The 136,802-nt window shown below is 43.9% G+C and overlaps 1 protein-coding gene across 1 annotated transcript; it reads right to left on the minus strand.

The window, feature by feature from the left end:
* Nucleotides 1-24,729: 24,729 nt before the first annotated feature.
* Nucleotides 24,730-112,671, minus strand: TBX15 (T-box transcription factor 15). The gene is made up of 8 exons (XM_066569630.1): nucleotides 112,470-112,671; nucleotides 59,967-60,180; nucleotides 52,214-52,315; nucleotides 50,285-50,456; nucleotides 49,755-49,922; nucleotides 46,335-46,399; nucleotides 39,411-39,508; nucleotides 24,730-25,514 (listed from the first exon to the last, which is right to left on the minus strand). Exons 1-8 carry the CDS (start codon nucleotides 112,669-112,671, stop codon nucleotides 24,730-24,732), a joined length of 1,806 nt encoding a protein of 601 aa, XP_066425727.1.
* Nucleotides 112,672-136,802: the final 24,131 nt, after the last annotated feature.

Raw genomic sequence — 136,802 nt, forward strand, 5'->3', positions numbered from 1 at the left:
ATCTCCACAAAAAGTGATCCCTGAAGTTTCCATCTTCTGTCCCAGGACTGTGCCAAGACATTTATAGCAAAGTTCATGAGAATTGCTGGAGCATTGCTGACCCTCATTCCTTTATGTGGGGATGCACCTGTGGCTCCTTGTGCCCAATGTAGGACTTTATAATAATTCTGTGATCACAACTGTATTAGCCTGAGGCCAGTGTTTCTCACCCTTGCAGGGAGGCTGCTTCACAGCCAGTCCTTTCCTCTTGCTTCAGATATTTGAATGGTCTTCTTCAGCTTCCTCTGAAGAAGATAATCCCACCCCTTTGGATCTTCCAGCTGCTAGGAGGCCTCAATGGAACTGGGTTTTCCAGCAGGAAAAATTCAATGCCTCTGGCTGGCAACAAAGCTGTACTGTAAGGTAAGCAAAGAGTGAGAATGTTTGAGGGAAGCAACCTCCCTTTGGGAGGGAGCTGAGAGAGTCATCAGAATGGACCTGCCTTGTCCTCCTCTTTCGATGACATCTTCCTTTAAGACGTGAATTAAATAGTGGTGGAGGTAGGAGTTGGGTTCTTGGCCTGCAGGAGAGCTGTTTGTGCTACTATGTCTTATCAGGCGGGGGGGAAAAAGAAAAAAAAAATAGTGCTAAAAAAACCCATGAGGAAAACAGAAACTACCTGTGTCCTTAATGACTGACTGCAATTGCCACCTGGGTCCCCTGCTGGGTGCTAAGTGACCATGGAAATGCACACCATGGTCACACTGAGTGGGAGCTGAGAAGCTGAGGAGTGCTGTGCTGACATGGCCCTTCCCCTGAAGGCATTTGGCACCTAATCGTTTTTGATCCAAGCAGATCACCTTTCTGGGAAGTTGCTTTGTCACTGGCAAACACAAGGCAATATGGTACCAAGGTTTCTGGCAGGCTGTGGACTGTAGAGGTGAATGGAAGAGCTGGTGCTCAGATGGAGGTGGAAGAGCAGCCTGCTCTCAGATGAAGTGCTCTTAATGTGAGATTTTTGGAACTCGCTCTTCAGTGTCCCCTGTCACTTCATGACTTACCACTTCCTTTTTCTTCAGGATTAATTTAATTTGAACTTCAGGGTTTGCACCTTAACCTCTCAGTCTGCAGGGAGTGGGGAGAGGACCTGCATCTCAGTAAAATGCTAGCAATGGCTGATACCATAAATCAGAGGGATTTTAGAATCTGATGACAAACCGAATTCTTGTCAGAAAAGAGCAGAGATGACCCCTCCCAAACTGTCATCGAAGCTGGGTCATAAAAATCACAGCTGTCACCAAAGCATGCCAGGCCTCTGGGGGACATGCCATCCTGGGGACTCATCTGCTGCTTCCATGGCCAAATTCCAAGCCCTCAGGCACATTCCACTTGACATTTTGTCACATCTCTTGCTGGTGCATCTGTTCGGGGGTATTAACTCTTCTTAAATCACTTTATCCCTTTTTTTTCTCTCTCAGAAAAAAACAAGACTATAGGAGATGAAGAGGTCTGAGCAGTGGTCTGTGGCACAAAACAGAGTCCAAATGTTTAAAATTTGGCAGCATCTGGAGTAACTAATCCTACAGGCAACGTTACTACAGCAACAACATCAGAAGTATAACCTGTATTCACGTAAACTTCAAAAAACAACTTCAGCTCAGTTTTGTAGATACAAAGCTCCAAGAGATCTTCCCAGTTGTGTCCCTTTGAGCTTTGTCCACAGACAGAGCTCTGTCTCCAAAGGAGGTGGGTGAGCAACAAGTCAGACCATGGTGACTGGGGTTGACCTGAGGTGACTGTACACTCTGCAGTGGCAAAGAGCAAGAGCAGAGACATTGAGGCACCTTTCTCAAACCATTTGAGATGGATGGGGTCCATGGATGGGGTCCAAGCTCTGAGATGCCGCTGTGTGCCTGAATCAAAATTTCTCTAACCCACCTGTTCATGATAACCATGCAGTCAGTGAAATTCCCAGCCGCCTTGTCCAGCAGGGATGGCAGCAGAGAGGCTGTGTCTCCAGGCAGCAGAGGGGCTGTAATGTGCTCAAGAGTGACTGTTCCAGAATCACAAAATTTGAATGCGTGTGGGATAAAGGTCAGCTGGTTTCACTAAAGATGGGGAATGACAGCCATCTGGCCTAGGAGAACATGGAGAGTATTTGCTGGACTTCTCAGGTTACTAGTGACAAAACTTCTAAGAGTTTCTAAAAATAATATGTGCTAATTTCTTTACATGCAGTGTCCTGCATCCTGGATGAGATAGTTCAGTACCAACTCTGAATATTCATTAAGAGTTAATAAATTTGTTATATTTAAATAAATATATTTTTATATTTATATATAATTTACTAAGAGTTAATAAATAACCTAAAGGTCAATGTTTAATAAATACAGTCATAATAATAACACTAATAAGAGTAACAACAATAATAACAATAATACCAACGACAACAACAACAACTGAATGATAAAGGGTAATTAAAAAACAATACCTAATACTCCCCCCACAAAGCCTTGCTTGAATATGGGTCTCTTTAACAGCAAAACTGTGAAGTCCAAAGTGTTCAGTGCACATTGTATTCCTGCTATAACGACAAAATAAAGTATGATATTATGGATGGAGTAAAAAGTTTGCAGTCTGTAGCAAAGGAAGGCGTGAGACAGAAGCTACCTTAACTAAATAACAAAGGTTTTTGAACTTCTTGAATCATACTCTTTTCAAAAATCCTGTGGATCTGGGAAAATTTGAAAGTTTTGGAGGATTCATTTGCTAGGAGGGGTAGGAAATGATAAAGCTATGAGAAAATTTTGAGATTTGCAAATGCCTGTTTAGTTTCCAGGATGAGAGCCCACAGTTTGTAAATCAAGGGCTAAGAGAAAGTCACTTGCATTAAACTTCTCAGTAAAATACTTACCTCCCTTTGCCCTCAGTATGCTGCAAATGCCCTCAGTTCTGTATAACTCTCTGAATGAGCAAGAGCTGAAAGCAAATTCAGTTCATTTGGATTTTGCCTTGCTCCCTGAAGGTATCAGAAGGGTGTTTCTCCTTGGTGTTCTGCTGGCCAGACATGTTCTAGTGTGCTTTCAGGCTTTTGCAGTGAGAACTAATGTTTGTTTTCTTGCTTTGCTTCTTCCTGAGGGCTGAGAAACCAGAGAAAACAAAAGGCAGCTCTCTGAGTGGGAGCTGGTCTGTGCTCCAAAGCACTTCTGCTGCAGGTGCCTGGGGGTAGTACCTTGTGCCCCTGTGTTCAGGGTTACAGTCCCTGGCTTGCTCAGGGTGCAAATGGGGCTTCCCCAAGCTCAGGCTGGCACAGTCTTGGAGGTGGCTTCCCCTTCTTCAGTACAGGGCACACTTTGTTTGCCAGGCTGTTGCTTGTGTTCAGGGAGGCTTCCCTGCTCCTGTTGGGATGCAGGCAGAAGATTCTGCTATGCCCTGTTCTTGGCTTTGTTCAGGCTTTGGCCTTGGAACTGAATGTGAAGTGATGTAGACAACATGTGTACCACAGTCAGTGATACATGGGAGGTCTCAGCAGACAGCTTGAGGGCCCTTCTTCCCTGTCAATCTGTGAAAATAACTTGAGAAAGTTCTGAACAATTACTAAAAGTAAACATTTTAAGGTCCACAGACTAGATACATTTTACCAAAGAGCTTTAAAAATACTTGCTGAAGAGGGCTCTGAGCTATTCCTCTTGCTATTTCATGGATCCTGGAAGAGTGAGACAGCTCCAGATAATTGGGGGGAAAAGCTCATTGTTGCTCCTGTGCTCAAGGGGACAAATGGTATTGCTCAAGCAAAGCAGGCCCATTAACCTGGCATCAGTCCCAGGGAAAATTATACGAAGAGACATAGAAGACATGGCTGGTAAAGAATTGAAGGATACTGATGCAATTAAATATCACTGGTATCATAATATGGAGAGAAAATCCTGTTGGAAAAAATTAACATCTCTTAGTAGAGAATGATTATGAAGTGACTGATAAAAGTATGTTTGCTGGCCAAAGCAGTTGATTTTGTGTGATAACTTTCTGATGTAAGCTTCATCTTGTACAAATGTCTACAATTGTTGGTAAAGAATCTTTCTCTCAAACTGTGGGGGTTTCTCTGTCTCTGTCTCTGTCTCTCTCTTTTTTTAATGGGAGCTTGTTTTGCACAGGATTTTTCCCATTTGGAGAATCAAAACCATATGTTTCAGTTTTGGTGTGTATTGAAATATTTCAGTTTGCTCAATGGAGGCAAAGTCTGACCATAGCTGTGTCTGAAATCCCGTTCTTTGTGAGGAAATCATAAGGACTCTCAGTGCTTACTTGAACTATTTTGAGTTTATCGACCTGCAAGCAAATCATTCAGACTGCGGATTTACTCAGCAGGCCTCTGGAGTTAGAACAGCAAATCTAAAGAAAAAATCAACAGCTTTGAAAGCTCCAGGCCTCTGAAGCTGGAGCCCAAACCAATCTATATCAAATGGAAAGGGGAAAGACAGAGCTTACCAGGCACTTTCCCCAGCAGTACTTTATCTGCTAAGCCTTCTACTGAAAAAGCCTCCTTTGAAAACAGCTGTTTCAGACAACCAACACAAGCATGAGAGTAGCTGCAGTAGTGCTCTGACTTCTGACAGCAGTGTGCAATGCTCCTGAGGGTTAATAACACCCTCCTTGCTGGCACCACAGCTCGGGGCTGCACAGGCAGCCTCCACCCTGCATTGTCACAGAGGTATCACCCCTGGCAGCACATGCTGTGTATTGGGTGGGTTAGAGAACTACAGCCCAACACAGCACAGTGGAAGGACATCAGTACTGTTACCCATCCACCTTAGCTTGAAGTTGGGTCTTTAGGTTCTGTATGTTTTGCTGCTTTCAAGGGGGAAAATGAGAGCATAAGGGTCCTTGTTCCTCCTCATGCCCGTTCCTTTTCACCCCCATTGTCTCCTCATTACTTCTGTGGCTTTCAGTCTTCTCCCTATCCTCTGAGTGGTTCCTAACCCTGAGTGGTTCTTCCCTTCCCATTCCCTAAGATTTCCCCTTACCAAACTGTCTTTACACCTTTTTTCTCTTCCTTTGATCCCTTTCATTTTTCTTCCTGGCCACCCATTGTCCCCACCCTTTCTACCTCTGAGATTCCCAACGGTGGCAGGTTTCCACGTTCCTCATCCTTGCTCCTGCTAGCTGCAGAGCTTTAACCTCCTGAAAACAATCTCTTACTCTCCCATATCCTTTAACCTGTTGCATCTGGAAGCTGGTGGTGACACAGCTGCAGTGGCAGAAGGGACCTCTAGCAAACTGCCCACTCCCAGGGCTGCCACTGCAGCCTCACAAGCTCTCTCTCTGCTCCTCAGCTGCCAGGTCAAAGGGTGGGGTTGTTTGGTTTTTGGGTTTTTTTTTCCTATTTGGTGGATAGCTGTGGGGGTATTTTGAATATTGCATCAACTGCCATTTATTGGTTATCCCTGAACTGCTATGATCCAAAAGGAAAGGAAATCAAATGCAACTGTGTTGATCCCGGGTTTGCTGCTTTTATCCTTCAAAAGGCATTTAAGAAGTCACGCGCATATGGCAGCGAAGAACCATCACAGAAAAGGATCACATGTTGCACAGTAAATATTGACAGATATGCAGCAGATATCTGTCCCACTCCTTTCTTTTGCTCTCTCTCTTTCTCTTCCTCTCTTCATTCTTCTATCTCAACAGCCGGCCCTGTTTCTGCTTTCTTCCATCTGGCAGCTCTCACAATAATCTCACCCACCTGTTAAATGAGAGAACGTCAAGTTAAATTTACTGCAGGGCCTGGAAACAGGATGCTACAGAAAAGTATTTTAATTAAAATCCTCTAATTGAATGCATGCTTCCTCGTGAAAAGGGAGCTGCCAAGAAGGGCTTGATGTCACCACCTCTACCCCCATTTGCCACAAAAGGAGAGCAATTAAAACCAGCTCTCAAGGTGGAAAGAGGAAAGGGCATTTCCAGGGAGTTTTCCAGGGTCACCCTTGCAAAATTCTTGGATGGTTCATGGAAGGTTTTTGCCATTTCACCAGAATCAGAGGTGAAGATGGTACAACAGCTGCACTGCTTCTGTCAGACACTTTGTAGAGTAAGAATCTGTGTGTGTAAGGATGGGGCAATATCTGTGTGAAACCTGAACTCTGAATAGAAATATGACAAACATAAATCCTGTCTGATGTAGAGATCACCATTGCACAAACTCTCCTGGGAACACTGTGCTCTCCTTTGCTAGGCAATCAAGTGGGGTTTTAAGACCTGGTTTGCTGGAATAGACACAAGAATGGAGAGCAAAGGGTTGATATGGAAAGGAAGATGGCAAGACACACCAAGAGGCAAATTTCTGGAGTTCCCATCCAGAGAGTCTGGATGACCACACCTGGTGCAGCTGTTCTATAACTCCAGACGCAGCCCAGAGAGAGAGAAATAACAGGGTGGGTAAGTCCAAAGAGCCAAAGGTGGGAGGCAGGAGGAAGTATTTAGGGAGAAGAGGGAATTAGCAAGTGCTGTAGAACTGCGTCACTGCCATGTAACTGTAGCTCTTCTAAATACTATGCAAATCCATCAACACCATATACTTCCTCTAAGCATGAAACCTCTGACTTTTCTTTCCTTGTTAGACAGTGGTTGACTGTTATGAAAAGCAAGTTACAGAGGATAAAATGCACAGCACATGCCTCTACCTAAAGGCACAGTGATACCAACAACAATTAGTGACATTCTGCAATATTTACAGGTTTTTCCATTAAGCTGCCCACAACACGTGGAGGGGAAGTTTGGCACCACCTCATTCCTGTGCCTCCAGGCTGGTAAAGGTCATTTCCCGCAGGCCTCAGGTCACAGAGCAGAGAAGTTCCCGGCACCCTCAGGTGTTAGCCAGCCCTCCTTCCTTGACAACAGAGAATCCTTTCATAAAACACATTTATTTTACATTTTGATATTTTAATGCTTCATTGGCCTATTTAGAAATTGGAAAATCTTACATCCCCTCTTGAGAAATCTGGCAGGCACGTTTGGCTCATGCTGGGAAAGCAAAACCACTGGCAAACCCTCCAGCCTTCACTAAAATTTAAAAAGGACAGTCGAAGTGTTAAAGGCATTTTGAAAAGACATTCCCTTTGGGAGTCCTGGGGACTCAAAGAATGAAGACCTAAAGAAGAATAAATTTTTTTACATAGGAAGCTCTGAGTTGCATGGATGACTTCCAAGACAAAAAATACAGCTCCCCAGAATGGTACACAGGTCAGGGGTCTTAGGGTAATGGAGAATAGAGAAGCCAAGACTTTTGCCCTAAGATTTTTGAGTCTCACCCACATACTAAGCACCAGCTCTAAGAGAAAGTGTTGTAGAGTGCAGTAACAGTTTGCTGACCAGGAGCAGCATTTGCCTTCAGCAACTCACATCACCAAACATGGTCTGGAACGTGCTCGAGCGTTGCTTTGGTGATGAGGAGCAGAGCTGGTGGAGCAGGAGGGCAGGGCCAGTACTGCAGATGTGGGTAGGCTGGGAGTAGGGACAGTGGCTGGAGAGAAGCTCTTCAGATGGACTGGAAAAGAACTACTGGGGATAGAGATGACTCTGCCAGGCAGAGCTCAAAATGAATATTTTCATACACATAATGTCTTCTGCAAACCAAGATAATGGCAATGTCCTATAGATGCTTAGCATGTGTTTTAAAGGAACACCTAATGAAAATGTACACTGGCTGAAGAACAATTCTAGTCTTAAACTAGCATATGAAAATGGAGAAATGCCCTTGAGAACTGAACAATGTTTTTGTAAAAAACATTTGCTTTATATCTGTATGAACTGCGGTGTGCTGCAAAAGGTATTAAATGAGCTTGGAAGTAGGGTTCAGATCCTCAACTGAGGAAACATTTCTTTAGTTTGCAAAACTTGCATTTTATTTCCTAAGAAATCACAGGAGTTTGCAGGCATTCAATGAAATATTAAAATTCTGCCTAAAATCTTTTAAGTAACCTACAGCATCACGAGTGTTCAGCCATTCACCTAATTTGGACCATATGAACCTTGTAAGTAATTTTCAAGCAGTTGGAAGGCAACAGCTCAGCAAGAGACAGAAAAGTAGAGCTGGTGCCACACTACAAGCCTTGCTCAGAGTGCCAGGAATATCCTCTCCTGCCCAGTTGTTATCAGGCTGTTAAGCTGATATATAAAAGAGTGAGAAGTGTTGTCACTTGCAGCTGGGGATCAACAAGGCTGATTGAGCTCCAGAGCAGTGGCTATAAGTAGAAGAGTCAGTGTCATTTTCAAGGAAGTTTTAAAAGTGGAATAAAAGATAGAAATGAAAGAAATGAATAGGGGTTCAGGGAGAGTAAGACTGAAAGGAAATTCCCTGCAAACTTTTAGGCAGTCCCTGATGTTTGTTGATAGAGAAAAGGTAAATATGAGCAGTCACAGAGACTGTGTAAGACCCTGTTGGTGTTCTAATGAAGGAAACACTCATCTGGGTTCAAGCAGTGCCCAGCTGAGGAACTGTCTGCAAGGGGAGGTGAGACAGGTCAGTGGGTGGTTGTTTTGGGTCTCCTGGTAAAGCTCAGCCCTGTGCTGCAGCTGACCTAAAGAAGTAGGGGCTCCTCTAGGTGCTCCTAAGAGACAACCCTGCCAGCATGCAGGGAGGGCATCTGGCTGCCTTCTTGTGGCTTTTGGCAGCCCCAGTAATCACAGGCAGCATCTGAGAAAGAAGCGGCAACTGAGCTGGCCGTTCACTTCTCAAAGCTGTCACTCTGAGCTGGATGTGACACCAAGCTATGTGGGTGTGAGAAGCTGGCCCTGTCTGTGTCAGCCTACATCTGCTCTCTGGGGACCCAGCTCCAGTTTCTAATGCTGCCAGGCTGGTGTTCCTCACTGCTCCACTGACTGCTTCTAAGGAAAATGTTAATCATGGGGATTAGTTACAAAGAAAAGACTGTGAAGCCCAAACCACTCAGGTTTGTAGCATTGCTACTGGCACACTCCTGAGCTTGAAGCACGTCTGAGTCACTACCATCAGATAAATGAGTGTAATGTTTCTGTTGAGGAAGCACTGAATTTTCCAATTTTAAGGTTTTAATGGAGGAACTCATCTAGTGTGAGTGCATCTCTGGGGATACCACATTCTCAAACATGGAGTGGTAGCCAGACCTTAGGGCGCTCTGGAATACCATGGAGAGGCCCTGGGAGTCACCCACGTTGTGACATTGTCAAAGGACTCGCTTGAAGGTATAAACCTCTGGGTGGCATACAGCTGCAGATGGATCTGTGCCCACTGCTAGACTGTATCAAAGTGCTTGAACACTTTGGGCTGTTTGAGATCTGGGGAGGGCGTGAGCACTTCCCATTGCTTAGCAGTTGTTTGTCCTTCTCCCAGGAAGTAGGTGCCAGCTCCAGAGGAGTGGGCTGGACCCATCATTCCATTCCTCACCTCCAGCTGTAACCACCCATCCCTCTGCCTGCCAAGGATCATATCCTACAGGGATTAGTTTTGGAAACCTGATAATGTAAGGAAGAATCCCAGATGTTGTTCAGAGGAAAGGTTTGACTCTTTCCCTAGCAAAAGAGAGACAGAGTGTATTGGAATTTTTGTCACATAGTGTAAGTTCACAGGTTATTTTGGTGACCAGCTGTCACCAAAGTCAAGCTGTGTTGCTGGGTTCTGGGAATCTTCAATTTTTCTCATGCTTTTGAAAGCTGATGAAGAACTGGATGCTCCCAATCCCATCAATGCCCTTAGTGACTCTTTTCTGCTTGTGGGCTCTGAGTTCCTTGCTCCTTGACAGTGGTGACCAAGAGCAGGGAAGCAGCCCCAACCCCTCCAACGCTCTTCCCTCAACCCTTCTCACAATCTTCCTCAATGATGTCCACCCCTCATCTCCTCTGCAGCTCTTTGCCATTCATGTCCTTGTTCTGAGCCACTCTTTTCTTGCATCATGCTTCTCTAAGCTCCATCAAACTCACCCATGTCACTGCACTCCTTCCTGCACTCTGGACCCTCCTGTGTGCCTTCAAGCTGTGACCTTAGCTAAACAGAGCTCCGCATGTGGCCCTCTCTCCCTGCCTCTACTCCTCAGTCTCCCCCTAATTCCCTGTCTGGATTTTTAAGAAGCTGCCCCTTCCCTCTGCCTTTCAAGGCTTATTCTCCTCTAGTTCTGAGTGACCTTCTGCCTCTTAGAGACTTTCATTTCCTTGAGCATTCAGCTGGTGGAAGATTATTGACATCTTGGCACTGTCTCAATCCAAAGTTACAGGGCACAACTCTCTGTTGGTCAAGAGTCTGATAGCAAATGTTGGAAGATGGAGCTGTTTTAGTTATTGTTAATTTGTGCCAGCAGATCCTGAGGGAAAAACATCAATACAGGATAATTCGAGACTCATTAGACATGGTCCTCTCTCTTGTTCTTTGCTTGGGCTCCCTGCTTTCTCCTGAAGGCTGCTCAGCCTTCCTCTCTCCTAAATGACTTTTGCTTTTCTTTATCCTTACCAGTATTTTCTTCCTGGTGTTCAGATAATAATGAGTAAATTATCTAAACTGAAAAGAAAAAATAATGAGTCTCACAAACCACCCTCACGACAATGTCCATTTACAATTATAGAAAAAGCTAATCTTGAGCTGTACAAATCTTGGAGAAAAACTCAAAAACAAACTGCATATGAAGCTGCAAAGAGGGTGGAGGGGAAAGAAAAAGGAAAATGCATGACAAATCCACATGAAGTGTCCCAGACAGCTTTTGTCTGCACAGAAATGGTTTTATGGGATTCTCTGCAGAAAAAGGAACAAAAAATTAAGGAGCTGGGTTCAAAAGATCAAGTTGCATTTTCATTGATCTCAGACTTGTAAGAGCTGCCTCATCAATCACAGTTGCTTAAAAATTCCTATTAATGGCCTCAAGTGCTGGGGCTGCCCATATGGTTCATCTTTGTAGCATTTGAGCAACTCCCTGGGAGCAGTATGAGATCTGTCAGTGTCAGAGCCAGGCACTCAGTGCTCATCCCTGCATTCCCGCAAGTGGTGTAAGGAGAATAACTATCACTGCAAGCCTGAGGAGCTCCATCTGATCCAGGACACAAGGAGCAACAGAGGATGAGAAAATCATGAAATCCAAATAATTTGGCTTTCAGGGACACTGGAGAACTGCAGACGTGAGTGAAAGTCCAGGGGGTGTACTGGGACAGCTTCAAGCCAAGGTGCTGCATGGCATTGCACAGGAGTGAACACTGTCTGCTCCCAAGGAGCTGAGAAGAACATGGTTGGTGGAGGCTTTCAGACTGGACAGGAAAAATTCGTAGGAGTTTCCCCCAAGATTATTCTGAATGATGTGATTAACTCTGGGCTAGGCTGGAAGTCTTGTCAGGCACAGCTGGAGCTTGTCCTGTCCTGGGCAGCAAAGTGAGCATGGTGATCAGACAGAGCTCTGCAGGTGTCCAGGCAGGGGCTGTGCTCCTCCCTGCTGCCTCGTGCCCTTGGGCACCTCATGTGCTTTGAGGTTGGCTGCTGCCCTTGGCATTGGACATCCCTAATAGTATGGGTAGAATACTAGGAATGTTCTTGATGAGCACATTTCCCCTCTTCCAGAGGACTATCCCATCTAGCCAAACTGACTTCATGCCCTTCATGCTGTCAGTTTTCCTTGGGGACAATTCAGATCCAAAATTCAACAAATCTGTCTCTCTAATGGGCAAAATATTTTCTTTGTAGTAAGTTATCCTACTTTCTTTCGTTGGAGAATTGTCATGAGGACACATTTTTGAACTGAATCTTCAACTCAGCTCCACATTGGACTTAAGTAACAACAAAATAACTCAGAAAATACTGAAAATAACACTGAAAATAACTGTGCCTGACATTAGTAAGAGTTAAAACATTCACTTTGCCACTGTTGTCCCAGAAGCTGAGTTGTGTTTTTAGAGGCATGGAACAACTCTCCTGGGAGGAAAGATTGAGAGAGGTGGAGCTGTTGATCCTAGAGAAGAGAAGGCTCTGTGGAGACCATATAGCAGCCTTCCAGCACCTAAAGGGGGGCCCACAGGAAAGGTAGGGACAGACATTTTAGTAGAGTCTGTTGCAATATGAAAAGGGATAATGTTTTTAAACTAAAAGAGGGAAGATATGGACTAGATATATGGCAGACCTGTTGTTTGGGTTTTTTATAGTGAAGGTGGTGAAACACTAGAAGAAGTTGCCCAGAGAGGTGGTGGATGCCCTATACCTGGAAATATTCAGGGTCAGGTCTGACAGGTTTCTGAGCACCCTGGTCTAGTTGAAGATGTCCCTGTTTATTACAGAGGGTAACACTAGATGACTTTTAAAGGTCCCTTCCAACTCAAACCACTCTATGATTCTATGATAGGTGTAGTTGGACAGCTTTTGGAATCTGAAATAAACACCAGGAACCAGCAGTTTGCTGCTTTCATGGAGAAGTTTTAATGTGAGCCATGACTGTTGACATATTTGTTCACTACTCTTATTGGAAAGGAATAAAGCTGCATCGGGTGAAATTCAGGTTGGATGTCAGGAAAATGTTCTTCACTGAGAAGATGGTCAGTCACTAGAAGAGGCTCCCCAGGGAAGCGATCACAGTGCCAAGCCTCTAGAAAGAGCATCTGGATGATGCTCTCAGTAATATTGTTTAGTTTCATGTATTCCTGAGAGGAGCTGGATGCTAGAAATTATGATCTTTATGGGTCCCTTCCCAGTTGAGATATTCTACAGTTCTGAGCTGTGGCAGAGCAAGTAGGAGCCATCAAAACTGCCAGAAGGTCCTTTGAGTTTGCAGGGTCTTGCTGTAGAGAAATCTGCAAGGGGAGAGGAACATTCACAATCCCTGCTCCCCTCGTGCTCTTGGTTTACCCCCAAAGGCATCACAGTTTATTAAAAAAGGTAAATACTTGTACATGAATGAGGCCAGTAGAGTGTCAGAGAGTGATCACTTCTTCTTCATGTGGGCTGAGAGTTACAGGGATGCAAAGCTCAGCTCCTGCTCATCCCATGCCAGGGCTGAGTGAAGGAGCACCTCCTCAGGTCTGAGCACAGACAGAATGAGTGATGCCATGAGAAAAGTCTCTTGCCCCAGAAGCAGCAGAGCTGACATGACAGCAGCGTCAACCCCTGCTCTTCAGTGAGCCAGCCTGCCACAGGGAAGTGCTTCCAAGCAGGATTAAACTTGTTGGACTGAGGTCTGCCACGTCTCAGGGACATGCACACTCATTCTTTGTATGCCCCCTGCACACATGACACTTCCAATTCCTTTGCAATCGAGCTGCTTGCAATGCTGAATTTCAGTGCACATCCACTATTTCACACATTTTCACCTAATCTCAAGCTCTTAGGCAACAAATTTTTGAGGGACAAAAGAGTTTTTTTCCTGCCTTTTCTGGATGTCTTTTCCTTGTTAGTTCTATGAGGTTTCTCTCTTTGTAGCTTCAATTAAGGCATTCTGATTATTTTCACTTGGCTAGTTTGATCCTGCAATGTACTTACAGGAGCAAGAATATTTTTTCTGGTGGCTGCCTCAGGATCCCGGCAAGATGCCACAGTCTGTTAGATGAGAAATAGTGACCTCATGGATAGGGGAAGGGAAAAGAGGAGGCAAGACTCAATTTTTGGTTTTCTACATTTAAATCCCATCAGGCTTTGTGTTTTCATTTCAAATTCTTTCCAAAATACTCTATCTATTTTCTTCCAAGATACTATGACTGCAATGACTTTATGCTTTGCCTCCAATGATTATTTTTTTAAACCAAAAGAAATTATTTGTTTTCTGAAGGATCTAAAACTTATCCAATAAAAAGTACCCAGAAATAACGAAGAAAAAAAGAGTAATAATCAAGTGCTGTAGAAATTAGCAAGTCACAAAAGAGTTAAAATTCCTTACACATGGCCAAGTTAAATAAGACCTAGAGGGACACATGGTTCTCCCCCCAGCACCCCCTGAACTCTGGGGTGTGGGCTTGCCTGGGAGGCAAAGTTGGCCCCCATTGTGTCTTGTTTAATTTGGCTGCTTGAAGTACTCACTTTTTTTTTTTTGTAATTTGGCTCTTCCTGCAGTTCTCACACCTTTCTTTAACATAAATGTCCTTTACATTTTCAACATGCCTTTCCTCAGCCCTCCATTCCATATTGTTTGAGCAACTGCCTCGTTTTCCCTGTGCACCTACACGTGGCTGCTGGCACAGGGCTGCGTTTACCCACACACAGAGGGAGATTCAAACCAAACTGCAGAGCACCATCGGCACAAGCGTTGTGTTTCCAGGGTGCACTTCTCAGCTCCACAGTCTCATAAGGAGCCAGGAGTTGCATCCAGGAGATTTCTGCTGGCCAGCAGCAGGACTGCTCTGGAGCAGCACACAATGATGAAGTTTTCCCGCCTGTGCATTGTAGCCTCAGCTGGAAATTCTTCCACAACCACCTTGCCATGGGTCGGTGATAAAATACTAAGCTCGGTCCCACCAAGCCTGCGTGTCTGGGTTGTGTTGCAACAGTGATGGGAAAAATACAGCTCAGACTTGACACCTGTGCTTGGTGGTGTCAGCCATCACACAGCATGCTCTTCCCTCCATCTGCCTTTAATATTAAAGTATAAATTGAGCTACATTACATTTATTCAGTGCCAAGTTGGCAAAGATGGGGACTTTGTCAATACTTCTGCCAGTGATAACAGTTTTGCAATAATGCAGCAGAGATTGGCACACATGGCCAAGGACAAGTCCTTTTTTTGGTTTACTTGCTGCAAAATGGGGATACAATGCTTTGACCAGCAAGGGAGCTACAGGGATTTCACAGTTATTCTCTAACTGCTTTGGCCATGGAAAGCTGAAGATAAATTTTGAAGTGCTGTCACAAAAAGGAGGTTGCAGGTTTTCCCCCTGACTATACAGAGCAAAAAAAAAAAAGGTGTTTAAAAACTTATTAACATAAAATGGAATTTAATACAAATTTTAAGATTTTCTTTTGTTGTTATATGCAAGTCTGTATTTAGGCATAAATGCCCAACAAATTTGCTGAAAAGCAAACAACTTATTCTTGCACTGAAGGAGATGAGTTTCTACTTGCTGTGTTAGAAATGTGTTCACTCCAAAGTATGTCTATGTGTGAAAAGGCAAAGCCCCAAGTGAGTGAAGGAAATGCAGGACTAGAAGACATTCCAGCTGCTGAGACCTGACATCTTTGGGAGCACAACCATTCATGTTACTGCAGACACTCTCTCAGCAGTGGCTGGGTCAAGGACACCTTGTCCATGTCTCAGGATAATGTCAAGGACAGATATTCCATTTTACTCTGTACACTATCAAAATATTCCTGGGAAAAAAGGCTCTGTCGGCAATGACTCTATGGGATTGAACACTGGCAGCCAGTAACGCTTTTCTTTCCATTATTGCTGTGAAAATAATTTTTATAAAAGGTCCAAAAGGAAATCTGAAAAAGTGCAGTGAGAAACCAGTGAAACCAGGAAATGGAAATGGATGACTGGATACATTGGGATTGCTACAGGCAGCTCTGGTTCAGTGGGATTTGCTGGGTTGTTGCTTTGCTGGTCTGGGAGATACATCAGAAGATGATATTTAAAAATCATAAATAATCTCATTATATTGCAGCTGCCAGCATTCTGGGAAACATGGGTAAAAGCAGAGCAGAACTGAGTTTAAGGAACCCCCCGGTGGCACAATTGTGGCAACAGATGAAGGGAGAAAAAAACATAGATATTATGGATGGACGAACAGAGAGGATTTTTTAGGCTTGGATTCAAGCTCAATTGTAATTGAGCATGCCTGCTTGCCTTGTGAGGGCAACCCATGGATGCTGTCACTCCTTCTGCTGTAGAAGTGTTGGGCATTAGCACTGGGCATCCAGTCCACCCAGGTCCACAGCCCACTCAGCACTGACTGACTCCATAGACTTCCCCAAGGTTTACAGCTGGAACTCTGTTCCACAGCTAAATTCAGCTTGAAAAGCCACTTAATTTATTATTCTCTTTGCATTTCCCTTTTATTGTTCTATCTTCTCTTCACAACTTGTATAGGATGAAAAGTAAATCACTGCTGAAATGGAGTGTCAGGGGCTGCCCTGAACGTGGGTCACATGGATTTGGATGAGGCTGTGACTGCATTTCTTATCAATAGCTCATTGGTGCCAATACAATGAATGTGGAATAGTCTACCAGCTCAGACCTGAAAGAGATGGACATCAGAGGATCACTTCCCATCAGGTATCATGGCACACTCAGACACTCACAGGGTGAATATGTCCCTGATATTAGAAAGGAGAGGCCAGAGAACTAAGGCCATATGACAGCTAAGCCTTGCTCCACCACTCTGCCTCTTTCACTTTGTGCTATTTATAAGCCTGACTTGACAGCTTGATCTATGGTCATGTTAGGCAGATATTTCCAGCCTTGCATTTGTCTTATGGCATTACAGGACCTCCCCACCATGTCCTTTGGGGTAGAAAACACAGGTTACAGAATTACTTAGTTCCCCAGTTTGGATTTTTGCATGAGTAGACCTGCAACAGGAGTCAGGGTCTTCATTTTTTTTGACAGAAAGGAAGCATGATAAATCAAGAATGACTGCAAAACAGATTTTTATCTCCACAAGTTCTTTGTAACAGATTGTTTCCTTCCCAGATCATGGCAGTGATGGAAAAATCTTTCTAAGTCACAGGGGCAGACAACATCTCAGTAGATGACTCCTAACATTTCATGGTGGTTTTGTCACCCTAAATAAAGAAAGAAAAATTAGGCTTTGCCTAAAACCATTTATGTTGGTGTATAGGAAATGTAACCAGTTTGGTGTGCTTTCAATTGTGTCTAGTGATTTGTTGTGATGAACAGTGCCTGAAATTGTGTATACAGTGTAAAAAACAAATATAATACAGCACATTTCACATTGAAGAAGTGAATGTGTTTCCTTTCAAAGGTTCATTTTTCTGTTGATATGACTTCTGTCTGTGTGGTCAGAAACTAGAGCATCTCAAGCTCCTTGGATCCATCCAAGAAGGAAAGCAGCTTATTATTCATTATCTAAAAGTAACTGAGGTATTCACAGAATATCTTTTCAGACTATGCTGTTCCTTTTTCTATGTGACCATAGCCAATTATCTCTTGTTTTGGATGCATGCACTTTATATATCTCTTTTTTTTGTACAGGTTTCTTCATGTAAGACCAATCTTCTTTTAATAATCTTTGGGGGTTTTTTCTTTCCCCAGTTCACCAAATTTTTGTGTTGGTTTCCTTTGCTCTCCTATAAAACTTGACTTTGTAATGTTTACAGAGTTAGGAGGTGGAGTATTTTATGGATAATACTACAGCTGTAGGAACTCATGTAAAAAAATACAATACTGTATGAAAGTGGAAGAGATTTTCATTTCGTTTTTAAAAAAAAAAATATGACACTGCCAACTCACACATGGAACCCACAAGCTCCAAAATTTATGTCTCCAAGTATTCTGGAGTGATTGCCATTAAAACTTCTTCATCTTCTGGCTTTCTTTTCACTGATAATAATGTATTGGCATTTGGACAGATCTTGTATATATTTCAGGAGTCACAGGTATTGAACTTTAACCTTTGAATTTTGGTTAATTATCCACTGTAAATCTTGGGTGACATCGCTGCACTTCTCCTTCCCTAGTCTGGGTGTCTTGCTAGCAAATCTAGACTTCTTGTTGGGGTTACAGTAAGAGAAATGCCACAGCAGTGCACTGCAGTCTCACTGCCACTCTCCCATTGCTGCTTGCAGGGTGAGCCACCTGTGCTGTGATTTGGGTGAAAGCAACACATTCCTCAGAGCTTACCAGTTTCACTGCCATTGATCATGTACCTGGCTATCAGTACAGGCCACTCTTTGCACCCTTGCTCTCTTGTTCCTCTAGTGCTTTTCCACACCCCTCTGCATTCATGCTGCCTTCTAACTAATCTTCATATTTCTGTATACAGATTTTTGCATGGCAACATAATATAAACCAGAGAGTGCAGTGCTGGCCCTGGCTTGGATGGCTGGTAGGATAAATCTATTTTATGCAGGGTTAATTGTACTGCAACTTGTTCCAGCTTTACTGAGAGAGACAGATGCAGGTGATTACATCATGTCTTCAATCACTAAACCACATCACCTCTTTAATATAGCTCAGCGACTGCAGTTTTCCTTTGTGCCTGTTCCTGGGTTGGTTACACCAACCTAATGCAACTGTATTCACCTGCAATTACCTGACTGCACATTAAGGGAAATGTTATAAACCAGCTCAAGTAGGAAAAGAGCCCTAGACCATGTCAACCTCCCTGCAAGTCACTGAGCACCCCTGATTCTTACAGTGGAAACACTGGGAAGACTGTGGGTGCTGCAGAATGTCCCCAGGGCTGCCATCAGTGTAGTCTGGAGGGAGAAGTCCCAGCCACAGCCTCCTCCACTGACAATAACTATGTGAGTAAAGCTCCAGGTTCATTAGCAGCTGAACCAGCTTCTTGGCTGAAGCAGCACCACCCTCTCCACCATCCTAAGAAGGGCAATGGTCTCTGCTGGCAGTGCCCTGAGCTGGGATGCTGGAAGTTTAAGGGCAGACTCAGCTAAACAGAGCCTAGCACTGCTCCTGAAAGCATCTGAGGTTAGTCCACAGAAGTCACTCTATCCAATGTCAGAGCTTCCAAAATGGTCAACAAATTCAGAACATTACTGGAATAAGAACAGCATCTGTAGGAACACCAACCAGTGTAAAATTACATGCTCCTAATCCTTCTCCCCCACAGCACGCAATGAGTTCCACAGTGAGTCAGAAAAGAAGCGAGCCCAGTGCTCCAGAGATGGGCTATTGCACAACTGTCCCCACCGTGGAGGTTTATCACTCCTCCCAAAATCAGCTGGTGATTACCACTGTCCAGCACAGAGGCCACACTCACCAACTGCTGTCGGAACACAACACTGTGCAGTGTCCATGGGAACTGCTCTTTTCCAGCCTCTTCCTCTGTTCAGACAGGCTAGAACTGTTGGAGGGCTTTATAGCAGAAAGAAGCTGATATCTGAAGAGCTGTACACTGCTCCTGTAATTTGTGGCCATGTCACACCTCTGGGGTGATAAGCAACAGTGACTGATACGGAGAAGTAACCCTTGGAAGGAGTTATATGGATTTTAGTTATATTCTATGCAGTTTCCTAGATACAATTACACACAAACTATAAGAAGCAGTGAGAAAACTGAGTGAGCCACTTTTCCAGCAGAAGTTTTGTGGGTCAGCATGAGGCTACAGAAGCCCCTCCCAGCTAACCCACAGAGAAGCTCTCAAAAATGATCCCATCTGTGGATTCAAAGTGCTGGGCTACAGACTTGGCCAAAAAGTTTGCTCCTGCAGTTTGCCTCTCTGTAGAAGAAAAAATACTGAAGGAGTCAGATGTTCCCTGGACAGGAACTGGCTTATTTATAGCAAACTGTCCCTTGGCCACACCAGCACCCTCCTCATGAAGTCCTGTCATTGCTTTTATAGCTGCATTTCTACTACATCTGTGGCATGCAATGGGCATGCTCAGGCATTCCTCTGCCCAGCCCTTGGCTGCATTTTCATGTTGTTGTTTCATCTAGAATGATGCCCAACAAGCAGCATCCAGCAAAACTGATCTGCTAGGGCTGATCTCACATGGGATGGGTGCTCTAGGTCAATGCAGCTATTCCAGTTGGGAGGAAAAATAATCTGAAGACTTTTTAATGGCAGATGCTACCTGTCAGCCCTCACCCTCCTCAGTAAAGCTTCAATCAGTATGCAATAAATGAACCACTTGGGCAGATTGTCTTCTGCAATTTTTGCTGTAGTGCATTGTAAAGCTCCAAAAATATAAAAACTTCCCAAAGCATTAACTTGGCCCATTCAACTCAGCAAACTCTAAGCCCATTAGATTTTAAGTTACTCAAAATTCCCGTAAGAGGGAATTAGAAGAAGAAAGAAAGAAAGACAGAAAATATATAGAAAAGGACAAATATAGCCACCACTCCTGGTTCCTGCAGTGTTCAGCTGATAGAAATTACAAGAGGATGTAGGGTCAAGACATGTCCTTGCTGCATGTCCTGGGTTAAATACCCTTTGGCTTTCCTGGGCCTTTCCTCCGTGTGGGACTTCTGGTCATTTTTGGAGCTGGATTAGGGGCTCCAGAGATGAATGCGTTGCCTCTGATGTGCCAGGGATTGGCAGCCACTGCCAGGCTGGGATACAGACTCTAGGAATAGGGTGGGCAGGGCAGGGCATCCCCTCTCCAGGGCAAGACCAGACCTGCCCTTACCCCTCACACACACACACAGAATGTTTCAAACCAGCAATCCTTCCAGCCTCTCACATTCTTCAGAGAGTGTCAGAGCCTGTACAACTTAATTTACACTTATGTTTGTGCCCTGAACATTTTGCTTTAGCACATAGTGCTTACATTTCCTCTGGGAACAGTATGTTGCCCTGGTTTCCAGTGTCCTGGCATTGCTGAGCTGCACTGACTGTGGTAATATTTATGTCCTGTGCCTGTCAGTGTGCTAAGGAATGAAGCTAAATAAATTCGGTAGAGCCTGCAAACCCACCCTGATTGGTTTTGTGCCATTCTTTTTATTTCTGTAACAAGTTGTCAGGTTTGCACTTGGAACAGCCTGTGTTGTAAGATGAGGAATCTCCCATCATTGAGATTTCCATTACTCCTTCTGTGATTTGGATTCAGCTTTTACAAAGTGATACTTCTTCAGAGAGGTACATGATATTTGACCTTTTAGATTTGCAGCAGCAAACGGGGAGATACAGAGCTTTCTTTTTTCCTGGACTGGAAACCAGAAGCCTGCATGGGCTAAGGCCAAATGGGCCAGCCCAGGAGAGGTAGAGTTGAGACCCTCTGGCTTCTGCAGCTCTGGGTGGATCCTCTGGTGTTAAATGACATCCATATGCCAGAGGAAACTTGTGGCTGGGGGCTTGCATGCAGGACACCTGTTCCTTGTGTGGCTTCTCTGAATGAGATGTTACATGGTGGCCTTCCCTGCACTGGGAAAATTAATAAGGTCCCTGCCCTCCTGCACTGTCTGTTCTAAAGAAATATGTGAGAACTTCCATCCCAAAGCTGCTTAACTGCCCAAAGCATTCAAATGTTCGTGGTAAAGTAGGGAAGGAAGGAAGGAGACAGGAACCACAGCACTGCTGCCTCTGCCACCCACACACACATGCTGTGCAAATGAGCCATCAAAGGGCTCCTGGATCAGAGGGGACCATGCCAGGAGGGCTCCCAAGCCCTGTGGTCAGGGCAGTCACCCAAGGAAAGGGAGCCTGCCGGGGGTGGCTGCTGGGTGTTCTGCAACCCGGGCTGCCCACCAGGCCAGCTGGACATGGTTGATCTCACACTGATCCCAGTGCATCTCTCCCATTCTCCCCTGCTATCACCTCTCTCTGGGAAGCCCCAGTAAGAAGTGGCAAATGGCTCAGGGCCCTGTGGCCATACGTGGGTGGCAGTGGGAGAAGAGCCACTGCTGTACAGGAGACTCCTGTCACACCTGGGTCCACCTCAAATATAATGCTCATGTCGTTTTTCTGGGGTGGTGTCAAGGCCTTAAGCAGGTTATCTGCTCAGGGGAGTGTTACCCTTGTGCGCCTAAACAAGCACTAAGTAAATAATTTCAACAAATTTGTCCCATTATTGCTGATACTGTCTCCCAAACACTGTTCTGGTTTCACTTTGCCCAGTGACTGCCAAGGAAAAAGTGAAATATTTTTTGCCCATTTCACTGTTACCTTGTTTTTAATCCTCATAAACTGTCAGTGCAACTTTCACACCAACAATTATTTGTGTACTTACAACTTTACATCTTGGAACAGGGAAGCCTCTCATATTTTTTTCCTATTTTTTTCAGTTTTGATGCTGACTATTCTGACCCTGCAGCAACAAAACACTAAGGAATAACTACTATCTAGCTATCTAAGCTCTCTCATTTTATTTATGTGCCCCATAAGAGTTAAATAAATATGTCTATAAGTAGGGTCCATGAATGCTCACCCTGGGGTCAATATGCTTCATACTAAAAGGAATTTCAATTTGTACTAATGCAGTAAGATTTTCTGAAGAATATGGTAGGATCAGGGGAAAAAGTACTCAATAACATGAAGGATCACACTGCTAAAGAGTCTGGGTGACCATTCCAAAGCTCTTACCCATGGATTCCTACAAAAATGTGTGGAAACTTAGATGCCAGTTCTTCACACTAATATTGGAGTTGTGCCCTGCATATGTGTTTTGCTTTTTTGAGCTATTGTTTCCAGTGATCATTTTTTATTCTTTTTTTTTGTTTTGTTTAATCCAGATTAGACACATGTATTTTGATACAGACAATGATTTTGATTTTGTTGAGTCTCTTCTTCTAGCTGAAATACAGACTGACTCACAAAGAATTAAACTGATTAAATAAGAAAGAGCAATCTAATGCAAAGAGCCAGAAGAAAGAAATGCTGGTTCACACAACATACTATTAACCTGTAGAAATTGTTGCATAAAAATGGAATTAAGCCCAAAAACAAAAATCAAAGCACAGTTTGAAGGGCATTTCTGAAAGATTCTGAAAGGATTTTAGAAAGGCTCTAAAACTCCCTGGTCAAGATTAAACCAATAATTCATTATTAGGGTAAACAAAAGACAACAAGGTGAAGGACAGATTGTCCCCATCCATAATCCCCCCTACCCTTTTCAGCAGCATCCAAGGCCAGACACAGTAAGAGGCAGAATACAGTCAGACAGACTAGCACAGAACTGGGAATGGCATTGGTATATTTATCTTCCCTTGTAAAAACAAAAATAAAGAAATGCTTGCAGAATTGATCTTTAAAGGTCTTTCTACCTTTCTGGTACTTTTTCAGTTCAGAGGAAAAGAAGTTTATTGACAGAAGGAAAGCTGTAAACTCTGCAGCCATAACTTACAGCCAGGTTTAAAGGGGCTTCAGCCTCCCACAGCTTTCAGTATTAATGTCTCAATCTCATATTAGAATTACAGTGCAAATAAAAAACTGACATATTCCCCCAAATTGCAATTTAAAATTATTTTTATATTATAAATAAACTATATTGCTATTTTTAAGTATCATTGACTGTACTGACTGTGAAAAATTGTTCTGAAGAGCTCCTTCAATAATCAAAATAACATTTTGAGACACTTGCTGTGAAGAAGACAACTTACAAACTCCAAGGACTAAATTTTTAAAATACTTGAGAAGACAGAATTTTTTATTTTTATTGCAATATTGCCTGGACTTCACAATTTGGCACCATATCTTCACCCCTTCTGTTGTGCGAACATATGTGGCAGTATTTTTAAAATGTCTGTCTCTAGAAAACCACTGAGGAAGCCTCACAGACAGAGAAGAACACAGAAGGAACAATTGCAAAGATTTATTTAGCGCTTTCTGTGCTTGGCACTTAGAAACAGAGTTCCGTGCATAGGGCAAATCTTTATACAGCTTTTTCTTCATACATATTTTACATACCATTTTTATTGCCCTCTTTTATATTCATAATATTGAATACCCCACTAGGCATATAAATACATTTATCTACAACACCTCACAACAACTCTCAATAATATCTGTATTCTGTTACTTGGTATTTGCATTTTCACACAACTTAAATGCATAGCTTGCACCAAGCTACAATTGTTTTCTTATTTTTAAAGGATTTGAAGAGAAAAAAAGGGAAAAAAAAGAACAAGGGAAAAAAAACAGAAAAGAAGATGTTAAAAGGCAATGATCTATTTGGTTAAACAGAGACCATGTGGCAGGTGGAAGGTTGGCAAATACTCAACCACACTGTTTCTGAAATGCTAATGGTTTTCTACGGCAACTCTCGCATGCAAGGTCAGCTGCACTCCTGTAGAACTCTCTTTTCTCATCACTCTTCCCCATGAGCTCAGTCTGGACAATTTCTTCCCAGTGGGATGAGTGCTATGGGAGACACACATTCCCCACAAAGGCTGTCATCCATTCCGTTTCGCTGCATTACTTCCAGTCAAGCCAACAGGAGCTGAGCCCCCTCCCCTCATTCACCTTTCCAAAGTTCCATCCCCACTTCTGTCTGAGGCTCATTTGTGAGCAAAAACTTTTCTCTCCTCTCTCTCCCACCTTCATCTGCAGGCTGGGTGCTGGTGAGCTCGACCTCCATAAAGAAACAGCCGGTTGGGCAGAACCATGGTGAGAATGAGAAACCTCTTCAGAAGAAGATCCAGCCCCACAGCGCCATTCCTGTGCTACAGTGGAAGGAAGACCCACAGGCCTCGCTGGTTTCAGAAATGGCCTGAGCCACTCTGGCAGTGAGGAACTGTCTGGGAAGGAGGAGGTCTTTAGAGCCTTGGCAGCGCAGCCTCAGAGGATGAAGCTCTGGGAGACTGCCCTTCTTCAACACTTGGAGGAGACAGCACAGGGAATGGGTCCCTCCACGCTGAAAGCTCACACTGCCTAAAGTTAATGCAAAAAACAGTAAATTCAGCTGCTTCTCTCCAGCTCCTCGTTAAAGTCATGCCCTCTTTTCTGCAATGTCCAGAAAAAGCAGATGCTGCGTGCCAGTCTGGAGGCCCTGGGCTACAACAAGCTGCGATGGCTGTCAGTCGAGGCTCTCCAGCAGGTTCTGGGGCACACACCTAGATGGCTTATGTTCTTGTTTATCGTTACAATACTAGTTCCACTATAAGTTTGAAGGCAAAAGAGTACTGGGATGGGGTCACCCCTGGGAAGGATGAAGGTCCAGCTGCCTTCGATGCCAAGGAGAGGCAAGGCTTGTTAGACCATGGGCACAGACATCTGTGAGGAGGAGCCCTGGACCGCTCCGTACTGCCTGTTGTCACAGGCGGCCGCCGTCTGCTGGTTGCTGGAGGGAGGGCTGATCATGTGCATCCCATGATCCATCCCTGTGGAAAGGTATTGCCTCTCTCCAAAGGCCCCACTGGAGGGGGAAGAGCAGAGTAAAGTGCTTTGGGAGGTGGTGAGTTTCTCTGGGCTTGCCGCCAGCCTGGGGGAAGCAGGGAAATTGTATCCATAGAGGTTGTAGGGATTGTGCAGGGAGAAGGCATTGTAGGAGCTCTGCTGCATGTGGCCGCCACCAAACATGTGTGAAGAGGAGGAGGTGGAGGCAGGGTTGCCTGCTTGCATGACATACTGAAACTGGGAGCTGGGGAAAGATCCCAGCTGGCCACTGTACGCCTCCATCTTGCTGTTGCTGGGCAGGGAGGAAGGAGCCGGCATTCCTGAGATCAAGGAGGGAGTCCTCTGAGGCATGAAGGTTTCGGAGGGCTGCGAGGCAGAAGCGCTGCTGCTCTGCAGCCGGTTGTAGCCCCCGTCGCTCAGCCCTGGGTAGCTCTGCAGCGCTGCCATGTTGCTTCTGGCGCAAGGAGGATAATCAGACAGGTTGAGGTTGCAAAGCTGACTCTCCCGGCAGCCAACATTGAAAGTGTTGGGGGCCAGATGGAAGGCTGGAGGAGAGCAGGATGGAGAGAGAAGGTGAGAAGAAGCGGATGGTGATGGGGTCCCCGTGCTGGAGGTGGTTGGGGATGTTCCTGTGCTGCCTCCTGCAAAACAAAACACATGGGAGGATGTTCAGCACCCAGAACCACATCTGCAAAATGAGACAGCCTCATTGAAAAACAGCTTAGTTCAATAAAGAAGCAAGAGTGGTAAAATGGCCACTGAAAAACTCAGCATTTCTTGGCAAGGGCCCTCGCTTTATTAATAGCATCCCTCAGTCTTTCCTTCTGCTTTTTTGTTACAACCTTGGATTTCAACAGACATTTTATTCCCTTTTAAAATGAGAGAGGGAAGCAAGCCTGCCACAGAGTAACCCAAGGCATTGGGAAAAGCTGCGAGGAACGATGGCTCCGTCAGTCAAGAGATCTGCCATTTCCAGGCATATTTATCTAGTTATCTTTAGGGGGGGGGGGAAAAAAGGTAATTTGGTAATTTCTGCTCTCTCCTGGTCTGCAGGAAGATCCCCAGTCAGTGAACTGTTTGGTCCCACTGCAAACACGTTTTATCATCTGCCTGGGGGCTCGTGGTGGGAAGTGGCTGAAAGCGTGTTGGACTTTGCACTATTCAGCATTTTTGTCAGCTGGCTCACGGTGCAGCAGCACTGATTCAAGCCAGAAGTAACACTAAAATGAAGGGACAAAGTTTCAAGCTATATCCTGCTCCACAGAGTGCAGAAAGGGGACGTGTCAGGATTTTCAATCATGCGCACAAAATTTAAAAGGGATTCCATATGTTGTACCACAGATGTTAACAAAATACTGATATATATGCGTGTCAGTAATATCAGCGCCTTATACAATATTTATGCTACGAATGATGGAATTGACCATTCTTCACAGCAGGGATGCTCACATGTTCTGACCTGGGAAAATAATACTGTGTAATACTACCAAGAATGGTAGCAAACTGAAAGTAAATGTTATGAAAAAGAGATGGCACAATTTTGAGCTTAAGAAGTGATTATTTATAGGCAACATTCTGAATTGGAGGAAGCTTCCTTGAACAACAAGGAAAATTAGTTCTGTGCCTAAAAGAATTCAGTTTTCTGATGTGAAAACTTTTATTTTCATTTGGTTATTCTTTGTAAGAGATTCCCTTTCTGCATTAGTAAAGTGAAGACTCTTGTAAAAGGAAGACTCTTGTAAAAGGACCAAAGAAGTACTGGTGAAAAAATTTGACCAGGGAATAAACAGACCCAGAGGAACTGGGAAGCAGCATTTCCAACAAGGTAGAAAATTACAGATGAGAGGCAAAGGGAATTGAAAAGACAGTGTTTGAATGGGCAGGTGAAATTTCACCAAGGCAGAGATTGCACACTGAGGATCAAAAATAAAGGACATCTTTTTCTTGTATCATCTTACATGGAAAAAATCCAGCAGGATTTTGAGACCAATCTAGGTCTGCTGCTAGAAAAAAAAAAAAAAAAAAAAAAAGAGTTTAATGCAGTGTTGCTTGATGAAAAGAGAAAAAAGAGAATAGGTGATGCTAGGTGTTAAGAGATGCACTAGAAAGATGTGTTCTGTGTCAGTATATGATGGTGAGAATGAAAGTGAGATTATATCTGACTCTTTCTGACACATCTAGGGTGAAATAGAATGGGGAGAGAAAACCTTGAGACAGTAATAATATTTGTGATTTTTTTTTAATTTTAATTTTTTTTTTTTTAACCCAGATTCATAAAAAATTAAGAAAAACAGCACTGGGTAAGCACAGCCTGAAGTGATTGCTGTTGACCCAGGCAACATTAACAAAAGGTGAATTTCTGTGTTGCCAAGTCAGAGTAGCCATTCCCATTACTAGCCATGGGGAAGAATGTTTACCAGTTATTGCTGAGCCACTGACTCCTTTTGTCATTCATTCCAAAGCATAAAAGAGAAGCATTGCATCAAGTCTCCATTAAAGTAAATGAGAGAAACTGAATTTTCAAATGCCACTATGGACTCTGCTTTCACTTCTTAACAGTACTGATATGCTCAAACTTGCTCACATATTTTAGCTCCAGAATTCAAAGGTTTGTTGTGTTGTCTAAGTTTCTAATTTAGCATTTATTTTAAAGGCAACACCTTCCTGGTTCATTTAATGTCTCTGTCAGACAACCTTGGGCTATTTTGGCTGTGGTAAGTAAAGATGGCACCTCCTTCAGCCTTTGTCCCTATCTCTCTTTCACAGGTTGTCAATATGCAATAGGGTCAGCAGAAGGGAAGGTTGGCTTTTACACAAGTAGTTCCACTCCAGCCTGTTTTAGTTGAAATTGCTGAAAAAGGTGAGATTGAACACAACTACAGACAATATTTTTTGTTAGCCCTGCTGTAAAGAGCACCTCTATCAGGGAGAACAGGCAGACAGCTGAATCCATGTATAATCTTCTAGTTATCCAGGACCAAAATACGGAGATCAAACAATCACAAAGCAAATACAGCACAAAGTGAGGTGTATTTAACCCATAGTAATCCTGCTTTTGACTCTTTACACCATTTATTTCATTAACAGACTGCAGAAAGTGACTCCCTCGCTTACAATGTCTGGAGAATAAATGAAAATGCATATGTATGCATGTATGAGTATTTAATGATCTGTTTGAAATAAAATATATAGATAAATTATTAAATACAATGTCTTGATTTCAGTCTTCCTTTGCCCCAGAGCTAAACTTTATCAACTCAGTAGGAGAAAAGTGCACACACCAGTTACCAGGGAGAGATGTCATATTAGTTACCACTGTAAAGAGCCAACCCTGAGTTCCCTTGCTAAACTGAACAACCAGAGTTACAAAGCACAGGTTCAGACTGTGAATTCCTACCTATTCCTGATTTTTCCAAATCTGTTTGCTTACAAGAATTTTCTAACAAGCAAGTTCTTAACTTTGCCAAGCTTGTTTTGAAACTTTAAAGCTTTATGTTTTCTTCATTTTTTTCCTATTAATTCTAGGATTAATATTTGAAGCCTTGAGTTTTTAGCATGTTCACAGATATGGATATATCACACTCTCACTTTCTCTAGAGGACATATCACAGCCTGTGACTTACATGACTGTCAAAGATACTCAGAAGACAATCTAGAAAGAATATAGAAGTGAATCCTTCATCCTGCTTGGTGGAATAAGGATCCTTAAAATGTGAGAGGAGGGTACAGAGAGATCTGCTTGTATAATTTGCATTTAAATTGGGGGTCATTGGACTTTATTCATCTGCTGAGAAGCTACAATCCAGTTGTACCCATAACTGAGGCTTTGGCTACACAGAGTAAGTTTTGCTTGTTAGCAGTTTCAAGGGTTTCTTAATGGTTCCAAAACTGAGAATTGCACATTTCGGTCACCTCTACATTGCACATTTGGAGGTCACCTCCAAAGAAGGATTGAGTGATTCTGCTTTGAATAATCCCTATTTGCAGGCAAACAGGAAAACCCTGAAGTAACAACACAGCAGTTAAGAAACAGAGTAAAAAAGATTTTTCTTTTTCTCTGTAACTTCAAAATGATGAGGAGGTAAGAGATCCATCAACGTGAGCAAGTACCAAACCTGACAAGTCTCTTTCAAGAATGCTTTGCTACCAATGCGAACCATAAGCAGAGGACATGCCACACTTCTGCTGCAACAGAGCATAACGCAGAAGCAAGAAGTTCCTGATCATTTGCAGAGTAATATTTACACCTTTAAGTGGAACAGGAAATAATACAAAGCAAGGCCTGTCTCAGGTCATTCTCTTCAGACCAGCTCCACTCTTCTCTGAAGGACATTTCTTAGCCACCTTTGCTGGCAGCCCCAAGTGTGGGCCATACACAACCTGGACTTTTGTGAAGTTATAACTTGGTCTATAGTTGTTACAAAGTCAGCCAAATACCCCTAGAGATGGCAGCAAGCCCAGTAAATATATCCACACCATACCACAGTCTTGGAAAAACAGATGTGTGTGTCATTTCAATGGAAGGCATGGATAGAAACCAATCTAGTTAAACTGATACACAAAACTATGTTAGGTCTGGTTTAAGTCAACTGAAACCACATTTAAGCAAGAATAAAATGAATCCCTCGATAGTTGCCCTCTGTTCCTTTTCTCTACCCACCATTTCCCCTGGAAATAATTGCCAACACCAAAAGTATTTACCAGCTATGTCACAGTATCTCTCACCTTCACACTTACCATCACTCCAGAGTGATTAATTACTATTTTGAACAGCCCCTAGAAGATAATTTTTTGGTTCTGCAGGCATTGGTTCCACATATGTGCCTTTATTGAGCCACATTTGTATAACATAGAAGGCTCAGAATTTCAAAGGCCCCTCCTTTGTATCTGAACCCTGCCCCACATGGCAGGGGAAAGTGTCTGTCCTCACAGTGTCCTGCTATTCTGTCCAGAGTTTAGCCAAGCAATGCTGTCATCTCTGGGCATACAAGTGATAACTAAATTGACCTTATCAAAAGGACAGAAGCATTTTCTATGAGGGGAACTGGAGAATGATCAAGTGCAAGAGAAGTCAAAATTTGCAAACTGGTACTGAGAAGTAGGGAAAAAGAAGAATGAAATCATGGTGGAAGACAGGGAGACCATGTGGAAAGGGTGGGATGTAAAGGCAAACCTTCCTTTTCTGGACGCTCTTGTGACACTGAATAGAAATGCTGTCTGTGCACCAGTGTCAGGTACATGCCCACAAGTCTTAGGGAAGAAATTACAGCTTTTCCTTTGGGTATCAACAAGAGGTGCCATTAAAATACCACCTCAAATAGCTTATGACTGGCATTTCCTTCCTGTCACATGTCCATCTATGCCACAGTAATGGTGCTGTCTTCCTGTATGTCCCAAATAAACCCTTGCTTTTGCTTTTACCTAGACTGAGCTTGTGTTGAGGACAATTTAAGGGCAAACTGCAGCCCAAACATACATAGTCCATAAGGTATGATGTGCCTTAAAATGAGGGGTTGGAATATTCTGGAAACATTCAGCGTGCCAGGGCATCTGAAATCCTACAGGGACCTCTTCCACAGAAGGCAGATCACGTAGAGAACTTCTAATACTGCAGTGTAGATGGAAAATGCATCTGCCAGCAGCCAGCATTTGCCAAAGGAGCTTTCTGGCAACAGCAAGATAGTGGGGAGAGCATCAGTGCCAAGGGAGTCTGAAGCAACTGTGCATGGAAAATTTTCTGGGATCTCTCTTACAAATGACACCATACTATTCACTTGACCCTCAACTTATCCCAACCTCCTTTATCTGAAAGGTGCACATAAATCAAACTTTGGACTCCGCTGCAGCATATTTTCCTTGGTAATGTTTCCAGGCGTTGGATGCTACCATCACCTACAGTGCCTCCATACAAACCTCTTGGTCCCTGAAGCCCTTGCTCAGTGCAGAGCTGCCTTCAGCACAACATACCTGAACAGGAGTGCCTGTGCAATGGTAGAGTCTCACCAGACAGACAAGAGCTTTAAAGAAGTTTGGACAACTTGGTCACAGCCTGCAGCTCTCAGCGTGGCTGGTCTCACACAGGGGTGACCTGGTATTCACTGTCACATTGCAAACAGATGCTGCTGCACGTCCTCAGAGTTTGTGCTTTACTTTCTGACAAGGATGGGAACGGCAAGGTGGTTTGTCTTGAGATTTTATGTTTGGATGGGTCAGGCAGCACAAAGCTATTCTTTGAATGCAAGAGCTTTGCCCACTCCCACCTACAAGCTGGTTTAGCTTGTGGCCAGACATGAACCACAGGGTCAGCATGGTCAGCCCATGGCCTGCAGGCTGTGCTGAGCCCACAGGACACTGTCCAGCCCACAGCCTCAGCCAGGCCATCTCCTTCCACCTCCATATGTGAACAGGACCTGATGCTTGGATTGATAGGTGCATAACCTCACCTGGAGGAGCCACAGACCCTCTTCTGACACCTGCCCAAGATGTTAGCATCTTCATCATATGATAGGCATGTATCCAAGCACCTGGGGGTGCAGAAAAAAGGGACTGTGGCCACCAGTCATTCACCTGGCTCACAACTCTCCTCCTGGCACTTAACTTGGCCAAATAAGTCCTCCTGAGAGGTAGTTTATATTCACTTGGGCACAGAGCCATGCTAATGCAACTCTCCATCTTTCCAAATGTAGCTGGCCAGGAGCTGGCATGTGTCTGGCCAGCAAGGAGCACAGAGGAGCCTGCCCATGCAGATGTACTCCAAGTCATTTCTGAAAGGTCTGGTTTTTGTGAGGACTCTACAGTCTTGAATACATATAAACAGGGTCTTTCTAAAACACAGGAAAGAGCAACTCTTACCAGTGTTTTGCAGTGTCCTATCCTCAGACACAACAGTAAATAAATGTAATGGCATGTATGCAGGAAAACAAATTTGAACAGAAAGGTAAATCCTACTACCATTCTGTGCACTTCCACACACATGCACACTAAGTATGGCATATGAAATTCACTCTCTGCCTTCCAAGTCACTTCACCTTTGGTCGCAGAAGAAAAATTAAATTTTTTAATTGCCCAAGGATAGGAATCTGAGGGAGTTATGAGGTCAGGAGGGAGGGTTTGTGCAGATTGCCAGGCGGTCTGACAAATAGATTATGAGGCCAGAGTGTGCCACTGTAACCATCTGATCTCATGTCCTTTTGGAGCCAGGCGTAGCACAAACCTGGATCCATTTCTGCTTCAAGCAGCACATGCCTCAGTCCTGCTTGATGCCTTCAGACATCTAAATGCCACAATATCAGGTGTCACTCCTGCTCTCACCTATCATGGCAACTTTTTCTTTGCAAGTATAACTGGCAGCCCAAGGTCTCTGCTCCCAATCCTAGCTTTCCAAAATTCAAACCTAAAACCTCCAGAAGGACTGAGACATTCTTCATCACCATTACGACCCCTCTGAGTTCCCTCACCACCTTGGAAAACTGAATGGCTTTGATGCCTGTTCCTTGTCTTCTCACCAAGAAAGGGCAGGGCCACCTGGTCTGTGACGTGCTGGACTCTCTCTTCACTCCTTCCCTATTTTTAGGAATGAAAACTTCCCACTTTCATGGGAATGAGAGCCATTTCTGTCTTCAGAGAGTGTAGCTGCCTTTTTTCTCTCTAGAGCCCTTGGCCAATTATCAAATTATGAATCCGCTGGTAAAATCTTTAAAAGGCCCAAATGAGACTCAACTCCTATTGCGTGCCAAGTTGCTGGGTTGTAGAGGAAACATAAAGAGTGCTTTGTAGTTCTTTGGGATACAGCTCACAGAGCACATAAAAAAAAGAAGATAATTACAGCAATGGATTTAAGGGGGAAAGTATGTACTGTATGGCACAAAAGTGAGGAATGAAAGGAAATTTTGGTTAAGGTTAGCAAATTATAGAGAAGGACTTTTTAAATAAGTTTGCCTCAAATTACAAGAATCATTGGAATTAATGGTAGATCTAGAACAATTCAGAATAATACTTTACTTCCCCTTACATCTTACAAATTTCTTCTAGGCAGACTGAGCAGTCAGAAAGTTTTATCTCTAACTTGCCTCAGTCATCCTCCAAGAAAAAAAATATTTTCAAGATCTAATGGTAAAAACCGACCTTCTTTTCTAATGTGGACAAAGAGTATGATTCAGGAGATGTGATTTTCATTCCCATCCATATCCAGAGCACCAAGACAGCTGAGGAAAAACATTGAAGTACTGTGGCGAGTTCAAGGAACATGTAATTTTTTATTAATAAGAAAATTATGTGCAACTCTTAGGAAACCATTCAAATCTTCAAAGTATCATTGCCCACCTCTAGTCATTCATGTGAAATCTGAACACCACTCAGCAGATAACAAAGAGTTAGGCTTCAGTCACTGGAACTCAGGGTAAACACCTCTCTGGAGTAACAGAGCACTTCAGGCTCCTTTCAGATCATTGGGAAGTGGCACAGGCTTTGACTTCCAGCTCCCTGTGTCACATCTGGGAGGGCATTTTAATTTCCAGTGATGCGCCAAAAATGTTCCTTCTCTTAAGAAAAATGATCTGCAGCTCAACCTAGAAGAAGCTGGAACAGTGTTTTCCCTGGTGCTTTGTTTAAATGAGGCAATCTACGAGCCATTGCAAGTATGTAGCAGAAACCAGCGCTTGATGCCAATAACTCTGGCAACAAATGCTCTGTTTCCAATCTCCTCTTCAAGGTCAAAAGAATCAAGCAGATAATTGGGTCCACACCCAGCTATCTGACCTCTGCCAATAGCCTAGACTGTTCGCAATTGATTTTGAAAGGGAAGCAGAATCCAGATTATCCTGGTGGCGTTGCTGACAGAACTGATGACTGCCTTTGGGAGACGAGGGACCAATCAGATGAATTTGTAGGTGGTTCAACCTCCCTTGGCATAAACAGCTCCACTCTTTTGGGAGACACTATTTTTGGGGTCTAGGATCTCAGATAAAGCCAAAAGGATCTTAACAGTTATATACTTCTTTCTACCTCCAGGTGCCTGTGATGCCTTCAGATGAAGTTCTGGAGGGCTCATTCTTCCTTCCACTTGACACCAGTACACACTTGTGTATTCAGGATTTTGTTTTCATATGGGTGCAATCAGGGCACCTCTCTGAGCACCACCCCTATGGGGGAAGAGTATTATACTGAATAAGTTACAGGCAGTACAGACAAACTTTGGCAAGAGAGAGGTGATGCCTGCCCAGAAAGGGTAATGTTTACAGACAGAGAAGCTGGAAAAGCAGCAACAACTCAGCTCGGGGTATCTGTCTCACATCTGCTGATAGCCCATGCAGACTTAGGGTCTGTCTGGAAACATTGTTGCTACAAGAAAACATTGTTCCTTTCCAGCACTAAATGAGACCTTTGAATCTCTTCCACACCGAGGAGAGGGAGCCTTTTGTGCGTATTCTTGTTGACACAAGTCTGCCGGGTTAAGATATTCCCCTCTCAGAAGTGGACAGTGGGACCTGTACTCAATCAGTTTGTACATGCATGCTGCTTTAGAGCTAGCACCAGCTGTCTCACCAGCAAGGAACACAGCCCTTTTTCCCTACAGCACCCTTGTAGATGATTTCCAACGCTGATCTCAAGAGCCATTAATGCCAATTTTGCAGACCCTCTAGGACGTGTGCTCTCTACTCTCTACCTCCTGTCCAAGATCAATGCAGATGCTCAAGCTGATGGAGAAGAGGTTGAATCTACTGCATCTACCCTTAGTTGGATCCCTGGCAAAAGCACTTATTCAAGAAAAGAGCCCATTTGGAAGGAAAGCTGCCCTGAGAGCTGACCAGTCATGTTTAAGATGTTTGACTCTTGTGGATTTGTTATTCATGCATCAAAACAATAATTTAATGACAAAGTGAATTTTTATGTGCTGCAAGCCTAGTGATAGATCACATCATGTGACTGTCACATTGGTCCTGAAGTTCTACTTAGGAGGTACTTCTTCCTACCAACTGCCAGGGTAGCTTTGATTTCATTTCTTGATAAGCCATCGGCTTTTGTAGGAAGGATTAGATACTCATCACTCTTCTAATACTGCCGTTTTAGTCTCTATGTCCTCACAAAACTTAGAGTCACTGATAATGATCTGCTCATCACCATATCATGTGGGAAACTGGATATCACAAATGAGCCAGCAACAGCTCTTTTTACTCTTAGTGACATAATGCAGAGTTACTGGAACTCTGATTTTCTTTTTTTCTCTCCCTCTTTTTTTTTTCTTTTTTATGTTCCCTTTTAAAATCAAGAAACCGAGCCACAAATTTTTAATAATGAGAATCTGGATGAGGTTCAATCTAAATTTTGAAAACATATTCCAATTAAAGGCTTTAATAGATTCTTGGCTTTCTGCACGTCTCACTGCCATATGCATTCAATAACCCCAAGCCCCCTTTCTCACCAGCAGTAAGTAGACTGCAGTGTGGGTGATACCGTTCCCCAGAAGGTCAGCTGCTCCTGGATTGCCATTTTTGGAGTATTTCGTGCAAAGGTTTTTCTCAGGGGGGGCTTCTTTCTTTCAAAGCTGGCTGCAGATCTGCTGTGATTGTGTCCAGCCTGGTGCTCACTCTTGCGAAGCTGTGGATACTTTTGGATTACGCACTCCAAAAGAGAGGTTTTGTTCTCAAGCCAGGGGATTTCGCTAAGAGTAGCAGCATGTTCTTTCCCTTGGTAGGACAACATGGTGACCACTCAGGTCACAGACCTGCCAGGACTTGCTGATGTGCTGCCCTTCAATGCAACACGTGCAACTAAAGCTCATGGACCACAGGACTCAGCTGCAGCAGGTATCTGCCACTGGGTGCGACATCAAACCCTCCAGTTTGCCTGGCAGCTGAAACCCATTATTGTGCAGATTAGAAAGTTATTCAATCCCTGCATGAAACAGCTGCATCCAGCACACCAAGTATCGATTTTGGTGTGTCCCTTGCTCCACATAAAGCTTAGGCCAAACAAATGAGCAAAGCACTAGGATGTAGGTCAAATGGCAGAAAGGATAATGTGGAAAAAATTGTAGTATCTTTAGATAATTGTATCACATAGATGTGTCTGGAATACTCTGTGCAGACTTGTATTTAAAGAAACTATTAAGAATCTGGAAAAGTTCCCACTAAAAGATAAATTAAATTATTGGTTCTATTCACTTTGAGTGGCACAGAAGGGGGAGATAAAAACCTGTAAACAATTAAATGTATGAAGAAGGTGGATGAGGGGAAATTTGTCCTTAGCTCTTTAACACCCCACAAAAAGGAATAAGCATTTAGTTAGAGCAGAAAACTTGAAGTCTCTTGAATGAAGCATGTTTGCATGCTTGCAGTTTACCAAGAAATCTCTATTGGCCTTGCTTCCTCTGTCCCCATCACTACTGACCATTTTGCAGTATTTTTGGGGTTTGTGCCTCTTAGGAACTGCACTAATTCATTTAGCTCTGGATAAGTTAGTGCTGGAACCAGACTACAGAGTAATACCAGGATTGTCCTTACAGGAGGGCATATTTGTAGTTGTCAGCTTGGAGATCAGTCAGCTCCTCATTTCAGAATATACACTAGCTTTTCGAAACTGGCACATGTGGCAGTAAATTAAATGCTCTCCAAAAAATCATCACATTTATACAGTTATTTTTATCAGTCAAATCTCTAACCTGGCCAAATAATTCAGTTGGATTTGTTAGGCAATACTATCTTGGAAAATTCAGGTAGCACAGAAAAATTTAGCTTGAAAGGAAGGAAGACACCATATTTATGCTGCTGATGCCCCAAACTTTTGCCCCTGAAAGTGTAATTTTTCCTGTTACAGTAGGATGAATCCATCTCTAGAAAATCGAAACTGAATTCCACAGTTCCCACAGGGAAACTGTTACAGCACATCCTTAAACTTAATGTAACTAGAACCTACTGTACTTTTTCCTATCACCACAGACAGTATCTTATTTTAGTACTTTTATCTATTCCCTCTCTCCTCATAGGCTGGATAACCATGGCTTGCTCCTCATCAGTCCTAGGCATGTGGCCACTCTTGCTGCCCTCATCTCATCTCTCTGCAGGGAGAACTCACTCCTCTTTAGCTGCAGTGCACACCTCTACTCCCAAAAGTCTCCCGTAGCCCCCAGGCAATTTCCCAACATTTCAGAGGATAAAAGGAAAGCTTGCATGTCCTCAAATGTTTATTCAGAAATGTCACATATCCACCCAGCTTTGATGAAACCAGTGGGATCTGGAATTAAAATATCAGTTTATGAAACAAAAAAAAACCCCTTAAAGTTTCTAATTCACAAATATATAAAGGTATGAGATGACACCATGCAGCTCAGAGCACTGAAGCTCCAGATGAGTGAGGAGGAAACGCTGGGGCAAGTCACATCTATGTAAAATCTCAGAGGATCTGAGGTTCAATGGCTTATGCTGATGTCAGCTCTTAAACAACAGTGATTTACTCACCTGTCACCCAGCTCATGTGCTTGAAAGCAAGGAGATGAAGAGGTGTGAGCACGATATATCCTGGTTGTCTTACATTTGGAGGGAGGAATCACATGTGGCTTAAAGCCACCTCAGCATTTTTTTCTCTTTCTGTAAGCAATTCCAAGGACTCCATACCAGCATGTTTGTCCTTGCCTTAGGGGGCTGTCCCAGCAGCCAGAAATTAAAATAGAGCACGTTTGTACCTTAGCTTTCCACCTGTTTTTGAGACTGGGGTCAGCTTGTTACAGCAGTTATCGGAGAGATGAGCACTATGAGGGTTGGAATATTTCTGATTTATTATTTCACATGGCTAAATGCTGAGCTCAAAAACCCTTTTGTAACAAGTTGTTAGGTTTTGAGATCAACCTGTAAACACAGCTTCAGTTAAGGGCTGCCCTAGGCTTTATTGTCTCTGGTGCAGTGGTGGTGGTCCACACAGGGCCTGCTGGTTACAGAGTACTGGCCTGCTTTCTGGCTTTTCAGCTGCCTAACTATATTATAACAAGCTAAAAATACATTAAATATTTTCCTTTCCTAATATTACCTTACCACGTAAGCAGTAGTTGGACCAGGCACTAGGATGTTATCTGATAACTGAGGGGAGGGAGGCAGGCGAGCCCGGATAGGGGGTGAGACATCGGAGAGAGGCTGCTTCAGTGACTGTGACCAGGAGGAGAGGCTGTTATGTTTCTATTTAGGTGGGTGATGAAAACATTTCTAAATCCTTGCTTTAACCCATCTCTGACCACGTGCCCCACCACAAGTGCTCCTCGACACAAGCCCCTGAGCTTGTGCAAAGTCCCTCCTGCCCCATGCTGTGCTATTCAAGAGGAGTTGGGTGGTCAGGTGAAGACCATGCATGGGGAGTCTAACAGAGCTGACTGGAGCGTGCTCTGTCCTACTTCTGTGCTGTGCCATCAGAAAAAATATTTAGCAGATGACCTGGGCCCTGGGGTGTTGCATGTGGAACTGGCATGGGGACAGTCAACAAGCAAGAAGAGATTCCTCAGCTGAACACTCTTCTGATTCTGCCTCAGTGATGGGCAACCCCAACAGCCACCACTGCTTCCCTGCATCTTGAGGAGAACACACCATCCATCCCTAGGTGGATTCAAGATCTGGAGGGAAGTTTTGGGGGTGATGTCAAGACTGAATATGAGAGGCTGGAGATCTGCTACACAGGGCAGGCATTTGGTGTTGATTGCTTACCTTTGCTGGTGTCACATTTGAACACCATTTTGAATTGCTTCTTTTCTTGCATGTACATTGTAATAAAAAAAAAGTATCAGGCTGCTGCCTTGATAACTCTTTCTCAGTGATCACTGCTTTTAACTAGAAATAGCTGCACTAAAGTGAATGGGAAAGACCTACCTCTGCAAAAAGCAAAATAGCAACATGGCCTGAAACTAGAGATGAAAGCCCTACTTAACTAATGAGATATGTAAAGGGCAGAAGCTATGAAAAGACACAGCATGAACACTTGGCCTATCCAATAATTCCTCCCAGATTCTTACTAGCAGAAAATGTCTCCAGCAAGGCCACTCTGTTTTGAAATCAGGGTAGCATGACCCCAAAGGGAGACATATTCTTGGTCTCCTAAAACTTCCAGAGGGCAAATCCCACCCCCACCCCACTACTTCCCCTTGTGTTTGCATACAAATGGCAAATGTAAACTGTAAATGGAGAACAACATGGCTGAGAATTTCCTCAGTCTTTCTGTGTTCTCTTCACATTTAACTCATGCTGTGTACTTGGGCTGATTTGCCCAACCCTACAATGCTTCCTGCTCCTCCTTCTAGCTCTTAGGACTCTAGCTCTTGGGAGACCAGGGAACCCAAGTGATTCCATTGCACCTCATAAGACACTGCCCACTGTTTCCATCCCCCTCTCTGCTCTGTATCCTCTCACTTCAGCCAAGACCTCGACAATGTGTGTGACATCCCCATTCCACTTGCTGGACGCACAGCAAAGTGTGTGCATTGCTGCTTTTATGTCCTCTTCTCCTGCTCTTTCTACAGGAGAAAGAGCAATCTCTTTCTTGCCATCTCTTTGTTCACTCACCTTGCTGCTTCTGCATGGTAGTGAAATCTTCAAAGGTGAGAGTGCGCACGGGGGGCCGCCAAAAGGCGTAGGTCTCCATGATGGCCTCCAGCCCTGTCCTGTGCAAAGGAAAGAAAATAAGGAGTGAATAAGAATGTCACCAGCTGGGGATACAGGCACTGAGGAAAGAAGGCTCTGACCTTGCTTGGCAAGCTGCCAGCAGCCACTGAAAGGTCACCTGGCATCTGTGAATTCCTCAAGTGAGTCTTCCCTCACAGGTGCTGACCACGAGAGTAAAATGAAATTTCCCCAGCCCAGGATTTCAAAAGTTCCTAGCGGTCTATAAATGCCTTTTTCCTTTCTAGCAAGAATCTCAAGCCTTCTGTCTGCTTTCCAGGGGACGCACGACTGTCAGCTCCTTAAGGCATACTCAATTTATCATTGAGTGGCCCTCCACAATTTTGGATAAGCTGTGATGCAAATAAAGAAGGCCTGGGACTCAGACTATGTAATCAGAGAGATTTTGTGAATTGCCTTTCCCTGCCACTTCACAGTTCTGGACACTGTTCCAAAGTGCTACGAGAAGCCATCAAAAAGGGAATCTTCTTGGTTTTGAACTTCGACTAGAAATGTGTAAGATGCTCTTTCTAAAAGGTCAGTGATACAGCTGCTTTGGGTCCCTAACTCACCAAAAACACTTATCAAAGAGAAAAAAGCCAAAAACCAAGTGAGAATTTTTCTTCTTGAAAGGCTGAGGATTCAGATTTTTTCTTGTTGTCACCACAAACTCCTAGCTCTGCTGGAAGTCTCTTAGTGCCACAGGCTCAGTGAGGACACAGGAGTGTTATCAAACCCACTGGAGTTTCTTCCCAGGAAAGGCTCTCCTCAGTGGAAGTTGTACTCTGTTCCCCATTCCTCACCTTCCCCAGCCTGTTTTCCCACAGTAGGTTACAGCCCTTGCACTGACTGAATACCAGGAGAGATTCTTCATCAAATGCGAGAACATATCCCCTTTCAATGCAAAAGGCACAACATCCCCAGAGCTGCTCATCAGATGTTGAACTGACACTGGAGCTGCCTTTTCCTTCTGAAAATGTCTTTCTGCACATGCCTCCACTCACTCAGTTAACTTTCCAAAGTCTCCCCGGAAGCTTGGATGCTTTAAATACATTGGAGTTGGCAAACCAAACTCTGTATTTTAAGAGGAGGTTTAGAAGAGAGGTTGTTGCATGGTGTTTATTAGCTGCTAAGCTGTTAGAAGTAGAAACAGAAGACATCTTTGCATAGCAGTCTCACACTAGTGCTGAGCATATTACAACAAAACTATTTGGTTAATACAGTGGCCTCTGCCAGCTCATGGAGCTCAGATGCAACAAGGCAGGGCAGAATTTGAACCCATCGGCCAAGCTGGGCTCTGTGTGCAGAAGCTGCCCTTTGACTACTGGTACCACCCACAGGATTTCCTCTGCTCCCTGTGTATGAAAGTCACACATGTTCAGACTCCATCTGCTTCTCAACACACACAGCCAGGAAGAGAACAGTACATTTTTGCAGCCTCAAGAAATGATCCCCAGCCCAAACACTGAGGGAAGACTTTCTGTATACCTGGGTACTGTATATCCAGGGGGCATAAAATGCCCTGAACAAGTTGCAATGCAGCCAGACCTGTTGTTGAAAGGACTTGCCTTGATGATTAGAACCACGTAATGTATCAGAAATGCAGACTGAAATTTCCAGCTGTGCTACTCCAGCTGCTCTGTGTCTGCCACAGGATCGTGTGGGGAAGCAGGGAGGCTTCCCCACACTACTGAGAGCAGTGACACACAGTCTGGCTCAGTCCTTAGATCCCCAGGTACACAACCTCACTTTGCACCAGCACAGCGCTCTAGCTCTCACAACTCACCTCCAGTGAAATCCAGTCCCTAATAGGAGGTGGCTCATGGAGGCAGTAAAAGTAGATTAAATCTATTACCCTTGCCTCTCCCTACATCATGATCAGCTCTTCAATTGACTCACGATTCAAGGTTTCTAGCTTTCCATTTAACTCTTTCCCCTATATCAATACAATTCTCAAAGGCATCATATAATTTCTACTTCTAAAATAAAAGGAAAAAAAAAAAAAGAATAGCCAAGACATAATAAAAAGAAGAAATAAAACAGTAAATTGGGAATAATATATTGCTTTCAAGGGTTGGACTTGACTGCGTCTGTGGGCTGATAGGGGGTAAATGGCAGCACTGAGAGTGTCAGAGCAGCTTGTAAAGCTGCTCTATTCCTGCCCTGCATGTCAGAGGAAGGAAGGATGCCAACACCAACAGGGACCGACCTCCTCCTGCTCCAGGGGAGCAGCTCTACAACATGCCCCTTGCTGTGAACACAGCTCCTGCCACCCGTCCCCTTTCACACTGTGCCTGCTGGCAGCAACAGTGTGGCCTTGCCCTGCAAAGCTGAGGGCAGCGTGGTGTCACAGGTACCTGAAGAATGAATGTCAAACTCCACAGTTGGCTCTTCCTTCCCCAAATGTGAATCCTTTACTCCCACAAGTTTCCATATGTTGAACACGTGTATAAAATATCCTCTCTGAGCATGTGGGTGACAGAGCTCAAACTTATGTCCACTTCTCCTACGCACAAATTTAAGCCTCTATATACTAGATCAACCTTTTTTCCCCATTAGTTTGTGGGTTTCTTTTTTTTTATCTTTGGTGTCTGGGTTTTGGAACTCTTTTTCTTCATGCAGAAAAAATGTTGAATGTTGTGGGTGTTTTTGAAACAGCTTCTAAGCAGAACACATCCTTACTGAATTTTCACATCCTTCCAGGTATCAGACAAGACCCATGAGATAGCACCTTCATGTGCTAACCTGCTAGGCAGCTACCACACTATGAATGGAGTCTTGGAGAGGAAAAAACATTCATTCGTGCTAAAAACAACTCTTTGTTAGAAGGCACACCACCTTTGTGTACTGATTTTACAGCCCTAGCCCCAGCCTTTGTTCTGTCTGCGATGAATTCCTATTTTTGAAGGAAAATGTTGAGGGGATGAGGTGGGAATCAAGAAGTTTAATCCCTGTCAACTCTAATAACTGTGTCTCCTGTAGCAGTTCATGACATTGGTGTGCTCCCACAGTCAGCAGAAGTACTGGAGTGCCATTCTGTATGTGTGTTCCACCCCCTAACAAGGAAAAGGATCCCCACCTGGCCAATGAAGAGACATTTTGGGACAATAATAAATGTTGACAAAAAAATAATTGTTTTCAGTGTTTCTGAAATGTCAGGAAATTTGGAGGGCCTTTGCTGAGGGTTGCTGATACCAAGTGAGCTGAACATTATCCATGTGGCATCTACTTTCTCTTCCAAGGAACTGCACTGAAAAATTAACTTCAAAATATCTATCAGGCCATAAACCCTTCCCTCTCACACCATCTTTATGAAGGAAGTAAAAAAAAAATTATCAGAAGGTCTCACTGCCAGCATTTTTTTAATAAGGTCAGTGCTTTAAAAGGTATCCAAAATTTGCTCTCTCTTTTTCATTCATTCTTTTATTTTTAGTGCTATAAAGTTTTAATAATAGGCAATAAATGAAACAGTTCCATTGTCTGAAAAATGAAACGAGCTATCTGTGCACCTCCATAATCCGTCCCATATGGCTGATCCTGCCATTTCCACTGCACACAGGATTCAGGCCATCATTTCATTGTTTGCTGGGGAAGCCAAACTATTGGCTCCAAGTGTCCTCCTGGCTCTCTTATCCTAGACAAAGCTCAAAGAGTACTTCCAAACAAACAACTTTTATTCACCTCAGCTGCCCACATCTGAAAGGAAAGTGCTGGCTTTTCCTTCAGCCTAGGGATTTTTTCTTCCATCACCCTGTTGAATTTCCTGACTGTTTTCCCTTCTGGCTTCCTCCTGGATAAGGAGCTGCTGCAAGCATCCCACTGTCAGATGAACTTTACCCAGTCTCTAAAAATAACCTCTGTGGCATTAAACCTGCACCCTCACTACCCAAACATTTGGCTAGCTGAGCTCCATATGTCAAAAACAGGTTTCTCAATCTCTTGAAGTTTAGGAAAGCAACCAAGTAATAACCTGCCTTATTCATACATTATGTGGGTATCCTTTCACCACCAGAAAACTTCTCTTTCAACATCAGGAACTTCTCTTGTTGCATTTATACAGAGACTTTATGTGCTTTTGCAAAAAGTGAGGAAAGCCCAAAACTCAGATAGAGAGAATCTCTAATAAACATGAACTAGGATTGACCTTCAATGACAGGCTACCTCTGCCATCCAACAAGGCTCATGGTTAGATTCCCAAACTCCATTACTTAACATGGTTTGAGCACTCAAAGGCTGCTTAACATTAGCAAGTTGCTGAGCTGTTTTCATCCTTCCCTCTGAAACACCTCAGTGTTCCTTCTCCCAGCTCAAGGACTGAGGCAGTAAGGACTGGAGAGACACTCATGAAAATAAGTGACAGAGATCCAAGAAAGGAGCTGGGAAAAGATTGCTCCCTCATATGGGCACAGTCAGTCACACTATGATGGGGTATCCCCAGAGCAGCAGGGTTTTAGCAGCCTCTTGCACTGATGAAGGGAGATCACAGGAAATAAAGGGGCAGGCTGCATGCTGACAGAAGTGAAAGATTCAAAATGGAAGCTAGTTTTAAAAACAACAGTCGCCTCCACAATTTCTGCAGCAGGAGACAGCAATGAAACAATAACAATAAATAAGTGGAGGAAAAATATCCATCTCCATTTAATGGAAGAGCCTCAACATAAAGCAGAAAGGAAATATCCTAGGAAAGAAGTGGCTTAAGAGTTCCTTATCATCCACCATGTCCCTGGGAGTTCTTTCCTCCATCATTTCCTGGCCAATAACCATGGCTCTGACTCAGTATCCAATGTCTCTGGAATAGGATGTCCTGGAGTTGCCTCAGAATTCTGTGTCTCTGCCTCTTGCTGCTGCCACACCTATATTTTTTCTTTTAATTCCTTATACATAAAACCTTTTGAACATGACTACTCACTTGGCTGATTCACAAATGGCCCTTCTTCAAATTACCCTATTTCTTTTGCAAAGGAGAAATTTTCATTTTCAGCAGGACCTTCTCCAGCCAGTCTGAGGCATTGCAGTTGACTGAACTGTGGGAAGGACATGGGAAGTTGCAGAGTATCATAATTGTTTTTTGACCAGTGATCCTAATGAGATTACAGATTCACAAGGGAGAGAAAAGCCATCCAGCACAGTTAAGGAAAGTCCCATTCGAAAAGTCCTTTCCACACACAGCTTGGACTTCAATGCTTTCCCCCCTCCTATGGGAATATCTGTGTTAAGTGTCCTCTGGGAAGGAGGCAGCTGAGCATTTGTGTCCGCCTGTAGCTGACAACAGCAGTGCAACTGCAGCCAGACCCCTGCTTGTGAGGCAGGCGCCTGACTGCTATATATGCTTGCAAATACCTTTGCCTGTTTTTTTCTTCCTAAAGCCTCAGGCTGCTCCCTTTGATGTGTAATACCTTAAAGATTTTAATTCCTCTTTACATCAGCAGAGAGCCTTACTGAGCCCTCCCCACAGCTGCAGCCGTGTAGCAATTTCCTGCCCTTTCTTAAATCAATGAGCTACAGAGATCAGCAATTCCCAACCTTTTCAGGAAACTGTCCAAATTCACTGAGCTAGGACCTTATTAATGCCTTCCACATTAATGCAGCCCACCATGTACCTGGAACTGCATCAATCCCTCTCCCAAACCCAGCCCCCAGTGCAGCTGTATCTGTGCACACGGGGAAGATCTCGTACCCAGGACACACTTTGCTTTCCCCACACAGGAGAGGAGAGCAGAATAAAAGTCACATGTGCCTCAAGGAGAACTGGTGATCACAGTGGGGATTAAATGAGAGTGGCAACATCTTCATGCATAAATTCAGTAAGATAACAGCAGAGGAGCTGAGCTCAGGTCCTTTGAATGTCTTCTTTGGGATGATGGAGAGAGTAGCACTGAAGTGAGTGGTGGAAAACACAGGGCAGCTGCTCATTCATGAGCACTGACCTCACCAAACCTCCTTATGAAGGAGACAGCAGTCCTGGTAAACACACACAACAGGAGCATGCAAGTAAAACTGAGTTACAGCACCCATGGGGACAGCAAATGAGGGCTATGCACACAACTTTTACTCTGGTCTGCGCACTCACAGCTTTGCTTTACAACCCTAGGCTTCTTGTAATGTAGTCATATATGTCTAATTGTATAATTAAGGTTTAAAGCCTTTGTTACACTGATTTAAAGGATACCTACATCATTTAGATCTGAAATATTTACATCTGCTGCACATTCTGCTGTAGGATACATGAACGGCAGAAAAAGTTGAAACTTTTTTGGATTTTCTTACCTTTTTTCGATAACTCTGTAACGTCTTTTACTAATACAGTGGGGGGATTGATTAAAGTAGTTTCTTTTAACTACTGTGCTGTTAAAATATAATTTCTTCTAAATAATATTTAAGGCATTCTACTTAATTTTTCCATAAAAATCATGACAAAATTAAGCAACACAGTCAAATTGAAACCATTGGACACCACTGGATAAAAATTGAAATTATTTGGAACTAGAACATTTTTTGCACTTTTATCCTTCACACCTATGAGAAACTTATTTTTTCTCCTAACATAAAGCAAGCATTTGCTCTCCAAGCTTTGGCATTACCTGTGAAAATTAAAATTTAAAAATGTCCTCCAGCCAACCTTACATGTAATAATGAATAATTCTTCTGCACAGTGTTAAGCTGTGACCTATTTGTCTGTTTTACAATCTGCAACCCCCTGTTTTTCTATCTCTGTTTCTCATTTTAAAATAAAAAAATACCTTTCTCAACCATAGACATTTGCCCTGTGCACTCACCAGGGAAAGGAGGGAAGAGATCAGTGAGGAAACACAAACAAGTTTCTGTTACCTGTTTCTCCCAGAATCTCTGAAACCTTTGGCAAAGGGGTTTCTGTCAATTTTTAATCTGGTGATCTAAAAGGAAGAAAAAAAAATTAATTGATATTTTCAATTATTTTTCTTTCAACAAATGAAAATTGTGGATTATTTCTATTCTCACGCAAGCCACCCCTACAATGATCTTTCACACTTATTTCCCCAGACGTCTGTCAAATGTGCCCTTCCATTATCCACGAACAGATAATCTGCTTATCAAAACATGTCACCAGAGACAGAAATCATGGTAGCATTAGGAAACCTGGCACAGTGCTGGGGCTGAGAAATTATTCCTGGAGTAGAAGTACACCAGGTGCAAAGCCCCAGGAGCTGTTATTTATCAATGGCTACATGGTTTGGGAAGCAGGCACTCTGCTCAAGTTTGGCTGCTATCTGAGTTATCTCAGCCTCAACACTCCAGATATCCAGAAGCTGGAGGCAACTCATGGACTTTCAAACAATGCTGAAAAGAAAAGCACAGGCTACAGCCCCCAAAAATGTCAGGTGCCCACCCAGTCACACATACAAGTTGCTGTTGTTCTGGTTAGCATCAAGGCAGCCCTCAAGAGTTTTCTGGTCCGTAAATTTTTCAATTTTTTTTTCCCTCCTCTAAACAAAGGAGGTAGCAGCCAGACTGAGTGCTTTGGAGGAATCTGCTTTCCTGCTTTATTTTTAAGCATGAATTCTGTGTTGGTAAGTACGGACTAAAACACTGGGATCTTGACCTTGCAGCCTGTGGTGTTATACTCCCTGTTGGCTATTCCACAACCCAGTGTAGCAAAAGAGCTTCCCTCTGCCAGCCTCAGCTTGTCCTAAAGATTCTATGTTTGGAATGAAAGAAGAGTGAGATCTCCAGAACCTACCAAATTTGAGGTGGTTTTGCTGAAACTGCTCAAAAGGGACTAGTTTAATACAGTCTGATCTGAAGGGGATTTGCAGGTGTTTTGCTTCTGTCAGAACCAAGCCCTTACTCTGGATATTAACCTCAGATCTGGAATGCAGCTCCTATTTTTGCAGAAGCTTAATTTGTGAACTTAATTTCCGCTAGCCTGACTTTGCAGCTGTCCTGGGACTTGTGTGTACAGAGACAGATATGTTCTGTGGAGGATGGAATTACAGCAGAGGGAATCCCTGTGGTGGATTTGCTAACATTTTACAATTGTTTCCAGAGACACTTCCCCCAGTAAGGCAACACTCTGCAGCCACTGGAGGGCATGCAGGCAGATTCAGGGGATTTAGATTTGGTTTTAATGAAAATGTTTCTCCAGCCCACCAGAATCTCCTTACTGGTATTATGAAAATGGGATTGTGTCCCCCAGATATTTTGAACACAATCCCCAAACACCTGGAATTCAGAGAGACAGAAATGTCAGCATTTCTTTATGGTGAGGCAGCTTATGGTGCCGATTCCTGACAGGGATCCCTCCCTTAGCATCTCCCTCCCTGTGTAATTATGTCTTATAATTCTGGTCATTAAGGAAGAATGACAGGCTTAATTCCTGTAATTTCTTCTCCTTTCCCTATCCTCCTTCTTTGTCTGATCTACAGTTGAGATTTGTAGAGTATCTGCATTTGGACAAGGGGGGGCAGGAAGCTTCCCATACTGCAATGATAGCAAACCCACCAGTGTGTTGCAATGTTTTTGATGCATTTTGGATCCTGACTTAAGTCAGCTCAAGGGGACCAGACTGGGAATAAAACCTGGGAGTCATGGGAAGAAAATGAAGCAGTCACAGGAGCACTATCTGCATCTGCGCTCTCTTATACATTGCCAAATAAAAAACTCTAACATTTCACTAAATTGTTAGAATTCACAACTGTTAAAAATTGGTTAAATATTGCAATCTGCCTTAAGCTGATTTAATAGGGGTCTGTCCTTCAGTCCCAGAAGACTGAAGTTTAGTTTAAGAAAGTGTAGATCACTAACAAAGTCAAGGTCCCTAGAGAAAGAGTCCTGCTGTGGTGACATCTTTTCCTTATGGTATCTAAAGTCAATACTAAGTCTCATTACTGAGAACTATGCAAGACCCAAATCAAACACAAATTATCATAAAATCACAGAATGGTTTGGGTTGGAAAGGACCATAAAGATCATCTTGTTCAAACCCACATGCCATGGGCAGGGACACCTTCCACTAGACCAGGTTGCTCAAAGTCCCATCCAACCTGGCTTTGAACACTTCCAGGGATGAGGCACCCACAGCTTCTCTGGGCAACCTGTACCAGTGTCTCACCCTTGTCACAGTAAAGAATTCCTTCAGAATATCTAGTCCAAACTTACATTCTTCCATTTTGAAACCATTCCTCTTATCCTGTCACTACATGCCCTCGTAAAAAGTCTCCCCATCTTCCTTGTAGGCTCCCTTCTGGTACTGGAAGACTGCAATTATGTCACCCCAATGCCTTCTTTTCTGATCCTTACTTACAGTGGGAAGCATTTTGTTTACCCAGTCCCCATCCAGGTAAGGTACACCTTCTTTTAACTTCCTCTCCTGGTTAACTTACCTGTAGAGTCCCTTCTTGTTAGGCTTTGCATCCCTTACCAGGTCTAGTTCCAGCTTTGCCATGGCTTTCCTCACCCAGTCCCTATACAGGGTACCTGTCTTTGTTTCTACTGCTTGTGCATTTGTTTCTTTCCATCTGGTTTTCCCAGCAGGTCCCTACTCAGCCATGCTGCTCTCTTGACTTTCTTGTCTGATTTCTGGCTCCTGGGGGTTGCTGGCTGTTGGCCTGTATGGGAGACTTCCTTAGAGATCTGCAACCTCTACTCTGCTCCATGCCCTGCTCCTAAGGGCAGGCTCCCAGGAGATCCTAATGACCATCTCCTTGCAGAAGTGGAGTTTACTTTCCTAAATTTCAGGTGTATAACTTGACCCCTTACCTGACCCCTATCCCACAAGACATGTATGCAAGAGAATTTCAGTTTATATGCAATACATGCATTCAAAGGCTTTTTTTGTCAACAAACTGATGAGATTGGGCCTTTTCAAAACTTTTTCCTTCACTGCTATAAAAACCCCAACTGCTTTGTCTCTGAGAGAACTGATCTGGAGTTATAGCTGTACTGCCTTAAAATTATAGTGAGGACAGGATATTCTAGTTTTGTACCATGAGGTAGCTAGGAAATTTGAACACAACACATCTCTTTACAGTTGCTCTTAGTTACTTATTTTACAGTAAAAGCTACAGCCATCTTATCTTCAAGGTGGTTTCCTAGCTAGATACTTCATGTCTACACATTACCCCAGGGCAAGCAAGCATTTTATTTTCTTTTTTTTTTTTTTTGTAAAGTGTAACTTTTCTATGCTTCTCAGAGAAGTTAGTGTCTCAGTCACAGAGAGCACACTGATTATTTTTGTGAAGGCACAACATAAAAGGAGCATGAAGGATTTACCTGTTGATTTTGGTAAGCTGTCACTGTGGTGAAAACAGTCTCAGGGAAGTTGAAGGTTTTCACCCCATCTCCTGAAGGAACAGGCTTTGTAGGAGAGAGATCACTGCTGAAATCCTTGCGAATGACATGAACACGAGGCTGATACTTATGCATTGAGTGTAGGATTATCTGAAAAGAAAACAAAAGGAAAAGGATCTTTTTTTCCCCAAAAAATATTTTACACAACATCCAGAGGTACAAGAAAGCAGGGATGGCGTAAGAGTTAATATGGAGAAAATTATCCTTTTCTTACAAGCATGTATGAAACAAAGTTTGTGCTGTGAGCAAAGAGAAAGGTGCTTTATAGGATCAGGCAACATTTTGAAGAAAAGCACTGAAATAGCAAAAAAAAACCCCATAAATCTGGAAGCAACCACAGACACGTGTGCCCAACGGGACACAGGAGCATCAAAGCAGCAGCAGCACCCTTTCGAGTCTGAGAGGAGCAAGGCTAGGACAGCACCAGGCACCAGGATTAAGTTCTAACTTACATGGCCTTGATCATCAAGCTCGTTGTTGGTCAGCTTGAGCTTGTCAAAACTGACCACCTGCCTCATCCAGGTGTCTCCAGAAGCCAGGGAGTCAGGGTGGATGTAAACCCTGGGGGGCACTGGGGAGTCAGCATTGCCAGCCACCATCCACTTGGAGCTGTGGTACACATACCTGAAAGAGGAAGGGAGGTTTTCACTCACCCACTGCAGGAACACATCCAGGGCTCCCCCTCCCCTGCCACCCTCATGCACCCCAAGCTCTCATTTGCAGTCAGGGGAGAATGTGCTTTATTGCAACCTCCTACCTTCTAAATGAAAGCCAGATTACCCCTGAGCCACTTGTTCAGACTTGATTCCTTATTAAAACCACCTTGCAGTTATTTTCCCTGTAAAACTCTGCCACATGTGTCTTCTCAACTCCTTAACCCTCTCTGAGCCAGAGTAAGAGGCTGGAAAATATGGTAAACAAAGTCCTCTCTGAAAATATTAATAAATACCCTGCAATTTCTGGAAATCTGCATTGTATCTCATACCAGACTTTGGAAAACACATGTGGCTTCACCCAGAATGGGCAATATCTAATAGATACCAGTAAAACAATTGATAAAACAGAATTTCTGGTTTGAAATGTTGCAAAAAAGGAAATTCCATATAGTATTACATACATTGGGATTAGAAGAAAAAGTTATTTTTGTGTTCCTGTTCTAGCCATCCTATATATACCATAAATTTCTCTACCACAGCTTTGCCTAGGCACTTTTTTTCTCCTGATCTGCAGCTCCTTCCCTCAAGGGCATTTCACCAACAGTTCTACTGACACCTCTGAGTTTTGCCCTGTGCTGCATTTCATTGGGTCTCTACTCAGCTCTGCTAAGATGTTCCAGTCTTTACCTACAAACAGTGACTAATTTCCTGTATTGTCACAAGAAATTGGGGGGGGGGGGGGGGGGGGGAAGAAAAAAGAAATAAGGAGTCTTTTACTTTCCTGTTAATTTGCTCTGTGTGGCTGCACAAGCCAAGCAGGGTAAGAAAATAAATGTATTTTCAATGTCAGTGTTGCTAGAACCACACTCTTAGAAAGAGGAAAACATCCAGCTGAGTATCAAACACTATCTTTCTGCTTTCCCAGGGAAAAAAGAATTTTTCCTGAGAAAACACTCTGTACAATTTGGGAACAAAAATGTAGTATTTAGCATTTGAAGCAGAGGTTCAATTCTGAATCCTTGAAATGTGGTTCACTCAAGACTGTTCGGAGGAAAGACTTGCTCTCAGGGGTCTTTTAATAAGAATACATAAATCACGTCAGTCCAGAGAGTTTTCTGGGATGCAGAGGATCATGAGTTTTCCAGAGTATTTTTTAAGATCACAAGCCCATTAATATCAGAGAAATCTCCTCTTCCTGTCTTCAGCTCAGCAGTGGGAAGTTTCTCAATGACTCCAAACTGTAGGTCAGGGACCAATATTCACTGAGGCTGCTGTGCTGGACAGTGAGCACTTTTGAAACAGAAATCACCCAATCCAGTTCAGGCCAGACCTGAAGGGCCTGGCTTAGTTCCAAGCTGCTCCTTGCCCATTCTTTTCTTGAGGAAGTAAGGTAACTCAGCCCCTGGAGATAACCCCCATTGATAACTCCAGTTCCCTCAGACAGTCATTGCTAATTGTGTCAATCAGGAAATGCATGGCAGAGATCTCCTCAATTAAAAACTGCTACTTGAAAAGAGAAAGATTTCACTCCAAAAGTGCAAGAGCATGTATTAAAACTCTGAGTTTGTGTCTAAAGATGCTGGTCAAATCTGCTATGTTGGTCTAATCAGTAGGGTCTCCTCCAGCCCACGTTTGCAATGGTGTTTAATGCAGGTGTCTGTCCTAGGCTGTCATTGACAGGTAAAGCTGGTACAAGATTCCTACCTCTGCCCCTGAAAATCTTACCTGTATCTCTTGTTATCCACAGGGACAATGTCCATGGCAATATAATACTGCTGGTGGGGATCCAAGCCTGTAATTTTCACCCTCATGGCTGGAAACATTCTCCTAGGAAAATAAGAGTAGAAATAAGGAAGAAAATGGTGAATAAGGAAGCTGAAGAGGCTCCTTGTACTCTCTGGCACCAGAACATGCTACTTTACACAGCCCAGTCCTTGGCATGACTCCTCTGGGCTTGGTGTGGGTAGAAAAGACTGTGCTGGCAGTGCTTTGAATCTTCAATTTTTTCCCACTTAGAAAAAGGGGTAACACGGTAACAGCCTGTAAGTAATGATAAAATACTCACAGTCAAGCACTCTGTTTCCAGTTCCTAGAAGACAGTTCTGCTATGCTTCACACAAATCATCCTCTCTAAGGCATTTCTAGGATGGACAGTGTGCTTTTACCTTGTGTTTTTCCCACTGGCCATCCACCTGTAATTCTTCTCTCATATTCCATTAAATGCAGGATCACTTTAGTTCTCTTTTTTTGAGAATGTCACGTTTCAGTAAAGAGTTTGACAGTACTGAGGTAACATTTGAAGCAAATGCATCATCCTGAAAGATCCTGTGGCTCTCATGTTTGCAGATATTTAAGAAAAACATCCCTCAAATTAATCTGTTCATTAGGAATGTACTTCACATTCAACAGAAACACTGGCATTATGTCATGGCTTCCTTGAACTCCTGGTAGTGTTTTGTGCAATATTTTTAATAGGTGTTGTCTTTTCTGTGCCATATGATCCAGATCTATCTTAAGCATTTTCTCCTGATAGACAAGGTATGGAACTCTACACCAACAAGAAACAATTCCCAGCCTTTTTCTTCTTGTCTGAGCACAAGTTAAGCTCTGCTAAACACAGTCACTGTAGTGGAAGTGTTTGTAGCTAGGCAATTATTTCAGAAGAGAACAGATCAGAACAATTCTAATCTTAAAGCATGTTAGTGTTAGTGTGGTTATGACATAATTTCTCCTTCTTAAAAATTTTATGGTGGCCAGTAGACCAATTTCTATTCTACACCTCCCTCAAAGAGCATGCTGAGGGAATTACTTATGCCATATTATATTTCCAACTCATGTGGTATTTTTACACCTTCATAAAATCTGAGGAGCTGAACAGAATGAGGTGCAGCAGGAATTGAGCAACATTGAAATCAGAGCAGAGGACTGAAAGAAATCCTGCATTGTTTCACTGACTGTTAACCCAGACCTGAGCTCTACCTGAGTGGCTTTTCAGCCTTTATCAGAGAAAAACTTAAGCTGAAGTCCTATAGGATGGTGTTACTCAATTAAATGACTTCTGCCTAGAAAATACAGAGCTTTGGCAGGAGAAACCCCAAAAGTACTGCATGATTATACAAAATCATATTCTGCTTCTCTGGTAAGTAGACATATCCTTGAAAGATGGAAGTATGTGGATGGAGGGAGGATATTAAAGGGCAATTTAAGATCACAATGCCAAAATAGTAGGAAAGTGTGCAAGAAATGTTTCTAAAAGTCATCCCTACAAACCATCATGACACTTTCTCTTCTATTTAATGAGAAACAATGAAATGTCAGAGAAGAAGATTTAGTTCTCCTTCCAACATTTCTGTTTCTCAAAGTATTGCTAGTGAACACAGCCTGGAGGAGGAAGAAAACAGGAAAGCTTGTGACAAGATCTCCAGACATGTCTCTCAAACTTTGCATGACAGAGATGTGATCATGAGGATCTATATCATTCTTTCCCAGCCAAGCCTCATATAGCTCCATGCAGAAGAGTGGGAAGGAGGAGGATGCTCAGCCTTTGCCTTACCCACAGCTCTTTCATTTCAGACCACACTGAGAAGAGCTGACCTATTAGTAACTGCATCTGCTTAGGAAAAGGGCATTTATCATGGGGGGTGGGAGAGCACCGCCCCACAGCTGCCACAGCACAGCTAACCTGAGTTATGAGAGATGTAAAACTGTCAGAAAAATCGTCTGCAGAAACCCTTCAAGGAGAGAGCAATTTGTGCAACTGATGGTGTGAGTTTGCTAGTAGAATGACTGGGGGGGGAAGTGGGGAAGGAATAATGGATTAGTCTTGAGTGGCTTGAGGGCATTACCTTGTTTCTGCCACAATGGCTCATTAAATCTGCCAAGCCAAATGGGTACAGGATGTGGCATTTTACAGTCCAGCTCTCTTTAATTAGAGAGAGGTGGCTTGGGAGCAACTAAAGAGGTAGGTCATGTTTCAGAGGGTTGATGAGAAACCCAGGATTAAATCAGAGTCTCTTTGGGTCTAAGTCTGCACACTGTGTTTTGAATGAGCTGTGTGTCCCAAAAAGTTCTCTCCAAATCTGCAGCCTCGTGTAAAGTTGCAGTATAGCCTGTGGGGTTGTTTGCTTATGAAATACCTTGTAAAAGATTACCACAGACCATTCAGCAGGCTTAGAGGCTAATCTCTAAAATGATTGGAGAGAGCTCGGCTGATCCCACTACTTTCTCTAAGGTTTAAGTGTATTTTTCAAGTCTTGTAAATTATTGCTGTTTTTCTTTTTCTGTGGGTATAAAAGTAACTTAGGTTTCTTTGCTATAAAGATGTGGCCTGGAACTGTCACAGCAGGTCTACAGCAGCAGTGCTGTGTGGAAAGAGGGAAATGGAAAAGGCAGAGGCTAACAGGGGAGGCTTAGGGATGTGCTCGTGTATTATCATGGTAAAGTCCCAGTTCTCTGCATTTCCTCTTGGCTGGCTCTTGGTTGCCCAGAGGCACCAGCCTTATAAAAAATAAGAGGCTCAAAGGTTTGGAAGGAATTCAGGACATTTGGATATGGCTGGATTAATAAACAGTCAAGACTATTTCATCTAGAAATGTATCAGCTTCAGTCAACAGCTACAGACATGAGGGCTGTCTGTTTTCATAGGGAACATGTGATGACATCTGATATATTTTAAGAGGAGGTTTTATATCAGCAGCAGTTTGGGATGATCAAGTTATTTATATGTTAGCTTTACCACTCAGCAGGAAAACAGTCCTCCAAAACTTAAGATTGTGAACTTACACACAGTACCCTTGTAGGGGAAATATGACAAGATATGAAATAATTTATTACAACTGCTTTAGGACCACTTAGAAGTGTTTCAAAAAACATTTTAGCAACAACAATGTGCCTCAGTGTACTCAATTTCTGGTTTTCTCCATAATGAGATTGGAGTTTATGAACATCAAACGTGAAGAAAACTGATGGTAGATAAATACCTCTAGAACTTACTTAAAAAGTATTTGCCAGCACAGGAGTGTACTCGTATTAAGAACCATGTTTGGGCACTTTCAACAAAAAAAAAATTAGTTGGGTTGTGTCAGCTAGCAGTATATCTTTTGGTGGTGGTATTGGAAATTTTCTTTTAAAATACAGTTTAATTTTACTTTGTAAAAACTGGTCATAGGAGGAGGATCACAGATATATCCCTGAACTGGATTTTTTTCCCCAGTAGAATAAACTTTCAGTTTCTTACCCTTAAGTTAGGAACTTAGATAAGAGTAGATTTGTATAAGGGTGACATCCATTAAATGCAAACCCTTAAATGAAGCAATGTGCTCTTCGACTGCAACAAAAGAAATAGACAGAATAGTCATTTCCCAGGCATAAAAATAATCCAATAGAGAAACTCTGCAAAATAATCTGATTTAGGTCTGCAGATTAAGTATGCACAGTGTTTACAAAGTGTGTGAGTTTACAGGGCAACCTGAAGTTATCCTTGTTATTTCATATCTCATATTTCCTTGCATTTAAGACTGATGCCAAATGTATATTTCTTTAGAGAAACAAATGTGTAAGGAATGAAGGCAAGGCAAGGCAAGGCAAGGCAGCGGAGGAATGCCCTTCTGTTTCCCTCTGCAGCATGGGATCATGGAGACGTGTGTTTTGAGAGAAAAAGCTGAGGGCAGGGCTTGGTAGCAAATGGATTTATTGTTTATGAAGGAGAAGGAGACCAACAGATCTTCTCAGTAGCTCCCAAAGGGGACATTCTTCTGGAAGCTGGAGCAAGGTTATCTGGCCCACAGGGCCAGGAACTCTAAAAATCAGTTTGGTAGCTTGCTATGAGAAGTTCTCTTCATAGGCCCTTCAGCAACAACCAAGCTTGATTACAAAATCTCTGCTGCTCTCTCTAACTTAGGAGCACTTTGGGACCCACCTTTCTTTCCACTGGAAAGAAAAAATAACACCTGGTAATGCAAACAGCCCTGAGTACATTCTATTAAGAACTCAGACTCATTATTTCAAGAGAGCAAAGACACTGCAGGCAAAGTACCACTTAACCTGTCAGGAGGCACAGAGAAGTCAGGAGAGGACAAGGTCACCTCTTTCACTCACTGCTGGCTTTTTTCAGTCTTACTACCTATCCTGGCCATCAGCATTTTGGTTTGAGCCATCCTGAGCACAGATATGATAACTGTGATATGACAGATGAGATCATTCCCCCATTGCTGAGGTGAGATCCCGGCTCTGTTACAGGTAGAACCTGTGCTCCCAGAACAATATCTCTTGGATGTGCTGGGATGCATGGTAGCACTCATAAAACCACCTCCATAAACAGTAGGTAGCTGTTCCCTTCCAGAGGAGGACTCCAAGCACTCCCTGTAGTGTATTCCCCCAGGAATAAGTGCACATTTCTCCCCACTTTGGGCAGCACTCCTATGCATCCGTTAACAAACAGTTACCCCTGCAGCTCAGGTGAGCACGGACATTAAATAGGGACTGCAGAGTTGTGGAAAGGTCTCAAATTCCTCCACTGATACTACCACTATGATCACTGTTAGTAAAGGAGAGCAGTGAAAAAGAGTTAAAAATTATTTTAGGATTAGTTGTTCAAATCAGTATGACCTGGGGCTTAAGACGAACTTATTTTATTTTGTACAGAGTTCAAGGTTGCCTTTCAAACAAAAAGGAGATAAAGGTAACTGCAGATTTGAATGTCTGCAGCTGACAGCCATTTGCATCTTTTACACAAGGAAAAAAGGTGTCTTTTTATAAGCATCTGATTAAAATCTAAATAAAAATGCTTTGATGGAAAGGAAAAAGGAAGAGTTATAAGAGGACTGGAGTAGGTTTATGGAAACAGACAAAAAAAAAGACATCTATAAATACAGCATCAAGAAAAGAAAAACAACAAAGCAGAATTAGAAATGAGTGAGAGTAGGAGTCTGAAAGTCAAAAAATGCAGGGCAGGATATAGCCCCATAACTATGTTTGAAATGAGAACGTAGGTTAGAAATTAGCATTACCCAGCAAGAGCAGAGAGACATTGTGGGGACAGACAGGAACCAGGCAGTGCTTTACAAGTCATAGAAAATTAAGGAGCAGCTGTAGTTATAGGCAACTGAGTCTGTAATTATAATGGCTTTCAAAACAAGAAGGCCTTATGGGACTCAGGGTTTCCAAAGAGAAAGCAACAGGAGTAAAATATTCTGTGGGGGAGGAAGCAGATGCAAATTACTCTGTGTGTCTCTAACAATTTGAATAAGTAGTAGGAAATCTTCAGGAAATAACACCAGTTCTGCTATTTATGCCAGAAATAATAAAATCTAAGCTCTGGGATGCATCATGTATCATGCATCCCATATGGAGAAACAGGACTGCTAGATCCAGCTCACCCATCACAGACACATCTTCTCTGAGAGAAAACTCTTTAACCTATTGAACTGGTTAACCATTTAATTTGCAAATTCTATCACACCTGTAAGGACCATCCTCAAAAAGCAGATGTATTACCTAAAGTAACTGACCAGCTCTTCATTGTGGTTTGAAATTATTAACCTACAAATGTAGTCAACAGAAAAAGAAAAAAAAATAGCGGCACTCCAATATTGTTAACATCACTTCTGAAGAAGAACATCATCAAGTAGAAAAAACACATCTATTTAGTATTTACATAGATTTACTCTGGATAGTAGTGTGACAGTTGGCCATCAGGACTCAAGTAATTACAAGCATCTCCTTCCAAGGAGAAAGGACATTATTTAGGATTAAAATGAATATATGATTTGCGTGGGAATTTATGACTCTATTGTGATACATGATCTTCTGTAAGTGAAAAAATTATCCACGGTGGAGCTTGTAAGATGTCAGAAAGGTCAGCTACTTTGTTCAGAAATGTGTGAACTGACAAGATCCTCTTCATACCGCTAAGTTTCAGCCATTTTTGTTTGAACTGATGGGCAAGGACATATTTATGCTGCTTTTAGTATCTACTCCATGTATCATCAGAGAATTAATTCTAGTTAATCTAACAGGTAATAATGTGTTATTTTAAGTTTCTGAAGCAGCATGATCCAGGCACCAGGACAATAAATCCAGAAAGAAGGAAGATGGTTTTTCCAGTGCCGTATTTAATGATGCTGGACAGATCATTTAATCTGTTTAGGTCTCAATGTCACCACCTTTGAAAAGAGGATAATAATGATTGTCTCTGTGCCTGCTTTAACATCTCCAGAGAGGAGGTGTTGCACAATAGCAGGTGATATCATTCCTGTTACTTTGCCTCTTCTGTTTGAGGCAGGTCAAAACCAGCAGCCCACTCTGTACTGGTGAAAAATGCTTCCTTTGCCACTGAAATCTAAAACTGGGAGCTAATCTGGGTCTGATAATCTTCTTCAGGGATGATCTGGGTTATTTGTTCAGTGTAATTTTCCTTGGATTATCTGGACTTTCTGGGGCTAGAGAGCAATAGGACTCACTTCACAAGCATGTAAAACAACAAGTCGAGCTGTTCTGGAAAAAATTGAGAGCACAGATATGAAACAACGCTGTAAACAATAGAGCACCGTGGGTTTTCCCCAAAACTTGGGTATAATTTCCCTGCTGCGTCTCTGCGGCACAGGCGGGACAGCTCCCGGGTCGCTCCCGGTGTTTGCTCGCCTCGCCGGGCTCTGTCCGTGGTGCTGATGTTCTCCTTGTCCGCATCAATCGGAATTTAAACCACATTAGGTGAAGGTAGGAAACGGCCTGCTCATGCAAACGTGCCTAAAAATCCTGGTTTGGGACATCTAGAAATGTACAACTACCTCTGGATTGTGTTTTGGCAAACAGGCTCCTAGCCATTTTTAAATAGCAGTGAAAATCTTCCCCTTGGCTAACCTGACATGGTGAGGTTTTCCTTTTTAAAAAATCTGGCTAATTAGTGGCTCTTTCTAACCTCAGCTGTCATGGTATCACTGCAATAGCAAAGGAAAGCATTAGGGTTGCACATTTTTCATACAGGAAGTCTTTAACACTGCATCTATTTAGAGCTGCGGGAAGACATTCATTTGGTGCAAAGGTGAGTTTGAATTTCACTATATTTGAGATTAAATCAATAAGCTCATGAAGTGCTACGGAAACTTGAAAAGAGACTCAAATGGCTCCCCCCCAAATTTATAGCTCATCTTAAATTCAGTACAGCCAACAGTACAATGATTGTTTCCTGATTTATTTGCTCAAAGGAACGACTATCCTCAATGGTTTCCTGCAGCTGCCACTTCTCCTTTGGAGCCACTTATTCAAACAGTCATATGAAACAACTTCACTTGTCTTAAGAAAGCTAATAGGAAACACAGCTGAGAAACTCAGACAGCCATTTAATTTTTTATGCATGTTTATCCCTTTGGATTATAAGAAGGAATAAAAAAGTTTCTTTCTTAAAAATCAATTAAATAAAAATTGGTTTGTTTGGTTATGATTTCTTTTTTAACTAGACAGAAATCCAGAGATGTCTTACCTGCCTGCTTTTGTGATGATCATCTCTGTCCCAATGTCATGAAATCTTTTCCAGAGGTCTGCACACTGCAACTCTACCTGGATCTCTTCCATGGATGAAGGTGGAGGAGGCTGAGGGCCTGAGCCACCAGATGTAAGGTCAGAGTGGGAGCCAAATGAGCAGGATGTCCTTTCTGCCAGCACCTCTGTGTCTGACCCAGTGCTCTGTTCTGAGTCTGCAAAGTAAAGAAGCCAGGTAAGACCCTTCAGTTCTACCTGCTGTGAGGGGTAAGAGGGGGGAAGAGAAGGAAAGTCAACACAGGAAGTGCTAAAGAATAGTACAGTGGCACTTTATATGGCATGCATATGTATGGGGTTTTGTGATTTATAGCCTGATTTGGGTCTTTGAGTTTCCAACATGATATCTGGCTGCTTTTGTAGAATTTTATAAACAGCTGAAAAAGAAGATCCTTAACATAAAATATAAATAGTAGCAAGCAATGACGGGAGTGCAAAACATAGATGAGAAACAGAAATGAAAAAAAAAATTAATTCAACCTGTCATTTCAAGCTAAGATAAGGTGGGCTCACTGGAAAACTACACTTCATGTAATTGAATATTCTCCTACAGTACTATTAAAGAGTTGGTTATTTTTAAACAACACAGCTTTTATTCGCGTTAATATCTTTGTCATCAAAAACAATGAACATTTTTCTGTTTTGCTATTTGGCAGCACTATTTTGGAAAAGTGTTTTATTTGCTCCTATAAAACTCTTTTTGAACAATGATATTTCCTGTGAAGATACTCTTGAAGCTTTTGGTGAGAAAAATGCTCCAGGCTACTAAAGGAAAAAATAAAAGATGATAGCAAACATATGGAATATGCTACCAAGGAAACAACTGAAGCAAACTGCAGAGAAGATCCCATGACACAACCACCTGTATGGGAGAGAAGAAGAAGATTTGCTCAAAAAATAAACAAACAGACAAAAAAGTGAGGTTCAACTAGCTTAAAAGTCTAGGCTGGCATGTTGAGTCAGGTGGCCATTTCTTTGCAGAAATATTTAATGTGTTTATTGGGTAGATATGCTATATATGTTCAGTCCTCTTTTAGCCTCAGAGGGCTAAGATGAAATTTTGCATATAGCAGTGTGGTACACCCAAATTGAATCAAAATAATTCACAATACATTCTGCAAAGCAATGTGCTTATGTTTCCAACCTTATTTTTAATAGATTTGTGCTAGTATTATATAGATGATATTTAGGAAAAGAATAAAATTACATTAAACACTCCATCAAATGGCTCAGGAAGAGTTCTGTGAGTTTCACAGAACATATAGAAACAATATTTTAGAGTGTCCTCATTGCTCACACCAGTAAAGGCATCCCAGTGAGTGAACAAGACAGCTATTTACATGTGTTCTCTGCACATGAAGAAAGAAAGAAAGAGTTATCTCTGTCTGCAAAGGAAACCTAAGGAGACAAAAGTAACAATATGTGCTAAAAATGTGATTAAATCATGGCATGTAAAATTCCTTCCACACCAAGAAAATGCCAGAAGCTCTTTAACAACCTCTTGAGGTCGTGGAGGCTGAGTCTGAAGTTTACAGCGCTTCTGAGAGACGTCTCCTGGAGCAGCCTGCACATCAGTGCAGGTCAAGAAGAGGCTATGGTTAAGAAGAAAGAGGCAGTGAAGATACCACCCACCTCACCTCCTGCCACATGGAAACATTTCTGGAAAATCCATTTTGCTGTGGTATGGGCATAAACTGTTTGACTGATAGTTTATGAGAAACTTTGAGCCCCAAGGATCATCAGGAAGCATTTCTCTTTTATGAGAGCCCTAGGTGATGTCACTGGACAGTGGAAATTTTGTTTGAGGGGTGTTTTCAGTAAGCTTTGTCAGTTATTTAGGCAATCTGCCAGTAAAATGTAGAAATCTGCAGGAGAGAAAGGTTCAGTACTTATTGCTCGCAATCTATTTTGAAAAGGGAGTTCTTTATGTCTCCCATGGACTTCCAAGTTAGGCTGAAGCAATAATAGGTCTAGCCCTCTAAAGGAGTAGCACAAACTTATGCATAGAGGATTGTTACATGGAGACCAGTCCTACATCCAAAACTAATATCCTACACACAAGGTGATTCCAGACAATATGGGATAATCCTGGGGTTCTGTGGCCACAGGACAGATGATCAACCTGACAGTACAGAGGGGCTGAGACATTTGCTCCCTGCTTCACTACCCCAGTGACACAGGAGCAAATCTTATCTTCTTCCTCTAGCTCAAATTATTCAACCTCAAATTGTTGGAGAAGTAAGCATGAGAAGGGGTCACTATGCTTAGGTCTCTCTAGGAATGATTAATCAATTTTTCCTTCAACAAAATGAGAGAGGATACTTCACAAATCACAGTAAGATCTGTTTGTATACCTGCTCATGTCCTAAACCATTAACCAGAAGTCTTACACTTTCTCTGAGATCACAGAATACAGAATCAATTACACTGGAAAAGACCTCTGAGATCATCAAGTCCAATCTATGACTGAACACCACCATGTCAACCAGACCATGGCACTAAGTGCCACATCCAGTCTTTCCTTTAACAGGGACAGTGATTCCATCACCTCCCTGGGCAGCCCCTTCCAATGTCTAATCACCTTTTCTGTGAAGAAATTCTTCCTCATGTCCAGCTTAAAGATAAACTACACTGGGAGTCTGAAGGGACTGGATCTAGAGAAAAGCAGAGCCCTCCTTCTGAAATGAGGTACTAGGTCTGAATCTGAAGAGAAGGATTTAGACCACGTCATCTGTGCTTGGTTCAGGCACTCAGAAACTGTCCTCTGAGGCAGTATGGTAAATGGCCAACAGATGGCACTTGGCTTGGTGCTGTCCCCACATCATTCCAGCATTTCCTGGACAGCCTTTCAAACTGGGCATGTGGCTGGAGCTTTGGGAATCCCTGGGAATTAACTGGAATAGCATGCTGCAAAAAATTAAGTATCGGAGGCTAAGGCCCTCTCTCACTGATTTATACTGATATTATCCCAAGTAACTTTACAGACTTCTGGAGGGCCTTTAATCATGGAAGTCGAAGGAGAGCCATAATTTTCCAAGCTGGCAAAAATCAAAAATTGCAAAAGGAGTTCAGTAATTACTGATAAGCCAGTATCTACCCAAATATGTGGTACCACACAAAAGAGAATAGAACTCTTTTTTCCCCAGGGATACTACTTTGTGCCCTGACTTATGAACCATTATTACCCCCAAGTTAGTGCACAGAACAGCAACTACCTCTCCTTCTTCTAATTTTGGAAATAGAGAGTCACTAGTGTTGTTGCTCTTAGTTCAGACTCAATAGGAACTGAGACCTGTTTTGTGTTTTCTTCAGCCTTTCCTGAGCTAAGCTCTCCTGAATGTTGTCATCCAATTCGAGACACTTAGTCCAAACCCAGGGATTCAGACGAGGTTAAGTGCATCTGACATATGAAATTCAACCCTACTGACACTTGATTTCTTCACACATCAGCTTCAGTGGGGTGCAACTTTGCTAAATTCAGAGAAATTACTTTTACTTTACATTGTTGTGAGGAGAGGGAAAGCAGGCAATAGTTCCTGAAGCCCCAATATGATTTACAAAACTGTGAGCACCCAGAGATGTGTCCTGGGGCTGGTACTACATATTGTGTATGACTGAAGGACAAACAGAAGGATTGCTGAGGAAGATAAGATACCTGTAGTTTCTTCTAACTCCAAACCTACAAGATAAGAGTATTTCTCTCTCCTTTAAGAGGTGCCTTATACAAAAGCCCACATTCTGAACTCAAGGTGCCATCAGAGGGCCCCAGGAATGCTGACTCTCCTGCACTATGTTAGGCTGCAATCCTACTGTGTCTGGATGTGGCACTCAGGGATATGGTTCAGAGGGGATTATGGTGGTGCTAGTTTGACTGTTGTAGAGGATTTTGAAGGTCTCTTTCAACCCTCATGAATCTTTAATTTGTGCCATTTTAGTCATAAGTCAAGCCACAATTAAAGTAGTTTTATGATTTTCTCTTGTTAGGTTACAGTCCTTGAGAAATAATTCTTCGCAACCAGCTCATCCATCACTGGCCACTAACAAAAGTGGGAGTAGATGCAACTGAGGTTTCTAAACCTACAGTATTTCATTGGACTTTCAGCTGGGACTGTCTCAGATCAAAATGTTCCTTATTGCTTTCACAGGAACTCATGAAATTGCACTTTCTGGTCTTAACTGTTTTTCTTCACAAGGTCATTCCTCTCACCTGTCTGATTGAAGCAAGGCCCTTTCTGCTGCACCATAGCTATGGAGGTGAACATCTCCAAAGCTACCGCTGACTGCACAGTTAGTACCAATCTGCCTCCTTCATTTCCCCATTCTTTCAAATCTCTTCAAAAACTCTCCATTTCCACTCTTGCTCATTCTTCATGCTTTTTTTCTGATGTTTCCACCAATTATTTGTGCTGTTCTATGAAGTGATGTGTAGCCAGAAGAAAACACAAACATTTTGGTCTTTGTGGAGACAGACATGGTGACCACAGGGAAATGCCAATGCTTAACTCTTCCAGACTGATAGGTTTTTCCTTACAGAGGAAATACTAAAACACTATCCCTTGTTACAAGCAACTTGCTGGACAAACAGACTGACCAAGTGTTTTTGACCATGGGACCTGCACTGATCTGTCAAAGCCAGACAGGCTATTGAAAGAACTGCATTTCAAGGAGGTCTAAACCATTTAATGGGAAAATACCGTAAATTTCATGGAAAAGACCCCTGGGTTCAATGTGCAAAAAAAGTCTCTAAGGCCTGAAGGCCATAACTCTCTTTCACTGTCACTGTGCAAAAAGAGTTCCCTTTTCTACTGTCCCGTTGGATGGCTTCCAACCATCCCTTCTTGCCATGCTGACTCTCCATCCAGCTGCTTACTGCAGTTTAGCTGAATTGGAGGACAGGAAATTTCTCAGCACTTTTAGCAACCTTTGAGTCTAACCAGACCAGAGAGTCATTTTCAAAGCTTCCAGGCCCCTTCTGAGCTTATAGAAGAAAATTTAAGTAGTACACTTTTTTTCTTTCTTAATCCCTTTCACATTTCTACTATCTCTGTATCACCCTGGAAATCCTCAACTTTAAATTTTTTCTGATCCACTAATCCCCAGGCTTTTTGTTGGCAGAGAGGAAGGAAAACACCATTCTGACAAGCATGGTGAGTCTGAGGTCAGCATCTGCATTGAGTGCCTCAAGATGATAGACAATAACCCCAGCCAGTTTCCAGTACCAGTGTCCTGGGATCAGAGCTGTCCCACACAAATCAGCAAGGTGCTCCTGCCTGATCTGTTTCTGTGATTCAGCTGGCCAGTATTCCTCATGTAAATTTTCTGGGTTTTCATCAATTGGGTTCAAGACACAAACTGGTATGTGAGATATTAAAAGACTATTTTCTACGCATCTTCATAGATGAATCTTCAGCAGAATTTTTTGCTGCAGCTGGAGCACAGCAGGGATACTGGTCCCCTTACTTAACCAATAAAAGAAATAGAGCTCAGTTTAGTCCTTGGCCCACATCATGCAGCTCATGCACTCAACAAATGTTTTACTTCAAACTATCAAATATGTAAACTACAGGAGTGGGAACAATTACATACATAAAACATCACCTACTCAGAGGAGCCCAACAGATTTATTCTCTTTCTCTCATGATTTTTCTTCTCTTTTTTTTTAGTTTTTTTTCCTCCGTATGTGTAGATATTTAATGTAGATCCTGTCAGATTCCATTAGCATAAAGACTTCTCTTGAGTGGAATGTGGCAGCTGTTACAAGCTGTTAGGGGTTTGGTCTTTTACTGTTTATTTTTGTTTGCAGGGTTTGTGAATATTTAGTGCAACAGGTGGTCTTTCCTTCTCCCCTGCAGTTGATTTGCTGGTCATTAGGACCTGCAGACTACAAAGAAGGTACAAAATCTGGAATATGTATTGACAAAGAAAATTTGGGGAACTTTTTCTTTGGTTGTTTTTTTTTTTTTCCTATGAACTCAGCTGAATTTAGCAGAGTGGACACCTTGCCTTTGCTGCTGGTTGCAGACAGATCTCATGGTTCTTTTTAGATTTATGATTTTCAAACTGGCTACTGCCATCCCACAAGATCAGCAGCCTAAGAACCATGCATAAAGCAGTGTGACATTACTGGAATTTAGAAACAAAATGTCACAGCCCCATAAAAGTGAAAGAGCAGAAACTCAGCAAGTCCAAACAGTTTGTAAGAGTGGAAACTTATCTGGCCATGGGGTGGCGGCTGCTGGTGTAACAGCTTCAGGTACATGACTGTTTTCCCTGATAATAAACACTTGGGGAGAAGCTAAACCAAAGACTTCAGTAACGTCAAAAACACACAAGAAGTCTGGCTGTGGCAAAGGCAGCAGGAGCAGCAGAGGTGAAGCAGTCTGGAGTTGAAAAGAGCTGTTCAAATTAGCACGGTGTATTTTGCACAGCTGATCCCGCAATTGCTCTTGCTGTAGGCAAAGGTTTCTAAACACTTGGTGATTGTAACCATATGGACATACTGCACACAACAAATAACACAAAGATAGTTCTGCAGGTGTTCTTATAGATTATCTTATCCCCCTGAACTTTTCCATTCACTCACAGGCCATACGACATTAATCATCCCTTCTTCCAACATTAGCCCATTTTTGACTACATACAGCTAGAATTTATAACCTGTTTATTACTGATAATAGAGTCATAGAATTTTTTTTTTTGCTCAAAGATACCTTTTAAAATTTATCTTATGTATCCCTTAGTAATACTTATTATTATTGCATTTGTGACTGCAAGTTGCAACCAACATCAGGATTTGCTGATCTGGAGACAGTGCAAGCCTGTCCAAACTAAGAACTTCATCTATATTCATGCTGCATTGCAATCTCAGGCAGCAAAAAGAAACATTCAAGTAATTCATTTCTTGCCTAAGACCATGAAACCACAGCAGGACAAAATGGCATTCATATCAGCAAGACTCAAAAAGACAAAACTAGACGATGTAGAGATGGAGAAATGTGTCATAGACAAGTGGAATGACCTGACTGTCACAAATGGTATCAATAGAGACAGGCTGGTTCTGAAGTATAGAATTCCTCTGGCACTTGAACCTCAAAACCTTCCTCATCTTCCTGATATGTAGTGCTATAAGGTGTTTTATTAAGATGACTTGAGCTGACAAAACATGCAAAACCCACTCAAAAAATGCTGCACTTACCCAAACTGGGTTTAAGACTAGTACAGTTATCACACATCTATATCTCCATGGCAAACACAGCTAGTAAGAGAATATAAAAGCAAACAGAAAGACACCGAAAAACCTATGGTGGCTTTGGCTCAAAATGCAAGTCTTGCATCAATTTGACTGTGCAGTGCCAAGAGCTGACTGCCTCTGCCTTGTCTTATTCTATGTAAGACTGAAAAAAGAGAAACAAAACTCAGCAAAGAAAAAATCATCCTGATTCAGGGGTATACTCCAGCTGCTCTGCTCCACTCCAGCAATGCAAAACAGCTGTAAGCCTGGTTTAACCAGAAAGTTAAATTGGGTTTATGACTTCTCAGTATTGGCAGAGAAGTAGAAAGCAGCTGGAGTTTACTAGTATACTCAGCCCGGGGGGTTTGCCCTTAATAGTTAACTTTTGCTCCAGAGAGAAGAAAGAATATAAGCCACAGTTAAACTTTAAAGTGGATTTTTATCTCACAATCTATTGTAATTTTTCAAAGAATGCTGAGAAAAACAGAACTTGTACGCTATGCCAACATTCAGTTTAGGACCAGACATCCAAGACACCAGCTCCAGTTTTGAAATGCATCAGCTGAAGGTGGAGATGCTAACTGCTGGGCTCTGAACTCATCCTTGGCAAGTACAAATTCTCATTACAGAGGCATAAGCTAGGTAACCAAGATTGTTCTGAGTAGTACCACAGTGAAGGCTTTCTTTGTAGACTTCATACCAAATCCCACTGTATTCTTTGAGTAAAACTGCCTGCAAGTCATCAATCCATGCTTTAGACTATCTATCACAACTAAAAATATCTCATCAAATAGATGTCAACCAGAAACCTGTTCTATAAACTCTCCCATCTGTGGATGGTGGTATCTTGTTTGTTTACAAGAATTTTATAAGCATAATTTTTCCCAGCAGAGGCTTCTGGCAATCATATTTCAGGAGAACAAAATCCTCTGAAGTAGCAAAAGCTGGACTCAGGGTTTGATATTGTATTATTGTCTTCTGGAAAGCAAGAATGGCTTGGGCCTTCAGTATGTCAGACTAGCTTTGAGGAAAAAGCAATTTGAAATTTCAGTATAGAAGAAACCAAGAGATTTCTAAAATTCCCTGAGGAGACTCTCTGCAGCTGTCATTCAGATTGGGCTCAGAACGAGGAATCACCAGTAAAGCCTCACAAAAACACTGCAAAGTAGTGAATAAAGACCATATTTAAAATAATACAGGGATTTAAAATGAGCTTCCAGAAAAGTAAGATTTAGTTAAATCAGAAGAAAATATAAAAGAGTATAATATTGAAGAAAGTACAGAAGAATGCAGAGAATGGCTACCTTTAAAAACATAAGAGGTACAGGAGAGAAAAGTGGGATGTTATTAAAAGAAGAGGGAGGTGAAATTGATGACAACTTTAATCTGGCCAAGATCCTGAACTGTACAGACTACAAAGAATTTGTCTGGCCAATGTCCAAGAGTTTGTGTAAAATTAAAGAGTGGAAATGCACTTGAAAGTTAGAGCAAGTTAAAAAAAATAAGAGACCGGGCATTAGATACATTATATGCTGTAGCCTGTAAACACAGAGTCATTATTCTTATAAATAAAACCATACAACAAATATTTAGAGAGCAACTCTAACCAAAATGTTGGCTCTAAATAACCACAAATTGTGCAGGAGTTTGAAACTAGATCCCAGGCTTGTGGCAGGCCCTTCCCTGGCGGAAAGGGGCACCAACTCTGGGACAGTCTGTTTCTGGATTCTGCAGCTAGGACTACTCTCTGCCAGACAGGAAAAGAAAAATCCTTCATAAAAAAAGGAAAACATGACAGAAGATTAAGGCTGCAGAGGTATCCATTCTCCCTGAGACCTATGTGAAATCGCTGGGAAATTTAAAATTACTCTGAAGTCCAGACGATACTAAAGTTTTTTGTAGGCATAAACACAGCTCAAACAGAAGAAGTTTAACATTTTAAATATTTGCAAGCTGATATTTAGTGGCCTACGAGCCACGGGGAAAGAGATATTGTATATGTTTCCCTATACTGTGGTGGTTATCATTACAGTAGTATCAGGGAGCTAGATGGTATCTTAATAACCAGAAAGATCCTGTATTTCCATTAGTCCTTTTGAACTCTTGGCACTGCTGTCGCATAGCAGTGAGCCCCACCATGTAACTGTGCACACAAGAAGAGAAAGAGTACTTTTTATTTGCCTCTGTTGTATGACTGTCCATTTTCTTCAGTGCTGTAACAAGATATATGCCACTCTATGTATTTCCTTTCTAAATGAGACGATTTCAAAAGGAAATCATTAGGAAATTTCTATGGGAATGGCTTCACAAGAAAAATGCAGCTCCATTAGGCTGAAGTTTCAAGTTTGACTTGTTCGTTTCATTCACAATCTACAATTTTCTTTTGGGAAAACAGTAATTATCAGGCTAGTCCTGTTGAACTGTTGTTTGGGTTTGTAATAGTTCAACAAATCATTAAAGTGCATTTTTTTCATCTACATGCTACATTAGCCAAGCTGTCTGTCAGACCTCCCACATCCCTTTTCTGAGCCAGACTTTGAAAGACTATCTGCCCTTGCACAATTTAGATTGCCCTCTATCTAAACTTCTTGACTGTAATCCAAATCCTTTCAGATTTCATTCATAACAAAGCTTCTCCTTGACTCTAAACACTGCAATTGCTTGCTTGCTCAATCTGTCCTATTTTTATTACATACATGAGTGCACACACACACACAAAAACACATAAATATATGTATGGGATAGAGTTCCTAAAAATGTATTTGGGGTTTAAATCAGTGATCTGCCCATGGCTCACACAGCAGAAATTACAGTATTTTCAATGGTACTTTCCATTGGGAAGTTTCTTGCAATCTAATCTTCTGCTTGCTGTTTTGATCATCTCTGCAAATTGACCAGATGTTTTCCTAAGCAATGATTCTGGGGAATTTTCACAAATGATAAACATATTCTTCCTTTTATTTCCTTCACATACAACTGACTTCATCCAAATCAGCCAATATTCTGATGATGCAGCTGTGCAGGTAGGATTGAGAGAAAAGATTCTCCAGAAGAACCTGAGCACAGTTCTGGTTTTATTAGCTTCTAGCATTTCAAGACCAAGCTAGGAATAAAAAAAAAAAATATATATTTTTAAAAGTGACAACATGGGGGATGGAGTTGGTATGAGTTCATGGTTCTTGGTATGAGAACCATGAGTGACTGAATAGGTTATGGGGCTGCATTACAACAGTATGGTGCATGGACCTGGAAAAGATGCATTAGGAACTTCAATCAAGCCTGTGCTATGAAAAGCAACTGTGTCATATAAATGCAATTTAATTTGAAATCTGAAATATCACATACACATGCCAAGGCTTAAATTGAATTTCCCCTCAGAATACTTCTAAAATCCCACAGCTCCCACGTACTTCCACAGAGGAAAAGCAGCAGAAAACTGGTGACTTAGCCTGAGGCTTCAGCCTCAGTGAATGCATTGTCTCCTTTTCCCTTAACATTCGTGCTCCTTAGATGTGCATTTTTGGCTTGGCTTTTTTTCTTTCCTTTTAGCAAATGTCTTCAGCTGAAGCTCCCCTGGTCACATCCTGACACACTCTGCCGACCACAATCCCACATGTCCAAGTCCCCACATGCCATCACACACGCTGGTTCCAGGAAGCGCTTGCTGCTGGACTTTGTTCCTTCCACTGAGCCACCCTGATTTACGCCTGCTGAAGCCCTGGTCCCAAGTGTCATAACACCTCCACTGCACAGTTGTCCCACACGTGTATATCCTATTATCCAAACAACAGATGCACCAGCGTGCATTCACACACATACTCCAACATCTGGTGATCACAAGCTCACTCCAAAAACTCCATGGGCTTCATTCATCTTTACAGAACTCACAAACACTTCATCTGTACAACTGAAGAGGTGTGCAACTTTTTCACTTCGCTGGAAGAAGTATGGGCTTTTAATGTGACATTTACAGGCACACACAGGGAAACACAACCAATCACTTGTACTTACTCTAAAAGCACTTATTTAGCCCTTCTGAAAACAGGGCACGAATGGCTCTGACATAAACACTTCACAGGTGTTGCACACAATAACTTTACATATACACTTTTCTATTTCTTAGTCATACCTGTGTCTACGTGCCTTACCTACTGTGAGACTCACTTTCCCACTTTCTGGCTAGAAGCTGTGCCAGAATAAAACTGATAAAAGGAAGTGGAGAATCATCTCCAGATAGCTATTAAATTAAAAACATCCCACTGCTTAAGACTGAAACTGATGATTGCATAATTCAGCATTTCTGAATGTTGGAAATTTCCAGTCTGTTTGCCTTTGTTTCTCTCATCCACATCTAATATAAAAGATATAGTCAAGGAGAACGTTGGCAAAACCTTCTGATAGTTTTGTATTTTAATATATTATATACTTTAATTCAGAATGCTCATGCCTGCCTGACTCTCAATTCAGCACTCTAGAAACAATAGGATGCCCCACTGTGATGTCCTTTGGGAAGCGCATGGTCTGGAAGCACTGAAGTCACAAAAGTCTCAGGTTTGCCTGATTCCCCCACCAGTGATGTCAAAGCAGCAGTGGTGTCCTCAGAAAGCAGTTGGTTTCTGTGACCTCAGATAGCACCCTTTAGGGATGTCAAAAACAGGGCCAGTAATTTTCTGTGTATGAATACCCACACATTTTCAACCATGCAGAACCAAACTATTTCATAACCCATTCTTTTAAAACCTTTAAATGCATGTACTACACTTGGGAAATTATATGCATATTTTGAGCTTGCTGAGGGTTCTTTCCAACCATCTTTTCTTTAAAAAGTTGGTCTTTTGGCAACGGAAAAAATGGCTCACTGTATCTTACTGCAAATGAGAAGAAGAAATACAAAGGATACTATGAATTGCTACATTTAGAAAACAAGGATTAACATTTTCATGTGGAAAGGAAATCTACAAAATTCTCAAAATTTTCAATCTCCACTACAACTAAAATGCAAATATTCCACATATTTTTAAAGTAGAAAATGAGAATTTACATCATCATTAACTTCTACTTTAGCCTTCATGATATGAGTTTAAAATAACGTCAACAGATAGCACATCAAATTTGCAGTCTCCAGATGTCTCCCAAAAAGCTCTGTTCAACCTCACTCTGCCATCCAGCTTTAGAGCTTGCACACTGAGACACTCCTCTCTCACTTAGGAGTTTCTATCACAAACTGTGGCACAGAGAAAACTAAAGGCATGCTACTGCAGAAAATGCACAGAACGGAAAGTCAAAATCACTCAAACTAAAGGCCAGAGATTGAAAGACCTCCATGGACATCAACAGACCAAGAATTCAGTGCTTGTCAGTCCTACCAGTATTGTTGCCTTTTAGCATATTCCCCACAAAAGATCATAATGAAAAAGTGTGTGGCTTTTCTGACATAAAGATGATTCTTCACACCCTTCCCAGATGCTGCTGCAGATTTATCTTACTGCTCACTTCAAGAAGAACACAGAGGAAAAGCAGAGTTTATCATTGGGGTTTCATTGGGAGCGGGGCGTAATTGCACAAGCAGACAGATAGAACATTCCTTATTTGGTTTCTAAACATATTATTTCATCACTTAATTTATTATCTCTCGTGCTCTTGTGCATCCTCCCGTGCCCTCCTTATTGCTGAAATGCTGCCATCTGTGGCTCAAAACTTCCTTTCAGCCCTTCCCATACTGCAGCATGAAGTGGTTGGAGAGAAGCACTGAGCTAGTAAGGGATCCACCAGTTCTTTCTGAGGAAAAAGAGGAGAAGAAAAAGATAGTCTCAGAAGAGCATACTTTCCTCCCCCTCTCTCCATCTTCCCTTCAATCATACTTCTGTCACCTTCTTCTTGTGTGGTAAAATTTGATGTGAAAAGCAGCCTGGGCTTGTCTCTGATGCTGCTGAGTTTGACCATGTGGCTACAGGAGGAGGCAGCAATTTCCTCTCCCAGTACAGTTTGGAAGCCCCACAGAGATGCTTCAAAGTGAAACTGTGACCCACCCCTAGCAGCCTGGAGCCCAGCAGGGTCTGAGATGCAGCTGGGCTGCTCTTCAGAGAGATGCACCGTGGAAGGCAGAGAGGGAGGGAAAGGACAAGGCTAAAACAGAAGAAAAGAAGTACAACAAATGTACAGGGTAAGAAAGGAGAAGGAAGAGGCTGGGGATTAGGACAGTTTATTGGGTGGAACTGTCTTCCTGGCAGCAAAACTGTAAAGAAAGGACAGTCCAGGGGGCATTACACCTTCACACAAAAAGCCCAGCAGAAGGAATGGCAGCGAGCCAGGCTAATGTCCTGGATGCCACACCATCCTTTCCCTCCTTTCCACAGCTCATGTCAGTCTGGCTTTGTACTGCTGGCTGCAGGGCTGATCTGCTCGAGCAGGTCACCTCATTTCCTCCTATGTGCATCATCTAGGGAGGGACCTCTTAACCCATCTCAGCAGCTTTCTTGCCCACATGCATTTAGTGATGGAGGAAAACACTAATGCAATAGGGAAATGTGGGGTTGCTTCAACAAAACACTCTTTGTTGCATAAAGCACCCAGAATCTGACTGGCATTCTGTTTTTGACTCTTGAGAATCTGGTTTTTACATAAATTTTATGGCCTTTAGGGGTAAAGAGGCTAATACTAAAATGCTTTCACACATTTGCACAGAGCAGTTGCAGGCAAGTTCCACTGAGGAATAGAGATTTTTAAAAAAGGAAAAGAAAACCAAATAAAGTAAAAGAAAACAGAAGTGGCTGGCTGAAATTGAATGGCTATTTCCCTGGCTGAATTTCAAGATGTCTTTGCAAAATGCCTGTTTTGCAGCCACAGTTACCTTTCTGCTGCTAAAAAAAGTCAGGATATTTAGAGAAAGGTAAACTAATGAAATTTGTTGGCCTCACTTGAAAATAGGAGCAATGGGTTTTCCCCAGAAGGCAGCAAAGCAAATCTGACATTGCATCGATTACATCTCCTGCCTTTCCATATCTTTCTCTGAAACCAGGGCAAGACCCTCACAAGCTCATTATATTGAATATTTTACAGAAAAACAGCTAACTTGTGAATTTTACTCTAAAAAGTGTGCCTTTCTTGAAAGGAAGACTAGAGAATAACTAATTCCTCTGTGTACTGAGTGGGAGGAACTGAGAAGGTTACATCCATGGGACATGCTTTGTGTAATAACTGTGGCATTTCTAAATCCAGGAAGGCATCTCCGTGTCAGCTTATAGGGTTACTCAGCAAGCACAACTTTGTGATTTTTCTTGAATAAAGAATTCCTTACACTGATTGCCAATGAAAAAAATATTCAGTAAGAACTTCTTGTGCAGAGAAGCCCTCAGAGCACAGGGCAAGTGTCCTGGGCTGGATATTGCTGGGATAACCTAAGTATCCCACTGCCTTCACCACACTCCCCCAGACCTTGTTCTTCTCAGGTCCCTTGTGTTTCAAGCAGCAAGAGGTCATGCTTGTCCCTCCTCTCCAGAGGGACAGGTGGCAGAGGGTGCCCCATTCCACAGCACAAGCAGGAGGCACGTGCTGTCCCCCGCACTGAAACCTGAGCCACAGCAACCCCCTCCTCCTGCAAAGGCTGTGACAAAGAGCTTCCCTCATCCCAGGAAAGGCCACAGATCTTCCCTGCATGTAGCAGAGGGTACATGCACCAGTGCATGCCTCCTGCAACCAGCTGGTTTTGCTGCATCATTGCTGCTGTCCTGCCACCCTCCACATAACCCCTCATTCAACAGCAGGAGTTCTCTGCTATACAGAGGCACAGGGAGATGGGAATGGGGGTTATGGTCACTTCATCACATGTTGTTTCTAATTCCTCCTTGGGGATGGAGCCCTTTTCCTGCTCTAACATGGGCTCCCTCACACGGAAGACAGTTCCCCACAAACTTCCCCAACATGAGTCCTTCCCACAGGCTGCAGTTCTTCAGGAACTGCTGCAGCGTGGGTCCCTTTCCAGAGGCTTTCAGGAACAGACTGCTCCTGCATGGGTCCCCTGCAGGGTCACAAGTCCTGCCAGCAAACCTGCTCCACCATAGGTTTCACTCTCCATGGGTCCATGGTCCTGCCAGGACTTCCTACAGGGTCACAGCCTTCTTCCAGGTTTCCACTTGCTCTGACATGGGGTTCTCCCTGTACTATAAGCGGGTCTCTGCTCCCCTGTGTACCTCAGGATCTCAGCTCCGGCACTTGTAGCACCTCTTCCCATTCTTCTTCACCAACCCTGGTGTCTGCATAACGATTTCTCTCACATATTCTCACTCCTCTCTTCTCTGGCCACAATTACTCTTGCACAATAATTTTTTCTCCTTTAAGTATGTCACACACAGTACTAATGGCTATTAGACAAGAAGATAATTAAACAATTTCATGCAACGTGAACACATCCTGGGATTTTTTATGACAGAGCTGTAAGATCCATCACCACCAGTAATTATAAGATTTGTCAATATTGCTATGTTGTTCACTGCAAAATTGTTTTTTTCTGGAACCTAGCACAACCTTGCCACAGTTCTATTTGTGAATGTTGGCAAGGATAAACCTGGGGTTCCCCCACTCTTGCTGTAAGCAGGACTGGGCAGAGCAGCTTGGGAGCTGGCAGAGAACTAAACAGGAGCTCTGGCTGCAAAACTCTACATGCAGTGAGAACTGCTTCTGTCCCACCCCCACACACTGACCCACTAAATGAGTTCTGACTGTCGGTGTAAGTAAGGACTGTGTGCTGCTCTTCCACCCTCAGAGTGAGAGGGGCACAGCACCCAGCTTGAGGAACTAAAGTGTCTGTACTTCCAGCTATAAAATCTTTGTTTAACTGCTATACTGAGCTGCTGGAGCAGAGCAAATCAGCCTTCATGCTGCTTAGCACCTGACCTGACTGTTTTTCTGATTTTATTGTATCTCTTACAGAATCATTGATATTTCACACTTGTTTCTTTCACAGTCCTGAAACTGTCTATGTGCTCCTGGTGATTTACTGCATGTGATTTCCTCCCATTTATTTGCTCCTCAGCTTTTTATTTCAAAGGTTTGAAAAGCACTCAAAAGAATCTGCCAGAAATGTACAGCTTTTGAGTAAAAAGTGTATTACAGTTCATACAAATCATACACAGGCCAGCACAGTCTGTCTAAGAATGCAGAGCTTTTAAACTTTATAAGGCAGCATGATTGCCTTGACAGTACAAATCAGAAAGCAAAAACCTCTGTGGTAGCACAGGCTGTTTTAGTACAGATTCCAACGTCCCAATAAATGCTTTGTTTTACACATACAATTTAAAGCAATTTTATGCAGCATTTTCTGACAGAAAACTATTATATTCCAGCTTCTTCAATGAGCTCAAGCAATTTCTTACTTATTTTAGACCGAGGTTGTTTTTGATGGGGATTTACATAAGGGTTACACATGTGCGAGAGCAAAGACAGACAGATCTACTTACATACAATGTCCTCAACCTCCTGCCAGGAATATTTCCCTGTGCCTGTGCTCAGCTGTGCTAAAAGCATCCTGGGGAGGACCAAGCTGAATCACACTTATGACAATTGCTCAAACCTGAGCCTTTCCCTCCTAGAGGCCATGATTAATTCATGGTTGCTATCTCAAAGCAGCAGCAATGTATTAGCAGGCACCACTGGGCAGGCTGCCCTCCTGCTCAAACACAAAACCCTCACCCAGAAGCTGGGCTCACTAACAGTGTCTGGGGACTGGCAGCTACAGACAAGAGGAGCAGGTCAAAAAATCCTTTCTCCCAGCCTGTGTCCCTTCACAGCCCTCCATTTTTCCTTGCCATAGACAATGGCAAGTGGCAGTCACTGGTACTCTCTTAAGGCTGCACTCTACCTCAGTGCTTAGCAAAGAAAAGGCACCTCAGGAAATTTCCTTTCTCTGGTCCCAAAGTCAGGGCTTCCAGCAGAGGACATTACAGGAGAAACACAGGTGAATTTTGGGTTCAATTCAGTTACTGGCCCGGGAAAGGTAATCTTCTGACCTCCTAAGCCAAACACTCCAAGTTTTAATTTTTAATATCACAAAAACCTGTTGCTTTAGAGGCATACTGCTCTCTGCTCTTGGCAGAAGCACATAAAATCTGTTAGAGACAATAAGAGCAAGAACAATGCAAGGAGAAAAAGAATACAAGAAGCAAGATGAAAAGGACCTGGAAGGACACAGAGATGGAAAGAGATGATGTGGTGAGGTTATGGGGAGAGAAACAATTTATAAAAGAGGAAAAGAAAATAAAAACAATAGGCCAAAGACTTAATGAAATAAAGGAATAGTGGAAAAATAGTCCAAAAATAAAATCTGCCCACGCATACTCAAAATAATTCAGTGTCTGCAGACTTAGTAACCAAGAAATTAAATCACTGAAAACATTCTCAAGAATTTCCTGTGTGGCTTGGTAGCTAATGCAAACATTCAGGAGCCACCTCTCCAGTCACAGGGAATACTTTTTATTTACTAAAATTAAGGCTTTGACTGTAAGTTTCCCTAAAAGTTCTGTTGACTCATATCCACCCATGAAACTGTTCAGACCATCCTGAGTTCAAATGTCTTCAGAGGAAACAGGTAGAAACTCTGTAGATTACAGTAGTGAGAAGGGGAGAAAGCACAGAAGAAGGACAATGGGAAAAAGCTAAAGAAATCAGTGGGAGAAAAGATTAGGAGATGAAAACACAGTAAATATGGAGCACAGCTTTAAAAAAACATAGTGCAAGTAATAAAGAAAAATAAACATAAAGACATTAAAAGGACATTAGAAAGGCATAAAAACTTGAAAGAAAAACATAAGGAGGAAAGAGATTATGGAAAATGCAAGTCGAGCTGAAATTCAGAAATTATTTTGACATACTAAAGAACACCTCACCAGTGCTCCCCAGATATAACTTTTACTCCTCTGTGAGTTGCCCACATTGCATGAAAAAGACAACCACATGCAGGTGGGCACAAAGCCACTTAAACTGGATTACAGAGGAAATCTATGAAACTCCTCTAATACTGAATCTTAACCCACTACTGTATTTCTCCGTGTGCTTTTAATTCAGTACAAACAAATCCCAGCTCTCACCTCAATCACAACAGTTACATTGTCTATTTTAATGGCATTTTTCCACATTTCCAGCGATACTAGAGATTTCTAATTGTTCTCTATTGTGCTCTTTTTCTGGACAGATATAGCTCAGACAGCAAAATGAAGGAGAACAAACTCTGCAGTGTAGTATACTAGAGAAAACACTCCTGCATCTCCATCTCAAATTAGAGTGCTCTTGCCAAGGACCTTGGAATGGACTTACAGACAGCCAAAGTCAGGACTTTCCACAGCATCCTGTGGGAGCTCAGATAGAAGCAATTATGGATAGATTGGGAAAACATGCAAAGATCATGTGCAAGACAACAGATGACATCCCATAACCACTATTATATCATTTGGCCCCAGACTGAGGTATGAATTCTCTCTTCTCTACCAACAGAGGCCTCTGAAATCAGAAAGTACACACAGGAACCCAGGGATTAAACCTGCTGAGTTGGTCCAGTTTTTGCAGCTGTTAATCCAGCAGAGGAACAGGAGAAAACATTTTGCAACAACCTTCAAAATTCCCCTGATAGCAGAGAGAGGGCAGGTCCAGATGCCTTGCATAAAATGAGTATTAACAACAAAATTTACTGCGTTTATATCCAGGTTGTTTTTCCCACTTCCTCATCCACCAATGCCTCTTGATCAAAGGAGGTTGAGTGGCTGCCAGCAGAAGGCTTGGCTGGGTCCCATGGTCCTGTAACATCAGTTTCTTGAGGAGAAGTGTATAATCATGGTGTCTTACCAGGATACAGGCCAACCATGACCCCTTCAAAAATGCCTTCTTCTTGCACCATATGGGGGCTCTCAGTGGCAGAAATATTTAGAAGCTTTTGTAAAACACAGATTGGGACCGAAACATCTAGGACGCCTAAAGCAATCTTCATATACCCATGCACCTTCAGCACAATGCTGAGCTGTGGACCTGAGGACCACAATGACCCTGTTCACCCTGCACAGCCACCATAACCCACAGTACCAAAGTAACCTTGGAAGTCCTGCTCTGGCCCCAGGGGGAAATCGTGGGATGAATACCTGACATGCAAATTCTTCTTTGGCTTTTGGCTCAGCCTGGGGAAGAGCTCTGCAGGGGCCAGCAGCATCCCTCCCCAGTGCTCCTCCGCCTGCCTGGGAGAGCACAGGGAGGAAGGTGGATGTGAGAGAACATGGACCAAGCTCTGGTCACCAAGCAAGACCTAAAGCAGACTGGCTTTAGCTTCAGGGTTCGGTGTGTGGGTGTGTCTGCATTTGTATCTGCACCTAAGGACCCACCAAGAGGAGGAGGACAGCAAGGGGCCTAGACATTCATAAACACTAATTAAGTAACACAAGATACCACTATTTTTTTGACTCTTTGTTGTTCTACTCTACCTGAGAAAATGATGGAAAAATGAAACTATGAAACTCGTCAAAACCTGCTAATGAAACAGTTTTTCTTTGGAATATGCTATTTTGTGAAAATAGAAGTGTATCCAACAGGTATTAATATTGTTTCATATCTGAAACTATGTCTAATTCTCTGTTTCATTTTGATTAGAATCCTTTTTACACATTTCCAAAAACTGACATTTGCAAAAATGTCAATATTAAAATGTCTATATATCATTTTCTGAAATGTCTTGCATATTCCCACTTACTAAAATATTTTCCCCTCTACTATGTGCGGTGGTGCAGGGAACAGAAAAATAACGTAGATATCAGGTGTCTGTAAGAACAGATGGTGGAATGATCCAGCCAATGCAAGGAAAGGTGAGCAGCTCTTGTTCCCTTTCCACAGCTCAGTTCTGCAGGTGCCCTGCACTGCTGCAGGCCCTGTGTGGTGTGGGAAGGCTGAACAATACAACCCCACACATGTTGGGGTACAACCCCACACCTGTTACAGTGTGAAATGTCCAGACAAAGCACAATTGCTCTGAAAAACTAAGGGATCAGCAAGGACATCTTGCCCACTCTTCCATCATCTCTAAGTCAAATCCATTCAATTTCTCAAATGTTTTTGGGAGAAGTCTAACCTTGCAAACTGGCCTGGGATGTGAAACCTAAGCTGAGTACTTCCAAAACATTCCCTTCCACTGAAAAAGACATTGTTCTTTCTATTCCAGCAACACCTTTCTTAATAGAAAGTAATCTCATGTGCCTCTAAGAGCAGCCCTCCATAAAATAGAGGTATTTGCATACAGTGCTTCAAAGATTACAAGAGATTTTTAATTTTAGCACAGGTTTTTGTTTATTTGTTTGTTTATTTGTGGAGGTGGATTTTACAAGTAGCAGTTTTGCTCTCTGACTAATATTGACTCTTAAATGTCAGGACACAACCACAGAAGAAAACAATGTTTTAGAAAGCACTAACTCAATTCCTCTAAAAACCTGTGCAGCGTTATTGTAAGACAGACTAAGTATAACCTATTGTCATCTGAAATCTAAAAAAAGCCCTTTCTTTGCCATTAAGGGTGAAAAACAACATTTCAGTGTCATTCATGGTTGTTTTTTCAAGATTCCCTAAGTGTTGAATCCAGCTCCTTAAAACTCCTCCTATGGAGCAGGCAGGCATGAGCCAGCTGAAAGTCATCTGCAGCAATCTTCTGTCCTGCTGCCTTATTTTTGTTCGAGTTTTGTGAGGCTGGTTTTTTTTAGCATGAGATTTCAACGGAACTGAAAATATCTCGTAGCACAAACTCTGCAGCATGCTGTGAGTAATTTACAGCTGCCAAAACCATCTAAATCAAATCCCATGAGGGATTCTTCTTTCTTCAACCCATGCACGTTAGAAAACAAAAATGGCCAGCAGCCATTCTCCTTCTCCTCCTCCTCTTTCACTGAGCAGATTCCTGCAGCTGGAGCAGTGTCATTAGAAGCTGCACTTATGGACTCCAGGACAGAACAGAAACATGGAACAGTTTACAGCAAGCAGTTCAATTAATAACAATATCTTAATATTTTATTTTTCTTTTTTCTTTTCTTTTTTCTTTTTCTTTTTTTTTTTTTTCTGAAGTGAGAGAATTTCAGAGGCAAACACTGTGGTCTGGATTCTGTGCATTGCAGAGTGTGCAGGCCATACAATTATTTGTAATTGCAGTTCATCTGACTGCATCCAAAGGCAGTCAGACATAAAATGGGATTTAATATCTAACCAATGTTCTGCCTGTACAGGATTTGAGATTGCATTTTTTAGGGCAAACACTCAGAATTCTAAAAATATACCATGCAAAGCAAATACACATGCAGAGCATTTCAGGTTTTCCTCCAAAAATACCACAGGCAGATTTGAAAAATGTATCCCTTGATTTATTCATTGAGGAAGTTGGTTTTGAAGAGGGTTTTCTCCCCTCATTTTTAGATTTTCAACCTCTAAAGAGAAGTTTCAGGACTATGGGGGCTAGAGCATACAAGGTGGGGAGCTCACCTTTCATAAAACACTGGAGAACACCTGGATGAAAACCAGCAAAAGACAAAGTGTTGGATTAAGTCCTTGGACATACAGAAGACAGAGAAAGCAACTGTTAGCCAGGCTGACAAAACACTGCTTGAGGTATTTACCAAATAGAAAGAGCAAATCAGAGTGGAAAATGAGAGAAAAGAAACAATGCTATGAGAGATTTTCAGAAAGAGAAATTTGATTGCAAAGGGACTTGGTGAATTGTAAATGTCACGTTTCATTACTGGTGGCCAAAGATCCCCACCCAGTACCATCACTGGCCTTGCTCAGTGCAAAGGAGCCAAAGGGAGACAACCCAGAACTGCATGGGGCCCTGTGGAAATGCAGATGGAGGTGGTAAGGAGGGTAAACAGAGAAATTGCTGCTCACAGGGTCTGCTCAGATGCTGTGCGGTACAAAAGAGACTGTGGAGCCTGTGTGGAGAAGGTTCAAAGTGGTTCCCAGGGTTTTTTTCCCTCCACTCCTCCCAGCCCACTTCCCTGCCTACTGCTTGACCTGGCTGCTCAGACCAGGAACTGAAGTCTGGGTTTAGCTGATATTTAGTTACTATACAGTAGTTATTCGAGATAGCTTTTGCTCCCATTAAATGCCAGTTATAGCTCTTCTGTGAACACTGCAAAACATGTTGTGTTCTGAAAATCTATGTGGGCAACATACTGCATAGCCTGGCTACTAATTCCTAGTTTCCTATTTTTTTCCAGCGTCACAGTGTTTTCCCTAGCTCTAATGCAGTAGGCAGACTCTCCTTTGATTTTTTGCCTCTCCTAGAGGACAGAAGGATTCCAGTGTTTTACTTTGTCTTGGAAGGCTGAAGGAGTGAAGCTGTCCTCCCTTTGTAGAGCAGTGTGTGATAGTCCATTCACTTAACACTTCTTGTCCTCCACCAAAGCCTCAGAAAATAGGGGCTCATCTTTCGCTGCACAATGCAAATCTGTTAACATGAGATGCTGGCTGGGTTTCTGTGTGGGATGATTCCCATAACCAGGTCCTATGGTCTGCTCCACAACAAAATGCAAACTAGATTGGTTTGGGTTTTTTAAAAGAATCTTCTCATTGTCTTCTGTGTCCCGCAGGCCAAAAGCAATTTTCTCCAACATTCTTTGTACCACCGCCTGCACAGTTTGTGGTAGAAGTTCATATATTTGTAAGGTCCTATTCAGAGATATTTTCAGCACACCAGAAAATGAAAAACATTTTAACAGATGAGGAAAAAATTAGCAACATATTAGCTAGAACTGACTTCCAATTTAGAGCCGTCAGAATCCACTGCTATAGTTAGTACAGAAAACGTTTCCAGTCAGGTTTGGGTTTGCTCAGTAATTCACTTCTACAAAGTCACTGTGACCTGAACTATGCCTTCCTGATGTTTCCCTTATGCGGAAGCAGTTTTGCTCTTCAATCTCTCCACCCCCCAAGTTTCCACTATTTTTATGATTACATAATTTTTCTTTCCCTGATGACCATTTTTTTCATTGTGAAAACTTCTGTACAGTGGTTTTCATGCCTCCTTTATCAGGACAGTTAATTGCCAAGTGCACTCTGCAGAATGTCTCATTTAACCTTCTCCCTCCATCTCCATGCAGACTGAGTAGATTCCCATCTTCCTTGTATTAGCCCTTCTTTATCACCAGAAGCTTGCCTGGGTGTTGTCTGTGTTTGAAGAACTTTTTCTTTGGCTTTAGAAAGATTCTATTAGAAAGAATTATTTAAGCAATGATACTAAGCAAGCCAGCACTAAACATTACTATCACCTCTTCAAGCTAGGTAAAGGGTAAATTATTTCACTTCATCCTGAGTAATCTTACTTTTTAAGACAATTTTAAGAAAGATGAAAAAATATCCATGCTGCTTTAAAATTGCTACTTTTACAGGAATTCTTCAAGGCACTATCTACACAGAGATATTCAGGAAAACTATACTAAACCAAGAAAGCTGGTAATTTAAAGTGGATTTTCTAAAATGCTAAAAGGTACTTAAGAGGAAATCCCTACTGAGAATTAAGATGATGCTGACCTGATTTCATTTACTTAATTTCTAAAAAACAGATACCCAGGATTTTCATGTAAATTAGATAATGCTTTTTCAGGAGAAAATCTCAGAAAATCCACTTGTTTCCCTACATTTCACTGTTCTGTGCAAATGCAAACGTATGTATATCCATATGCCCTGACACATATCCAGTTCAAACCAAAGAATGCAAGAGCAGCTCTGGTACAACCCATTTTCTCCTTCTCCAGTTCTTGCTTTCTCCTAGAAAAAGGGAAATGCTGCTGCATCTTCCCAAGTACCTTCCCATGCCACAGTAAAGGAATTGTAGGGCTGGATCCTGCCCACCAAAGCAGTGAGTTCATGGGACAAGCCTAGAGAAAACTTAAATGAACATGAGTTGGTGCTCATTTGTACCAAATCTGGTGGAATGGAAATATCTCCCTGCAAAATGTCCAGTTCTTACTCTAACCTACAGGCCTGCGGGAAAAGAAGGAGATTTCTGTTTTAGGATTAGAAATAATGGTGCTACCTATTTATTTATACGATATGATATGATATGATATGATATGATATACAATAGTTGATATGATACGATTTGTACGATATTTATATGATATTTCGCACAGTCACATGCCAACATTTTGAACTATAACTCTATTCTGTGTTTTATGCAAGTTTTGATCTTTTTACAGCAGACATACCTGGAAACCCTCACTTCACTCATGATCTCTGCTACATGCACCAGGCATTTTGCACGTGAATTTGTCTCCCTGGTTTTTCATTGCTAGAACCAAAAATTCACCTTCAGTCTCCTATTCATTTGGTGGTATTTATCTTTTCTCTCTACACTGAGTAGTTGTAATTTTTCAGTCTCCCGGCCTCTGGAGCCTTGTTTGCCAAAAATAATCTAGGATGACCATTTTTTTTCTTTTTGGAGGGGTATTGAGCAGAAATTAACATGCATCCCTCAGGTGGTTGTTGGTTGTGAATGTTCCCCCTATTTCTTCCTTTCCCCTTTCCTTTATTTTCTTCTTACACTGACCTGAAGAAAAGTTCTCCCCTCCCACAAAATTTTAAGTGTATGCAATTGTAGCAGTACCCTGATTCCCAGTTGTGGGTGGGAAGAGCAGGCTGAGGAAGAATTCAAACATATGGAAATGATGTTTTGTTCTGTGAACTGAGCAAACATCGGGATCTCCTCCAGAGACTGAAGATGGAGGCAGCACCCTGAAACATTACAGCAGTGGCCTGGTAGCCACCAAGCCAGGTCACAGGAGCACAGAGTGCAAGCCCTGTGTCTGCATGAATGACAGCAGGGCCAAGAACGCCCCGGCACGAAGCAGCTGCAATTCTAATGTTACAGCAAACTATCAGCATGCACCAAGGCTTCCTGAGAGCAGGTGGGAGTGCTTCAATCCAGATAATCACTTTCATAAAAATAGTTTGCTTCGTGAGGGCAGAAGATTAGCACTTTTTGTGGTTAACAGTTTAAGGGTCAAATTGTGTTCTCAAGCCTGACCCAAAAGCTGATTAAAAGTCTGTGGGTATTTGTATTTCGAAACAATCCATTTCAGTGTCCCAACACAATTTTGGAGTAAGGGTCCACAGGAACACAAAATAAGCAGGAAGCAACAGGCAAAGGAGACAATTTTGACCAAGTTTTAAATTATCTGAATAAGGCAAGCCAAAACCAGCAAGAAAGTCTACATTAGTAAGTGCTAAAAGTATCAGGGATTTACAGGATTTCATCAGAAACCAGCAATAAATATTTGCTTGTAGCCTATAAAACTAAGAATGCTGAATTATTAAGATCAATGCATTCAGATACATTAATATAAATACAAAATTAACAATTAGTCATGTCTAGGTCTCAGAAGTAAGACAGCAACATGTAAGAAAGCTGAAGAACTTTTATATTTATTAGTAACAGAGGAGGAAGCTACATAAATTCAGATCAGCCCCCTAGGAGTAAGCACATTCAACTTGGCAGGCCAAGGCCACTTGTGCATAACAATTCTGAGAGACTTGGCTGAAGAGATCTCTGACCTGCTGTGATGGTCTTGAATGTTTGCTGGAAATGCAGGGGAACACTGAAGAGCTAGAACAGTGTCAGTGCTAAGTGGATGGGATGAACAGAGGAGCTCTGCTGACAAGTCTTGATATTTCTTCTGGGCAAGAAAAATGCAGAAGTCGGGAAGGGATCCCATTCATAAAAAAGCCAAAGAATAAAGATATAAATAAATCCATACTGTATATTTCAATGGAACATAAATCAGGTTAAACAGGGTGTGCTAAAGCAGGCAAATGCAAAGTTGTGTATTTAGGAACAAAGACTGGGAGCCAAACCAACAAACTGAGGCTTGTGTTTTGAACAGCAGTGTGCCTAAAAAGGGATATGGTGTCACAGTGACAAGAACACCATGGGAACTTCCAGTGTAATGCTCTGGAAAAAACATATAACTGTGTTTAAACTGGGGAGTACTGAGTGGGACTTGAGGTAGTTTAAATCTAGGTTTTCAAAGCTTTTAAGGAAGAGGTGCTACTACTGGACTGATGTGAATAGTCCTGTGCATATATTTTTAAAGGATGGTTAAAAGTTCAATGGGATAGAGAAAAGAAATCGCAAAATTACTTCTGATTTTGAGAAAAATGTGTTTCAGAGGAAGATGCAAGGAGCTGTGGCTGCTTCATATACCAAAGGAAGATAGGGTGAGTTTATTACAATGCAGGAATATGCTTACAGTATAAAACATGAAATATAAGACAATTCTTTCATTTCCTGGAGGAAGACTTGACAAGAACCAATACAGGAAGCTGAAGCTCCTTTCTGAGGGAAAGAAGACACATGTTCCTAGCAGCAGGATATCTCCTGCTGCAGGTGGTGCTGAATTCTGCTTCTGAATCTTTCAGAGGAAGCCTATATGCTTTTCTAGAAGATATTCTTTAGCCAAATAATAAGTTGACTGAATAAGATACTGCAATCTCTGGTAGATGGAAAGGTAATGAGGCAATCTAAGAGTCTCTGGTCCTTAAACTCCATATATCTGAACTGCTGTTCCTTATCACAACTAGAAGGTTAGCAGGTCTCTGTGGATTTTCATTGAAATAAGCAAAAACGTTGTTATGCCAAAGACTATTCCTTACCCCACCAGGATATATAAATCTACAGGCATCTCAGGTGATCTCACTAAGTAACTCTTTTAGTCCTTGTGTTGATTGAACTTCAAGGCTTTTGTATTAAAGCATTCAAAAGGAAAAAGTTTTGTCTTTGGATAATGATGATGCTGATGATGACTTCAAGGGAGTTTCACCACCCCTTTTCTGTGTGACCCTCGTAATATTTAAATAAATAGAAGCTTCAATATGTGTCTTTTCCCTGTCATATGACAGCAAATACAAAACCAGTGAATACCACTTTACACTGTAAAACAAAATACAAGCTGCTAATATTATTCATAGGTAGAAAACTGTAAAACACTATAGCTAATCAGTGTAACATGAAGAAAATCATATAAAGGCCACTAGGATGGCCTAGGATGGCTATCCAGCAGAAGGATATTCAGTCTATGCTTCTTGTGGTTTACAGCATATCCCTACTGCTAATGGAAAAGGTGATCTGCAGTGTTAAAGTACAAATATTTGTATTCATAGAAAAAAAAGGCACTATTGGGAAAAAATGTTATCAAAGTTAGAAAGCCAAAAGCACTCACTAAGCTTCACTGCAAAGAGGATGCGGATATCACAGGAGGGATCAGTTAGTTGCCCTACTCAGCTCTTCTGAGCTTCAAAAGCAGAAGCAATTTGAAAATTTGAATCAGAAGTAAAGCTGGGAAAAAACAAAGAAAAGGTAAAGCAACTTCCTTTTTCTCCAGTGCAGATGGGGCAGATGGGCCAAATTCCATAATGCTGAATTCCATCATTCCCTTTCACTTTCCCTGCCAGTGGCAGGAATCCAGAGGAGCTCTGTTGACAGGAGAGGTATTATCAGCAGTACCATCTGCACCCGCTTCGACACTAAACAGCTCTCCAATCGATGGATGTGACAGTAAATCTGCAGCAAAGCCCGTGAGAGTAATCTAATGTTTGCATTAGGTTCTGAATTTGGTTTCTTTGCTAGTTCCTTTTGCATCCTGCATTGTTAAGTGTTCTGCACACTCCTCTGTAGGCTCAAAAGGAAAGAACAGGGAGAGGTATTTCTGTTTGCACATTTGGCATGCTTTACATCTTGCAATGTTTATGGCTTTGATGTGACTTTTTAAGGAAAAGCTTATACTGGGCTTTGTGGGGGCAAATTTGCCACATTCTCCCACTTCATGATTTCAACCAAACTTACTCCAGAAGTTCTGGTTCTAATATCCTAATGCATTTTTTTCTGTTCAGAATCACAGAAAAATCAATACACAGGAAAGCAACACCCTCAGACTATACAGAGTTCCCCTGTTAAATTATCATCTTCAATCCCTCTTGATCAGGTCTGATTTCCTCTTTAAAGCCCTTTAAAATCTCTTATGAGCCCTGGATATCATTGTAGAGCATATCCTGCTTTCAAACATGCTTTCACAACTGCTCCCAGTTTCAAGAGACTTAATAACAAGCAGCACTTCCCCCGTCTGGGCAGCAGAAATCTCTCCAGCGAGGCAGGGTGCCTTCCTTGCCTTGACTTTCAAAGAGAGCAAAAGCTTTGGGGACACCCAAAGACTTCTGTGCTGCCAGCTTACCCTGGCTGGTGAGGCCCCCTCCATATGTAAGAAATAAAACTCCTGGTGGACACCATTTTCTTGGCAGTGGGTGCACGACATGCACGGCACCATCTTGAACAGAACCATCTTGAACATTGCCGCTCAGGTCCAGGCAGTGCTTTAAACCTTATCCTTCTTTTGATTTGAGTGACTCTCACAGATTGGCAGGCAAACAGCTGTTTTTTGTGTAGGCTCTCAGGGATGACAGTAATTAACCCCCCTGGCTGGGCCAGCAGAGTTTTTAAGATAATGATGTCCTCCCTTCCTTGCTCTCCCAGCATCTCTCTGATGCAAATGCTCCCACTTTAATGATCAGTACCTTCTATTAAGGCAATTTCTGGTCACTTGAAGTTGCATTTGTGCTCCAAAGGACACAGGACACAGCAGTCCTTGGAGACCCAGAAGGCTGGCACTAAGTTATTTAAGACAGGAGAAATTCAGAATGGCTAAAGTTAATGAATGTTAGGGCAGCGGTATAGTATAGAGCGCATAGAAAGATAGTAAAGTGAGGGTATCATGAAGCCTGAAAAGTTATCTGAAATTTTGTCATCTCCTCTATTAGTAAAAGGGGATGCTGGCTATTGCAGCAGGCAGCACTGAACTGTTTATGAAAGTATCAGCTAAAAGGACTAAAATAAAATCTTGTAAATTTTACTGTTGGAAAAGCAGCAGCTGGAAAGTCAACAGAACAGGAGAACCAATTCAAATTATGTCTTTAACTGTTAAATGATTGACCAGCTTATGTCAATGAGTTTTATAAGCAATTAATTATTTTTTTAATTAATAACACAGCTTGAAATTACAAGAAGCTCTTTTGCAGACCAACAATGAAAGCTTCTTGAGCTGCAATTTGAGAATATACACCATACTGCTTGTCAGGCTACCAGGAGAAGGGGTGGCAGTTTTATTAGTCAAATACCTTCTTTTCATCCTAAAAGCTTGGTGTTTGAAGATGGCAGGTATATTCTGATCAAAGACTTCTAAAATGGTAACTTGAAAGAGTACATACTCCATACTGTTCCACACAGGAACAAGCTTCTTTCATATCACTTCCCTTTTTTTAAAGAATTTTCCATCAAGTTCAGGACAGAAGAGAAAATTGTAATCAGTTCATGAATCCAGCCCTTGGTAGAGGAAAGTGATCAGGATTTGCAGGTCCGTAGGTATTTTAAATTTTAATATCACCTTGTTAGATGCTGGTAATGTTCAAGAGGTGGTAAGGTCTTAACTTGGGGGATGCTCTTACTGCTGTCAACCATGTGATGCAAATTCAGGCACTGATGTATCTCCTACCAGAGTTACCTAAAAAAAGCCCAGTAAACTCACTGAGATAAGAAACCTCTACAGGGTGCTTGAAAGGTGAGGGTAAATGGCAAAGGTACTGGTAAAGCTTTCCATGTTAAAAAATCAAGAATCAGTGAAGAGAAGTCCTGGTGAATCCCTTTCAGACTGAGATAAACAGAAAGTTACTTGAAGGTTTTGTTAAAATATGCATAAACCCACAGGGATTGGAGAACTGGATTTCCTGCAAGTCTGTTAAACAGAACCAACTCAAAAATGTAAAAAACAAAGTATTATGTAAGGGAAAGATGGTGGGCAGACTTTTGAAAGCAGATAATATGGCAGTTTCTTCAAAAGAGACAGCAAAGGACATATGGTAACATGCTGAGAAGAGATGTTGGGTGATTTGAGACCAAAAGGTTTTATATATTGCTCAACTCTCCAAAAGCCAACAACTTTTAAACTCCTTTAGGGGCTTCTTTCCCACAGAACCACAAAACAAAAATAAAAATAAAAACATATACATGCATATCTACATATTTATGTATACACTGAGAATTCTTGGATAACACACTTCAAAGGAGGAAGTGAGTACTATCATAGAAAGTCTGAATGTAAATAAGGCAGCAGGAACAGATGGGTTTATGACCAAATACAGTGTCCTTAGACTTATTTATCAAGATCATGCTCAATAAAACAGTATTTTCTGTTTGAGAGATAAAATAAGTAAAATATTAAAACCCAGGAAATTTCAAAGCTTGAAAATTGTGTGGGTTGGACTTCTTATCTCTGGATGTAGAGATAATTAAGCAACAGAACTTTATAGTCATGGCAGAAACAATATGATTTTGAAGAAATGTCAAGGACTGGCACTTATGCCCTATAAAGGTCCTACAGCTCATCTGTTTGTGGATTGTTGGATTGAATGTCTTCAAGGGGAAGACAGTTGATGAGGCCCTGCTGACAGCTGACAGCTGTTCATTTTGGCCATGAGAAATTAAGGAGAATTCTCAAAATTGAGCAAGTGAGGGGCAGATCAGAGGCAGGACATGCAATAGCTCTCTGGGAAGCATTGAGCAATTGAGCACAGGATGCCTCATACTGCTCAGCTTCCACACTGAAAATTGTCAGATAAGAGAAAAGGAAGGTGTTAGATTTCTGTGTTTTCAAATTAAAAAAAAAAAAAAAGCCCAGAAACTACTGTGGATTAAAGATTCAACGAAATACCTGCATATCTCAAGTCCTCAGAAACTTTAAGAAATGAAGTAAGAACAGAAATTTCTCAGATGGGGTAAAAAAATTATGAAAAAGAACATACTCTCTCACATTCTTTTCTTATTTCACCACATACTTGTGTGTGTACCAGACAGCACTTTAAAGACTTGAAAAGCTGTTGTCATTAATTTCATCTGGCAATAGACAGAGTCAAAAACAAACAGTTCCATACTATTAAGGCCTCCCACAATGGGAAATCTTACAGGGCTGAAAGGGTAGCACATTGTTACAGAGCTCAGCTGAAATAAACTCAGCTGAAGGATGCTTTATACTTGAGGACAAAGCCATATTTGTAGACTAATACAGAATGAGAATGGTGTGAGAAAATTTCTGAGATGAGTACTACATAAGAAAGGGATTAAGAAAGGAAAAAAAAAATAAAATTAAAGCCACTTCTTTACTTGTCCTTCCTTGAGTATATAGGAAAATACTCTTTTCCCTTCATGTTTCTCTCTTTACCATTTGAGTTAAAAATAAAGAATTCTTCACTCAATCCAATTAATATTTCTCCTTGCATTATGACAGCTGTCATCCATTTAGATTAACCCTTTCGTAGGTGGATATCAAACACTAAAAATTTGTAATAATAAATCAAGGAGTCCTCTCTTCTATCTGCGATAGCAATCAGCAGTAATCATATACAAGCTCTCATCTCACCTTTTTGCACTTTGGAGCAACTGATGTGGATGAACTCAAGGAAAAATGGTATAGTTTCTAAAACACATGTAAGTTTAAAGAGAAATAGATACCTCAGCATAGGAAACAAGAGAGAGGATTCAGCAGGGACCAAGCCAAATTTCCTATTAATGATATTTTTTATCAGTAATATTGATTATTTACATATTGCACATACACCATTCACATACTACTTTTCTTTAAATTTGTTACTCAGCAGAATACTTCCATTAAGTGAAATGTATCATGTTAATGCTCTTGTGAATCTTGAATATCTTGTTTTGTTGTTTCTGTGTGTTCCGGCTTTGTTTGGACTGGAGTTTTTTAGTTGTCTAAACAGAAAATAGTTTTTCATTTTGGTTTGGGTTTTTTTTTTATTTATTTAATGAAAGGTAAATAGCTTAGGAAGGGCCTGGCCTCATGATCATGTGCCAAACAACATCTGGGGAGAATTATCAGAGTAATGTTCCTGTAGACAAGATAGTCTAAGAGAATGAGCATGGTGAGTTTTCTAGGGAAAAGAAAAGAAACAGGATTCTGAAACAAAAGGGAGAAGCTGGATACTTGGAGAAGAGAAAGTGAAAAATCAACTGAACAGAAAGTAGCTGAAAGCAGCCAGGAATAAGCAAGAAGGAGCAGGGTTGATGTGCCCAAATAAACTGTTATTTCTTCCTACTCAGGCAGATACATCCCTGACAGAAAAGCTATCTCTAGACAGAGACTTTTCTCTATGCTTTTCATCCTAGTTTGCTTCTCTGCAAAATCCAGAGTGACCGGGAGAAATCCTACAGTGTCTTAGGCTGTAGATGTGTGAGATAAATTCAAGCCCTGAGCCCTTGCCTCAAGCTCTTGTAGATTACTGACAGGCAATCACTGGCACACGGTAAAGGTGCAGACCAGTCTGACCTCTGTATGGTTTGCACGCTGCAATTCTTACCTTTATTAAAGAAAACTAAAAGGAATTTATCTCAGATTACACAGACAAGGCTTATCTCACTGGAGTTCTGCCCAATTGGCTACTGTACTCATACTTCTGTCTTGCTAGGTCAGCCTCACATAGTATCAACAAGGGAATATTCACTCAGGCCACTGGAACTGATTTATACCCACAAGAATGTGGATTTTGACTTTTTTTCCCCTTTATGCTACTTCCCCTTTACAGTAATTTTTAAAGGTTTTTTTCCTGTAACGTTCCAAGGCTTCATGTGCCTGATACTGCAAAGGCAGATATAACTAACTTCAAAGGCCAGTCCAACTGCAGTCATGGCTTGCATGGAATGGGTTTGGCCTGCTGAGCTCATGAAAGCAAAGTTTCATCTGTTTTGTGGATTGGGCTCTTGACCTGCCATAAAAATAAATGCTATCTTCTCCCTTTATTAAATGGTAGGCTGTTTCTTGTTACTACTGTGGTATACTTGTCTCTTCCATATGCCTGTCATTAAAAATAATAAATTGGGTTCCCTTATCTCATGGAGATCTCTTATTTTGCCCTCCTGTTTTGGTCTCCTGCTCATTTCCACACAATCTTGCCAACAGACTCACACAGTTTAGATTAAAACAAAATGCAGGAGCCTTTTCCCCCTGACAGCAGACACAGGCAGTTCACACCTTCATCTGCTGTTCCACTTAACCAACAGCACTCTCTGAGTGCACAAGGGAAGCAAGATAAAAAATCCTACACAGTAAAAGAGGAAATCAATTTGTGTACAAAGATTGTATTCTCACTACACTTCAGCATTGTTGAAACATTAATTGATTGCTTATCATGCTGCCATTTTTTGTTAGCCTTTGCTAATTGATTCTGTGCCATGAAACTGCAAGTGTCTATCTGTACCCTGCACTAGCTGACCAGGAACTTGAGTATTTTATAGATCAAACACTTTACTTTTAACACTGTTGCTGATGAGTTATCTAGTCTCACTAATATATTCAGCTCAGTCACTTCGTTGCTGTCCTGCTGATACTTTATAACAGTCTCGGTCCTCCAGACTGCATTCCTCATGCTTCCTCCAGTGAATGATACACTTCCCTGTGATTGCACCTCGAAACACAGAATTATTTTTCTGCCTAACTCTTCAGCAGGTAACTGCATCCAAATCAGCAAACCTCCTTCTATATTTAAACTAACGACAGTAATTTTGTTTAGTGAAGGATGGGAAATTCACAGGTTTTGTTGCACTAAAGATGCACTTTGTCCTATCCCACTCCAAGCACCTAAAACACCCCACTGATTTTACACTGTTAACATCCATTGCAAATGGTACTCACATACTTTTTTCTGGATAAGAAATCATCCAAAGGCACTTCATTAGTCCTAAATTATTCTTCTGTTGGAAAAGGTAATTTTTAAAGCCCTTCATTTCTCTCTGTTAGAAAAAGCTCATTTTTTTTACATCTCGGACTACTTTTTTCATCAAAGCACCATCAAAATATGAAAAGTAAAGCCTCTCAAGAGATACTACTGCTCGCTGTGATCACCATTTTCTTTCATTCTAGCCACCACAATGTTATTTTCTTGTGAGGAATTACATTGTATCTGAAGTTCTGCTAGTATAACACATGAAGATGTGCCAAGAAATTGTGCTGATGAACATGATGTGAATTCATTAGACGTGTGTGGCTTCTGAGATGCTCTCCAGGAATATGTCTCAACCATACCATGGCCACTTAGGCTCTTTGAAATAAAAGAACAACTAATGGACCAAACCAGATGACACTGCTCGGTGGTTTTCCCTTACAGTCAACTAAAAATTTGCCAGACAGCAAGGCTAACATTTATTCATTATTTTCATTTTCACATATTATTTTCCTGTTCACAGCTCTACTTGTGTGTGTTTTTAGAGTGTTTCATACATGACCCCTAAGTTCAGTCCCACTACAATCCAGTATAAACACTGCTCCTATTAATTGTAATCCTGCTGCCATTAGCTGTAATATGCATAGAAGCTGGCTAAGTCACAATTACATGGAGAGTCATTTGGAAAAAGTATAAATTAACTTTACCAGTGGTTTTAGCTTTGTTTATATTGAATTCATCTGCTGAGCATCTCTTTACACCCCCTCCATGGCATTTCCATGCATTGTTCCAATCTCTCCCCAGTGTTCAGCTCGAAGGACAATGGGAGAAAGTAGTTCCATATTTCCATCTATCTGTACACAAACGGGCTCAGCCTGTACATTCTTTCTTTTCTTATTTTTGCCCCCCAAAAGAGCTCCCAGGGCAGAAAAGGAATGCAGGATCAGGCCTGTCCATAGTTGTGTGTTCCCCAGCATCCCACAGAGGGATGTTGTTGCTATTATTTTAATAGCAGATCTCTGCTGTTGTTTCTATTTTAATGGCAGATTTTAAAGCTTCCGCTGACATTGGTACAGACCCTGAAGCTCAGCTAAAGAGTCAGAGGTGGTGAGCAGATGGTGATACAAAGGAGGAATGCTGTATCTATAAATATTCTGATGAAATTCATATCCAGTGTTCCACACAAGAGCCAACCAACTATACTGAACTCTTAATATGGGGTTTTAGTTAGTCTTATGTGGTAAAGGGGTTCTTGATCTGGGTTCCCTAACAGGCAAATCTTTACTCAGAGAGTGTAACTATTTATGTCAAACCACTGAAATAATTATGAAAGATTAATTGTGTTATTAACTATCATTTTTATATGTTACCATTTACCAAATAAGGGGTAACATTTCATTCTGAGTTGTCAGGGCTTCTAAAAGAGCCCAAGAAAAGGGGCAATAGCTGAGGTACAGCAATGAAATGCTTCTGGATAGTTTGTCATAGTCAGAATTAAATAATGTTTCAGTACATGAGTTGAATGTGTGGCAATTCAAATCTCCTTCTGGAAAAATGAAGGGCAACCTCCTTTAAATCGAGGTGCCAAACACTGCAAGTCACCCTATGGTCATCTGTGTGAATCTGCAGTCTCTAAACCAGCAGTTTTGAAGTTTAATGTTCTGTTTACACCTTCAGGTAGTAATTTGTTTGCTAGTGGTGATATACGGATTTTTGTTAGCTACCTCCTTATATGTATTTTGGGAAAGGAGAGGAAATGTTGTTTAAAAAACTTATGATGGGAACAAAGGGACACAGAGAATCAGCACCTCTTTACAGCATGTGCATAAACTCTATGCAGTTGGGTTTGTTTCCTGAAGTGGCACTCAGATCTGAAAGTTGAAGAATGAAGCTATAAAAATGAAAAAAATGTGTGAAAGTGTGGAAAATTATTTTTTCATCATCTTTTCATAAGCACATAAAATAACTCTAGCCTGAAACATCTCTTTTGAACACTGGTCTGTAAAATAAGCAGACAGATTGCCTGTCTACATAGCAAACATTTTAGCTGTATTTTTTAGGAATTTAGCCCACAGGAGGCCATCAATTGGTAAATTTTCCTTTCCCCCTTAATATTCTCACCCACTGGTCCAAACTGACTCACTGGTCAGGTTCTAACAACTTTGACAGAAGGATAGCAGTGTGAAATGAATTACAATACTACACATTTTGTGAAAATCAAAAACAAATTAGCACCTTCACTGAAGAGGCTCTCTTGACTACTTGCTCTATGTGCTGAGCCCAGGAGAACATCCTCAGACAGGATCCAGATGGAGAAAACATTCACCTGCACCTGGGATGCTGTGAGATGTTCAGGGAAATATATGGGAGCTGAAAATGTTGGTGAACAACAGATAGAGTCATTGAGGAGGGGGCAGAAAGAACTAACATTTTTGGTGACATCAGAATATGATGCAAATCATTTGTCCAGCTGCTTGCAAGAGGCTTGTTTCTTTTACAGAAACACCCTTTAGAAGTCTTCAAGAGTTTGGGGCCCAGGGGAAGAGCAAAACCAGGCTTTTGGGGTGGAAAATGTTTATGAAATCTTCCTGAAGTGCTGATATGTGCTTGTTCACATTTCATTTTACAAAATCTAAATAATGCCATCTTGCCTGTGCTCTGTAAACAGCTTTCAGTAAAATAGCTGCACCACCATGCAAGAGGTCAGAACAAGAAATAAAAATCACCTCTCTTCTACATAACTTTCCTGCAACTGAAGTCCAAAAACTGAGTAACAGCAAAACACCTTTGCCCAAATTTTACCAGAGGCTGTTAGCCAGAAAAAAAGAAAGAAAGTCAGATAATTTCTCACCTAACAGCTCAGTGCTCTATCATTCCCACTCTTCATGTTGGGTCTAACAGCTATTTGTGCGGTGACTTTACCAAGCTCTGTAAGATGACAGCAGCTTTGCAGTCCATCTCAGCCACCTCTAGCACAAGGTGAAGGCAGCCTGTTACAGCTAGGCTACATTTTTCAATTATGCTCATGCATGTCATTACCATAGTTTAAAACTTGATATACTTCTGAAGGCATGTAAATAATTTAAGCACACTTTCCCCCCCTCCCCCATGCATTTTCAAATGCAGTTTAGGCTCTTAGGTTCAAGTAAATGCCTGAATTGCATCTGATGTATTTTGCAGCTCCCAGGGACTTCAGTGAGACTATTTTTCTGAATAAGGCCATATAAGGGGTCACAATTTAATTTTGTTCAACATTCTGTCTTCTGTTGACACCATACAAGGTGGTTTAATAAGTGCTGCAATTTCTGAATGGACTTGCCTAAAATTCCAGCATCAGAACTGCTCAATGTGCAAAACAAGATCACACATGAGGGAAATAAAATCAAAGTCCCGCTGGAGTTCCATGGCAGGCAACAAAAGGACTTGACAGTTTCACATTGAAATGAAAATATAGGATGAAAATAAAGAACCTGATTCCTCACCTCACAACTGAAATAATTTCAATATGTACTATTTTAATAGATATTTCTGCTTAAAACTATGTACTTAGAAGGTGAAATATTACATTCCTCTCTGAAGGGACTGTCCCTTACTAAAGTTACACATCACATCTAGCACATCTATAATTGAAATATTAAAGAAATATGCTTCACTCCATAGTCTCTACTGCTTATTTTGTTCCACAGACAAAACTCTGTGCAGTTTCCATTTCCCCTACAATTAGGCACTGCTCCTACAAACACATAAGTGTGAGCTCACCTTTCCTGCTGGGAGGGATTTGGATGGGAGACCCACTGCAATGAAGGACATGAATACATTTTGGCAGGATCAGGGCCTCAGATAGCAAGGAGGAAACAGGCTAACAGAAACCACCTTTGCAAACACAAGAAAGGGAATGAACAGAAATTAAACTCTCATGCACTTTCAAGTGCATAGACAGAGTATTTAAAAGGAGGAGAAACTGGAAGACATCAGACCTGATCTCTTTTTTTTAAATCCAAGGAGAGAGTGTCCCTTTAAGGACTTATGGCCTGGCACAGCCCAGGACTTGCTTCGTTTGGCATTGACTAAGCTAATGTTTTCATTTGGCAAGAGATTCAGTGACTGAAAGTGCAGCTTTTTCTTCCTCACAGCTGTTTGCTCGCACATTATCAAATATTTTCCCTCCAGCTTTTGCTCTTGCCTTGCTCATGGGATGTAAATGATGCAGGAACTTCGGCTTCACTGCTTCAATTTAGCAGAGTGATAATCTTAGGCAAACACTTGCAGTCTGTCTTTCATTAAGAGAGATTTCTGCACTTCTGTTTAACACTGCAAATTTTTTGAATTGCCCCTTAAAAGAAGATTTCACATCCACTTTTGCCTGGAGGAAAACCCGTGCTGCCACAAATATATCCGCTGGAAAAAGGGGAGTGCTCTTGTTAAGTGATTCTCGCCCAAGACAGTAGGCAGTTCTACCTTCACATCCTGAACATCACCTACTTGCTGCCAACTTAATTGGACAAATCTATACACAAAACAATCCTTCTCCCATTAAAAAGCAAGGCCTTTTTTTGCTGCCTGCTCTATACAAAAACATGTTTGAAAATTCCATTGTAAAATGAAAGTGGTTTTCATTACCAAATACATTAAACCTCTCTTGCAAATTCTCTTCTTTTTAGCCATCAAATGTAACACTAGTATCTAGCACTTGTTGCCATAAAAAAAAAGTGCAAAATGGGAATGGAAAAGAATCATATTTCTAAAATACCTAAGATATGTTAAATGTTTAAATACAGTGTTTTAATGTCCCTAGAAAAAAGATTACTCTACATTCTTATACAAAAAACGTACCAAAAATACTAGTAAGATATGAAATATATATATATAAAACAATACTTTAAATTATATATAATATAATATACATATGTACATATTATAGATCTATCTAGACAGGGAGAGACTTATACATGCACATGATGTGGAGAAAGTATATAGCAAGTAAAATGGGATTCAAACTCTGTCCAGTATTAAACAGTCACTTTTTCTGTGTTGGTAAGAGTAGCAGGGATGTCTTCACTGAAAAAAAAATCCTCAGTTCTTAAAAAAATCCTAAAACAAAAACAAAAAAAAGAGGGAGAGCTACATTCACCAAAACCAGGAAATATTTAAGTATAAGTCATTGTGACTGTTATGTTTTTGTTTAAATGCAGAAAATGGATGGGCTAGAGTTCTCAGTTGCTTGTTGAATTTGGCCCCAAATACGCATCTAAAGACTCTTCTGAAGAAAAACAAACAAATATTTTATAATAACTTTTTAAAGTCATGTCCTCATTAAAAAAAAAAAAAACCAACCTTTTTTATCTGTCTCAGGGTAGTCAAAATGTAATTGAAGAAAAGGAAAATGTTAGATCTCCAGTTTGGCAAATCCCTTTTTCAAGGAACTCAATCACTGTCTTATTCCTATTCTTTCCTTATTAAATCAGGATGCATTTTGAGCCAACAATTTGAACTGGGAATCCTGATATGTTTAATTGCTCCACAAACTCTGCAAGCTAAGCCTCAAGCTTGATTCCTCCGCCCTCATGAAGGAGAAATTACTGCTTCTATTCCCCTGTTTGTTGTTAAGATATTTAAGAGTAAAGGGGCTTTTTCACAGTATCTTAGACAAAGAGGAAACATAGTTCAGGAATTTCTGGGGTTTTTTCCCACAAAATGTCCCTTTATAAATGGGTATCTCGACTGTAATTCATTGTGCATTGAAAAAAAAAAAAAAAACAAAAAACCTCATGACCTCTGTTCTATTTCACAGAATTCTACTTTTATTATTTCTTCATTCTTCATTTAGGGTTTACCCTGTACTGAGATTTGATTTCCTTCTCAAATATCAATGACTGTTCTTTTGAATTTATAATTAAATTATATCAAACTCAGACCACAAGTAAAATAATGACAAATCCTGGTTGAAGTCCCCTTATGACAGAGATATCAGGGAAGAGTTAGGAGCATTTGGCCTGCTTTGCTAAAGGGGCAATTCTGGCACATGCATTGAAGATCACGTCTTAGTGTGTGCAGGGGAAAAGACCTCAGCCAACCACAGTGTGAAGAGTTGGTGTGAATGATGTACCACTCATGCAGGGTGACTGACCAGCAACAGCTTCAAAATGTTGCTCTTTGTACAGCTGCAGTGTCCCGAGCCCCTGGATGTGAATTGATGCTCTGCTGTGCTGTTAAATGTGAGCAAAGGGCAGCACTGGGCTGTCCCCAGGAGTCACCAGTCAAGGTACGTGCAGTGAGCCAAGTGCCACCCATGAATCACCTCCTGCTTTGGGAACAGAGCTGGGCACACACCTTCACTCACGGGAGAAAAGTCACGACTCAGGCAGGTCAAAAATAATACAACTATGAATGTGGAATAAAGAAAAAAAGGAAGCAGAAATGGGCGGAGAGAAAACTGAAAAGGAAATGCTTATTTTTCAGGGAAAAAATGCAGAACAAATATTAAGCACTTCATTAGATGACCATAATAATAAGTTTTTTCTTCCCATTTGTCTGCACAGCAAACATCATTGTAAATGGTACAGCAAATAGCAACTGTCTGAGATGTAATTATTTATATTTTAATTCATGACTGTCAAGCATCCTCATGAATACTCACTCAGTAATTCTTTGAATATTCACAAATCAAATGATTGAGGATCAGTTCACAAACACATATTCTCATTCAACTGCAAATAATTGCAACAAGAAACCTTTGCTACTATACATAATTCTTCATTTAAGTTCGGGGGTCCTAGCCAGAATGGCATTTCAAAAAACTTCTGTTGCTGTGCAGAAAAGCTGGTCCTTCCTCTTTCCAGCCATGCCTCCAGGAAAAACACACAAAATAAACAATATAACAAGTACAAATTTGGTGTAGAGGGGGAAGACTAAATTATCTGAAGTACTTGATTATTATAAATTTAGTTTAATTATGACCCTAACAATCAGAAATGTGCTATGTGTAATTTAATTAGCAATTAGAAATTGCCTCTAGGTATACCTATGGAATAAATAACTACACTCACTGTGATAATGTTTAACATATTCTCTCTGGCACATAAAAAACTTCTGTATGTTGATAATTTAAATATTAATACTATCAAGCACTGAAATATATTATGTTTATATTCAATGGAAATCCATAATGTTCAGCCAATGCAACTGCACAATAAAATAGGCTGAACCTCATGTATAACGTCTACTGATTATAAAAAGGACAAAGACCTCAATAAAGTAGTAAAAGTTGCAAACAGGATTTTAAATATTATTTTTAAAACTCCTGTGAAGCTGACTATAAGAGAAATTATTTCCTCTAGGAGAGTCTTTTTAATTTTTTCCTGAAATTCCTAATGTTTTGCATTAAATCATGGAGGAACAAAGACCATGGGAAGAAACCCTGCTCTTTTTCATGACAGCTACTACTTAACTGAGACATATTCCCTTTCCTCTCTCTTACATATCTGAAGTACACCAAATTATTACATTTACTCACATAATGTCCTAAGTTGTCTTCAGAAACCATTATGAATAGTATATTTCATCTATAGGAACCATGCTATTCATTATTCTGGGGAAAAAAAATAAAAACAACACAGGAAGGTACCCAGATGCAGGGAGAAAGCCTGAAAATAGTTTCTAATTTCTCCTCATGCTGAGAGCAGCTGGTGGGTAGGAAATGAAGCCCTGAACCTCTCCCTTTCCCACCTCATGCTCCTCTTCCTTCCCAACAGTGATCCCTCTCTGTTTTCTATCAGTTTTCTGGTTTTCTACTCCTTTGCCACTGTTAACTCATCTCTTCCTGATTTCAGCATCATTTCATTCCCAGGAGGATAATGTACACCCATGAAACATGGACACAATGGTGACTCTCTTCATTCCCTTGTCCCAGCCAAGTGAGCCCCTCGGAAGGATTCAGGACATGCAGCCCTCATCCAGCCAAGCTCCAGCACTATTATTCTTGATTTGCTGTTTTTCTGCCATTTCTCAGCCCAAGGACAAGTCAGCACCTACAGAAGCCCGTGGACATTCCAGTGCTCCAGGTGTCTGAGAGCACAACCAGGAGCAGGGCATCTGGCACTGCAACAGAACAGAGACAAAAAATGTCCCAGACATTTTCCATCCTCCTTTGGGGCTGAACCACTTTTCTATGGAAGTCTGTGACCATACTGGATTACTTTCTTTTGTGCCCTGTATGTACTCAATCCAACCTCTTTTCATTTTTTTCTAATTCAATTATTCCAGCATTACCCTGGACGAATGATGCTCAGCACCTTAATGTAACTTGAGCAAATGCTCTTAATAACCAGCCAATTCACTATTGAATCTTTCATTCTGAGAAGCAGACTGAGGTGGTTTTTTTATTTTTGTCCTGAAGTTGCATTTTACGGCTATATTTTCACAAAAGCTATTAATTATTGTGCATTTCTGTAACAGCACACTGCTAGACACTTCCATAGCTGCCCTCCCTTTCCCCAGCTCAGGCACAATTTCCTGAGTGATGGAGCAAACAGAATTGCACTGTACAGAATAATCCAGGGAGTCTCTAATGAGGCAGTGTGGGCTTTCTGCCGCTCTGTCAGCGTCGCAGGACTTGCGTAACAGCACAGTGATGTTGCAGTTTATGTGGTAACACTCCAAGCCCTGGAGTGAATAATGTGACTGCCTTGCCACTAGGCACATAGAGACTTTGCTAGGCTTGTTTGATGGTAAATGAAAACTTTTTTTTTTTATTTGCTCCAAAGAGCTTGGCACAGGAAACCCCTAAATCCTACGATAATAAATCTTCTATTTATCTTTTAAATTCCAGAGCAAAATAAAAACTATTAAGCACCCACAGCCATGGACTGAATTCTGTATTTTCATAGCTTGCTACAATCTTCTGGCATAAAAAGATTAAGCTTTATGAAGCAAAAAAATAACTCTTCAGTGTAAAAATAACAGCCTTGTTGCCTTGTATGGAGCACTGTATTCTTGTATTACACAACTAAATGCCAGGAGCACTTAGAAATTACAAAGATAGGCACAATCCAGAAACCTGCAGCAGATCCAACCTGATTGTTTTCACGCTATCAAGCATTTGCACTAAATCTGAAGAGCGAACATGATCAAGCTATAGCATAAAATGATCACCGAGGTATTAACCTCACTGTCATGACTATTAAACTCTACAGACTGACATGGTATTGAAGAAGAAGAAAAAGGAATCCCCCCCAAATTATTTGAATCCCAGCTGTTGCACTGAGGAGTAGCCTACTTTCTCCTATCACCTCCTGTTTAGGGTGTCTCAGAGCAAAAATCAAGGGAGAGGTTAAGATCTCCATGGCAATTACACATTCCTAACACCACTGAAAATAAGGTCACAGAAGTTACACCCTTGAAAATCAGCACCATATAATCCTTTGAAGTGCAGATACTTGGCATGTCAAAGAAGCAGGTCCTCCTTTAGCAGAGCTTCCACACAGCCTTCACACTAGGATGCATCAACTAAAGATTTAGTATTGCCAGTCCCAATTCCTGAGTGCCATTTAATTACAAGTTAAGGCAGCAGCAGAGTCCAGCACAACCTGAAGGCTGAAGTTTGCTTTTTAAAAAGCCAGTGGGAATGTTTCCATTAAGTCTGAGAGGGTATAAGTTCTGCTTCCACTGTTTTTTCACCCTGGTGAGACAGGCTGCCTAAAGCACAATTAAAATTCATTTGCATTTTTTCTGTGCAAAGTGCAAAGCTGAAAGAGGGTGCTGACAGGGCAGAACAAGGATAATTTCTTCAACAAAGAAAGTAATTCTTGTAAAAGTCATTAAATACGTTTACAATAGCACCTATGAACATTTAATAATTGACCTTTCAATAGAATTCTTAGAGCAGGATTGAGGAAAATCCAGTGTGGCGATTAGGTGAAAAATAAAAAAATCTATCTGTGAATCCCCATCTAGTCCCAAGCTTCCTTCTTCCTCACTAAACTCAGCTTTACAGAACTGATCTACAGGCATTTCAGGGGTAAACCAAGAAGAACCTATTTTTAAAGCCTCCCTAAGCTACACATCATATGCAGCATGCATTTCTAAATGTTACAACATGCTCTCATATTTTCTCTGCACAGCCATCCACACTGATGCTGGTATCATGAGAAAGAAGCACTTCTGATATCTTACTTAGGGATATTGCTATTACTAGAGAAGCTTCTTAAGAAGTCTATGATGCACAGTTCTTCACTCTTATTAAAAGTAAAGGCACTTCAATGTCTTAAATTTTCTCCTTGGTTTTGGGGGAGATTTCTGATCAGGGAGTTCTCTACTTCCTGAAGCTCCTAAAAGCTGAAGCTTGGGTTTGTTAATTCATTGGTCATGGAAAGATGTCAGTGTTAGCCAAGAGTGCATCCAGCCCCTGAGTGAAATCAAAGAACTGTAAGTCATTCATAACTCTTCTGTGTGCCCTGGCCCACAGATTTTAAAACAATTTTTGCTGTGGCTGCCTTCATATAAATGTGCTGATTATTAATATGATTTGGGTCAGCTTTTAACCAGTTGGTTAAGTACTCTTTAGAAACTCTAAATTGATTCTTTCAAAGGTGGTTTGCAATAATTTCTTCCCAAGCTCCTTTCCAAGAGCTACACATGTAGACATAGTTGGAAATGTCCATTTAACAATACTGGAAGATTTCTTTCCCAAAAAAGCAAAAGCCTTGAGAAGAATAAACAGGTGCAGTGGCAGTGAAGTGAAGCCATCCACTATGACAGGCACTGAGTTCTATCATGCAACTGAACTCCTTTTTTAATTGTATATATATCATTAACCAAGAAAATCCAGCTTAGAAGAAATGAAAATTTCATTAAATCCTGCAGAATTTGCCAAAGACCTGTGGCTTCTAGAAAAAGAAAAAATGGGAAGCAGTTTTGAGTGTCCAAATGCTTGGTTTGAGTATTATATAAATAAAAATGCCTTATTCTTTATTTGCTAATTCATTCTGTGATCTATTTTAAAACTACGTTTTAATTAATCAAAACAAGGAGGCTTGGGATCTATTTCTAAAATGGTTGCATAACTTAAAAACATTAGGTAGTCTGATGATACAAAAAATAAATACTTAAAGACTGGCCAAACCCTAAGTTTTCCTGATTCTCCATTAAATAATTTTTTTAAAAGCTTTTACTAAACTAAATGTAAGTGAATCCTCACCATCTTCACTTTTTTTTTGTGCTGAGTCCCAAAATGAAAATCCTCCTCAGACTTCCTCCGTTGCTGTGAATGAGCGTGTGCCGGCCCAAGCCACTCACTAGGTGAAACCTCCCCTCTGACAGCTGCACTTGCAAACACACAGCCAACAGTGGAGAGCCCACTGCCACAGGGGTCTGACTCAGACTATCCTCTCACCATCTGCACAACACTCTAAGATCAATGGCTCAATTAAGCAAATGGTATATGGAAATATTACTGTAAATATTACTGTAACAAGTGCTTTTATCACTTCTGGGATTGATTTACTGATTCATTGTTTTCTGACCCTGAAGAATATGCAATTAAAAGATGCCCCCAGGATGCAAATTGCTACAAGAATTTCAATTGGCACACATTTCTTCTCAGTTTCAAAAATTCTCAATGTGCTTTCAAAGATATTTCAATTTAATTTTGCCATACCACGATGTTATCTCTCCCTAGCACTTCTCACCAGAGCATACTACAGCTTTTAACACAGGAAATGCAAGGGGGTTGTATTTTGAGACAGCAGATGTTTCGCAGGTGTAAAAGTTGCAATCATACCTTATTTTCAACAATACTGGAAATAAGCAGCAGAAAGCTACACCTTTGGGGTTTTTTCCCACTGAAAAAAAGGCTCAGCATTGCTGCACAGTACCGTCTATCTGAGGAAACTGTAGTTCGCCTAAAAAAATACAGAAGCAAAATCTTTCAATGTCCTGCTATGCAGAGCTGCTCTGGACAGGATTAGGAACTGGAGAACTGGGAAGATCCCACTTGCCTGCATTTTCCCTGCACCCAGGTGCCCATGGCTGCTCTTCCCAAAGGAGCCACTCAGCTCCCGGGCTGACAGGCACTGCCCACATGTCTGTATACCCACAATGCCTTTTCTGCCAGGATTCAAACAGAAGGTCCCATCCCATTACTGCCAACTAATTGCACTGTTTTAAGATGATATCAGAGAGCTAAGAATTAGCACAAAATCCTGAAACTCCATCAACGGGCATTAGCACACTCAGCCTCTCTGGGAAACTCTTTCAATCTCTGAAACATTGTCAAGTTTAGAAAATTAAAGTTTCTTTCACTGAATTTGATTTTGCATCACCAGGGTAAACTACAGATCTCAATAGGGACACTTGGGGTGATTTAAATCACACCTGAAGGGATTTTACTAATTTTACAAAAAAGGACAATGTAAATGCCATCTGATTGCATCTCAATACATTCAGGAATTTTTTCAGTTCTCTCAGACTGGTTTTAGTGCATTATTTAAACTATTTTAACCTTATTAATCTAGATCAGAAGGCAGAAAAAAGAAACTCTGAAAAAAAAAGAAATGTTGGTCTTTGAAGACCTAAGACTGCAAGTAAAGATTCATTCAAGAATCCAACGGATTACAAAAGGAACAGCTATCTGCGTGAATAGAAGTGACTCAAATGGCACCGACTGTGCTGTAAAACAATGTAAATGCTCTTTCCTGAATGCAGTGCTCTTGGAAGGCATCTTTCAGCTTTTCCATCTGAGAAAAGCATCAGTTTTCGTTAAAGACAGACACAGATAAAGCAGGACAATTCTGCCTGAGGAGAGGCTAACTGGGCTGATATTTGATATAAGTGCTCGGTCCCAAATGGGAGGAGGGAGAAGTGATTGATGGTTCGTAAGGAACTATTTGACTTTTGCTTGTAACAGAAGCTTTTTGGATTCTCCCAAAGTTCTTGTCGAAGACAAGAAACATCTTTTGAAACAGCAGCTTTCCCCTTACCAGCAGATGGGATAAACCTGTGTAAAAAATGCTGCAGCTTTAAAATACATATAAAAGAAAGGAAGAAATTGCTTGACACACCACCCTTTTCCCAACGCTCTGCTGTTCTTTAAGGTTTGCCTCTATTATTACCTGCCCTCTTAATACAGTGTGAGTAATTCGCCTCTCTGCAGGAGGAGGTTCACAAACCCAGCAGCAGGAGTTCCCCAGTTCAGTAAGGCACATATTACCACAGGAACAAATCCTTCTCACTCTCTGTTTCCTCAGGCTCCAAGGTCAGAGGTATATGAACTTGACTAAGACAACCCTTTCCCGAGCCCCCACAGGACTCGGCTCTCCTGGCTCTCGTCTGGACAACTCCATCTGCCTCCTGCAATTGTCTCCTCTGGGAAAGATGAGAGTATTAGCTCTGCTGCTGGGGTATGGGGGAATAGAGGTATTAGGAGGGGCAGATTTTTGCATTTCCTTCCATCGTGTACACAAGGGAGCAACGGAACTGAGCTCCGTATCCGTCTTAAAGAGGCAAACTGATGATCCAACAGGTGGAATGAATTCATCCAATCCCAGTCACACACAAATTCGTTAGAAAGACTTCTCATCAATAACACCAGTCCCACGGCAAGGCAAAGCTGACACTCTCTTGTCTTACATCTCGTTGCCACAGAGCATTGCTCGTCCACGAGCTTCAAGGAACATGCAAAGGACTATGTATGCCAATATGCTCTACCTAGGGAAAGAGACGAGAAAAATTGCTCTGCTAGCTCTTGAAATCCTAGCCCCATCCACCGAGCACTCAAACAAAAGCTGAAGTGAGAAACCGAACAAAGTCACTCCCTCTTCACGGGTTTAACAGCCACTGATCGTGGAACGGACTTCATCAATATAAGCATTCAAAAGCAAGGGTATTAAAAAATAAAATAAAATAAAGGAAGTAGAAGGGTCAATGGCATTTTGTCCTGCTCTTAAAATCTCTTTACCTCTCCGGAGGGTGGGCGGGCTGTGTGGCTCCCGCACCCTCGCCGGCGGAGAGGGTTTGCCCGTGGGTAAGGAGGAGCAGGAACCCCGCGGCGGAGCGGGATTGGGATGGACATCGATGCAACCTCCCGGGAGACACAGGAGAGCAACACGCCGCGCTAAAAGAGCTGAAGGTTTTACTCTTGTCAGCCACTGAAGGCTTTGTCAAACTCTCGGATCTTAATCTTACGGATAAGCACATGTAATAAACACATTGTAGGTCTTAAAATGTGTGCCTTGTGTTTTCTCTCTTTGCAGAGGCTCGCAGTAGTTCGCCAGTGTAGATTCAGATAAACACAAGGAACGAATAACTAAACTCTCAAAAATGCCTTGCTTTCTTTTGTTTAATTTGTTGTTTGGGGGTTGTTTGTTTGTTTTCGGGTGGTTTTGGGCTTTTTAACCGGTAGGTGCACTTTTAATATATGAAACCAAAAATACCGGTGGGATGGACGTGTGCTACAAAGACTGCACTAGCAGAAAAAATTCGTTTACAAAATGGCTTGTGTATTTCCACGCGAGAAAAAGGACGGTCCCAAAGCCGAAAAAGTCTATCTAGCCGCCTTTTGTTCTGCCTCTGAAGCGCTTGTGCTCGTCTCGCCGTGAAGAGACCCTGACCGCCTGAAGGAGCAAGCCGTATTCTTGTGAAGGCAAACGCGTCCACGGAAACACGTTCCCACCCACACTCCAAAAAAATTTTAAAAGTCTTAAACTTTCGGCAAGGAAAGAAGCGCGCTCGGCTCTGCCTCGGTCTGTCCCTGCGCCCTTGGGGTGGCCGACGAATGCCACGGCCGTAAAGGACAGTAAACAATATATTCATCAAGGGAGGCAACGCCTGGGGCCCCCGTGACCTTTCCGCTGCTCAGGTTAAATCTATAAATACCCAGAAGACATCCGAGCCCATTGTTTTGCTGCCCTCTGAAACCGAACCTGCCAAGGGGACGGAGGGGCGTCCCGCCACCCTCCTCCTCCTCCTCCTCCTCCTCCTCCTCCTTTGGCCTGTCGGTGGCGAGAGCCGAGTGCCGGAGGAGGATGCGGGAGCGCGGCCGTGGGCGGCGGCGGAGCAGCGGGAGAGGCTTCCTGGAGCCCCCGGGCGAGCTCTGCCTGCCCCGGCCCGGCGCTCCCGAGTGCACGGGGTGGGAAAGAGAAGGTGAGAGCCGCTGTAATCCTGGATTCCTTTTCACAACTTGTGGTTGAACCCGCACATGATTAAAATCCAGGTTTATCCCCCTTTTAAATGAGTCTCGTAAAAAAAGCACATTAACTCTGGCGACAAAATTCGTGGCTGAGACATAAATAACTCGGATGCTCGGGAGATGTTCCTTACAAACCTGGGGGATTTATCCGCTTGCTTTCCTCCCCTTTGCCTACGCCACAGCCCGACCCGTCACCTCCCAGCTTGTCACCTCGCTTCTCCCGGGAGGATGCGGCCCCGGAGGGAGGGCAGGTCTCTCGGGAGACTCGGTCTCGCCAATATCGTCACCGAAGAGTTTGGGCACGGCTGTAAGATGGCACGTCAGGGGTCAGGGATTCCGCCAAACGGGGAAAAAGGCAGCGCTGCCTCCCAGGCACTGCGGCTTGTGCGCATCCAGCACAGAGCCGCACCGACGCGGGGGCTGAAGCGGGGCCGCTCCGCCGCCTCCCCCCTCACCCCTGCCGCAGGACGTGTCCCGCGCTTGGGAGAGAAATCCTCATACTCGCCTTTTGCACGCAAAATATCTGGGAAAAGGAGAGCAAATCCTTACTCTGTTTGTGGCCGCGTTTAACTCCCCGCACTAAATAGTTTTCAGACCCTCCCGCGCTGAAATGGAGGCAATTTAGGCGAAAAGATCGATAAATGGGGTTAGACCGATGTAGGTTATCCCACGAAAATCAGGACATAATTTCCTAGCGTGAACTGTACGACTTGCGGCCTCCCCGCAAGCACCCCCGTCCCAACAGTACCGCAGCAGAGGGAACAGCCCGTCGCTGCTCGGGGGCAGCGGCTTTGAGTGTTGAACCTTTGGGACGCTATAAAAATTCCCTTTTCCAATTCTTTTTTCTATATCGCTGGAGATTTGGCAAGTTTAAAACACGTTAGGTGTAAAGTTTGTTCTTAATTAGGTCTTGTAAAGATGGAATTCGGTGGTCATTATAGAGCCGCTAATCAATTTTCACCCAGCAGCAAAAGTACACCGCCGAGGAATTAGGTTTAATGAAGTGACTGTGCAAATTACAGTCGCGGACTTTATTTAAAGTCTATCAACCTCCTAAAAATGATTTCTCAAACTGTTCTTGATTTCCTTTGCTTTATGAAAAACATCACGTTTACTTTCTGAGGTTTCAGGCACTAGCAGCCATTCTCTCCCGCTCTCCAATCTGGCGCATGGAGAGTTTTCCAATTTTCCAATTCGAATTAACTGAGAAATAAGCAAATTAAACTTTGAGACTGTATAAAAACATAACATGCGGCTAAAAAAATATGAAAAACTGTTCTAAAAAAAAGAAAAACAGTTAAAAAAGGGGGGGGGAGGGAAGAAAAAAAAAAGAAGACTGATGCACAGATTCTCTCTCTTATTAGAAAGCGGTTTTTTGTCTATGATCATGTAATTATTCCTTTGAACGGGGAAGCCTCTGAAGCCGTAGCCTATTTTTTGACTGGTTGATCGCTGCTGTCCCCTCTCCTTTATGCCCGTCCTTCCGTTGAGAGAGACGACCCTGGCAGCAAATATTACCTACTTCTCCTTAGGACCCGCACCGAGAAAGGCTGCTGCTGTTAAAAGCAAATAGAAATGCAGTTCCTTGAGGACGTAGGGGGGCGAGGTCTTCATGGTCTTTAGCTCCCTTCAAAAACACTTTAAATATTATTTTTTACAGCAAATATTTTTAATACCTCGATCTAAAATTCTTTCTCTTTTTTTTCGCCTCCTTTTGTTTTTGTTTTGTTGGTTTGGGGTTTTTACTCTTAGTTTTGGGCAGCTTATGCTAATTGATAGCTCAGGGAACGTCACGCAAAATAAATAAAAACGAAATTTAAAAGGTGCTCCAAATGCAGCGGAATGGACTTGGCAGGAGAGGAGGATATTTCTATCCTTTTTCTTAGGGCTGCGCAAAGAAATCGTTTGACCTTTTTGCCCCATCTGAGCACTAAAAGCAAAGAGAAATCACCTAAAATTCTCTTTTTCCCCACACGACGACTGTGAGAGCGGGGCCTCTCCCTCCGTCCCTTGTTAAGGCCCTGGGGAACGGGGCGCGGGGATGGCGAGAAGGGCGCGGGGACAGCTCGGGGAGCGAGGCCCGGCGCGATTTCACCCCCGGGATCGCCGCGGATGCGCGGCTGCGTTTGCGGAGCCCTCGCTTTAGGCCGGAGAGGAGCGGCCGGAGAGACAGGGAGAACTCGGGAGACCGAGGGTTTGGCTTGAGCCAAATGAGAGCTGCGAGCTACCGGATTCCTTTTAAATAAAAACAAAAAACGAGAATTTAAAGCCCGAAGTACACCAGGACACCAGCAGGGAAGTGTTGTGCTCCCTGTCCCCTAACCCCGTCTCGCCGGCCTTGGGGCCGCGGGCCCGGCGCTGCTCCATACGCGGCTCCCGGGAGGAGCCAGGCTCAGGAGCGGGGCTGGACTCCTCGCAGTGCCCCTTACCCGCTGAGCTCCTTTTCCCTGCCGGGAGTGTTTTCCCTTCGGAGAGGGAAGGGAGCCCTCCGTGCCCCCCGCGCTTCCGCCGCGGCTTGTGCGCTCCGTGCCGGGAGCGGAGCGAGGCCGCGCCGGCCGGAAGCCAGCGGGTCCGGTCCCGGGGGAAGGATCCCGAGCTGCGGCAGCACACAGCGGGTCTCCATCGCTCCGAAGAGCTGGCGACCCCCTCCCCAGAGCAGCGCTGATCCTGGATGCCTACATCCTCCTCCTACACTGACGCCTCTGCTTAGGGCGTCACTGTTTCCGAGGGGAGTACGCGGGGGTGACTCGGAAAAGAGGAGAGGGGTGCATCTCGCACCCCACTCCTTTGCCCCCGAGCCACCCGGCAACTCCAACTCGGGGCTCGGGAAACTGGAGCAAAACGAAACGCCTGTCCCGAGACACCCGGGAAGGACTATCGCGATCGGCAGGCACGGAGGGAGTGGAAGGAGAGAGGGTTAAAAAGGAAGCAGAGGGGACACGCCGTCCCTCGCGGGAGATCATGGAGCTATGTGGGGGGGAAAGAGACACAGCGAGTGAGAGAAAGTTCCCGTAAACTGAAAGGAAAAAACCAACCAAACAATTAAAAAACCCACAAAAAACAACAACAGGAAAAAAAAAAAAAAAAGAAAGAAAAAATAATCTCCCCAAAATTCCCGCTTTTTTTCTGTACTCCCAGTCTCGGATGTTTTCCGGGACGCGCTGCCCGGCGGGCAGCTCCCGACAGGACTCAGGGAGAGAAGCTGGGAGGGAGCGGGGCAGGAGGGGGGGTTGCGAAGAGAAAGGAGTCGCACTAACCAGGGTTGAGGTCCAGGCACTGAGTCGGGTCTTCATTGTCCCCCAGCTGGCCATTGGGGCTGAGGCTTTCCATGGACAAATCCAGCCCCTTGTCCTCCCAGTCTCGCAGTTTCCTCTTTTTATTTGTCCCGATCAAGGCTTCTACCGAGAAAGCGTGCGCTCGGGAGCTGAGGGCCACCGCCGATCTTCGCCTCTCACTCATCTTATCCCCCAGCCCAGACCCCTGGGCACAGGAGAGACCAGTGGCTGGGAGCGCACAGCTCGGGGACCAGAGGCAGAGCCTCTCGCCTCTTTCTCCCCCCCCCACCCCTCCCCAGCTGCACCCCCAGAAGAACCAGCCCTCAGTCTCCTGAAGGCACTACATGAGGCTGCAGATACTCCGCAGGCAGAGCCAGGAGGGTGTGCTCAGCCCAGGTCCCAGCACTTGCTCAGAGGGGCTGCAGCAGGCTGGATTTCTTTTTTTTTTTTTTTTTTTTCTTCTCCCCTTTCCTTCTGTCTCTCTCTGATTGATCCAAACTTCTGGGATTTTTTTTTTCTCCAAGAGTTAGGCAGGCTGCGTGCGCCTGTCAGGAAAAAAAAAAAAAAAAAAAAAAAAAAAAAAGGGGGAAAAAAAATGTCCCCGGCCAATAGGAGGGAGAGCTCGGGAGAGACCCAAAAGCTGCGACCCAATGGGGAGAGGAGGGAGACTCGGGCTTGAGGGAGAGGAATTTTGGCCATCTGAGTCCTGGAACACCGGCCGGGAGAATTAACTGTTTGAAGAACGGAGAGCCAGTAGGAAACCCATAACTCTAAACACAGAGAGGTAACAACTCCCGCACATCTCTGCGCCGCACCCAGGCTTCCCAAACGCTGCTGCTGGCTAATCCCCACGCAAAGCACCCGAGAGGTGCTTTACCGCCCAGCGGCGCCGGGTGACGGGGTGTTTTTAAAACTTCATTTATACCATGTATTACTTGCCCTTGCCGGCGGAATCGGTGTTTGGCAGAAGCAGAAGCAACGTCTCGAGGGGGTTGAAATTTCACTTCAAAACGATGCGTGTCCGTGGAGCGGCGGGGCTGAGCGGGCGGCGTGGGCTGGCAGGGAGACCCAGACACCCCCGGGCGTGGGGAGCGCCTTCTCTTTGGGAAGGGATTTTTATCTAGATAAAAATAATTTTTTCCCTTTCCCGCTCCTTTTTGTCACGCTAGCTACAGCGAAAACAAAGCCGCTAGGTACAAATCCCGGCTGCTTGCCTGGATAATATTCAGCATTTTATTTCTGCTCTCTTGTTCACTCTGCCCCGACATCCGGCCGGCTGAGGCGGGCCCGCAGCTGCTCCCACGCCCCTCGGTCACGCGTGGCGCGGGGGGGCTCGCAGTGAAAAGCAGCAAGGGCGGCTTTTGAGAAGGTGACAGAAGCGTGTGTTTTCATTAGCTGGTGGGACCCCGGAAAAATAGGTGAAGTCAAGCGAAACACTGTACACGGAAAATACAGCGGGGAAAGACGCGGGGGGTTAATTCGACACAAGTTCAAAATAAAATATAAATAATTATAAAGTACGAGAGGGGATTAGCCTGGACCGAGCCGTGGTGGAAAAGCAGGCAAGGAGACACACAAATTTTCAGGAAGGGATTATTTTTGTCCGTTGCTTCTCAGCTGCTCCCCGGAGGTGCAGAGCTGTTTAGGGCAGTTTTTTCACAGACGATTTTTTTCCTATGGGGCTGGAAACAAGTGAAAGGGGCACTTGTGGGAGCCTAAAGGGAAAAGGCACTTCCTTTTGCTCCGAGAGAATCCATAGTGCCCACGTCGGCGGTACGGCGGAGCCCTTCAGCCCGCTCTCCCCGGCCTAAAGCGCCGACTGACAACTGCCCGCCGGGGTTCCCACGCACGGAAACGGATTTCAGATTAAAAAAGGGAAAGAAGCCATTTCTTCGGAAATCCCGGCTAAACCCTGTTATCTAGGCCGAGGAGCAGGTTTTGTACGTCTCCATCACCCGCCCTGCAGCCCTCATCCCCCTCCCCGTGGTGCACCTCCCCCTCCCCTCCAGTGCACCTCCTTGACAGGTCACTCTCCGCGGGCACAGCGGCGCTGCCACACGGGATGGGTGTCGTGCATTCCCCACCCTGCACTGCCCGCTCCCCGGCCTCGCGGGGAGCCGTGCCGGGCAGGAGTAGCAACAAGAAAGGAGCGACCGAGGCCGGGGCTTGGAGGAAGGCGACAGCGGGAGCGGGGACTCGGAGGAGGGCACACGTGTTTCCAGCGGGTCCCCCAGCTGTGTGTCTTTTCCCAGGCGAAGGAATGTCTCAAAAAAAAAAAAAATCCCCCCCCGCAAAACCCCATCAAAACAATTCTTTTCCCTCTTTCCGAAAGCCTCGGAAACACTTGTCTGGGATGCAGGCACCGAGGAAGGCTTTCAAAGAAGCTGGAGGGAGATTTTAGCAAAAGAGCCCAAGAAAACAGTGGATTATTTATAGCGGTTTAGTGAAAAGAAATGGTACTGGAAAGGCAGGGAGATTTAAGCGAATTTTGGGAACTGATGTAAGAACTCAGAAATACGTTTTCCAGAGCAGCAAGTGTGGTTTTACGGGTGGACGGTTTAAAGCAGCCCCGACCCCTTTTGGGTCTCTTACCTTGGGGCTCTCTCCTGTGCGAGCTGAGGTGTCCGAGCACTCCGCGCCCGGCTCTGGCAGCCGAGCACAGCCTCTGCAGCACCGACAAGAGACACAGCGCGCTTTCCAAGCCAATACGGCCCCTAATTGTGAAACCCCAGGGAGCAGACCCTTTCACCAGGGGCGGGAGAGCAGCTCCCCGCGGTCCCGGACACCGCTCCCGGCACCGCGGGGATGGATGGATGGATTCACGGCCCCGACGGCTGCTCCTCTCCCTCCTCCCTGGCCCTATCCCGGTGCCCGGGAGGTTTAGGACTGCTCGCCCTTCCTGTGCCCGTCCGCGCCGGGCGCTGCGAAAGCGGCAAGCACAAAGGCACCGCCGCTCCGCCGTGCGAGCGGGGAGAGAGGGCAGCCCCTGCAGCGACCTTGCGGCCCCACTGGATGTGGCGGGGGAAAGGGGAGGGATGAGGGGGGCGGGGGGCACAGAGAGCTGCCCCCTCGCAGGCTTCGCTGCCCCCTGCGCTGAGAAAGCTCACTCAGAGAAAACCCCGAGCCGGGGGACGGGAACTCGGCTGAGCCTTTGCACCGAGATAGATCTGGCAGAGGAAAACGCGGCCGCGCCGCCCGCACCCGGGCCCCGGGGCTCCCCTCGGCCGCAGCGGCACCGGGGCCGGGGTCCCCTCTCCCCACGGCGAGCGGCGCAAACCTCGAGTCTACCCGAGGCCTGGCCTTAATCTGGATTCAGATCCGACTCCGACCCCCGGCCGCCAGAGATGAATGCGTCCCTTTGCCTGGTCTTTATTCCAGACTCTTACTCGCAGGGGTAGCTCCCATTAAATCCAGGAAACTGCTCCCTGGAATAAAGTGGCAGGAGCAAGGGTCGCAGGGCCAGGCCTCGGGGTTTATAAAGAAATCATTCACTTCTGCTTTCCAGTTGTCGCAGAGCGAGCCTGAAAAATATTTGTTTATATATGGAAATATTTGGGGGGAAAAAAGAGAAATAAGGGGAGCCGGCTGCTGGGCGGGAGTGCTGTCCAGATGTGCTGTTTGCAGGGGCTGGGCCACTTTCAAACCCTTCTCCACAGCAAGAAAAACCTTTCCGGAGCTTTCCCCAGATCTAGCCCGTGGATTTATTGTTATTTCTCTTTTTTTAAAAAGTTAGTAATGGAAAACAACGTTAAAACCAGGCTGTCTGATAACGTGAGCGAGCGATTTGCTGGGCTTTAACACAGCGCCTATTATCTTTGAACGGATCGAGGATTTCGAGGCTGGCTCTCTAGAAAGAGGCAAGTTTAAAGCAAGCACAAGTCGCCGCTTGGAAACACGAGCGAGGTGATGTTCACGTGCTGCGCGGGGTCAGTTACTGTGACTGGGGAAAAAAAAATACGCCTGCAATTTATTTTTATGGTCTGCACAAACGGTATTGTTGCGTATATTAACTAATTCATAATTATACCCCTATTATGCTGTCGATTCGTTCCCCCTCCCATTCCCCCGGTTTTCTCAGGCTTTGAGAATTGAACCACCGCAAAATATTTACAGTCTCAAGTGTTTTTAAATGGGCTTTGTTTGTGTTTTACAGAATAAAAATCTCTATTAGTGTTTAAACAAACACCATGCCAGTCTCTTAAGCCTTCCAGATGTTTGCAATAAAATGTCAGGTTTTGCCTTTGGGACTCGAAATAAAATTTAACTACCTTCACCCTGTAATTATTCTCTTAGCTCTCCCTTCCTAAATTTATCTGCTTTCTATCAGGACAGAAAAAAAAAAATCCGATTATACACTTGGACTATAAAAAACAGCCACTACTTTCCCTCCATTTTACCAAAACTTCTCCCCTGTTTGTTTCGGCGCGTACATTATTTTTGTCTCTCCTGTTTTCGGGGCGGCAGAAGGAGACCAGGCAGAGCAGAGACGCATCGGCGCGTTTGCTGGGCTTAAGGCAACAAAATGCCCCTTGTCCCCGGGCCTCTCCCCCTATTCAGCCCCACGCCGGCCCCAGTGTTCCCGGTGGGGAGGAGAATCGGGAACTTAAAGTTGTCCCTGAACTTCCACTGGTTCCGGGCGTCACTTTTCTCCAGGCACCAGTGAGACCTGACTGCATTTCGGAGCCTCCCCGCAGAGCTGCTTGGAAATAGGCAATTATGATGAATAATTCACACAAAGCAGGTTCCCCTCGCAAACAAAGACCAAAGTCCTGGCTAGAGACCCTTCTGCCTTCTCAGCTGCTGACTTGGGACAACACAGGCAGGATTAAAAGCCATGCATTTCGTATTTACCACGCCAAACTTCAGAACAACCCGGGACGATAAGCGGGGCACTAGATGATCTCTCTCTTCATTTGCAGACTACAGACCCGCTTTGCCTGCTTGTCAGCAGGAGTTTCTGCCGCTTTCAGTCTCGCTGCTGGCGTGGAACCCGCAGATACACACGGGCGGGCTGCTCCGCTCCACGCTCCCTGCGCGCTGCAGCCGCCGGGCACAGCCTGGGGGCGCGCCCGCCCGGCGCACTCGGCTTCACACCCACGGGCGCCCCGGACCCAATCCCGGCCGCTCCTGCCGCCCCGCTTTTTTATAAGACATTTATTTTTCCTCCCTCTTCAGCAAATTTTCTCCCTGCCCTGTGCTGAGGTCTCCGCTGACAGGTGAATCCTCGTGGCTGCAGCTCTCGGATGGCGAGAGGCAGGAGGCAGCTCCAAGGAGGGCAGAGGATGGCAAGACCACCGGAAAGCAGGGCTGACCACCACTCCCCTCGCCCCCCCAAAAAAACCCTGTGCACCGCTTGGCTCCATGCGGAACAGAGGTGTCGAATCAGCCATGCCACCCGCCACATTACCTTCCTGACAGCCTTATTTGCACACACACACACTCACAGCCCCGAGGAGAGGCGGCAAAGCCAGCCAAAGCCGCTCACACAGGGTGCTGGTGCCGAGGAGAAGGTGCAGCTGGACTCCTGGGCTCCGCTGCCCCCCTGCGCCCCCCGACCTCATCCGCACCGGGTCGCTAAGGTTTCCTCTGGGCCTCCTTCTTCCTGCCCCTGCCCTGTTTGCAGGTGGACTCTGGAGTGGTGTTAGCCGGGGAGACGGGACCGAGAATGATTTCAAAGCGGTTCATAGGTCTGGGTTGGGTTGTTTGTTTGTTGGCTGACTTGGGTTTTGGGTTTGTTTGTTTTTTTCCCCAGTACATAAACTACCCTGAAGTAATTTCGGAGCTCTAGAGGGTTGAGACCTCGGGAGGAGCGGGGAAAAGCCGGCAGCGAGGCTGTATCTACACAAATTCCAGGACAAGAACTTTAATCAGATCCACTGTCAGAGTCAGGGCACAAGAGCTGGTCCCGAGAAGGTCGCCAAGCATCCGGCCAAGCATCTCCCGGAGGCCGAGGGGCTCAGCTCTGCCGTGGCTCGGCACTCCTATGACCCCAGATAGGGATGTGTGTGCCTCCCTTATCACCCCACTAGGAGCACCGGGAAAGCCCGGCCGGGATCAGGCGTGGGGCAGCCCACGCGCGAGTCTCGGCAGGAAGATTTTAGTCTGAAAGGTGATTGTTCTCTGCAGGAAGCCTGACTACTTTTCCATTGGAAAAGTTAAAGAAATCAGTTTAAAGCTGGTAGCAAACAGCTTTACACAGAGGAGCATTGAAGGGCTGCTTCTTTGCAGATAATTGCTGCTGTTATAATTTGGGATCGTTCAAGGGAGTTGACGTTTGGGGATTTGTTTCCTTTTTTGTTGTATTATTTTTCCAGCCCAAACGCAACTCTCGGCTCCCAAACCCACAGGACTGAGTGCAATCAGTGGGGAGATCTGGAGACACGGGGCCTATGGTACCTTGCAGCCGCCCCAGTCTGAGCTGTCCCCGGGGAGGAGGTGAGGGAGAAGCCAAGCGAGCTTTAACCTGCCCCGGTCCGGGCAGGACCCAGCCACGCTGCCCCTTGTCCTGCTTTTGTCCCTAAGCCTCACACACGCCGAAGAAATGGCGTTTCCCAGAAAACGCTGTGGGTCTTGCGCTTGTACAATAGTTCTCATACGGGGCGCTGCAGGCGGACAACCGGCCCCTTGTTACCGAGACAGGATCCTAAGCTTGCTTTTCCAGGGAGGAAAGCAGGAATGCGCACAGCATTTCAATGTGTGTTCGGTCAAAAAAATAAATATAGGGAGATTTTTTCTTCCCCTCTTCAAGGCACGGCTCTTTGAACCAAGAGACGTCTCTGCGCTCCCCTACCTCATACATGATGTGTTATACTGTAAACAATCCCGTTTGGGGCCGAACCTAAAACGAAGCAGACTTTAATGGGACTATTCAAAAGATCCTTGGCCGCCGGATGTAATCCTCCCACTATGGAAAACAGTGCTATCAGCGCTCTGCGCCACTGCAGAAGCAGGAGAGTGGTCCCCGGCCTCCTCACGAGCTACACTCGAGGCACAACCCGGGAACTTCAAACACGGCTCATTTTGACCCACGTGAAACACAAGTGCTGTGTGAGGAAGGCACGCCGGACACGAGGCTACAAGTCCCTCGAAAGTGGCCATGAACCACTGGACCCAGACCCGTGCCCTCATTTTGCATCTCAGACCTCTCCCGCTCTTGCCCCGCGCCTGGAATTCACCCAGATTTATTATTAAACAATATTTTATTAGCTTCTAATACTGTTTTTATTAGTTTCTAGTAACCAGAAAGCTGGCGGGGACTGGGCTCTCTCAGGACGAAATTTTGGGCTGGCGGGAGGAACTTCTCTTGGTATCTGTGGTCCCTTTTTTTGACGTGTGAGTTGCATACCTCGCAGGGATTTCTCCTGCCTGGAAGACAGAAACCTTGGAATCGAACGGAAGGCGACGAGCGATTACACCGTGGGATACCCCCTGATCCAGCTGAACCTTTATCCCTCTCTCAGCGCAGCTTTCTCGGCTCCCCACAGCTCATCCCGCTAATTCCCCGCAAAGCCGCAGAAACCTGCAGATATCCCCCCGCTCCCGTCTCGGTGCCGGCCGCATTCCTGTCGGGGTCGCGTTCTATCATGATTCTATAAGTGAAATTATCTTCTCTCTCCATCCCCTGGGGAGGCAGGACCAGGCAGCAGCGAGCCCGGCAGCGTGTGCCGAATTTCCCCCGCCGCAAGGCCTCTCTCCCTGCGGTGGGCTCGGCCCCTGCCGCTGCGGGCACGGAGTCGTCCCGGGTCAGGGAGCAGCGTGTGGCATACTCGGAGGAGGAGCCCGAGGGCCGCAATGCCGCCTCTCAGGCTCCCGCAGAACAATATTTTGAGGGGGCCGGACCGCGGGGGCATCTCCGCAGCAGGGAAGAGCGGAGCGCCCTGGCCAGCCGGAGCTAGGGCGGGCAGCCCCGGCAGCACTTCCCGAGGCTGCCCGGCGTGGGCGCAGCAATGGGAGGTTCTGTGCGAAAACAGCACGGAAAGCTCAGCCGTGACGGGCTCCGGCTTAGGGAAAAACAGTGCCGGGTCTCGCCTGGCACGGCCGGCCAGAGGGTAAGCTGGGAAAGCCAAATTCAGAGGGGACAGCAGCTCGCCCACGGGACAAGGCAACGAGGCAAATTGAGAGCGGGATCTGACAGTTCAGCACAGGTCGGGGCTTCCTCTCCTCTGGAATGAGCAGTCAGCGAGGGAGAGCCTCGCTGCAGGGCAGAGGGGTGTTCAGCCGCCTGCGTCCAGCCATTCTCTCGTGCGTGGGTGGCAGGAGGTTAAATAGGTACTCCTGGCTTTGGGCTGCAGTCAGGCGGGGCCAGCATGACGAGAACGGCCGCACAGCAACCAGACAAAGCCAGCCTGTGCCACACTGCAGCCGCGCTCGGGGAATAGGAGTTCTGCCTTTGGAAAACAAAAACACAATAGCAATTAAGCGCTCATCTGAGTATGACTGCTTGTTTGGCAGAGACTGACCGGAACCCGGAGGCTTTCCCCTTGCCAGCACACACATTCGCCCCCGTTTTCCTTCACCATCCGTGAGAGAGGCGTCCCGCCCAGAAAAGCTCTCCAGCTATCGGGACATAACTCAGGTTGTGTGCGCCCGCATATCGCCTGGGGAACGCGAGCGCCAGGGGGAACGAGTATGGCCTCTTCTAAAATAGCAGGGCCGAGTAATAGCCTCTGAGTCAAAAGTGCCTCCCTAGCAATCCTGACTGAAAGTTTTCTTCTTTACAGATGTTTTGTGGTATATTGGTCTATTTGTTAAGATCCCCCTGTGCCTTAGTAATCCTGCCCTGCCGCATTTTACTCACTTTGCGTTGATGTGGTTTATCCTCTTGCCTTTCAGGATTATAAAAATCTCTCCCCCTCCCTTCCTCTCTTTTCCCTCTACAGTCGGGTTTCAGAGAAATGTTGGTTAAACCTCATCTGCTGCTTTTTTTCTCTTGTGATGGCAAATTCGGCGTCATCTGTGGACTTGCCCAATGCAAACATTGCATTAAGAAGTATTTCAAGGCATTTTATTGTTGCTCTGCAGTGCTTTGATGTGGTCTATAGGCACCGATTGTTGATGTCTCCCTGCGACTCCTCAGTGTCAGCATCTGTCTCTTCTTCCTCCTCCCCTCGCATTTCTTCCCTTTTAAAAATAAGGGGTTTGAACAGTCGCGACAGATCCCACCACCTCACCCTCGAGTCACTCCGGCCCCATTTCCCACGGGAGGGACATTTCTAGCAGTGCGGGGCTGCCCCCTACCCTGGAGACCACAGATTTATTTCCCCGCCCGCAGGCAGCAGAGGGGGCGGCCGTGTGCCTGGCCGCCAGCTGGCATGTGTCCTGTCCCCCACGGGCACCTCGCCTCCCGCTGGCGTGTGCAGCTCTCCCCGGGGGAGCGGGGGAGGCACCGAGCAGCGCTCACCACGCAGCGGAGCGGGGACGGCGGCAGCACCGGAGCCTCCGCTCCCGGGGCAGCAGGGCGGTGACACGCCAGCCCGTGCGGGGAGCCACCCTGCGGGACGTGTCTCACCCGCTGCCTGGGCCCGCTCGCCAGCCACCGGTGGCTGGAGCCGTCCCGCCCCTTGGCAGCAGCGGGATCAGAGCCAGCCTTCTGCTGCCAGGGGCTCGCGTGGGTCCAGGCGGCCTTACAGCGAAATCCCGCTGGGATGCGGCTGCTGCGGAGCCGTTCCCACCGCGCTGGGGGAGGAGGGCGCAGCTCCCGCGCAATCCCAGCGGGGACCCGCCGGGCGTGGCAGAAGCAGAGCCCCGGTCGAGCTCTCTCCAGCGCGGGCACCCGAGGAGCTTTGCGAACATCCCCACTGGGTACGACGGGCTCCCGAGAGAGCCAATTCACACTTTGCGTGGTCTGTAGGGTCAGCTGCCTGATCCGGGTCCGTATCTTTGGAATGGAAAAGCCAGGCAGCGGCGGCAGGGATTGCCCAGCAAGGCAATCACCGGCAGTCAACGCCGCTGATCCAACACGGGCCTGCGTTTTCAGTGGAAGAGTGATGGGGTCGGTGTTTCTCGGGTCCACTGCACAAACACACTCCCCTTATCCTTCCTCCCATTTGATTTTCCTTAGCAAAATAAACTCCTGACCTCCGCACGGGTGGGTGTCTCCCGGGAGCCCAGCCATTAGGCAGGTGGCTGTGGCTCGGTCGGGGAGGGGGAGGCCCGAGGGAGGCAGCTGTCAGCCTGCTGCTTCCGTCCGGCCGATCTTAGCACTGTCCCTGCCATCACCGCGGGCCCGGCGGTGGCCGTGACCCTGGGGACAGGGATACCAGTCCAGGCTTCTCCGGGCGAGGAGGGAGCAGATGGGAGAGAGCCGCCGCGGTGGACTCAGGCAACGGGTGGGGTTGGCTTTGGTAACTCCAGCCTATGCATCGTATCCCTGAGCTGGGAGCGTCGCAACAGACGCGAGGCTCCTGGTTTTATATGGGGCAACTAATTTTGGAGGAACGCTCAAAGAGGGTTGGCCATGCACCAGTGAAAGCAGAGGGCACTCATACGCCCGAGAGGCAGACACTGATCTCTTCTCTGTGGTGACCAGTGACAAGACCCGAGGTAACGGCCTGAAGCTGTGTCAGGGTATGTTTAGGTTGGGTATCAGGAAAAAGCTCTTCACCCAGAGGGTGGTTGGGCACTGACTGGAACGGTCTACCCAGAGAAATGGTCACAACACCAAGCCTGACAGAGTTCAGGATGCGTTTGGACAGCGTTCTCAGGCACGTGGTGTGATTCATGCGGCTGCCGTGTGCAGGGCCAGGAATTGGACTTCGATGATCCTTGCAACTCAGTATATTAAATGGTTCTGTGATCTCCCTCCTGCTCTGACGAAATTGGGTCGGGACCATTTGCCAAGCCGTGTCCTGGCCCTCGCCACGGCTCCAGCCGCAGTTTTTAATAGCTCCTGGGCTCCTTGCAACTCGATGTGTGCGCGCCTCTCTCCGTAGCATCGCGCCCCTCTGGCAGCCCCTGGCAAGCGCATGAAAGGGAGGCTCCCACCGCACGCTCACTCAGCCCCCTGTGCACTGGCACACTTCTCCCTTGGGAACGAGCGGGGATGTAAGATTAGCTCTGAGCAGATGTTCCGGTAACCAGGCTCGTCCGCAGAGAAAGCCCCGTCCTTCCCCGCAGCCTCATTCCTGCGCTCCCGGCGCTCTCCCGCTCGCTCCCGCCTCCCGGGCCTCCCCGCGCGGCCCGATGACCTCATCCCCGGCATGTTTGCCATTACGCTTTGAGTTACCCAACCATTTTTTTTAAAAATTAAAAAATATAAATTGCTGCTTTGTGAGATCAAAGTAACGATTTCTGGTGCATCTGGAAACTGGTGAAAAAAATTGGAGCAGCAACAGTTGCACAACTTCAAAGTGTTTTTTAACAATGATTTTTCTTCTTCCTCTCCTCCCCAATCTTTCAAGCATCAGATAAAGACAATGGGCTCCATGGCTGTTTTCCAAAGAAATAACCTGCCTAAAGTGCCGCACAAAATCTCAAGTAGACAGGAAACACCTTACACGGCTTTATTCTTTCGATCAAATAGAAATAGTGGGAGACTCGTCTTTCTACAAGCCCAAATCCCGTCGCTTCTAAACGGCCTCTGCGGACTGTATTGTAACGTGTAGGTAAACAAGTTTCAGGCGCGGGCTGCCACTAAGTCTTTATTCTTTTATAGAGGTTTCTAACAACGCAGCACATGCCCCGTATAACGCAGCAGCCGAATGTAACCCAATAACTCGCAGGGAAGGAGCAGAGGGCAGCGGCGAGGGAAGATTTCCCCAGCAGACACCCTCGGGCTGACAGGGGATGTAGTGGACGGAGAAAAGCAGGTACCAGGAGCGGCAGAGAAATTATTATTCCATGTATTAGTAGGATATGCCTGCCCTGGTACCCCAGTGATCGCGGATCCCAAGCAGGCAGGAGAGCGGGTGGGAAAACCACACTCTCCTCAAGCCCTGCTCTCTGCCGGGGTCACTCTTTTGGGCTCGGTGGCCCTCAGTGTCAGCTCTTTAGTGTTTGCAAAGAGAAGCACCAGGGTATTTTCCTTCCCCACTCTGTGTCCCTCAGGCCCCTCAGTCCTAGGCGTGGGGATAGTGCCCGCAGCGAAATGCTGAGGCCATAAAGGGCAAGGCCGCAGAGGCGGAGGCTCTAATGACTTCGACCCTGTGCTCCTGACCCAGTGCCTCCCCCACGTTTGTCCCTTTTGCCCCCTTAACTACTTCAGGACTGTGCCTTTGAACTTGAGCAGAGAAGAAACCCCCTTTGGCAGGGCGGTTTCCTGCAAAAGGGAAAAAGCCGACTGCGAGTCTTGCGTGTCAGGAGATGTATCTGGAGCTCCGGGAACAGAAACCTTCGCCAAGTTTTTAAAGTTAATGGACAAGCATAAGACAGCAAAGCGGGAGAAGGAATCACCCAGAGAGCCGCAGAAGAGAAATCTCAGCTCTTTGTCGTCTGCTCGGAAAAGCAAGAGAAGCCAGGTGTCCTCTGTCCACCAGCAAAAAAAGGCCAAGCTGGGTCGGCAGAAGCCAAAAAGCAGAGCACGGCCGGGGCAGGGGCTCTGGGCCTTTAGCTGCAGGTCTGGAGGCGATCCTTCCCCTCGCAGTGCCTGCTGCACCCGCGGTGGAGCTGAGCGAGTCCCAGCTCCGCTTCGCGGCCGCGGCCTCGCCCACCGCCTCCCCTGCCCGGGGGACCCCGGCCAAGGCCCCGCCGACAGATGTGACACCTTGGGGTCACATCTTCCCCCTCCGCCCTGACACCGGGCATGCGGGTCGGCCTGTGCAGGGTAGGCTTTACTGACCCTCTTTTATTGTAGCTGCATCTTCTCTGGTTTTCGCATCGGGTTTTTACTCCCTCTTTTGATTTTAAAATCACGGCTCGGGCGGACGCCGTCTAGCCGGTGTTATGCGATTAATTCTCTTTGCGGCTGCAAAGATTTGCAGGCTCCCCATTCCCTCTTTAGGTTTCACGACTGATCCCCGGCGAATTGGTTTCCAGGTCTGCACGCCGCGGCTTAAAAGAGACGCTTCAAAGGCCGCTTTTTCGTTTTAACGTCGGTATTGGAAAACAAATTTAGCAAACATTTCCCTCTCCCCGAGAGACCGTCACGGCGCACAAGTCCCAAAACCTCGCTGGAGAGAAGACACCTCGGCGGCACCACACAAAACGGGAAAATCCGGTGTGTCACCAGCTCCTGGGAGCTTTACAGCACCGTCCCTTACGGTTTGCGGCCGAAAACCCGTGCGGAGCTGAAATAAGAGCTTGACCTCTTCAGTCTTCCTAGAAATAATCATTGTAAAGAGCTACAGAACAAACTTTTCGGGGTCGGGATCCCGATCTCCGCAGCTGCAGTTTCCGTCCTACACGGTTTCCCGGCTAAACGCCGAGAGGCTCGTCCTTTCGGAGAGCACCTTTTCGTCAGCGTATCGCCATATTCCAAAACATGTGTGTCTAGAAACAGAACTAGGCTGGCGGCATTAACTCTTCTGGTCCTCTAACCCTGATCCCAGATTTAGAAATTGCTCATCTCCCGTTTACAATGGCAGATACATCACAGAATAGGGGGAAACCCCACGGGGGAAAACGATTTCAGAAATCAGTTCATGTTTATTTCAGGAGAAAAAGATCCCAAACAATAAACCAACCAACAATAAACTGGTAACCTATTTCAAATATGCCTAGGAGATCAGTGTTACCTCTTTTCACATAATCGAAGTTGACACCTCATTTACACGCTGGCGCAGCTCGAAAGATTTTTACGGGTGTGTTCGTGTATATAAGTACAAGTATATTTTCTTCAGAGAAACCCTCTGAAAATTTTGAGTACTGTGATTGGGGTTTTGTTTGGTGACCCTAGGTGCTCAGAAGGGTGATGAGACTTGCCCTAATTGCTCAAAAAAGAACGAATTCGGGGGAGAGGGAGAGTTGAGGGCAAACTCATGCCAATCAAACTGGACAGGACTGGACACATACTTGACAATCCGATCTGGGCTGCCTCTCCCAGAAAGGTCAACCCTAAAGGAAGATAGACAGACAGATAGCTGGACAGACTGTCAAGCAGGGACACGAACAGATTTTGCTAGTTAGAAAAGAAGTTTGAGTTCAGCCTGGGAAGGGGTGGCACAGTTCTGAGAGTTTGGATGGAAGTACACATCGCTTTTACAGGCGTTGCTTTGATGGAAACAAAACTGCACCTACACTTCCCTGTCAAATTCAGAGGAAGAAGGAGAACGCGGACTAAACTGTTCTTCCTCAGATGAAGATAAAGATCACACACTCCAGACTGGACGGCCTGGCATCTCAGACACAGCAGAATGAGGGGTCACAACCAGGGGCTCATACTCACCCCCTCTGCCTTGCCAGCGGGTCCTGCGGACACCAGAGACAACACTTCTAGATGCCTTCAAACAGAAAGCAGGCACGGACACGGCAGCCCAGCGCTTCCACACACACACAGAGGACGCTTCCACACACGCACATACACACACAGACTGACACAGACACACACAGCGACACACGCGGCATGAGAGGCAGGCGAACCCCTGGGTGCAGGCTCCAGGCTGGGATAAGTTTCGGGAGGGCGCGGGGAACCCAGGCAGCCCCGCTGCTTTCCAGGGGCCGGGAAAGAGGGGAAGGTTGCAGGGACCCGGCGGCGCCAATTTGCGTCGGCCGCGGGGTTCCCAAAAACGCCTCCCCAGGCGGGAAGTCGCCGGCTCCACCAGGGCTCCGAGGAGGCCGTACCTGGGGGTGGCTCCGGGCAGGCTGCCAGACAATTTCCCCCCTCGCCTGCCCTCTGCCTTCACCCCTGTAGGGTACGCGCTGCACACCAGACCCACGCTCACAGCACCCCCGGCTCTGCACTCATCCTCCCGTATAAGAGGCTCTACACGTACCTTCAGTCTAGATTTTTTCCCCTTTATATATATAATTTTTTTCCCCACACATGATCTTAACTCTTACTCCTGATCCGTTTGCCATGGCAACTGATCGCTCCATGTTTAGCTTATTTTCAGCAACAGCAATAAAAATGTCCAGGGCATTTTTAGCTCTGTCTTAAGGATAGACTTATTCGGAATCGGCTTTAACAGTGCGTTTGTCTAGACTTAGTTTAATCTCTCTGCCCAAACACATCCCCCAAACCATCCCGTACCGTTTCAGTGTATCAGAATATGCAAGGAGTCAAATATGTGTAAGTGCGCCTTTCCCGGCTGAAAGCTGCCCAGCTCCCAAGAATCAGGGGGGGAAAAAACTAAACCATATGTGTACAATGCCTCATTCTGCATTGCACTATAAGATAAAGAGCTTTGCCGCATCGATTCAATGGAAGTCATTAACAAGAAAGCCAGTGAAGATTATATCCGTATTTGGGAGGCAAATGCTTGTTTAGAAAATTTATTTGGGATACAATAACGCCAGGTGAGAGTTTGCGAGGCACTAGGAAAATCAGTGATGTATGAGCCTCAGTCGCCTGGAATAAAAGAGGTTGAGAAGATACTCGGCGGGGCTGATCCCTTGGACCTCGGGAGAAGATGGGAGGGGAGATCCCTGCTCGGGGTGAGCACCATGGGGGCTTCGAGACACAGGAGCGATGCGCTACCCGCCCCCGGCACTGCCACGGGCTTCAGCACACGACGAAAACGCGAGGGGATCGGCGGGATTCGTCAGGCTTTGCCGAAACAAGAATGAAAATGAGAAGCGGGATTTATCTACGGCAGCCAACGCTGCACCCTTCACGGAACGGTGCCGGACGCGCAAGGCTTCATTTCTCGAAACGCGCCAACTCACTCACTAATTGTTTCAACTATCTTTCCCCTCCTAACTTGGTTTTCGTTATGTGGAAATTGCTGCAATTTTCCCCGCGGAGATGCTCGAAAAGAGCGAGCGCCGCAGCCCGCCACTGCTGCTTCCCCCGCTTGCCCCACGCACTCCGGGGCATTTCCACGTGAACCTGGAGTTTTGCCTCTAGCTAATCCCAAAGTGTGGGCAATAATACATGACGGGGTGCTCGGGAACTCACAGACTATATTCCCCGCCTCAGCAGAACACGCTCGCCTTGCCCGTAACAATCATTGCCTTGCTTTAAGCCCTCCCCGAAAGCCCGTGGATGGGAACAGAGCCGTGTAATTCTGCCCACCCACGGGCTTGGAGCCCACGGGGCACAGCAGATGCGAGGGGCTCCGGACTCGCCCCTCTCGTCCATCACCTCTCCTGCCTCGCCGGGGTTTGGAGCCGTGCGGAGGCGAGGCGATGCAGGGCCAACGCGCTTTAACACCGCACTGCAAGTCTGAGAGAGGCTCAAGGTTGGGCTTGGATAAGACATGGCTTTCCAAACCCCACGCCTCCGCTTTTATTTCGGAAGTAGCCCCAGCAGAGGTAGTGGGCAACGAATAAAGGAAAGAAAGAGGAAACGGTCGTGTATGGAGAATTCGTACTGCAACAAAAGACGGCAGGCAGACGTTTTTATCTGCCGGTGCGTTCGTTCTATCCTCTCTCCAGTTAGCAGCATCAGGTGTATTTTGCCCTGTCGTTCCTATTGCCGACTCTCGAAAACAAAATCATGAAAGTTTTCCCGGGCATCGATAGCATGCTTCTCCCTCTTTCCCCACGTTACGGAGGTGATGGCTCGGGCCAGCCCTCGTATTTTCCACGTTAAGGGAAGCGGGGAGCACTTAGTAAATAACCCCCGATGAGCAGATCTGATCGTCCCTGCACAGTCCCCTCACGTATCCTTTTAAACCACTCGGCCACTGAAATAATCCCCAGTTTACGGCTTGCCTGAGGGAAAGCGTTGGGGAATTATCGCCGGCAAACGCACGGACAGAGTCAGCCTCCTTTTCCCTGCAGGGCTTCACTATCTCGAAAGCGGAGCAGGGACTGCCCCTGCTTCTGCTCTAAAATCTGTTTGAGGAAAGAGCCCTCCGGGATACAATGTCAGGATAGCCTTCAGCGCTGAGGCTGCATTCCGTGCAGTAAGCAAGCACCGCTCCAGAGGGAAGGGGAAGAGGCTAAGGTGCTCAGAAAGGCCCTTTGACGAGCCTCCTGCTCGCTTTTAACCTTTGGGAGGATGCGGTGAGTGCCCAGAGTCTTTCGAGGAGACACAGCCCCTGTGCAGAGCCGCGCAGTGTCGCGGCGATGCTCCCGCACCCACCCCGCAATCGGGCTGAGCCGGGTTCCCTTCCCGGGAGGACTAGTTTGAAAGTCTCCTTGAATCCGCGGAGCTCGGAGCTCTCTCCCTCGTCCCAGTCAGGGCAGCGGGACACAGGCAAAAGCAGTTCCCGGCCCCGTGCCATGAAGAAGCAGGGCGCTATGCGGGGCCGGGGAACCCCAGGGCGCTGTGCGAGGCCGGAGAGCGCAGGACAGCGGGCTGGGATGAAGAGCGTAGGACACCGGGCCGGGATGGGGAAGCACAGGACAGCGGGCGGGGATGGGGAAGCACAGCACAGCGGGCTGGGATGAGGAGCGCAGGACACCGGGCCGGGATGGGGAGCGCAGGACACCGGGCTGGGAAGCGCAGGACACCGGGCTGGATGGGGAAGCGCAGGACAGCGGGCCGGGATAGGGAGGGCAGGACAGCTGGCTGGATGGGGAAGCGCAGGACAGCGGGCCGGGCCGGCCGGGGAGCGGGGTTGGATGCCCCACCCGCAGCGCCCCCCGGCCCGCCGCTGCCCCCTGGCGCCCGCGGCCAGGCACTGCGGCCCCGCCCGCACGGACCCCGCGGCTCCCCCCGCGCTGGGGAAGCTCCTTGCCGCACACGGAGCCCGAAACGCTGGGGAAGCTCCGTCTTCTTCCCGCACACGGAGCCCGAAACGCTGGGGAAGCTCCGTCTCCTTCCCGCACACGGAGCCCGAAACGCTCCCCCAGCGCCGCTTCACTCTTGCGGCACCTTCCCAGTTCTCTCCAATGGCCGCTAAGGTTCGAGGTCGGGAGCGGCGAGCAGGCAGGGGTGTGCCATCCTCGAGATACTCACCAGTAGTGAGAGGGCCAAGAATGGAGGGCCTAAAAAAACCCCAAATGCAAACCCAAACTGTTTACTATTCAGGAAATTTAGTAATTATTGTTTCCCCTCCCTGTAGTAAAATTACCTTTCTTTAGATATTAGATACTTGGAGAGGCCCTTACGTTCACACTGCAAGGAGGAGACAAAGATTAAGACATTTTCAAGTATTTTGCAGCACAACAAAGAGTATCAAGGTAGAAATCAACAGCATACAGATTTCTGCGAAGGACACAACTCGGATACTTTCACTAAATGCGTTATTTACTAGCCTATACTGAACTGTCTGCCCTTCGGCACTTTTCACTGTTTACTTGCACCATAAGCATCACCAAAAGAGCATTACAGGAAGAAATACTATAACTCAGTGCCAAGCAAGGGCCATCTTGAATTAGAGGGCTGAAAATGCTTAGTAGATATTAGTTTAGCCTCCCAATATATGTGTAACGAAATCTCCTATGCCTCACTTATAGTGGGGAAACTGAGGCAAAGCATCCTGCTCCAAGTTAAGCATCCTGCTCAAAAGCAAAAGAGATATAAAAGTAAAACATGCTTTTAGATTTTCTTTGCTTAACCAAAGAGCAAAACTCTTTTTCCAGAGAAAGAAATAAAAGGACAGAAAACTGCAAGGCAGACAACAAAGGCTCAAATCAGATTAAAAACGATACACCAAAATAGCCTTTATGATGCACATTTTGCTGTTTTCTATGAAGCTGTAGCAATACATTCAATAAAACAAATAGGGAATATTCAATATTTTCTATTTACTAAATTCTCATCTGCAACTACATTAATTTTTTATTTTTATTTTTATTTTTATTTTTATTTTTATTTTTATTTTTATTTTTATTTTTATTTTTATTTTTATTTTTTTAAACTGGAGAGAGGCAAAGCATTCTCCCCAAAACCTGGCAGCATCCATTAAATCTTCTCAGGCCACCCAGAGATCTCCCTTGATAAACCACTCCTCAGCTACTGAAATACCCTCATAAACCATAAAGACAACATTTACACTCAAGCTAATCCACCTCCTCAAAGGCAAGCAAAAAGTAAAGTGAAGCCCTTTGGGTCAGAACTTGGTTGGCTTGAAGAAGAAAAAAAGTGGAGTTTCTACTCCTGTCAGTGTGTGATGCTGGTAAGCAAAGTGGATTAAAACAGCAGCAAAGCTCATCACTTCAATTTTGTTGTTATGCTACACAGATATTTTGGAACTCTAAAGTTTATTTTAACAAATCTCTGTAGAAATTAGGCCTATTAGATATAAGTCACCCAAAAAAGCACATTTAATCTTCAGGGGAGCCAGAACAACTCACATACAAATCAGCAACACATCCTAATTTACAAAATCACAGAATGGGTCAGGTTGGCAGGGATCAGAGCAGGTCAGCTCCTCCAGTTTCCCTGCTGAAGCAGGTTCATCCCAGAGCACATGGCAAGGGAATGTGTCCAGACAGTTCTGGAATACCTCCATGAGAGGGACTCTACAATACCTCTGGGCAATCTGGGTTCCAGTGCACCTGAACAGTAAAGAAGTTTTTTCTTGTGTTCAGGTGGAACTTCCTGCGCATCAGTTTCTGTCCATTGCCTCTCATCCCAGTGCTGGGCACCACCAAGAATGGTGTGACTGGATGCCTGGCTCCATCCTCTTGACAGCCTCCCTGCAGATAGTTACAGACATGGATGAGGCCCCCTCTCAGACATCTCTTCTCAAGGCTGAACAAGCTCAACTCTTTCAGCTTTTCCCCATAAGATATTTGAGATCTTCAGAATCCCAGCACATCCTTGGGTCATTCTGGCAATGGTTATTAAACACCAAAATGATACTTTCCTAACAGGTCACACCAATACTATGGAATCTGCAGCACTCATGCAGTGTACACAGTAAATTCATCCACTTCACAGCTTCCTTCTAGGGGGGTTCATGTTGGTAAACTTACGGTAGGAGTGTCACAGTTTGGATCAGTTGTCTCAATGGTGACAGCAGGAATCCTCTCCCAAGCAGCAAGGCCCTTCCTCCTTGTGTGCCAATGTTCATGCATAGCAAAGACAGTAGCTCTGAGACAGAAATGGGTGTAGTCATTCACATCCAGTGCTTCTTCCCCCTGAATATTCACACAATTTCAGCTTTGGGGGTGTGCAAACAGATATACCAGATTTAAGAGAAAGTTAAGGAGGACTGTCTAAAAATAATGGATGCCACACTGCCACACGCAGTTTACATTTGGCCTTCAACCCTAAGGAGAAAATTTCTTTTTCCCATTCTTGCTGTAGGAACATCTGCCAGGCAGGCCATGAAGGAGTAAGTGTGGGCAGAGCAAACCCCAACTGACTCATATTTATTTCTTGGCTTAAATACTCAAGAGGCACTTATTGAAATCTTTGTTATTCATTCAGCAAACAAAGAGACTCTTCAAATATATTTGACAAACTGTTTCCAGTCACAATAAAAAGTCAGTCTCACAACATTCAACATACAGGTTTTACTTTACTCAGAGAAAGATGTGGCTTAGGGGATGAAGCATGAAGGTAAACAAGGTGAATGAAGCCAGAAACCACTGACACCAGAAACTCTGGATAATGCTAGAAAGTAGCCTTGTTTTGCTAAGTTTCTTCTATCTGCCTTAATGATTTCTTTCTATAAATCCTGGGGCATCAGGAAAGAACTTTTCACCAAAGATAGTAGAGAACATACATCCAGTGTTTAAACCAAAGTTCCACTGATTTTCTCAGCATGTGAACATCATTTCACATTGATGGATGACAATAAAGTCACGCCAAACTGAAAGTGGAGGAATTGCAGAGTCATAGATACAACAGCACGTGGGACAAGTGACACTGTCCATGCAGCATCTTCTCCATGCTTTGTGTCCCCACCTGAGCTGTGAACATCTGGTTTCAGAATGGTTCAGGACACAAGAGAGATGTGGTACTACCTTGCTCTGCCATAAGCTATTATTTCCCACCTGTGAGGGTTAATCCAGTAACCCCTCAAATTAGACTCATACTGTCTTTACATTATTGTACTGAGGAAGCAGATGGCTTACCTTATGCCACCATCAAACTCAGCTGTGTGACTGCTCCTGTCAGCTCTCTGAGGCTAAGACCATGCTATCACAGGCTTTATAAGCCAAGCTTTACAAGCATGCTGTTACTTCCAAACATTTAATAACTTTTAAGGATTTTTGTTCTGCAACTCTTGTCTTGACATTTCATCTTGCACATACAGCAAATGCAGCACATCTGGAACTGATTGAGCCTTCTGGTGTGGCACAGATTTGCTCTGCTCCCGTCTCACAGCCATGCTGGAATGCTGAGAGCACAACAGCACAACAGACGTTAAGCTCAGTGCTTAATTTTATGTCCAGAGGCAGCACGAGCCCACTCCTGCAGTGGATAATCTCATCTTCAGTCATGGTGCTCTGTGACAGCAATTTACAACAGTGGTAGAACATCCTCCCAGGTGTTAAACTGTTTACTTTACCTGTGCAGGAGGTTGGCATTTGGTTTTATATAAAATAAAAACCAAGGCAGCTGCCCACAGGTAAAATGATCAGTGAATCTTCCATTTCCATAACAATATGGGATTTTTGCAGGTAAAATGATTTCTTATTGACACACAATAAATACTTATATGTCAATCTTTCCACAATATGACCATTAGCACAGCCAACAGAATAACAGTAAAGACAGTGAGAATCAGAGCAGAATAATAAAGAGATAATAAAGAGAATTGTGATAATAAAGAGAATTTTCCATTACTTCAGCTGTCATCTGGACAGGACTGTGTGATAAAAAGCTTCATTGGGAATTCAATATTTAGTAAGTCTTCTGTCACAGCTGAGTGAGCAAAAAAAAAAAAAAAAATCCAAACCAAAACACCAAAGCTTTAAGCACATAAATTAATGTCACATATGACTACAGTTTTGCTGCAGCATTTTTCCCAAAACTGGCTGATGCTAACAGTAAAGCCCCACTATTTAAGAGACTTTAGAAAAGATGAGAGATGTATGGGTCTTTCCAAGGCTTTTGACTACACAATACATTGACATTCTTCTTGCAGCTACTGTCAAATTTACCTAGAAAGAATGAACAGATCAAATAATTAAAAGGAAATTAGACAGTGCAACACAGCAGAAAGAAGGGTTTTGTTTTCCTGTCAAGAAGACAATATATTTCCTGAACAAAACCCCTTTTCCACTAGGTTTCCTCCACCAACTTGCTAGACTATTTCTCTGTACAGCAGTCCACCAGTCATAAAAAAAAAAAAAAAAGGTAGGCAGCATCCAGAAGCTTAAATGCATAGATCAAAATGGTGAAAGATCCATCCCTTGTACTGAACGTAAATCTAACCAAGCTGGACTGCTGAAAGAACACACTTTCATCATCAGTATTTACTGCTACACTGTTGGCAGGATCATAATGGCCCTAACCAAGGATAAGAAAACATTTACTTTGCTAAACGTACGGTTCCCAAAACATTTAGATGCAGGTCAGTCCCCAAGGATCCCATTTCACTGTCCTTCCTTAGACTGTCAGCTCATTTTGATGAATTCTCTAGCCTTTAATGGATGCAGCCATAATCCTGCAAAGGAGCTCTGCTTGAACTGGTTGTAGATAAACACACACCGAATCAGAACTATGCAGAAAGCCTTCTGGGGAATCTGAGAAGCCAGGTCATGGTGTTTGAAAACTAAGTATCATCTTTAAGAGTTACAATTAAATTCCAGTATAATGTACAATATCCAGGCACTCCAGCTATTTGAGGCAGGGACGTATGCTGGAGCAGTCTCAGAGTTAATTTATGGGGTCAACCATCATTTGGAATCTCTGCTGCAGAAAACATTGTTCCTGAATCTAAAATTCTCAGTAAACCCTGTGCTCTAAACTGAAAGCACAGAGCTGAGACTCACTATGTGATATCATGACTTCCTAGGAACAACCAGCTGGAAAAATGAAGTCTCAAGTGTATAAATATTTTTGATAGATTTTTGCAAGTAATTCACTGTGGAGTTGATGTTTGACCTCTAAAGGTGAGTGAATCTTACCAGGAGATGCTATGTCTGACACATATGTAGTAGTTGGGATCTGCAGTGGGCCAGGAGCACAAACGTACAGGAATGCAAAAGAGGAGATTTTGAGTCTAAGGCACAAATTACTGATGCCTTCTAAATAAAGGATCATTGTTTCTGCTTCCTTTTATTCAATGAGCAACACAGCACAGGGTAAGGATACCTCTCCACCTTTTGACTCTTTTTACTTCAATTAGGAAAGATATATTTGGACCTTTTTCTTACTCTGTCCTGAAGAACACCTTACAGTGACTTCCACAACAACACAGGGCATGTCTCTACCACTCTGCAGCTGGGATGAGAAGTGTGCTTCTGCAGAAAGTCCCCACCAACTGCACTTCAGCTGACATCACAGAGAAGTCTTAGAGAATGTGATTCGGATAAAAACAAAGATGAAAATGTGTTTCAGGAGTGCACCTATTTTGTTGCAAACAAACATTAAATCCCCAGCACTAGAGTTTGTGTGAAACAAAAAGCTATGTGAAACAAATTTTTGTGAAACAAATAATATGAAACATAAAGCATCAAGTCTTCTCCAAAAAATTTTTCCCTAAACAGCTATTCCAACTCAACTGCACTCCTATGTAAACATTGCCACAGAATCCTATACAGAATGGGTGTTTACTAAGACATTCCCAAAGGGAGATAGGGAGGTAGGAGAGAGTCGCTTGGAATCAACTCTTTGCTTCAAGCTCAGCTAAACCACCTGAGTGCCAAGATGGTTAATTTTGCAGAAAAAAACATGCTCTAAGAAAACTTAAATAGGCAACAGATACCTGCAAACATCTACATTTGTTGTCTTCTCTCAAGGGATTCTAAAGATCATGGTTGTTAATGGAATCGAGATTATTTCACTGGGCAAACATATGTTGAGAATTCCTCCACAGGAGCAACTAAATGAAAAGCTTAGTCAACCATCGGAAGGTTAATATACTCATTTTACACAATTTAACATTTTAACTTTTCTGAAGATGAAAAAATATGTATATTTCCTTACTGGTAGGAAATAGGTCAGGCAAATAAGACTTGTTTGACTGATAGGGGAAAGGGAAGGAAAAACCCCCAATGTATTATTGAATTAAAAAGAGGCAAATTAGTGAATTTGCTTGAAACACAGCTAAATATGTAATGCATTAAATCCTCACCTCCAAGAAAAGGCTCTATTGAAGTTTTTTTTCTTGCTTTACTTACATGATTTTCTGAAAAAAAATCTAACAGTTTTGGAAAGATTGCTCAGAACAGTTTAAGTAACAAACCAAAATTACCTGTTGGTGTCAA

This window comes from Molothrus aeneus, chromosome 2, assembly GCF_037042795.1.
Source record: "Molothrus aeneus isolate 106 chromosome 2, BPBGC_Maene_1.0, whole genome shotgun sequence".
Classification (NCBI taxonomy): domain Eukaryota; kingdom Metazoa; phylum Chordata; class Aves; order Passeriformes; family Icteridae; genus Molothrus; species Molothrus aeneus.

Excerpts from the sequence above, each read along its gene's own strand:
- TBX15 (XM_066569630.1), bottom strand. The coding sequence starts at position 112,671 with ATGAGTGAGAGGCGAAGATCGGCGGTGGCCCTCAGCTCCCGAGCGCAC. Across the intron at positions 50,457-52,213 it reads GTGGATAACAAGAGATACAG|GTATGTGTACCACAGCTCCA; the intron begins GTAAGATTTTCA and ends TTCCTCTTTCAG. Across the intron at positions 39,509-46,334 it reads AGAGATTCTGGGAGAAACAG|GACAGGGCTGGAGGCCATCA; the intron begins GTAACAGAAACT and ends TCCTTTGCACAG.